At 38.2% G+C, this 144,179-nt stretch overlaps 1 protein-coding gene, 1 long non-coding RNA gene and 1 pseudogene across 5 annotated transcripts; 1 reads left to right on the forward strand and 2 right to left on the reverse strand.

The window, feature by feature from the left end:
- Window positions 1-11,081: 11,081 nt before the first annotated feature.
- On the reverse strand, window positions 11,082-75,598 carry LOC125921745 (uncharacterized). Its single transcript, XR_007457481.1, has 3 exons — window positions 75,270-75,598; window positions 73,707-73,741; window positions 11,082-12,301 (listed from the first exon to the last, which is right to left on the reverse strand). It is a non-coding gene; the product is annotated as an uncharacterized LOC125921745 (long non-coding RNA).
- Window positions 75,599-75,633: 35 nt separating this feature from the next.
- CC2H21orf91 (chromosome C2 C21orf91 homolog) lies at window positions 75,634-114,118 on the forward strand. Of its 4 annotated transcripts, none has more exons than XM_049629327.1 (5): window positions 75,634-75,740; window positions 76,642-76,775; window positions 100,585-101,121; window positions 101,887-101,949; window positions 103,118-114,118. In XM_049629327.1, the coding sequence occupies exons 2-5, from the start codon at window positions 76,649-76,651 to the stop codon at window positions 103,282-103,284; spliced, it is 894 nt and encodes a 297-aa protein (XP_049485284.1). In that variant the 5' UTR covers window positions 75,634-75,740; window positions 76,642-76,648; the 3' UTR covers window positions 103,285-114,118. The 4 variants fall into 4 exon arrangements, with proteins under 4 accessions (XP_049485284.1, XP_049485287.1, XP_049485286.1 ...); XM_049629329.1 differs by lacking the exon at window positions 75,634-75,740 and adding an exon at window positions 75,923-76,005; XM_049629328.1 differs by lacking the exon at window positions 75,634-75,740 and adding an exon at window positions 76,065-76,294.
- Window positions 114,119-133,236: 19,118 nt separating this feature from the next.
- On the reverse strand, window positions 133,237-136,787 carry LOC125921523 (40S ribosomal protein S2-like; annotated as a pseudogene).
- Window positions 136,788-144,179: the final 7,392 nt, after the last annotated feature.

The raw sequence follows: 144,179 nt of genomic DNA on the forward strand, positions 1-144,179 counted from the left end.
TTATTTATTTATTTTTGAGAGAGCAAGCATGTGCGGATGGGGGAGGGGCAGAGAAAGAGGGAGAGAGAGAATCCCAACAGGCTCTGCGTTGTCAGCACAGAACCCCACATGAGGCTCAATCTCACAAACCATGAGATCATGACCTGAGCCAAAATCCAGAGTCGGATGCTTAATCAACTGAGCCGCCCAGGTGCCCCAACACATTATTTCTTCTGGTTCCCCTTAACACTGAGGGCTTCCCAAGACCCATTCAAGGTGTTCAATAAATGTTTATTGATTGGCATAACCTCTCATGCCTTGGCTTCCAAATTTTAAAAATAGGAATAATACCTGAAGTACTTAAATTGCAAAATTATTTTAAGCATACAATTTTGAATGTTTTAGAAAACATGAAAGAAAACATATGCATATAAACTTCTTTTGATGATAATACAAGTAGGAAATGGAATATTTGAGTGATAGGAAAAGCAAAAAGGAGTGATATACAGATATTGCCATTCAACATTATAGAAAGTGGAGACAATATGAGGATATTTATGAAAAATATTATAACAATAAAAACTAAAAGGGACCAAGTAATATGATATTCTTGCTTACAATTAGAAAAACAAAAAAAAAATGACATACCTTAAGACACTATAAGAAAAAAATCAAATTCTTGCAGTGGCTTGAATATAAAGCAAGAAAGGAAGAAAGGATTATGGCTGAAAATAAGTCCAAATTTAAAAGACTTGTGTAAACAACCTCTACTGAAAAATCTAGAAAATTTAGAGAACAAGGAGGGTTGGAGGAGGGTTGGGTGAAGGATGAAGCAGGAAGAAAGAAAGAGAGAGAGAAATGAATGAATGAATTGGGTATAAATGAAATATCTCCCATTCCTATTTACTAAATTCCAGTAGGTGGTGAAATATTTCTAACTCCAAAGCTTTAATAAGTTATTTAGCCTATTCCCAGCATTTTGTGGCATATTTTCACCCATGTATTCTATTTTATTGTACTTATTTGTACTCTTCTATGAGAAAATCACTTTTCAAATGTCATTAAAATGGCAAATTTGCAGCTTCAAGTGAAATCTAGTTTAAAACTGATGAATATCAGTGATAATATTCATATCATGAAAGTGCATAATAGCAATCTGGCAAAGATATTAGTTTGATGCATAAAAGTATCCTGTTTATTTCTGCAATATATATTCATTTCAAGGAAAAAAATATTGCTTCTGTAGTAAATTTCCATTTAGAACAATAACAACAATGTTCTTGACAAAAGTGTTGGCTTTCTATTAAAGGGTATATTTCCCTCCAACAAACCATTATTTTACCAGTATTTGATGTTAGAAACAGCTCCTTCATGAAAAATACAATCATACCATCATTAGATCTCATCTTTTATTTTAAGTAGATTTCTAGTGACTGTGGACTATGATACATATACGGGGTCCAGGTTGGAATCTTCCACTAATACTATCTTAATGTGGATACTGAAACACAGATTTATTATTTATAAGTGTACTTTCTTAATACACATCATCATATAGGTTTGAAAATATAACCCAGCTTAATAACTGCAATAGTGACAGCTCGGAAATAAACAACTCCTTCTATCCCTACCTACCCCAAACCTTCCTCCTCTTCCTGCTATTCCACAGGCCCTTGATGGGTTCTACAGCAATGGAAGTGGAGAGAGGTTAATTTTCTGGAGACATGGCTGTCCTTTCATTATTCACCCACTCAAGAATATTAGGTAATTCATCTTCTTCTACAGCTTCAGTCCCCAAAACCTTTATAATTATAGCCATATATTTCTCATATTTCCAGTTCACAGTTCTGCTCCAGTCTGTTTTCTGGATTTACCACACTCATCACATCCTTATATACATCCCTATATAAACTTCTCGTTCCAGCACACCCTCCCTTCCTTGCTGTATCCGAAGACTGCCTGTGCTCTAGGAGGAGCTGGCTCGAGTCCCCCTTTCTGTGTGTAGCCTTCCCCAGGGTCTTGAACTTATACTGACCTCCTCTTCTTCAGAACCCTTTTAATCCAGGGGCATGCCACTCAGTCATTTGCATTAGTGATCTATACCTTTTATGGTTATCAATGTTTTCATGTTTGCTTGTCTTGGAACTCCAGGGAGATTATAAATTCATTGAGATGGGGGTATAGCTTATTCTTTTTATTCTGTGTAGTAAATTTCAGCAGAGAATTAGCACAGGGATTTGCAAAGAGTAAGTACTTAATAAATACAAATTTAAGTCTTACAAAATTTAATTCTTACTGAACCTTTAAGGAGTTGAAAGATGAGAACAATCCCTTGAACTTAAACATTAAGTTTGTTCATGGTGGGACCATGCTATTAAACCTGCTTTGATCCCAGTCAACCTGTTCAATATAAGGTAATGAAGAGTCATCAAATATTCTGCCTGAGTCAACCTGTGATTCTTCCAACTACAATAAACTAAATTTTCCTCCCATCAAAGTTAGCCTCACAAAAAGGAAGAGAATTTCTATTCTGTACTTTGGACAGGTAAAAGAGCAGCCTTACCTCTAATTTATCCTTTTAGGTCTCTATGTAATCATTTAACAACTATTTATTGAAAGCTTACTGCACACAAAGGATAAGCCTGCTAAGCACAGAATGCTACCACTCTATGATTCATTCCTTTAAACCTTGAAAATATTCTTATCTTCACAAATCCTTATTAAATGTAAATACACTAGAGAGAAGAAAGAGTTTGAATCATTATTAGGTAACACCTTTCCAGAATCACTTGACCACCTTCAAAGTGCAAGAATGGTACCTGGAGAGCCAGGAACAGGGAAGGACCAAATCCCTTTCTATGGAGATGGGCAGAGGTGTGTTCAATTCTCTCCTATTTCCCCTTTGTCCAAGGGTCAATTTTCAAGTTTTCTTCACTCTGGATTATGTGCATTTTTGAAGGTCTTTCTATCGGGTATAGATCATAGATGGAGAGGCAAGTTCCAAAATGATCCAATAAAGTCAAGTGCAACCATCACCTGATCATGAATCAAGTAACTGGGAGGAAGAAAAAAAAAACTGCTTACTTTGTTATCCACAATATTTTATATAAACAACATTCAGCCTTGTTTAAACAATGCATTTTGAACTGTTGGTGGGAATGCAAATTGGTGCAGCCGCTCTGGAAAGCAGTGTGGAGGTTCCTCAGAAAATTAAAAATAGACCTACCCTATGACCCAGCAATAGCACTGCTAGGAATTTATCCAAGGGATACAGGAGTACTGATGCATAGGGGCACCTGTACCCCAATGTTTATAGCGGCACTCTCAACAATAGCCAAATTATGGAAAGAGCCTAAATGTCCATCAACTGATGAATGGATAAAGAAATTGTGGTTTATATACACAATGGAATACTACGTGGCAATGAGAAAAAATGAAATATGGCCTTTTGTAGCAACATGGATGGAACTGGAGAGTGTGATGCTAAGTGAAATAAGCCATACAGAGAAAGACAGATACCATATGGTTTCACTCTTATGTGGATCCTGAGAAACATAACAGAAACCCATGGGGGAGGGGAAGGAAAAAAAAAAAAAAAAAAAGAGGTTAGAGTGGGAGAGAGCCAAAGCATAAGAGACTGTTAAAAACTGAGAACAAATTGAGGGTTGATGGGGGGTGGGAGGGAGGGCAGGGTGGGAGGGAGGGCAGGGTGGGTGATGGGTATTGAGGAGGGCACCTTTTGGGATGAGCACTGGGTGTTGTATGGAAACCAATTTGACAGTAAATTTCATATATTAAAAAATAAAAAATAAAAAAAATAAAAATAAAATAAAATAAATAAATAAATAAATAAACAATGCATTTTGAGACCCCCAAGCAAGTATAGTTCTGTAAACTAGGAGGAAAAAAAAAAGATTTTCTTCTGTTTCACAAAGGAAAGGTTAAACGTCCATAAAATGCCAATACAAATCTCAGCACAATATTATGTTTAATTAGTTGGACTCATATAAATGATCAGGTCAGGGAATGTCTGAACTGGTTTTTAGGATTTTCATCCTAATTTTTGAGAACGCAGCTGTGCAGTTTTGCTGCCCTCTTGAGAGAGTCAAGAATCATTACACCTACTAATTGGTCACTTTTTGATATTCTCACTATATTATGCTTATTGGAACCGATTAGAACAAGCCACAAATTAAAATAATAATTATTGCAATACAAATTGCCTTCTAAACATCTCAAATAACTTATAATCACTGCAATATTAAACTTCCATATTAACCAATAGAAGTTACTGGGTCTACTATTTGCCCTTTACAGACAACTAGCATGGAATAATCATTTATTCAAAGGTATTCAGAAAGTGTGTTACCAATTCATAGTCCTGGATTCCCAATATAAAATACACTGAAAAAAAAAAAGAGGCATCATTCAAATTGACTATAAATAAATGTATTCTTCTACTTTCAGTTGAATTTAAAATTTGTTCCTATTTTGCTGGAAATAGTGTTGTTTCTATTAAGTCTCTTTCCTAATCCACAACAACAGAGAAGGAAATCATATCATCAGTAATCCCAAATTTATTCAACAAGATTTTTTTAGAACCTCCTATGTACTTTCTCTGATTTATGCCAAAAGTTGATTGAGAAACTGATGAATCACGTAATTCTCTTCTGTCTGCCGTATGATCCTCTCTCTGATTCTTCAAGTATGTAACCAAATTTACACACAGCATAAAAGCCAGCTATCAGGAAACCGGCCCCCGGTGCATTCATCCTCATTCCTTCTCCACCTGAGTGATCAAACCATTAATATGTATTAAGAACTCTCTGCCTGCATAGTTCAAAAGTTCTAAAATTTGAAAGTGAAAGAATTGGGAATCAACTTTCAGATTTTCTGCTGCCCTCACTGCTCCAGATACATGTGTTGAATTATAGCTCCAAGTAACCACTAGAGGTCGCATTAGGTGGGCTTTACTGAAGTTGCCCCTCTTGCAGAATGGATGGAACAGAGCACCTGGAGGGTATTCAGTGCTTTCCTTTCCTCTTTCTTCCACCCCATCCAGGTACCTAGTGCCCCCTCCCTTTGGTCTGGTTGCCCAAGTCTCCCTACTAATACACTCATTACCCCAGGCTTCCTAGGGTCTTGGGCTCCAGGCTACTTTTTATAATTCTTACCCCTAGTTTGTCTTATCTCTGAGTTAACGCTCTCCGAAGAATTCCTGACTCTCAGTTTAATAAACAACCTCCAAAATCCCACAGTTTAACACAAAATCTGCTTCTACCTCACACATATCACAGTTCAATGAGAGACAGAGGTGGAATGAAGGCTCTGTTTCATCCAGTCTTTCAGGGACCCAGCTTTCTTCCATCTAGTGGCTCCTTCATCCACGAGGACTTACAATCCTATTCTAGATCCTCTGCCTCCCTTCTGCTTCCCTCTGCCAAAGAGAGCAAGCACAGAGGATTGTGCCCCAACTTGTAAGGGGCACACATCATTTCTGCCAAACACCCTCTATCCTAGTTAATTTTGTGTATCAACTTGGAGGGTGTTTTTTGGATGACATTAACATTTAAATGAGTGAACTCTGGGAGAAACAGTTTGCCCTCCATAATGTGTGTGGGCCTAATCCAATCAGTTGAAGGCACGGATAGAACAAAAGGCCTGCATTCCTGGGGTGCCTGGGAGGGCTTACTCAGTTAAGTGTCCAACTCTTGATCTCAGCTCAGGTCTTAATCTCAGAGTCATGAGTTCAAGAGCTGTGGTAGACTCCACTCCAGGCACAGAGCATACCTTTAAAAAAAAAAAAAAAAAAAGGCCAGCCTTCTGGCTTCTGGTAAGAGGGAATTCTTCAACAGACTAGCTTCAGACTTCATCTGTACCACTGGGTCTCCAGGATGCCAGACCTCACTGCATATTTGGGCTCACCATAACCTTCCATAATCTTCATAATCTTATAATCTAATTCTTCATAATAAATTTCCTTCTCTGCATGTTCCTTTCAGGACCAACACAATCTCTGCCACTTCTGAAAGATTCCCGAGGATGGAGAGTTATTTTATATCCATATCATGCTGGGGTAAAGGTCATCTGTGTGACTGTCTAAGGTGCCTCATCTCTAGACATGCCATGAAGTCACTGCCTCCAAATATGAAACTTTAGGAGAATAGTCATACTAATTTTCTTAGTGGTCCTACATATGTAAACCACCCACTAGTGATTATAAACTATTATTAGGTTCCAGGTTTATAGAGTTCAAATATAGGCAGCATAGTATATAAGTCAGGAAGATCCAACCAGGAAATAGAAACACATTGCATCTTTCCATCTCTCCATTGCTCTTCCTAAAGAGCAAGGCATAGATACCTTTAGCCAAAGATTCCACAAATTCATCTGAAGTTCTGCCATCTGTCTGGAGAAGTTCTACTCTCCTCTAATCCTCAATGCTGCCTTTTTATTCCCTAGAGGCCTAGCATTTTGAGGAAGAAAACAAACAAAGAAAACAGAATAGAAACAAATTTGATTTCACCAAACTTTTACCCTCCACATTCCTATCCAAACAATGGGCACAGAATGGTATAGCTGCCTGAACAGAGGAAAGGACAAAAGAGTGAAGGCAAATATGTTGCTTCATTGTTAGTGTATAAGAATGCAACTGATTTCTGCACATTGATTTTGTATCCTGCAACTTTGCTGAATTCATGTATCAGTTCTAGCAGACTTTTGGTGGAGTCTATCGGATTTTCCATGTATAATATCATGTCATCTGCAAAAAGCGAAAGCTTGACTTCATCTTTGCCAATTTTGATGCCTTTGATTTCCTTTTGTTGTCTGATTGCTGATGCTAGAACTTCCAGCACTATATTGAACAACAGCGGTAACAGTGGGCATCCCTGTCGTGTTCCTGATCTCAGGGAAAAAGCTCTCAGTTTTTCCCCGTTGAGGATGATGTTAGCTGTGGGCTTTTCATAAATGGCCTTTATGATCTTTAAGTATGTTCCTTCTATCCCGACTTTCTCAAGGGTTTTTATTAAGAAAGGGTGCTGGATTTTGTCAAAGGCCTTTTCTGCATCGATTGACAGGATCATATGGTTCTTCTCTTTTTTTTTGTTAATGTGATGTATCACGTTGATCGATTTGCGAATGTTGAACCAGCCCTGCATCCCAGGAATGAATCCCACTTGATCATGGTGAATAATTCTTTTTATATGCTGTTGAATTCGATTTGCTAGTATCTTATTAAGAATTTTTGCATCCATATTCATCAGGGATATTGGCCTGTAGTTCTCTTTTTTTACTGGGTCTCTGTCTGGTTTAGGAATCAAAGTAATACTGGCTTCATAGAATGAGTCTGGAAGTTTTCCTTCCCTTTCTATTTCTTGGAATAGCTTGAGAAGGATAGGTATTATCTCTGCTTTAAATGTCTGGTAGAACTCCCCTGGGAAGCCATCTGGTCCTGGACTCTTATTTGTTGGGAGATTTTTGATAACCGATTCAATTTCTTCGCTGGTTATGGGTCTGTTCAAGCTTTCTATTTCCTCCTGATTGAGTTTTGGAAGAGTGTGGGTGTTTAGAAATTTGTCCATTTCTTCCAGGTTGTCCAATTTGCTGGCATATAATTTTTCATAGTATTCCCTGATAATTGTTTGTATCTCTGAGGGATTGGTTGTAATCATTCCATTTTCATTCATGATTTTATCTATTTGGGTCATCTCCCTTTTCTTTTTGAGAAGCCTGGCTAGAGGTTTGTCAATTTTGTTTATTTTTTCAAAAAACCAACTCTTGGTTTCGTTGATCTGCTCTACCGTTTTTTTAGATTCTATATTGTTTATTTCTGCTCTGATCTTTATTATTTCTCTTCTTCTGCTGGGTTTAGGCTGCCTTTGCTGTTCTGCTTCTATTTCCTTTAGGTGTGCTGTTAGATTTTGTATTTGGGATTTTTCTTGTTTCTTGAGATAGGCCTGGATTGCAATGTATTTTCCTCTCAGGACTGCCTTCGCTGCATCCCAAAGCGTTTGGATTGTTGTATTTTCATTTTCGTTTGTTTCCATATATATTTTAATTTCTTCTCTAATTGCCTGGTTGACCCACTCATTCGTTAGTAGGGTGTTCTTTAACCTCCATGCTTTTGGAGGTTTTCCAGACTTTTTCCTGTGGTTGATTTCAAGCTTCATAGCATTGTGGTCTGAAAGTATGCATGGTATAATTTCAATTCTTGTAAACTTATGAAGGGCTGTTTTGTGACCCAGTATATGATCTATCTTGGAGAATGTTCCATGTGCACTCGAGAAGAAAGTATATTCTGTTGCTTTGGGATGCAGAGTTCTAAATATATCTGTCAAGTCCATCTGATCCAATGTATCATTCAGGGCCCTTGTTTCTTTATTGACTGTGTGTCTAGATGATGTATCCATTTCTGTAAGTGGGGTGTTAAAGTCCCCTGCAATGACCACATTCTTATCAATAAGGTTGCTTATGTTTATGAGTAATTGTTTTATATATCTGGGGGCTCGGGTATTTGGCGCATAGACATTTATAATAGTTAGCTCTTCTTGGTGGATAGACCCTGTGATTATTATATAATGCCCTTCTTCATCTCTTGTTACAGCCTTTAATTTAAAGTCTAGTTTGTCTGATATAAGTATGGCTACTCCAGCTTTCTTTTGGCTTCCAGGAGCATGATAGATAGTTCTCCATCCCCTCACTCTCAATCTAAAGGTGTCCTCAGATCTAAAATGAGTCTCTTGTAGACAGCAAATAGATGGGTCTTGTTTTTTTATCCATTCTGATACCCTATGTCTTTTAGTTGGCGCATTTAATCCATTTACATTCAGTGTTATTATAGAAAGATATGGGTTTAGAGTCATTGTGATGTCTGTATGTTTTATGCTTGTAATGATGTCTCTGGTACTTTGTCTCACAGGATCCCCCTTAGGATCTCTTGTAGGGCTGGTTTCGTGGTGACAAATTCCTTCAGTTTTTGTTTGTTTGGGAAGACCTTTATCTCTCCTTCTATTCTAAATGACAGACTTGCTGGATAAAGGATTCTAGGCTGCATATTTTTTCTGTTTAGCACACTGTAGATATCGTGCCAAGCCTTTCTGGCCTGCCAAGTTTCAAAGGAGAGATCAGTCACGAGTCTTATAGGTCTCCCTTTATATGTGAGGGCACGTTTATCCCTTGCTGCTTTCAGAATTTTCTCTTTATCCTTGTATTTTGCCAGTTTCACTATGATATGTCGTGCAGAAGATCGATTCAAGTTACGTCTGAAGGGAGTTCTCTGTGCCTCTTGGATTTCAATGCCTTTTTCCTTCCCCAGTTCAGGGAAGTTCTCAGCTATAATTTGTTCAAGTACCCCTTCAGCACCTTTCCCTCTCTCTTCCTCCTCTGGGATACCAATTATGCGTATATTATTTTTTTTTAGTGTATCACTTAGTTCTCTAATTTTCCCCTCATACTCCTGGATTTTTTTATCTCTCTTTCTTTCAGCTTCCTCTTTCTCCATAACTTTATCTTCTAGTTCACCTATTCTCTCCTCTGCCTCTTCAAGCCGAGCTACCGTGGTTTCCATTTTGTTTTGAATTTCATTTAAAGCGTTTTTCAGCTCCTCATGACTGTTCCTTAGTCCCTCGATCTTTGTGGCAAGAGATTCTCTGCTGTCCTCTATACTGTTTTCAAGCCCAGCGATTAATTTTATGACTATTATTCTAAATTCACTTTCTGTTATATTATTTAAATCCTTTTTGATCAGTTCATTAGCTGTTGTTATTTCCTGGAGATTCTTCTGAGGGGAATTCTTCCGTTTGGTCATTTTGGAGAGTCCCTGGCGTGGTGAGGACCTGCAGGGCACTTCCCCTGTGCTGTGGTGTATAACTGGAGTTAGTGGGCGGGGCCGCAGTCCGACCGATGTCTGCCCCCAGCCCACTGCTGGGGCCACAGTCAGAGTGGTGTGTGCCTTCTCTTCCCCTCTCCTAGGGGCGGGATTCACTGTGGGGTGGCGTGGCCCGTCTGGGCTACTTGCACACTGCCAGGCTTGTGTTGCTGGGGATCTGGCGTATTAGCTGGGGTGGGTAGGCAAGGTGCACGGGGGGGTGGAGGGGCAGGCTTAGCTCGCTTCTCCTTAGGTGATCCACTTCAGGAGGGGCCCTGTGGCAGCGGGAGGGAGTCAGATCCGCTGCCGGAGGTTTGGCTCCGCAGATGCACAGAGTTGGGTGTTTGCGCGGAGCGAGCAAGTTCCCTGGCAGGAACTGGTTCCCTTTGGGATTTTGGCTGGGGGATGGGCGGGGGAGATGGCGCTGGCGCCTTTGTTCCCCGCCAAGCTGAGCTCTGCCGTCCGGGGGCTCAGCAGCTCTCCCTCCCTTTGTCCTCCAGCCTTCCCGCTTTCCGAGCAGAGCTGTTAACTTCTGACCTCCCAGACGCTAAGTCGCGCTTGCTGTCGGAACACAGTCTGTCCGGCCCCTCCGCTTTTGCCAGCCAGATTCGGGGGCTCCGCTTGGCCGGCGAGCCGCCCCTCCGCCCCGGCTCCCTCCCGCCAGTCCGTGGAGCGCGCACCGCCTCGCCGCCCTTCCTACCCTCTTCCGTGGGCCTCTAGTCTGCGCTTGACTCCGGAGACTCCCTTCTGCTAATCCTCTGGCGGTTTTCTGGGTTCTTTAGGCAGGTGTAGGTGGAATCTAAGTGATCGGCAGGACGCGCTGTGAGCCCCGCGTCCTCCTACGCCGCCATCTTCCCAATCCAAGAGTGAAGGCAAATATGAAGGTGGGGAGAGGAGGAGCTGGAATTTCAAAAATCTATAAAGTGCTATATTTATCATATAAGAAGATACTTTAAACAGACATTGTATGTCACAAAGAAACCAACTAGAGAATCAGCTGGTCCATTTGACAATGAAAACACATAAGCACACTGGGGCGTACGTACAGGTGGCTCAGTCAGTTAAGCGTCTGACTTCTGCTCAGGTCATGATCTCACGGTTTGTGGGTTTGAGCCCCATGTCGGGCTCTGTGCTGACAGCTCAGAGCGTGGAGCCCACTTTGTTTTCTGTGTCTTCCTCTCTTTATCCCTCCCCCACTTGTGCTCTGTATCTCTCAAAAATACATAAACATTAAAAAAAATAAAAAAAATTGGAAATGCCCTATATGTAATTATTTTAAAAAAATACATAAGCACATCCACAAATGAAAGAAAACAAAGAGATTAAATTCTTTGCTCACTTTGGGTTTTGCTGAGGAATCATATGGGTGACTTATATTATAAACTTGTACTTACAATTAGACGTACTGACCTACTTCATTAAATCCACCGCAAAAACCATTCTCGATCAACACCCTCCCTTCTATTCACCTTCCCTGTATCTGACCCTTAGAATGATGTTTTCCTCCCCCTTCTAACTTTTTTTGCCACCTCATTAAATTCTGCACCCAAGGTGGGTGCTCACACACTACTCTAATTGAAACATTTATCCTTCTTGTTCCCTGGGATCAAGTTTAAGTGCCAGGGGCTTGCAGAGTTGTGCCCGGATGTCAGGATGAAGAGAGTGGCTGGAGATGTGAGGTGTCATCCATCAACATCAACATTCTGTGAGATACACAGCTTACCTAGTTCCAGGTCATTCATCACTCAGGCTACTGGCAGGTCATCACTGGGCCTCAACCTCATGACCCCTCGAACTTGGCCCTTATTCAGTCATTGCCATATCCTTCCCAAGGAGCTCAGACAACAGTGATATTCCCTCCCATACCACTCTGGGACCTCAGGTCACTTACTAGCCTTGTCTAAGATACTTTACTACTTCTGTCTTGCTCTTGGATGCCTCACCATGGCACAAAAAGATAGGCAGAGCCCTGGGAGGCTGACTGACACCCATCTTCCTGGAGGTATCACCCCACAAATTTTACACATGATGTGAAATTTCAGAATACGGCCAGTCCTTGGCAGCCCATCTATATTCCACAGATTCAGTGGGGTGCTGATAAATGTTTAACAACTGGCTCTCCAGGGCAGTGGAGGGAGTGGGCAGGTTGTAGCATTTGCCAACTTCCAGAGAGTAAACCTCTTACCCTGGTGGATTTCAAGTTACCAACATGTCACCAACAAGCTCACAAAACTCCAAAAAATTTAACAATTGGTTCTCACAAGCTGGAACAAGGCAGGTCCAGCACGCTATAGCACAGGCACCCTCCATTTCAGGGCCCCCATGCCTTTCTGAAGTAATCCCCCTAGGGCTGCAGTCGAGGAAGGTAAAAAGGCAAGGGTCAGCCTTCAGTTTCCAGTGACAGCCTCACACGTAGTCTGGTGTTTGCCTTCTTGTTTTCTTCCTTCCCTGGATCTGAGTCAGGAACAGAAAAAACAACACTTTATCTAATCTCCCAAATCCAGTGTTTGTTATTGACTCCTGGAAATAGAAATAGATTAGCCAAGGATTTACCTCTTCTGTAATCTGATTTATCTGTGTATCCCTTCCCTCAGGCAATGAAGACAGAATTCATAACTGTTCAAATAGAGGAAATGGTTTAGGAAATACTAAAGGGAAAAAAGCTTCATTTCTATCTTGATATATATATATTATTCCAGCACATCACCAAAATAACCTCCAAAAGATAGGTAGAAATAATGATCTCTTATTTAACAATTTATAATGTATTCGTTCAAATTTATTGCAAGGTGTTACATCCTCATTTAGTTCCAGGGTCTGTGTTACGTAGCAGATATGTAAAGATGAGTAAGATTGCCTAATCTTGAGGAGTTCATAAATCTTGCTGATACATGTTCTAATTAAAATAGTGGTTAAGATACACACACACACAAACATACATACATATACATATACATATACATGTACATGTACATATACAAACACACCCTGTATATATTTTTTCTTATAAACCATATGTATATAAATATATAAACTATATACATACCACATATAAACTACATACATGTGTATATACACTGTATACTATACATATATATATACACACATATATATATAGTATATATAAACTTAGGTATCAAAACTTACAAAAATCAAGAAAATAATTTTATCCTAAAAATCACCTTTACACAGGGGCAGGGGAGAGCTTTGTGTTCAGGAAGGCTTCTAGAAGAAGCTGAAAATGCTCTATTTCTTGATCTAGGTGGTAATTGCATGGAGGTTCACTTGATTGGAAACTATCCATCTATGGTTTTATGAGCTTTTCATTATGTTATTTTCTGATTTTCCAAAACTGCCCCCCCTGCCTTAGTGATTTTGCCAGTTGATTATATCAAGAATTGTTCTTTTCATACTTCATATTTTCAGTCCTAAGCATAACCTTTTTCCAGGTTCCCTAGCTAATTGAGAGTTTTTAATGCTCCTGAGGATAGTTGTTTTAGAGATAATATCTTTGAGGGTTTTTCCTCACAAATATTTAGCCCTGATTTTCTTTTCTAAATAAGGAATGGATATGTTTTATCCTTCTCACCAATAGGATGTTAAGTTAAATGGCGCTGGGATCAATGTTCATGATGGCCCATCATGGCCCAATCTCCAACAAAAGGGCACTCTCCCTTTTCCAAAACTTTAGGGTAGGAGAAAGCACCACCACTTTACTCAAGGCAGGGAGCAATCCTGCTTTTCTATGGGATGAGGACTGGGGTTTGGGATCTTAATTCAGACCTATGCATAGAGGGAGGCTGGACCAGCAAGAACAGGCAGTGACACCAAGAATCAAGGCACAGGGCAAGGATATTCCCATAAACTAAAAGGGAAGCAATAAAAGGGAAATTTTCAAAAACTTCTTAAGGCCTTAGATTGGAGAATGTTCCTTAATGTTCAAAAGGCTACTAATCAGATTCCTCACTCAGCTACTTCAGCCACTCACTCCACCTCCGAGCCTGATTCTTCCTCTGTATAAAAAGAGATGGAGAGAGAAAGAAGAATAACAATAAGCAGTAAGTATTTTGGGGGATTCTTATGGGACTCTGATAATATACGTTGAGCATTTGGTAAATGTGAGGGCACATTATTACAGCAATATATTCATTTAAACAAAATCTACAGTCAAACAATTTGGATGTTTTTGAGATTTATTTTGTTGGCATTTTACTTGGAAACTCTCTGGAAGCCAGCACTGAATTTATTATCCAGGGACAGATGCCTTATGCATACCTTTAGGTTGTCTAATGGCTGGTGTTAAAAGAAACAAGCAATTATAACCAATTTACAGATTCCATCTAGAACACACATTATGCAATATCCACTTATGCCAATAAAAATAACTGAGTATAAAATATTATTTTTAAATTACTTTAAGTGGAAACTCTAACTCATATTTCTAAAATCCTCAGAAATCTTCAAAACCACATTTGTGGAAGTCATCAGGGAACTTTTATATTCTACTGCTCTGTCTTTGCTCTCGGGTCTCAGGTCTTCCGTGAGGCTGTTAAAGCAAACTCTTGTTAAAAGTTCCACATCTTATAATAAGGATAGTAGAGGTCACAGAGCAACCAATTAAGTGTCAGGAACTGGGTCTCAAAAATCTTTTCCTCAGTCCTTGACACAGGCTATCTTCACTCTAACTCTCAATAGTTAGTGTATCTATACTCCATGGGTTTTGCTGCCTAATCTTCCAAAATAATGGCTAGGAGGAAATTTTTAAACTCTAGGCAATTGGTCCCTGACTCATAAATTCTCACCTGGGAACATGTCAGGGGGCAGGTACAATGCAATCATTCCATTCCCTCACGACAGCCACATTGTCTGCCTCCCTTTCTCCCTTTCACCCACTGCACTAATGCTCCACCCATCTAAGCCCTCAAATCCAAATCTTTACACAGTATTTGGAATTTCACATGACTTTAATGCAGGAAAAGGGCAGGAATGTCCTGCCATTACTAGTACTGTCTGATGACCCCACCCTTCCCAGTTATTTACTTTAGTAATGAAAAAAGTAGCCTCCGAATCTTCATTAATCAATCAATTAATCAATCAATCAATCAATCAATCATTGTTGACTCATTAGGTCACTATGTACTGTACGATTTAACACAACCCCCTTCCTCAGCCCTCAGTCCTAACCCCCTTCTTATTCAATCACCCATCAGAGAGAACTTCCCCAACAATATGCGTGAAGTAGATTTCCCTCCTGTCTCACTTCTCTAGCACACCACTGTTCCATTCTTTCTCACTCCTTACCTCATGAGATGTAATTGTTTAATGTTTTTTATTTTGTGTTGGTGCTTTTTGCTTATACTCCCACAAAATATTTTGAGCTCTATAGGGGCAGGATCTTGTCTGCTTTGTTTACCTCTTTGTCCCAGTGCCTGACACAGAGTCTGTCAAGAAAGGGGAAGGGTCAGATATTTTACCCTACTTGCAAGCCAGTAATGTAGCATGCCACAGTTTCATTGATGCTAGTAGAAAATATGAGACTCTGGGTCAGAGATGAAGGATAGTTTATGACTTACAGCAACAGCAGATGCCAGAGTATTGGCACTTTTTAATAATTTATTTATGTTTTAATTTGCATCCAAGTTAGTTAGCATATAGTGCAACAATGATTTCAGGAGGAGATTCCTAATTACCCATTTATCCCATCCCCCCTTCCACAACCCCTCCAGCAACCCTCTGTTTGTCTTCTATATTTAAGTCTCTTATGTTTTGTCCTCCTCCCTGTTTTTATATTATTTTTACTTCCCTTCCCTTATGTTCATCTGTTTTGTATCTTAAATTCCTCATATGAGTGAAGTCATAGGATATTTGTCTTTCTCTTATTAATTTTGCTTAGCATAATACCTTCTAGTTCCATCCACATAGTTACAAATGGCAAGATTTCATTCTTTTCTGATTGCCAAGTAATACTCCATTGTGTGTGTGTGTGTGTGTGTGTGTGTGTGTATATATACACACGTATACAATGAAAAAAACATGTGTGTGTGTGTGGGTGGGTGTGTGGGTGTGTGTACATACATATACATACACACTATGCCATTAAAAAGAATGAAATCTTGCCATTTGCAACAACATGAATGGACCATGGACACTGAGGGTATTATGCTAAGTGAAATAAGTCAGAGAAAGACAAATGTGTATGATTTCACTTAAGTGTGAAATCTGAAAAACAAATTAACAAACAAAACTTGGTAACTGCAAGAAAAGAGGCAATTGGGGTGGTGAGCAAAATTAGTAAAGGGTGTCAAAAGCTACAGATTTCCAGTTGTAAAACAAATAAGTTGTGTAGATGTAATATAACATGATAACTATAGTTGATAACACTGTATGGTAAATTTGAAAGTTGCTAAATAAGTAAATCTTAAAAGTTTCATCATAAGTGGAAAAATAATTGTAACTTTGTATGGTGACAGATGGCCACTAGACTTACTGTGGTGATCACTTTGCAATGTACACAAATGTTGAATCATTAGGTTGTACACCTGGAATTAATATAATGTTATTATACTTCAGTACAAAAATGTTGATTGAATGAATAAATGAACTTGAGTACCAATCCAGCATAGATGATGGAAAAAACATTAAATTAAATTAATACAATAGGAAATCTCCCGTTCCCAAAAAGACTTCCTTGCCCAGTGGTGTGGCGGCAAATGTTTCACAACCACCCAGGGATTGGGGGTACATTGTTCCCTTTGATTTGTAGCGACAAAAATATCCCCAACGTGACCAACTACAAGCTACTGGCGTCATTGAATGAAGAGTTGGTAAGAGATGCACAGCAGTACATCATTATATAGTATTTCCACCATACAAATATGTGAGAAGTAAGTAAGATGACTCATTTTCAGAAATACCAAATAAAAGCTGTGCTGCCTGGTTAACAATAGGTTTACAACCTAATAGAAATAGGTACAAACCCCCCCACATACAATGGAGTCACAAACCCTTAGACACTTCACTTCCTGGTTCTTCTTCCACTCTCCATTTCATGGGCTTATTTTCATGGGCTTTGCAATGAGCATGTTCCAAAGAACTGAAGTCTCTGTGTCACCTCAAGGAATGTATATTTGTTCCAGTCAGACTACTTTTTGCCTGACATGGGCATAGGTGACTTCCAGGTAAGGATGTAATCTCTGTAGTACTCAGCCAATGAGGATTCAGGGGAGGGACTTGCATGCTAGGAGGTAAATTGCCTGCTGTAACTGCCCTGAGTGTGCCTGTCTATCAGACACCTACTCTTGCAAGAACATTGATTAAAGCCTCACTTCACTGTACTCCGAGTTTCCGAATCCCTCCTTTGTTGGGTCAGTGCACTTATTTCTCAAAAATACAAAACACACAAATCATCTCAATAGGTGATTTTACTAAATAATAGTGAAATGTAGTGAAATAATTAGGAAGCAATGAGTTTTGAGTGTATATTACTTTTTAAAATAATTTATGTAATTGTAGGATTGTATGGTTTTTTTAAATTTATTTTTAGAGAAAGAGAGAGAGAGAGCATGTGAGTAGGGGAGAGGGGTAGAGGGAGAGAAAGAGAACCCTAAGCAGTCTCCACGCTCAGTGCAGAGCCTGATGTGGGACTTGATCTCAAGACCCCTCAGATCATGACCTGAACCAAAATCAAGAGTCAGATGCTCAACCAAATAAGCCAACCAAGAACCCCTGGTTTTATTTTTAATAATATCTGTCCTTAACAACTGGCTCATAAGAATTCTTGAAAAGTTAACCATCAGCTCTTTTAAGGGAGTTCAAACCAGCTTCAATGTACCACAGCCCTTACCATTGTTTTTTCCTGCCCTCTCCCTGTCTTTGGAATCACTTTTGTTACTCCAACCCCACTATGTACCTTATTTCCAGATCTCCTAATTCTCTCAAACATGGCTTCTTATCCTGCTCCTCAAAGCTGAACTTTGCCTCACTTCTTTCCACTACCCCCCACCAAGTACCATTCCTAAAAACCTTCAGGTATGTACTCCCTGCCCCTCCTAGCCCTTCTCCCCACCAAAACATACACATCCCTGCCCACGGAAGTACTCCCAGGGAGGAATACAGGCAATTCCAGTCTTCCTCAGTAATCAAGGCTAAAGCAGGAGAGATGGTCACTGGATTCCCAAGTGATAACTTTAAATATTTCTTCCCATAGAATCATTGTCTCACGTTTTGTTAGGTTCTATTCCTTTTGGTACCATAATTTAAGTACTTCATGTATTATAATAGGAATTTATAAACAAACCTGAGATGTTAATCTCTCATCTTCTGTGAAAAAAATGCATTAAGATTTCCAAATTTAGAAAGGAACTTTGGAAACATATTCAAATAGTAGACTGCTCTATATATAGTAGACCCACCCTTATTTGTGAGGGATGTGTTCCAAAACCCCCGGGGATACCTGAAACCACGAAACAGTACTGAACCCTATATATATATACTATGTTTTTTCCAATATATACGTACCTAAGATAAAGTTTAATTTATAAATGAGGCACAGTAAAAGATTAACAATAATAAAATAGAATAATTATAACAATATACTGTAATAAAAGTTATGTGAATGTGGTCTCTCTCAAAATATTGTACTGTATTCACCCTTCTTACAATGATGTGAGATGATAAAATGCCTTTGTGATGAGATGAAGTGAGATGAATGACACAAGCATTGAGACATACTGTTAGGCTACCACTGACATCAGAAGGAGAATGAATCATCGGCTTCCCAACCGTGGTAGAACAAACATAACTGAAACTGTGGAAAGCGAAACTATGCATAAGGGGGAACTACCTTATATTTAAATGCTTTTCATTTTTTGAACTATGTCCACCAGAGGGCACCAAAAATTTTCCTATAGTAAAATATATTTACTCAATACAGAAATTAAGAGCAAGCCTGTATCATTACTTGCTGATAAAACTTTTTTAATGTTTATTTATTTTTGAAGGAGAGAGAGACAGAGCACCAGCAGGGGAGGGGCAGGGAGAGACGGAGACATAGAATCTGAAGCAGGCTCCAGGCTCTAAGCTGTCAGCACAGAGCCCGATGGGGGGCTCAAACCCTTGAGCTGTGAGATCATGACCTGAGCCAAAGTCGGACACTCAATCGACTGAGCCATTCCAGGCGCCCCCCATTACTTCCTGATAAATTGGAAACTATTAGAGTCCTAGATAGCAACATTATTTCAAGTTTATGTGGGGAAAAAAATCTAGTTGATCTTACTTTCTTAAGACAAAACAAAACAAAACAAAACAAAAAAAAAACAAGCATGAATGTATGAACATTCTTATTTATTTTTAGAAAATTTCAATAGTATATCACCACAAGACTGAAATTTCATTTTTTTATGTGAAAGCCTCAATATTAAACTTTCATAGTAATTGAATCTCCAGTTGGTTATTCATTGATCCATTTAACATATATTATTGGAAAACTTCTCATGTTCAAAACATTATACTAGCAATTACCACTCCTGAGACATAAATAATACAAAAATGATTGCCTTCCTGTATCAGCCAGGGTTCTCCAGAAAAACAGAACCAACAGGGCGTGTGTGTGTGTGTGTGTGTGTGTGTGTGTGTGTGTGTGTGTGTAAAGAGATTTGTTGTAAGGAACTGGCTTGTGCAATCATGGAGGTTGGCAAGTCTGAAAGCAGTAGGGGAGATTGGCAGGTTGGAAATTCAGGAAGGAAATGACGCTGCAGCTTTGAGGAAGAATTTCTTTTTCTTTAGGAAACCTCAGCTTTTGCTTTTAAGGTCTCAACTGATTGATGTGAGGCCCATCCACATTATCACGGTTAATGTCCTTTACTTAAAGTCAACTGATTGTAGATGTTAACCACATCTACAAAATGCCTTCACAGCAACGACTAGATTAGAGGGGTTTTTTCCCCTTTCCTTTTTTTTTTTTTTAAGTAGGCTTCATGTCTAGTTTGGAGGCCAACACGGGGATTGAACTCACAACCCTGAGATCAAGAGCTGAGATCAAAAGTCAACTGCTCAACCAACTGAGCCACCCAGGTGCCCCAGCTAGATTAGAGTTTAATTAAGTAACTGGGTACTATAGCTCAGCCAAGTTGACCCATAAATTAACCATCACATTACCCTAAAACATTCTTCTCCTGAGATTATTTCCAAAGACACACTTTTTTGAAAAGCTTACCAGAAATCGAGAAGTTCTCTACACCAATCTGGAAATGGTGCCATCATTCCTGCTCCCTCACCACCGCCCAGACACTCACACTGTTATACCTACCTGCAAGGGAGCCCAGAAAATGTGATCTACCCAGGGGCTCAGGAATAAGAAGATAATACAAGTGGTTGGGGAGTATGGACATCTTTATCACAACTGGTATCTTATTTTACAGAGATTTGGGGACACAACTGAAAAACAGAAAGAAGGAATAACCCGTCCTGAGAGAAGTGAGCACAGAAAACTATGCACATAAATCTTGAGATCAAAACCATTTCTCTCTCTTAAACTCTTCTTCCCCATGGAAGACAAACAGTCAAGATGGTGGAGTAGAGTTGAAATATGAGGGAACTTAATATCAGAAACGGAGTTTTAAGAAGATAGTCACAGAAATTATTCTATATGTGGGCACCATGGCATTAGCAATAGAAATACAGGACCAATGGTGCCTGCAAAAGCCAGGTCGAAGTTCAGGGATGATGCACAAACCTGGGATGGGTTTATTAGCATAACAGGCTTGCTCCTCCTGTCTACCTATCCATCCTCCTCTCCCCTGTCCTTCTCCTTCAATAAACATCTCCAATTATGTCTCTTTCATTAAACCTCTTTGCTTCAGGCCACCCAAATTTCTTTTAATTTGCATCTTCTTGCATCTCTAGCTAATATGAAATATTTTGGGTTGTGACAACTCTTTTTTGTCTGTTTTTTGTAATTAGAACAATTATTCAAAGTTCAGGAACATAGCTAGTCTCTTTTGTATACCTCATGCTTAACTCAGGGTTGGCCCATAAAAAGCGATGTATAAATATTTGTTACTTGATTGGCTTCCATTTCTGGAGTCAGGTGAGAAGGGTGTCTCCTGAGAATGCAGGATCTTAGCTGGGAATAGGAAAGGCATGAGTTCTCCTCCAGCATACTCTCACAGACAAGACTAGTCAGACTTACTAAGGGATTGAACATCGCCACTTTAATAATGTGCTGAAGACATTCTTTTCAATCACATTTACTTCCCCCCCCACACACCAAACTCTTTTATATAGACTTCGTGATGTTCCAAAAAGGTAGATATGGTCTAATTTCCCCCAGACTGAAATGAGTATGGCAAAAGCAGCATTCTGGACAAACAACTGATTTCCAGGTTTTCCCAGATGGAGAGAGCTATTTTCAAGTAGCATCTTCCCAGTCCAGTTACCCACAACAATAGGTGAGCACACTTTAACTCTTAAAGAACTTTGTGACAATAAAAGGGTTAATTTAGATACAACGGATCTGCATTGTGCAATAAAAATGACAGTTATTTACTTCACTAAACAAGGCATCCCATCATATGGACATGTGGCAGAGGAAAATGAATAAATCCCCTGGAACATGAAACACTCTGGTTTCTGAGTTGCTTCCTGTGGTTGATATCAGGGGAAATATACCCCTACTTAGGTTGGTCCCACTGGTGACCCCAAAGCATCCTAGTTTGTTGGAGTCAAAGAATATTTATCACACACCTTCTATCATACCTGTCCATGCTTTTGTCTGCTGAGCCAATGAGACCTATTATGCGCAGGTCAAAACTTAGAAGTTATTAACATACTCTTTGAACATTTGAAGTAGAACAGACCTCAGAAACAATCCAGTCTAATTATATTTGGTTTTTTCCCAGTTCTCTATGTCTACTATTAAACCATCTCTGAAAACACCTGTGCGGCCGTCAAATATGGACTTCAGGATGACTCCCAAACGGAAGTTTTCCATGACTCATCCACCATTAATAAAAACAATACTCCACCTAGATCAGTTTGCCCTGAGGTGTGTTCTCTTAAAACCTTGTATTTCTCCTTCATATGCTTCATCCCAAATGCAATTAAATACTTGTACAATTATTTGTAAAAAAAAAAAAAAAAATATTTCACTTATTTTACTATATAGTTCACTAATAATATGAATATAGTAATTATTATATACGAAGAACAAATAATATGTCACAGAGAGAAATTCTAATATTCATTTCCAATATTTTCCTCAAGGTATTTGGTGAAAATGTCTTTACTCAAGGATGATTAAGAGAATCATCACTATTGGGGTTCAGTCCAGTCCCTATTTCTCTCATCTCCTGTTTATCCAATTTCTGCATCCCTTCTGTTGAAAGCCACACACTGTTTGTGGTTTTACATGCTCCAGAGTATACTTCCTTCTAGAAAAATCGTTATTCTTACTATCTGTTCACGGGCTTGCTCAGTGTTCCGTTTAGTATCTGCTTTTACTAGTTAAGCTGTGAAAGTGGGTGCTTTCCCTGCTCTCCACTATATTTACAAAATGCCATCTGCCACTTGTCTCTGTTCTGAGTCCTCTGTGTCCCGTGGGGAACATCCACACCATAGATCTGCACTATGTTGAGGTGATAATGAGGGCTTTACTTTCATCACATTGGAAGAGGAAGAAAAGCTACTGATGAGAGCAGAGTTGAAAACCCTCATGGAAAGTAATAGGGATGCCTTGCTTACTGCCCTTGAAATAGCATCAACGTTCAGCCTAGAAGTTGCAGCAGAGGAGTATTTAACTCTATCATGCTCGATAGCAAGTGGGAAACATTAGCATGTGTTACACTTTTCAGTATTCCTATGGGCAATCTAGCAAATTATCAGGAAAAAACATTATTTCTGAAATGCATATAAAAATTAGTGGCAAATGCAGAATACCAGATATTTCAGAGGAAATTTTTCTTCCATGCTTGTCAATTTGATGTTTCTGCTTTCTCAGATTTTTCAGCTGAGGTATCTCAGCTGTTTTCTCAGGAGAAAAAAAGCATTTAATATTTTCATAAATTATCTTTATAATATTCATATAATAGAAACTATAAGTGTAAATACGAGTTTGCAATATTCTCGTGTGAAGACACTGTGGCATCACACTCTGAAGTGAACAGAATCACGGTACACTCATGACAAATGGGCTTCTCTGTTCACTTATCTCTGGTTTATGGTTTGGCACATTTTCTAACATTCATTCAGTTACTCTACAACCCCAACCAGGTCAAAACTGCAGAGGTCAACTTGACATAAATCAGTTATAGCTTCACTCTGTTTTATAACAAACATACTAAAACGTTCATCTCCACAAGCCCTCCGACAAATCCATGTCAAGGGTCACAGGTGAAATCAGACAAGATATTTATCACAACTATTTAAAAAACAACTCTAAATGCGTGCCATGACCTGGGTCAGAAGCACCAATTGCTACAGCAAAGATGACATATGCCTTAATTGGTTTACAAATCTTACAGGCAGCAGTGATAGAGCCTTTCTCATGCCACCTACAACACTGTGAGTTTCAGAAGATATGACTAAATGAGTTTAAACTGTCATTTAAATAATATCTTTCATGATGAGAATCACGCTGTATAATGTGCTGTAATTACAATTCATCATTCAAATACAGAAATTTAGCTCATTTGACAGCACCTAATCAAGATCAATACTGCATTTTTCACTGCCTTTTATTTCCACCTTTGTCAAAACCAACAAGTGCAATAGTACATGCATTCAAGCATTTAAAAAATGTGTTGCAAGTATTTTGTCTCAGAGTAACTGACAACATTTCATGAATCCCTTTGCTTCTAAAAGTCCATTTTAAGTCTCTAACATAAGCATGGTGTACTACACGCTATGGATAAAATGAAATGAAAATCAGAGACATGATCCACTGTATTGGTCAGAGTTCTCCAAACAAACAGAACTAGTAGGATATATGTATATATAAAGAGATCTATTGGGCACCTGGGTGGCTCAGTCAGTTGAGCCTCCAACTCTTGATTTCTGTTCAGGTCTAGGATCAAGCCCCATGTTGGGCTCCACACTGAGCATGGGACCTGCTTGGGATTCTCTCTCTCTTCCTCTGCCCTTCTCCCCCATTCATGCTCTCTTTCTCCCTATAAATAAATAAATAAATAAATAAATAAATAAATAAATAAAATCTATTTAAGGAATTGCCTGTTAAGACTGTGGAGGCTAAGAATTCCCAGAATATGCAGTCAGCAAGACCCAGGAGGGCCAGTGGCATAAATTCCAGTCTGAGCATTGGTAGCCTCCAAACCAATGAAGAGACAATGTTTCAGTTCACATCTGAAAGCAGAAAAAGAACAATGTCCAGCTTAAAGCAGTCAGGCAGAAGGAGTTCCCTCTTAACTCAGTTTTTGTTGTTGTTGTTGTTCTCTTGGTCTTTAATTGTTTGGGTGAGACCCACCCATATTTTGGAGTCTACTGATTCACATGTTAATTTCATCCAGAAACACCCTCACAGACACAGCCCAAACAATGTTTGAAGAAATGTACGGCACCCCAGTGACCCAGTCAAACTGACATATCAAATTAACCATTAGACTCATTCACAAAAAGCCCATTATTTATGGAAGAAATACGACAAACACAATAAGTAGTGTAAACAATGACAAAATGACATATAATTAAGTGCTAAATTGAATGATAATGCCTGTAATTCCTATAGAAATTCAGAAAGAGAATAATCGGAGAATTTCTGATTAACTAACTGTATAGTGAATATGTTTTCATTTGCCTACAAGCTACTAAGTCCAAAGAATTAAACAGTAAATAAGGGCTGATTGTTCACCAACAAAAAGAAACAAAAAATAAAATGCCTGCAATGACTTAAAAACAGAAAGAAAGAAAGAAAGAGAGAGAGAGAGAGAGAGAGAGAGAGAAAGAAAGAAAGAAAGAAAGAAAGAAAGAAACACACACACACAAGCACAGACATGAGGGAGAAAAATAACAGCTTCAGCATTTTCCTGTATGAATCTTGATAACATTTTATACCTCAGTGTGAAAGACTGCTTTAGCTGAGAGAAAAAGGCTTTTGATGCCACATATTCCCAAAACACCTGCCGGTCTTAAGTGTTTCAGCAAATAAGTCAGCCTGCTGGGAATTCTTGGGTTATAATTTTTATATTCATAGCTTCTCAAAACTTTTTAGAGGTTTTCAGCAGAAGAGAAAAAGCAGGTGATGCCAGTCAAATGATCTTTGAGAGTATCAGATATTCTTCTCTGCCTTAGTTTGCTACCCACCAGATTCTACTCTTTTACAGTAGTATTTTAATGGAAGAAGTACAAGGGATTATTTCACATTCAGTTATTTCCCCAAGGATTACACAATGAGCTGGAAGCAATTTCATTGGCCAACCTTAATAGCAGTTTTTACTGGGAACTAATAATAGAAATCATTATACAGAAGTTTGACAATATGTCTCTGTTTCTTGAGGATATGAATCCCAAACAGCCTCAGAGTTATTGAAATGTCTACAGCTGGAAACCGATTTTCTTCCTTCAGTTTTTTTTATTATATTTGTTATGTTGAAACACAATAGTTGTTTCCTGTTATTATATTTCAGTAATTCTAGATCAACTTTCCAATCTGACATAACCACAGTTTCTAGCAAGGTTCAATAACCTAGCACAGGCTAACTGAATGCTCCCTTTCTGACAACAAGAACAGCAAAATTTACTCGTTTTCTCAATTCTGTCAGTACTCTTATGACAATGATTTTCTGAATGGTCATTCCCTTAGCTGGGATCTGACAGAATGAAACTGTTCCTTCTCTTGAAATTTTCCTATCATTTAGAGCAGCCTCTCTCAACCACAGAAGACTGGACATGAGCAAGTGGAAGTGAGCATCCTTATCTTCCATGACCAATAGTTGGCATGTAAGAGATCCTGGAGTTTCCATGGCCCAAATGAGTTGCCTGGAAGCCTTGGTGTTGAGACATTTGAAGGATCCAGTACCAGGAGAAATAAACCACAGAACCCAGGAAAACCCACATAAGTGGAAGGGACTATAGACTTCAAGAGGAGATCCCAGCAGGAAACCCAAGTAGACAAGGTGAGATTACCTATACCCTTGTGGAAATCACCTGAAGAAAATCAGGCACTGAACAAGCTAATCACTCAACAGAGACCCAAGAATACAGAAGGTAGTCCAATGCCAAAAGACTACCTCCACACTACATTAAACAATTCAATCTTCTCTCAGAACAAATATGCCATCTTGGACAAAAAGAAGAAAGAGGACACCTCATAAGAGGTGGGGAGAAAGAGTCTTAACAGGGAGATTACACTTTGAACTGATGAGCTATTTTATTCTACCATTCTCCCTAAAGATTACTCACAAAAGCTAAATCAATCACAAAGAAACACTTGTCAAACCAGAAGAGGATGAGTCACCTCTAATAGACAATTTAAGTGTTTCCTACCATACTCATGCTTCCACTAGCTGAACTCGAGATAAGATCAATGATAGCAATGGGGTGTCTGGGTGGCTCAGTCAGTTAAGAGGCCGACTTCAGCTCAGGTCATGATTTCGCGCTCCGTGAGTTAAAGCCCCTCGATGGGCTCTGTGCTGACAGCTCAGAGCCTGGAGCCTGTTTCAGATTCTGTGTCTCCCTCTCTCTCTGACCCTCCCCCGTTCATGCTCTGTCTCTCTCTGTCTCAAAAATAAATAAACGTTAAAAAAAAATTTTTTTTTAAAAAGATCAATGATAGCAAATAAAAGCAACAGCATATTTTGTAGAAATTTGTATTGTAGTATAAATTTTAATTCCAAAATGTAGAAATGAATAAGATGTAGTTCATGTCCTCCATGAACTCACACTCTATATGGGGAAAATACGATAAAAACATAGTGTGATAAATGGAAAAATAAAAATATGTATGAGCACAAAGTTAGCACAAAGGAAAGACTGTTAAAATACATGTGCAACCTAAGAGGAGGATAAGAAAAGACTTCCTGGGAAAGAAAGCTAGGTTGGGTTTTAGAGGATGAATAGAAGTTTATCACACATTGGAGAGAATTCCCTGTAGGTAAATAGAAAGTTACAGAAGAGTGAAAAAGTTAAGAATGTTCAGGTTAGTTTCACTGGATCATAATAGAAAAACTCAATTTTCAGACAGAATTCCATTCACTGGTAACTAATATTATTGCCTTAGAGGATAAAAACTACTTTTGTTTCATATGATAAAATTCTACTTTTTAAAAAATATTTAATAGTGTACTCAGTGTAACGGAGAAAAAAAGTATAGTATTGTTCAACCACTAAAAGTTAGAAGTGACATTTCAAAGATAATTTTGTAGGATTATTGTTCTTGTCCTCAATCCAGTAAATATACTCCAGATGGTTACAAATGTTTATTTCTAAGATGTAAAAAAAATGAGATCTGTTTCCACTTTTTCCAGTATCACCATCTTTTGTAATTTCCAGTTTTAAAGAATTATAAGTCTCCATACAGGAGGTGCTTGATGTCATTAATTATTTTATTTTGAAACATCTCCTCAACAACTATTAAAAATGCTTACCCTATGGGGCACCTGGGTGGCTCAGTCAGTTGAGTCTCTGACCTTGGCTCAGGTCATTATCTCACAGTTCATAGATTTGAGCCCCACGTCGGGCTCTGTGTGGACAGCTCAGAGCCTGGAGCCTGCTTCAGATTCTGTGTCTCCCTCTCTCTCTGCCCTATCCCACTCACACTCTGTCTCTGTCTCTCTCAAAAATAAATAAATATTTAAAAAAATTTTAATGTTTATCCTAATGATTTTGTGTCCTATTGACAATACTGAATATTTTTTAAAGTCATTATGTTGTATATTCTTTATAATTCTTGCTCAAAGACTATAATGCACTATTTTCTTTAAGTGGCAGTTTATAAACCAGTTACATTTCAAATAATCTCAATAGGCTGAAGAATACAATCTTGATTTCATAGGTAAAGAGGCACTTTTAAACCATGTCCAAGACTGTGGGAGCTGACTTATAAATACAAGGTATGACCTGAAAGATTCCAGAAAGGACCTCCTGCCCAAGTACATTTCATCTACTTGCCAGGGCACCAAAGATGCTCTACTGATGAGCCACAGCTTTGGGTTTCAAGGACTCCTTGACCATCATTAGTCCTATATTAAGTCACCAGCATCCTGTTAGGGCTAACATTGGGACATTTTCAAAGAATAGCTTCCAGTAGCATTTCTCAGCAAATGTTTGGTACATGATAAAGGAATTCCATGCTCAAATAAGGTTGAGAAATACTAAACGGTATTTTTCTTAGAGAGTCACAACATATATTAGTGCATGAAAAGCTCTGAAAAGACCAACAATTAGAAAAAAATCTGAAACTTTTTAAAACTCAGCTATTCCAAAATTCAGTTGACACTGGGACTCTTCTGGCTCCTATGAGAATTAATAATAACAGTAGCTGAAAGCAAGACACTAAAAATTAAACAAAATGGGGGAGACTACCTTGGGGCCAGAAAGAAGTGCACACATGGCTAAGAGAACTGAATGGCACCAATGGCAATGAATATGGACCATTCCCAAAGAAAAAAAAATGAATGTATTCAGCTCTTTTCTGTGGACAGGTCCTAGGGATGAACCAGTGCTTTAGGCAGATAAAATTTATTTGGTCTGGACAGCTTTCATTTTATTGGAGGTGGGTCCTAATAGAATCACCTCTTATTAAGATGCATTTTAAGGTTATGTCACCATTACCTAAAGACAACACAAGAGACAGTCGTAAGAAATCCATTCCTGCACTTACTATGAGGAGAAAGTCAAAAACATTCTCTACTGTTTCATTCAATGCCCCTTGTATAAAGCACCACATTGAAAATGCTTTTTAGAACTTAGTGCTAAAAACAGTTTGCTTTCCCTAAGGAACTGAGATACCTCCTTTTTTCCGAAAAGAAGTACTAAGTCTTTCTACTTGCTTTGATTACCAGGAAACTCAAAGCTAAATGTCAGAGCAAATAAACAGCTACACAGGCCTATAAGCACTGAATGTTTGTGAACTTCTTCCTGCTCTTATTGATGCCTCCTCAGTCATGACCCTCTATTTCTCATTCCCCATTAGTTTATTGTCTGTGCTTCTGATAAACCACCACTGGTTTATCCAAAGGCCATTTGGGAATATGACAGAGGAAGGTAAAGATATGGAAAGATAAATAAAGACAGACAAACAGAAATGACTGGCTCCTACAAGATCTATATAGAACAGAACACCAATACCTTACATAGGATCTGGAATGTTAATGCCTAATTATTTTGAAAATATCTTCCCAGCTTGTATTTCCCCCATCAAGATATCGAGAGGTCTGTGTTTCTCACTGAAAGATAGGTCTAGGATATAAAGGACAAGTTAAGGCTGCCAGCTCCCACCAGTGCTTGGGTTGAAGGGATTCTATTGGAGGTGGGCTAAGGAGTAACCTTGCAGTGGCCATGAGGACATACTAGAGATAGGCCAGAGAACCTGACACGTAACTCCAAGGGAGACTCTCTTATGGATCTGCAAAGGGCTGGGAGTAAGTTCACCTCTTCTGCTGAAAACAGGCTCATCCACCAATAAGGGAAAGTTAGGATGAAGCATGACAGGAGAGAATACACACACACACACACACACACACACACAGCTAATGTGTTTGAGTGACGGGGAATTAATTTGGAAAGAAACTGCCATATCATCTATTCGAAACACATTTTGTATTGAGGAGAAATTGTAGGAAAATTATTTGTGTTCTAAAGGGCTCAAAAACATGTTAATATATAGTTGATTGGTCACATATAGAAAACGCATTTAGATATGGGTTCTTGAATAACATTGCCAACTTTATTATTCAACAATTAGCTGAACCACAAGTATTTTAATGTTATAACTTGGAAGTTAACCCCCACCCCCACTCCTGAGGGACTAGTGGGTAGAGGGTAAGAATACCAGAATTTATGGCATTGAGCAAGCTATTACAGGAGGATTGACTCTGATTATAGTTTTCCAAGGACACGATTGTGGCCTGGTCTGAAGGGTTCCTTATATGTAACACCTTAGAGAGCAACTATCCTGAGGAAATTACTGGAGAGGGGATAGCATTACCACTTGTATAATTTTCCCAATGGAAACTGCACTGATTCATTTATTCCAACAAACACCGAGAGTTTTCCATCTCCTGGATCTGTCTGTTGTCCCTTAGCACTTGATACACCTTTCTTTCTCCTCAGGAAACTCAGGGCCTCTGTGGCTTTTTCCACATCACACTATATGCGTATGCCAAATTCTCCAGTCTGTCCTTAAACCCACTTGGCCCTACATCTCATTTAACCACTGCTTTTATCACTCCTGTGCTATGGTGGCTGCAAGGCTTCTCTAGGACAATGGTAATATCTCCATGCTACTCCTAGGAAAGCAAGATGAGGGCTGTCTCTGCTCTCAGTTTCACCAATAGGTCAGACATTCCTATCCCCCATCCTATTCCATTAAGATCTAAAACTTGAGAGGGAGAAGGTGCCTCAGCCCTCTCTTAGAAATTCACACCAGCCACTGACTCTCTTGTTTCCTTTATTCTGAAGCTCCACTCATCTACCAAGAATGTAAAACAAAAACAAAAACTCTCCTCTGTATGTCACAGGGAAACTGGCTTTGAGTCTATTCTCTCCTACACTCTTGTTTATGGATAAATTCTATTTACTGTTTCTTCAAGCTTTGGTCATTGATGCTAAAAATCCTGCTTTGGGGAGATTCATGAAAACTTTCTGGCTCAAGAATTAGGCTCTTCATTGAAAACTCAGGTTTTCCATTATACCTCAGTAAAACTGGGGAAAAAAAAGAAAAGAAAAGAAGACTTAGGCCTTCAAGATCTTTATCACTGCTATGGGTTTCAAATAACCAATTGACTTCTTTTTCTAAGGCTAAATCTGTTTTTCCTTTTAAATAATGGATGCCACTGCCTGAAATGTAATGACCATGGAACACTGAAAACAAAAATGTGGAAATGGAAAAAAAATCTCAGTTTTTAAAACCTCCAAATGTTACCCTGAGACAAATGCAAATATGATTAAGTAGAACCTATCTCACACACACAAGCCCTCTTCAAACTCTGAGGGTTTTTTTTATTGACACATAATTAGTGTACAACATAGTGTAAGTTTAAGGTATATGATGTATAGATTTGATACATTTATATATCACAATATGATTACCACCCAGCTAACACCTCCATTACATCACATAATTATCATTTCTTCTCTGTAGTGGGAACAATTAATATCTATTCTCTTAGCAACTTTGAAGATTATAATACAATACTGTTTCCATAATCACTATCCTGTGCATTAGATCTTCTGGACTTATTTACCTACTAACTACAAGTTTGTACCCTTAAGCAACACCACCCGAACTCTCCCACCCGTCAGCCCTTGGTAACCACCATTCTACTTTCTGTTTCTACATGTTCAGAACGGTTTTTATATAAACTTTTTATTTTTTTAATGTTTATTTATTTTTGAGAGAGACAGAGAACAAGCCGGGGAGGGGCAGAAAGAGAGGGAGACACAGAATCCAAGGCAGGCTCCAGGCTCTGAGCTGTCAGCATAGACATGGGGTTCCAACCCAGCAACTGTGAGATCATGACCTGAGCTGAAGTTGGATGCTTAACCGACGGAGCCACCCAGGTGCCCCAGGTGCCCCTATAAACTTTTTATTGAGGTGTAACTCACATACAGAAAAGCACACAAACTGTGAATGTACATCCTGCTGAATTTTTACTATGTGAATACAGACTTATCACGGCCACAGGTCGGGAAGAAAAACATGACAAGCATCCCACCTACACTCCCAAGAGAAACTGACATCATGACTTTCATCACCACCCATTAACTTTGCTAGTTTTTTAACTTTTTATAAGTGGAACCATAAACTGTGTTTTTCTGTCTGCTTTTTTCCCTCAAAAGTATATATGTCAAATTCATTCCATAGTGTTGCACAGGGTAGTAGCTTATTCCTTGTCATTTCTTTGTAGATTTCCTTTATATGACTGTATCACAATTTATCCATTCTCCTGCTGAGGGACATTTTGGTTGTTCCCAGTTTAAAGCTATTGTGAACAAACTTGCTGAGAACATCCATATACATATTTTTTGTTGCACATATGTATGTATTTCTGTTGGTGTACAACTAGGAATAGTATTACTAATTCATAGAGTTATATGCTTAGCTATATAATAGATATTACCAAACAATTTTTTGAAATGGTTCTAGCAGTTTGAACTCACTAGCAACATTGAGAATTTTAATTGTTCTACATCTTCTTCATCAACACTTAGTATCAGCAGTCTTCTTAATTATAGCTGTTTCCATGAATATATAGTGGTATCTTCTTGTGTTAAAATTTGCATTTCCCTAATGACTAAGGTAGCATTTCATGTGCTTCTTTGCCACTTGGAAATACTTTTGTGAAATGCTTTTAAAGTCATTTGTCATTTTTTATTAGGTTTCTATCTCTGATTTATAAGAATCCTTTGTCAGACATACATATTGCAATTATCTCTTTCTGCTCCTTGACTTTGCTTTTACACTTCTTAGAGAGGTATTTTAATAATTGAAATTCAATCAATCTGCACAAATCTGTTGCATTTCTGTACATCAATAATGGAGCAGCAGAAAGAGAAATTAAGAAAACAATTTATAATTGCACCAAAAAGAATAAGATACTAGGAATTAACCTAACCAAAGAGCTGAAAGACCCATACTCTGAAAACTATAAAACACTGATGAAAGAAATTAAAGATGACACAAAGAAATGGGAAGACATTCCATGTTCATGTACTAGAACAAATATTGTTAAAATATCTATACTACCCAAAGCAATCTACACATTTAATGCACTCACTATCAAAGAACCAACAGCATTTTTCACAGAACTAGAACAAATAATCCTAAAACCACAAAAGACCCCCACATAGCCAAAGCAACCTTAAAAAAGAAAACCAAACTGGAGGCATCACAATTCCAGATTTCAAGTTATATTACAAAGCTGCAGTGCTCAAAACAGTATGGTACTGGCACAAAAGTAGATACACAGATCAAAAGAACAGAAAAGAAAATCCAGAAATAAACTCACAATTATATATATGGTCAATTAATCTTTGACAAAGCAAGAAAGAATATCCAATGGGAAAAAGACAGTATCTTCAAAAAATCGTGCTGGGAACACTGGACAGCAACATGCAAATGAATGAAACTGGACCACTTTCTTATACCATACACAAAAATAAATTCAAAATGGATTAAAGAACTAAATGTGAGACCTGAAACCATAAAAATCCTAGATTAGAGCACAGGCACTAATTTCTCTGGCATCCACTGTACCAACTTTTTTCTAGATAGGGCTCCTGAGACAAGGGGAAAATAAACTATCAGGACCACATCAAAATGAAAACCTTCTTAACAGCAAAGGAAACAATCAACAAAAATAAAAGGCAACCAATGGAATGGGAGACGATATTTGCAAATGACATATCTGATAAAGGGTTTTTATCCAAAATGTATAAAGAACTTATACAAATCAGTATCCAAAAAACAAATAATCCCATTAAAAAATGGGCAGAAGACATGAGCAGACATTTCTCCAAAGAAGACATCCAGATGGCCAATAGACACACAAAAAGGTGCTCACCATCACTTATCATCAGGGAAATGCAAATCAAAACTACAATGAGATACCACCTCACACCTGTCAGAATGGTTAAAATCAAAAACACATGAAACAACAGGTGTTGGCAAGGATGTGGAGGAAGAGGAACCCTCCTGCACGGTTGATGGGAATGCAAATTGGTGCAGCCACTCTGGAAAACAGTATGGAGTTTCTCAAAATGTTAAAAATAAAAAATAGAACTACCCTACTATCCAGCAATGACACTACTGGGTGTTTACCCAAAGAATATAAGAATATTAATTCAAAGGGATACATGCACCCCTATGTTTATAGCAGCATTATTTACAATAACCAAGATATAGAAACAGCCCATGTCCATGGACTGATGAATGGATAAAGATCTGGTGTATATACATACAATGGAATATTATTCAGCCACAAAAAAAGAATGAAATCTTGCCATTTGCAACAACGTGGATGGAGCTAGAGAGTATAATGCTAAGTGAAATATGTCAGTCAGACAAAGACAAATATCATATGATTTCCTTCATATGTGGAATTTGAGAAACAAAACAAATGAGGGGTGCCTGGGTGGCTCATTTGGTTGAGCATCTGACTTCGGTTCATATCATGATCTTATGATTCGTGGGTTCAGGCCCTCCATTGGGCTCTCTGCTGTCTGCACAGAGTCCACTTCAGATCCTCTGTCTCCCTCTCTCTGCTCCTCACCTGTTCATGCTTTCTCTCTCCCTCCTTCAAAGATAAATAAACATTAAAAAAAAAAAAAAGAAGAAACAAAACAAATGAGCAAAGGGGAAAAAAGAAAGAGAGAGGAACAAGTCAAAAAACAGACTCTCAACTATAGAGAACTGACAGTTACCAGAGGGGAGGTTGGGGGGAGGGGAGGAAGAATGAAATAGGTGATGGGGTTTAAGGAGGGCACTTGTCGAGATCAGCACACAGTGATTAAAATAAAAACTTTCAAAAATTTGAAATTTGTAAATTTAATGCAGTTGAAATTATCAGTCTTTTCGTTAATGGTTAGTGCTTCTTATATTCTCTTAAGGAATCTTTGCCTACTACAATGCTACTAAGACTTTCTTCTATGTGATATTCTCAAAGCTTTATTATCTTATGTTTCACACTAAAATACAATCCACCTGGATTGGATACTGTGTATCACGTACAGTGCTAGTCAAGATTAATTTTTTTTCCATATGGCTACCTAATTTACCCAGCACCATTTATTTAAGAAACTATATTTCCCCACTGTATTATAATAGGATACTTTTGTCCTGAGTCATGTGACCATATATATATTAGGCTATTTCTGGGCTCTTTATTTCATTCCATTTACCCTCAGTAACACTTTTGTCTTGGTTTCTAACCACCTCCCCTCACTTAACTATCTCCTTATTAGGTCTTACCTTAAATATTACTTCCTCAGGGAAGTCTTTTCCAAATTAGCCATAACCACCATCTTTCAGTCTCCAACACAGTTCTTTCTATTTGTATCATTCATAATCCTATTAGGCACATTCTGATAGACCCATTCTATTAACAAATGAATCCACTATACCCTAAGCTCCATGAAGAAAGAGACTATGTCTGTCATGTTCACAGCAGGATTATTCCTGGTTCACAGGAAGTCCTGGGTAATCCAGGTTTGTTTTGTTTTGTTTAACTCAGTAACCACTCAGTCTATTATTTTTTCATTGCCCTTAGCAAGTGTTTCTTCTTCAAATGTTGGTGTCAGCAAAGTTCCTGCCTTAACTTGTTGGCCCTCTCTTTCCCCTCCCACTATCCAAAGGCAATCTTGGGGCACCTGGGTGGCTCAGTGGGTTAAGTCTCCAATTTTTCATTTCAGCTCAGGTCATGATCTCACGGTTTCATGAATTCCAGCCCCATGTTGGGCTCTGTGCTGACTCTGCCGACCCTGCTTGGGATTCTGTCGCGCGCACTCTCTCTCTCTCTCTCTCTCTGCCCCTCCCCAGCTCACACTCTCTCTGGCTCTCTCAAAATAAATAAACTTTAAAAAATTATTTTTAAAAAGTCAGTCTTATCTATTCACATGGATTTCACTACTAGCTAGATGATATGACTTAAAAATACAATTCTTCCAGATTCATAAATATAGAGAACAAACTGAGGGTTGCTGGAGGGGTTGTGGGAGGGGGGGATGGGCTAAATGGGTAAGGGGTACTAAGAAATCTACTCCTGAAATCATTGTTGCACTATATGCTAACTATTTTGGATGTAAATTTTAAAAAATAAAAAATAAAATTAAACATATACATATATACATTATATACACATATATATGTGTGTGTGTGTCTGTGTGTGTGTGTGTATACACACATATATATATATATAATTCTTCCACCTTGATCACAAGCTTCAGATTTTTATACCAAATCGCCTACTATGTATTTATAACTGGATGTGACACAGATGTTTCAAACTCAACCTGTTCCAATTGGGCTCATCTTTTCCCAGTCCTCCATTGCCACCCCCACCTTCTCCTCTTATATATACTATTTCAATTAATGGTGCCATCAACCACGTAGTTTCTTAAAGCAGAAATCCTGTAGTCATTCTATTATCCTTTATCTCCACCTACCCACATCTTTCATTCATTAATTATTCTTCCCACATGGTTCTAGAATCCTTCTCCCATCCCTACTACTAGTATCTAATCAGGTTTCCATTCTTTTTTACCTTGACTACTGAAATAGCCTGCTAATAACTCTCTTTATCCCAATTTTGCCTTCCTTTGAAGCTTCCTCCACATAGCATTCAGAATGACATTAAAATTCAATTTTTGGATTTTTCATGCTTAAACCCCTTCCAAGGCTTTACATAGCCTTATTATTCAGTTAACACACTTGGCTCTCTATAACTTGAGTCTTGATTTACTTTTTCACTTCTACCTTCTATTTTACCTTCCAATTATCTCCAACTGCTTTCAATTCCTATTAAACAATGATGTTTCCTTCATGTTTAGCTTTCTTTATGGTGTTCCCCATGCCTGGAATGTCACTCAGCTCTTACCCTTCCTTCAAGATTAGATTCTAGAAACATCTCTTCCAGGAAGCCCAAACCGCTGGGTTGAACTGAGTTCATTTCTGCTTCCCCCACAACCCCAAGGCAAACTTCATTACCACATAATTTGTAGTCTGTCTCCTCCACTAAACAATCAGATACTTGATAGCTAGCCCAGTATCATATTTGTTTTTGTGCCCTGGGATATAGTAGACAGCCTGGCATATATTAGGTATCTAACAATAGCTATTTGAAATTTTTTAGATCACTTTGAATCTCTGTGACAGAACCCAATATCCACTTTTCCCTTTCTTTCTTGTATCCTGTTGAATTCCAATTTTATTCCAGGTGACAATGTGCCCAGCTCAGTGACTACATTTCCTACCCTCCCTTGCCGTGACAGGAGATCAATAAGATGTAAGAATCGCTGCTGGCTTTCTGGAAACCACTTTAAAGGAGCCTGACCCAACTGACTCAACACTTTTGTCATTTATTCCTCCCTACTTCTCCCTGAAATATGTTCACAATGACTGAAATTCTAGAAGACATCATGTGTCCTTGAAGATTCAAAGCCATGCTCTCAAGACAGAAGTATGCTTCCCTAATGATTATAAAGCTTTCATACATGCGCAGCACGGCTTTCTTTTAGACTTTTGTTGCATAAGAGAATATGACACCTACTTTGTTTAGCCTATCTGGTGTCTTTGTGACCAGCAGCTGAAAGCAACAGTAGCTGCTAGCTCTGAATAAAAGTTTCTTCTCAAATGATGCAATTGCAAATTAAAAGTGATCATGAAAAATGCTTAATTGGAATCACCTCAGATGCACACACTATTTCTAAATATATTGCCCTATTCAACTTCTTCCAGAAACTGGAAGGCTGGGTGACTTTTCATATGACAGTGAGCCATTTTGTTTTTCCAGTTGTTGTTTAACTCTTACGACTTGTCACTTCAGTAGAGTTGGAATTTCTGAGATAACTGCTTGAGTAATATGGTTAGTATTCTTATTCACAGCTAGTAACTACCATGGGGACTTCACAGTGCCTAATTAAGACATATGGACAGAGTAATTAGAGTTCTTTCAAGGATTTACAACCAAGAGAGCATTAATAAACCATTATTTATATACTCTAATTTGCCTGTATCTATATGTATACACAGATATAAATCTTTATACAGATAGCAAACATAAATTATTGAGTTAGTCTCCCCATTTTAAAGCATAAAATAAAACAATGAAAACACACACACACACAATTAGAATACACTGGATTCTGAGTCTCTAACTTAACAGGTATTATATCCTGTGTTTGTACTCACTCTCTTGTTCTTTCCTCAGTGCTACCACAGGCCACTTTCACACTACATTGACTTAGTTTAAACTCTCTTCAGTTGATACTTAGACACATGCCATGTGGCCTCTTTTCCAGGCATTTAAGGCTAACTTTTCAACAATCACATATGTGCCCATTTTCTGAGTGGCTCTGAATTGCTTAGGATCTATTCTACCAGCTGTTTCTATGTCACTCTCTTGGGCTCCTCCCTCCTAGTGGATGGTCATTCACTGTGTGTGATGATTTCTCCTCACACTCATTCCTTTCTGGGTCATTTAATATCCATGTGAGACAAAGCCTTCATCCAGAGGGAAAAATATTTTGTCTAGTTTTGTTTTTAAGAATAAACAATAGGCTATGAAATCAGAGATATTAAGACTCAATGTCCTATCTTCATCCAGGTGCTTTGCATTTAATAAGTAATTATTGTTAACAATAAGCAGTTAGTCTGATATTCATTCATTTGGCTTCCTAAATATTAAGAATCTGCTATATCCCTACCACTGTGCTACGCCATGGGTACTACAGTAAGCAAAAACAGGTGTGGTACCTAATTACACGTTGTAGAGAAGACAGGCATTAAGCAAATTATCATAAAATGAGTTTATGACTGCAAACTGAGACTAGTGCTAGAAGGAAAGAAACATGGTTCCACGAGTGTTCTAATTACAAATCAGCTTGTTTCAGACCAACCATCCTACTGAGTAAACTAGAAAAATGAAATTAAAAAAAAATCTGTTTGAATGTATCATAAAACCACAAAGACCATATAAAGACTCAGGGAGCTAAAATCCAAGAAAGGAGGGAGGTGCAGAGAGGTGAACCTGACAGAGTGGCTTTTCTTCTCATGACATTAGCTAATTCTTGGTGGAGGCTCAAAAGATGAGCAGAGCTTCCTAGACTCACGGACAGGGGGAGCAAAAATTGAAGTTTAGGGCCCATGAAAAAAGGAAACTGTTGATAAACTCCAAGGCATTCAGTTGAGAAAGGAAAGTATTCATGATCTCCCTTCTCCATGACTCATTCATGGAGTGCCTCCAACAAGTACTACAGACAGTCATGGCTCTTCCACCAGTGGTGACTTAAAATTTCAGTCCTAATGTATCTGAGCTACTGATTCTTCTGGCAAAGAGTTGCTTTAGGCTTTTATTAAGTTAGTTTATACCAGTGAATACGGTAGTACTAGTAGGGCATCCAGAAGATTAGTTTTACCCAGCTTCTCTCTGTACTATTATGTAGTGAAACCTTTGATAGGACTCACCAGCCAGTGACCATTACTTTCTTTATGCAATTTACCCAATGGCATGAGGAAACTTAAATGGCCAAGAGTCAGTGTAAGCTTCAGATTTAATGAAAGCTGTATCCCACGTAGAAACATTCCACTAGTTGATACATTCAAAATAAATCCAAAAGAATAGGAATAGGAGGTAAAAATTTGCCAGTGAATTATTAGGTGCAATTGGGAGAAGCTCCATTCTCACTTCTATTCTACTGTCTCCAAACCTGTATTTGCAATCTATAGGAGACACAATACTGTATATTGGTCTTTGGCTAAAAAGATATTATAAAACAGTCTTCTCATAAGGTGGTGTACCTCAGCTATACTGTATTTGAGACTGCAGTTAGACCACAGCTGTTTCTAGGCCCTGGGGTCCCTTAGACCACTCAGCCACCGTTTTTCCAACTTCTTTCATCTGTAAAATAAACTTCCTTGGTCAGAAGATGTTTAGATGGAACATCATAATAGTGTATAAAATACTCAGTGCATGAATGGTGATAGGAAAAGAAGAAAACTTGGGAGGAAAGGCAAATTACAATCTAAAGAGTCAAAGCCCCTTCCATGATAGGGGAAGTCTAGCTGGCCTTCCCAGAATATGGTACTACATTGAAGTTGAGGGTTGGTACCTTTGCTGGCAAGCACAGCAAAGTCTGATTTTTGAGGCAAAGTCCATATTTTAATGCCTGTCACCATAACTACTTTGATCAAGTATTAAGGAGGCTTGGGAAGGAGGTAAAGCAGCATACATGGAGTGAGTCATCTTGTCCACTTGATAATTAAAAGCCTCATTTACCATGGCCTTTTGTTGGTCATTTACATAAGGATACATTTAGTCACATTTTGGAATCCCATTCAGAGAGAATCACCCATAGATGTCTTCCCCCAATTCTTTGTGATCAGTCTTACAATTCTATTTCTTTTAGGTCCCTGGCAGTCTGATTATATCATTAGCCACAGCCCATCAATCGGTATAGACATCTCAGGCTTTGTACTAACAAAGTGGATGATAATACATATTGTTTAAATTCAGGTCCACTGGGAGAATTTCCTTTCTCCACCATCTTACAGGGCCATTTATAAGGGAAGAAATAATGTCACAGCATTCTATTCCTAGTTGGCACAAATGTGTGCATAACCATTTTTAAAAAAAATTTTTTAACATTTATTTATTTTTGAGAGAGAGAGAGATACAGAGACAGAGTGTGAGCTGGGGAGGGGAAGAGAGAGAGGCAGGCTCCAGGCTCCGAGCTGTCAGCACACAGCCCCACGCAGGGCTCGAATCCACAAACTGCGAGATCATAACCTGAGCCGAAGTCAGAGGCTTAACTGACTGAGCCACCCAGGCACCCCTGTGCAGAACCATTTTTAACCAGATTCAAATGTTTTCCTCTTCATTCAACTGATCTGAAGTAATGCCCCCATGAAAGTGAAGAGCAACGCAGCAAGAAGGGGCAATGTGATAATTAACAAAACTATTTATGCAACTTACTTCTGCCTTTACAGCTGATGGACCCAATCTTGAATATATCCCTTCCACTTGCTGATGGAGGTCTTTGGGACATGTCTAACATCAATGTTGGTTTCTAATCCTTCACTACTTACTGTATAATCCTCTGTTCTTCATCTAATTGGTAAAAGAATAATCCTAACTGGTTTGACTTTATATTTCTGACCTCATTCCCTATTATAATCACCTTGGCTCACTCCACTCCAGCTTCTCTCTTCCTCCATCAAACCAGTCATGTCCACAGCCTTTGCCCTTCTTTTCTTTCTGCCTAGAATATCCTTGCCCTGGAAATGCACAAGGCTACTTCAATGCCATGGCTCAAACATTACATTCTCAGTGACATCTTCCATAGCAATGCTTTTTTTTTTTAATTAAATCCTTACACACCCTGGTAGTACTAATTTATCCTGATTTATTTTTCTCTTTACACAGATTACCTTGTAATATACTGTATATTTCCATTTATTTGCTTATTCTCTCTTCCTCCACTGGAATATAAGTTATACGATGGAATTTTCATTGGCCTAGGTTTACCACTGTATCTCCAGTACCTAGAACACTGTGTGAACATATCAAGTATTCAATACATGCTTTAATGAATAAATGGGTGAATGAATCTTTCCCCTCAAAGCCCTCCTTAATTTTAAATTTTGAGAGTTTTCTAATGAATCAAAAACAAATAGAGTTGTTAAATGAGTGATATATCTGATTTTATTCCCTTGTATTATCAAAAAAACTATCTTCTCCTTTTTTCCCTATGTTCTTCCATTCTATGTATATTATAAAAATTTTCAGTGAGGAGAAATCAGTTCAGCTTGCTCTTCTTTCCTGACAATTGCTGGTTTTTAGAATAATAATGCCACTGGTTGTTTCTGATTCAAACACAGTGTGAGGCTTTGTTTCTTAGATAAGTCAACTGAGCAAGAAAACAATTAGAATTACTCCCAGCTTGAAGAGACACATTGAATCCAGAATTTCCATAAGTGTCCCCATCACGCTAAAATCAGCCTGGTATAAAATCATTCATTCCCTTTTGGCCTTATTCACTAAGATTCCATACACACACATGCACAACTCACATGCACACACACACACACAATTCTGATACAAAGTTTTGCAATCTATTGTGGGAATTCTTGTATCTTACAGATTTGCTTTTAAATTGGTTCCCAGTGCATGCTAGAATCTGACAACAGTTGAAAACTAGAGACAAAGAGAGGAGTAAGGGTGGGACAGAAGAATTGGCTTCCCCTGGCCAGGTATATCTCTTAAATGGGTCTACTAAAGGTCTTGTTAAGGGTCTTTCAAGCAAAGGCAAAAGAATACCATCAGAGAATGAAGGGGGGCTGCTTTACTTGGCAACAAAACTCGTAGGGAGTTGAAGCTCCTCCCATATAACAAAATCTCCATTCTCACCATCCTACTTCTTTCTGATCAATACCTTCCTATCAGACTTCATATCAGGCACATGACAAGACTGTAAATTCAACTGATACTGATTTTAAGCCGCAGACTCAATGTTTGTGTGTATCTTTTAGATCTCTCAACCCAGTGGCTACAAGAAATGTGATGTTCTTTTTGCAGACTCAAAAAAGTCATTGATTTTCAATCCATGCCTTAAGTGGAAAATTACACAGTTTGTATTAGTAAATCTGTTTATTTAAGCTTTGTGGAAATGATAACAGTAAATACTATACTCTACAGGTCTTACATAGCTCTTCCTACTGGCCTCTAACAGAATCTAATTGGTCACCTAAAGCCTTTCTTCAATTAGCACTATAATCTAGGGTGAATCGTTTAAATGAATGTTCACCATACTGTGCATACCATAGTATGCCAGAGACCCACTGCTTACTAGCAAGAGTTTTCACTACCTTCATCACCTTTAACTATTGCCAAAATAATTCTGCATAACAAAACTAGATGGCTTAATATAACCACTTGTTCTTGTTTTTGTAACCTCAAGTTGGTAAACAATGGCTGATTCAGCTTGGGTTCAATTGGGTAGTCAAGTTGTTCTACATACTTCTCATCCTCCTGGGACCAACTGGCTAGCTGAGGCATATTTTTTCTCATACTAATGTCAGAAATGCAAGAGAGCAGGCAACCATCATACAAATACATCCCAGATCTTTGCTCACAATACATCCACAATATCCCACCAGCCAAAGCAAGTCACATGGCCAAGCCCAACATCAATAAGGCAAGGTAGAATATTCTACCCACAGTGGGAGAATATTTACTGAACAATAATCCATTTATCATAATCTCTAACAAAGTCAGATAAGCAATCCTAAACACCTTCCTTTCTTTGAATGCCCATGCCCATACAAAGTTCTGATTTACATTTGTATATTAAGAGGATTCTCAGTTGCAAGCAACAGAAACCAACTCGGCATAAAATGAGAGTATTGAAGGAATATTGAATTGTTGATACGTACAACAGAAAGACTAAAGAGCGAGGCTCAGTGGTGCTGAGATCAGTACCAGTTCATTAATCACAGCACAACACAGATGTGGTCCTATATGAACACAAAGCAGCCCACTGCCTCTGGGGTCTAGGCCAATTTTTTAAATACATGTTGACTTGTAATATTTGGGTTAAATAAAATATATTCTGAAAACTAACTTTACCTGGTTGATTTTTTTAACTTTTTTAAAAATTAAACTACTAGAAGGTTTTTTAAAATTATTTATTTATTTATTTATTTATTTATGTAAATCTCTGCACCCAATGTGGAGCTCCAATTCAGAACCCCAAGATCAAGAGTCATATGCTCTACCAACTGAGCAGCCAGGTGCCACAGACTACTAGTAAGTTTTGAATGACATATATGGCTCACATTTCTAAAGGACACCACTACTCTTGTACTCTCTACTCTTATAGCACTGGATGCTAGTAATTGCTTCTGGCACCACTACCAATGCAATCTCCAGAAACCGGGAGCTGCTAAAACAGTCAACACCATCTGAGAAGAGTCTTCCCTATCCTGTCTTCTTTGCATGCCAAACAATCTGGGGGAAGATCCATCTGCTTAGCCAAACTGGGGTCACATGCTTATGCCCTAGCTTCAAAAGAGGCTAACAAAGTGAATATATGGTGTTTCTAGCCCCTACAGAAAGAGATAAACTCTTACCTACAACCAAGACTTACAAAGTGAAATTCCCCAAATATAGAGATTTTAACATTGAGTACTCAAAAGTCAGTGAAAAATCCAGTTTTTACTCAGTATATCCCTTTGCAGAAATATAGCACTAAGAAATAGAAAAACAGGGGCAGAGACTTCTTTACAAAGATTCTTATCTTAGCTGGGTTCCTCCAGAAGCAAACATAAAAATAAACAGTTCATTTGTGAAATGAAGCAGAAGCATCAGCAGGGAGTTAGGGAAGTAAGACAAGGCAAGGAAGGAAATCAATTCAAGGGTGTACCAATGAGGCCATCAACTGGGACTCAGTCCCCTCTGGGGCCTCTGGGACACTGTTTAGAACACACCTCAGTGTAGTGTCATCTGAGGGAGGAGGATGGTAGGTGAGGGTTGATCCTGGGAATGTTAACTCTTTGGAACTTTCAGCTTGTGCTGGCAAGTATATGCATGCATCCAGAGAAGGTCAGACCCTGGGCTGAATGCCACTAGCATATATGAGAAAAGTGAGATGTAAAAGATATATAAAGGGAATATGAATGAGACACTGATGGCAGAAACAACCTACATGTTGTTATTAAAAATGATGGTCTTAGTCTGCTTGGACTGCCATAACAAAATACCAAAGGCTGGGTGGCTTAAACAATAGGCACAGTTCTGGTGGCCAGGAAGTCCAATATCAAGGTGTTGAAAGATTCAGGTCTTGGTGAGGGACCACTCCCTGGCTTGCAGATGACTATCTTCTCACTGTGTTCTCACATGTTGGGGAGAGAGAGCAAGCAAGATCTGGCCTCCCTTCCTTTTCTTATTAGGACACTAATTCCATCCTGGGGCTCCACCCTCATGACCTCAACCTAATTACTTCCCAAAGGCCCACCTCCAAAGTGTAAGGACTTCAACATGTGAATTTTGAAGGGACACAAACATTCAGTCCATATCAATGATGTTTCTGAAATTTTTAATAATTCCTTCCACAAATATTTATTGAACAGAACACCTAGTATGTGCAAAGCAATACTCAAGGAGCTGTAAATTGCTGAATGAGACAGACAAAAATCCCTTTCCTTGCGAAATTACATTCTAGAAGGGGAAAGAGAAATAAATAACCAAAATCAACAAGTTGTTTTGTATGTTAGAAGATGATGAATCCTACAGTGAAAAATAAAGCCTTGGATTGTGATAGGTATGCCAAGATTGGGCAATGGGGAATACAGATTAGAACAGGGTGGCCAGGGAAGGCCTCATGGAAAAGATAACATTTGGGCAAAGATGAGGTGAGGGAGTAAACTATGCCAATACCAGTGGAAAGAGCATTCTGCATATAAAGGACAGAAATTGCAAAGTAGGCTTTGGGTATGAGGTGAAAAGGAAAATCAGGAACTCAATGATAGACATGTTAATGGACAATAAATTCCATGTGGATTTGGAATTCAAGGGCAAGCTCTATCTAGACTGCAAACATAAGTTTGTGAGTCTTCAGCATACACACGATATCTAAAACCATTCATTGGATGAGATGAATGGAATGAGTGCCAATAGAAAAGAATTCCAAGTCACTTTTGAAAATAGTCTGGCAATTCCACAAGAGGTTAAACACAGAGTTACCCTATGATCCAGCAAATCCACTCCTAGGTATATGCATCCAAGAGAAATGAAAACGTGTCCATGCAAAATCTTGTGCATAAATATCCATAGCAGGAGTATTAGTAATAGTCAAAAGGTGCTCACAACCCAAATGACCATCAACTGATGAATGGGTAAATAAAGTGGGTAAATATCCATATAATGGAATATTACTTGGAAATTCAAAGGAATGTGGTACTTATACACACTACAGTGTGATACACCTTGAAAACATTATGTGAATTTAAAGAAGCCAGACACAAAGGACCACATATTGTATGATTACACTTACATGAAATGTGCAGAATAAGCAAATCTATAGACACAGAAAGTACCTAAGGCTGGTGGGGCAGGGCACGGGTCGGGGAAGGAGAGCTGGGTAGAAAGTGCATGGGGTTTCTTTTGAGAGTGATAAAAATCTTCTAAAATTTATTTGGTAATGGTTTCCCAACTGTATAAATATACTAAAAGCCATCGAGCTGTACACTTCAAATGGTTGAGTTTTATGTTATGTGAGTTATATCTCAATAATGTTGTAGAAATAATGCTGTAGAAAGAAAGAAAGGGAGGAAAGAAGGAAGGAAGGCAGGAAGGAAGAGAGAAGTTGTAAGGTTTGAGTTCTGGAGCCATTGGACATTTAAGGATTTGTGATACTTATTAGACATCTAACAGGAAAATCTGAGTAGGAGTTTGGGTATGCGAATTTAGAGATGAGAAACAAGGTCTGGCCTTAGAAGTGACTTGAGGGGCGCCTGGGTGGCTCAGTTGGTTGAGTGTCCCACTTCAGCTCAGGTCATGATCTCATGGTTTATGAGTTTGAGCCCCGTGTTGGACTCGTGCTGACAGCTCAGAGTCTGGACCCTGCTTCGGATTCTGTGTCTCCCTCTCTCTCTGCCCCTTCCTTGCTCTCTGTCTCTCTGTCTGTCTCTCTGTCTCTGTCTCTCTTTCTCTCTCTCTCTCTCTCTCTCAAAAATAAACACTAAAAAAAATTTTTTTTAAGAAGTGATTTGAGATTGAGTCTGGGGTATGCCAGTGTTCTGAGGTTGGGGATATATACAAGACCCAGAGAACAGAGAACAGAGAAAACAAGTCTGAAAAGGAGAGGCCAGTAAAGAGTCCAGTGTCCCAAAAGCTAAGGGAAGAAAATATTTAAGGGAAGAGTGATCAACTCTGTCAAATGCTGCCAATAACTCAAGTAAGATGAAAACTAAGATCAAGCATTGGTTTTAACTCTGTGGAAGTCAATGGCGATTTTACAAAAGCTGTTTTGCAGGAGCCAGGAGAATGAATGCCTGATTAGAAAATGGGAGACAAGTAAATTGCAGATATCCAGTAGCTATAACTATTGAGAAGATTTGCTTTTCACAAGAGCAGAGAAATGATCCAGTAACTGAAGGCAGATAGAGAGTCTGGAAAATTTTGTTCCCCCTAAGATAAGAGAAATAGCATTTGTATAAGTTCATGAAAATGAGCAAGCAACAAGGAAAACATGATGGTACAGAAGAGAGAAGCCAACTGGTGATGTGATATCCTTGGACACATGAGAAGGGCTTTAACTAGGCCTGTGGAAAATTCACTCATAATAATGAAAAACAGAGTTTGTGGGCACAGAGCAAGTGGGGGTGGGAGGTGGGGGGATGTACAGGAAGAAGTATGGGATACTACTAAAGTATCCCAGTAAAACAGGAAACGAGGTCTCAGCAGAGTGAGAATGGGGGAGGAGGCACTGAGGGGAAAGAAGAAGAAAATAGTGTCTGGGCAAGGGGTGAGGGGAGGACTAGAGAAATGCAGTATGGTGGCCCGAGAGTATTCTGCACCGACTCCTGGTTAGTAGCAATGAATTAAAAGTGAGACCAGTCAGCAAGATGGCGTTTTTCTTTCTCTAGAACCATTCAGCCATACAAAGATAGATTTCAATAAATTGACAGTTGGCTTTAACCGAGGTTGGTATTAACAAAATGTGAAAATTCTCCCAATTTTGTGAAAAAGAAAGAAAATTTTAATAGAGTATGAGCACATAGCACTTGCATAGGAAAAAAAAAAAGCAGACAGAAAGGAAATTTATAAATTGCTGTAGTTTTGCAGGCCATTTTTATTTTATTAGATATTCTCTAAGGTTTTTCGCAAAAATCAAAGCTCACCCAGTCTTTCAACACTATCCAATATAACCAAAATCAGGAATTAGCAACAGGTTTCACAAGAAATTTCAATATGAAAGCAATAAAACAAGACAGCAATTCTGTTTGTCCCTTCTCCCATCAAGAACATCATTTCTTGTATATGTTTCCTTGAGTATCTGCTTCATTCCCTTGATTCTGTTTGTAGATCAGTGCACAGGACCCCAACATGGCTGTCCTTGTTTCAGCCCACAGTTCCAGAAACCACATCACCCGACTAAGTGTTTGTCTTTCTCAGATAAAGTTTACAGGGGGCAAGCTGATTGGCTCAGCTTGAATCAGGGCTCTTTATTTGGTTCAATCAACTAGAATCAGGAATGGGAAAGCAGCTGTCAAAATAATGGCAACCACCTAATCCCTTTCCTTCAGCCAAATGTTAGGGAGAAAGGTAGTTCCAATAAAACAAGCCAAAAAGGACCCCAAATGTAACTTTGTAAAAAAGCATGTATCACGTTTATAATAAGAACAAATACTTTGTTTTGTTTTATTTTTTGAGAGAGAGAGCACAAGCAGGGAAGGGGCAGAGAGAGAGGGACAGAGGATCTGAAGCAGGTTCTGCACTGACAGGTTGACAGCCACGAGCTGGATGCGGGGTTCCAACTTGCGAACCACAAGATCATGAGCTGAGTTGAAGTCAGATGCTCAACCGAGTGAGCCACCTAGGTGCCCCGACACTTTTATTTTTTTAAGAACAAATATTAATACTTATAAAGAAGAGATGAAAGGGAAAAATAACAAAATGTTAAAAATTTAGTTTCCCCTTTTTTATAAAATATTCCTTCTCTGTTTCAGATAGGAGTTTCATCATTGTAATTTCTTTTTTTTTTATTTTTTAAAAATGTTTATTTATTTTTGAGAGACAGAGAGAGAGAGAGAGAGCGTGAGTGGGGGAGAGGTAGAGAGAGAGAGAGGGAGATACAGAATCCAAAGCAGGCTCCAGGCTCCAACCTGTCAGCAACTCGTGAACCGCGAGATCAAGACCTGAGACAAAGACAAAGTCAGACGCTCAACTGACTGAGCCACCCAGGTGCCCCCCATCATTGCAATTTCTAAAAAGCTTCTGATGAGTGCCTGTTAGCACAAGGCACCATGGCCTTCACTGCACAGAATGAATCTGACAGGCAAAAAATTATTTTAACAGGAAAATATACATTTTTGAAGAAAATGTTGAGAAGGCAAAATATATCAATAACTGCAAAATGGAACTGTTGGCAATATCAAACATTCTGAAGATTCCCTCCTTTCTTCAGTAAATGCCTAGTGAATATTCCCTGTGTGTTATTAGACTTGAAAGTCTATCCAGCGTTAAAAAAAACAGCAGGATAAAACTGAGAACCAAATCTATTAGTGACATTCCCTGTTAAGATTATTTTTAGTTACACAAACTGTGTACATGTTTGTGTACTTTAACGTTCAAGTACACACAGAAGCGTACAGAGAAAAAGAAGAATCTCCTTTGGTTTTACCTCTCTCACCCCTAAGTACCCTCAATTCCACAGCACTTTACAGAGAAAAACACAGTTAACAGTTTGCACTATAATACCCTTTCAATTCTTTTTTTTCGTTAGCTTTATTTATTATTTTATTCTTAAGGCCTTTGCTGTTCATTGTTAAACCTGCCTTTCTTTCTTTATGCTGATGACTTCCTATCAGCATCCCTGGTAAGTTATATACTCCCATGGCCTTGCATCCAGGCCTATAAAGACATTTTCTATAATATCCCAATGATCTAATCTCTTAAGGCTCTCATACTTCACCTGTTTTTTAAAAGCAGACATTTTATGGACTGGTGAAGCAATCATTTAGAAACATACATCTCTGAAGCCACAATCATTTTATAATTTGTTCTGCCTCACCAACAACCACAGCCAGTCTTCCAAGAGGACAATCCTTTAGAGAAAATCTCTAACATTAAAGCAGCTTACAGCTATTTCAGATAATGGGAGCTGCCCAGCCTGTGATGTGTTCAGTCTCTACCATTTATGGAGGATCTGCTGGACTAATAACTGACTTGAAAATGAGCTCTGCACAAGAAATTCAGCAATGAATTATGAAAATAAGTGAACTTACAAAATTTACTGGAAATTTCTTTCTGAAGGTCAGAGGATATATTAAACACAATATCAAATGTGCATTTTTAAAACAGTATATCATATCCTTACGAAAATCTGATGTAAAGTTTATGGCTACCCTTTCAAAAGAACTGGTTAAAGACAGTCCAATCAGGACTGACTTTGTAGATGTGTCTAGATTTCTGAAATACAAAGTAATATGCAATAAAAAGGGGGGGGAAGCTCTAGAGATCTCCCTTAGAAAAAGAAAATTCCAGGGTGCCTGGGTGGCGCAAATCATTTGAGTATCTGGCTCTTGATTTCAGCTCAGGTCATGATCTCATGATTTGTAGGACTGAGCCCCACATCGGGCTCTGCACTGACAGCACCAGCATGGAGCCTGTTTGGGATTCTTTCTCTCCCTCTCTCTCTGCCTTTCCCCCACCTGCACATGTGCGCTCTCTCTCTCTCTCCCTCAAAATAATAAAGTCCCCCCAAAATATGTCTTGCATGGACCTTGCTGTGAGTCACATTTGTGTAGAAAAACCTTATTACTCAATAAAACTTTATTATTTAAAACTTAAGCTATGTTACTTAATGTCTATTTTGCAAATATTATATAAATTGGACTTCGCCACATGCCAATCCATCCTTGATGGACCAATTCCAACTGGTGATTAGACGATCCCCAAGCTATGGCAAAACTCCACCCCAAGTGTCTGTCTTATCTCTCACTCACCTTTTCTACCTCAGGACTTGTTTCAAAGATATCAATTACTCAGCCTTATGAAGAACATTCCAGAAACATGAGGGATTAACAACCACAGAAGCAACCCTCAGCCAATGAGGAATGGGAGTCAGTGAACAAATGCCCAGTCTCCCACCCTTTGGAGGGAAAAGTCTAAAGCCCGTTCTATACAGTTCTTTGAGGGGCTCCCTAATGGATTTGAATACTAGTTGCCCACAGCAATAACTGGATCAATAATGTGCATTTAATTGGCTTCCTTGAATCATTTCTCAAATAGATTATCTTCCCCCAAATGCTTGCTTCAGGCTCTGCTTTAGGGGTAAAACAAAGATGTTATGTAAAGTGCTAACAGTGCCCATATTCTAATATATGGGCATCCATATGTAATGGGCAACCATTAGTAATGATGGTTCCCTTCCTTGCATCTCTTCATAAATGCCATTCACTCTACTAATGAATCAGTTTTCCAGTCCTTATCAAGAACTCAGTCACAGCAAAACAACTGTCCAAAATGGTAGCCAATATGGCTACTGAGGACTTGAAAATGCAGAGTCCAAACTAAGAAATGTTGACAGTGTAGGCTACACAACAGACTTTAAAAATTTAGCATAAAAAACTAAAGTATCTCATTAACAATTTTATACTGATTAGTTGAAATGATAATGTTTTGGATAGTATTGGGTCAAAGAAAATATATGACTAACACTAATTTCATTGGTTTCTTTTTACTTTCTATAATATGGCCACTAAAAACTTGAAAATTATAGTACTGACTTGTATTATACTTCTATTGTACAGCACTGTTCTAGAAATTGTGGAAAAGGGCCACAAGGTGAAAAGAGACAGAGGTAGTGAATATGGGTATGTCTCAGTAGATTCAACAAGATGTTTAATTACATGGCACAGAAATCATTTAGGCTGACATAAGCAAAAAAGATTTTACTGAAAAATAAAGGAGTCTCCAAAACCTGGTCCAAAGAACCAAGCTTAGAGTCTGCATAGCTAGGTAGCAGGTCTGCAGGTTGTTTGCAAAAAATGGCTCCATCATTCTCTTTCCTGTACCCTTGTGCCTTCGCAATGTGACTTTGCCTCCCAATAAGAGGTTGAGTGTATTTCTTTACCCCTTGATTTTGGGCTGGACTCATGACTTGCTTTGACAAGAAGCATGAGGCCACTCCTTCTCAGAACCCTGCTGAGTGGTCATGGGTACAAATGTAGGCTGGCCTGCTAGATGACAGGGATGTATATTCCAGTTGTCTCTATAGCCTCAGCTGACTGTCACCCACTCCACAGAAACAGAGCTGTCTCACTGACCGGAAACCGATTGCAGACACGAGTGAGCTCAGAGCAAGCAGTCCAGTTAAAACTGGTCCAAACTGATGATTCTATAGAATCCTGAACTAAATAGCCTACCAGGTTATTTTGAAAAGGCTTTTTCAAAGATAAATCTGGAGACTAGTAAAAGTGGTAAGGACAGACTTTATTCAGCGATAACTGCTGCAATGAGGAAGAGGATCCAGTGTGAACTGAACTCTGATCTGTGCAGAACTGACTGGGCATTTTAAAGAGAAATTGAGGGAGTAGGCACAGGTAACAAGCAAAGATTAGGTTTATTACCTGGAGTTTATTTGGAGGAGAAGGAAATTTCTTGTATCTTTATGCTAGCAAGTAGTAGTATAAGTTAGAGCAAAGGATGGCCCCCTTCATCCTGGAAGGGAGGGCGAAAGTTATTGCCCTGAATGTCTGCATTTCAAAGAGATGACTCTCTGGTCTGAGAAGAAGGTTCTGGGTGGTGGAAGATTTACATCTCAAAGGGGGAAAGAATGGATTTACAACTGTAAGCTTTTTTTTTTTTAATGTTTATTTATCTTTTGGAAGAAAGAGAAACAGAGCAAGAGTAGAGGGGAGGGGCATAGAGAGAGGGAGACACAGAATCTAAAGCAGGCTCTGGGCTCCAGGCTCCAGAGCCTGACACAGGGCTTGAACCCATGAACAATGAGATCATGACCTGAGCCAAAGTCGGACATTTAACCAACTGAGCGACCCAGGCACCCTATAACCGTAAGCTTTCTAAAGTAATTGCTCCATGAGAAGGGGTTCAGAGGCCTGTTGATTACCAGGTTTGTGCTGGAACAAATAGTATTTCTTCTGGAAGTCTCGATTTTCTCAGGCAGGCATACTGAGAGGGCTGGGGTCAGCCTAGGGATATGGCCTTGAGTCATATGTTCATGTTTGTTCAAATCTTTTAGTGTGCATGGTAGCAGGGGGAGAGGAAGTACACAAAATCATTTGCACCGAGTCTGCTGTTTTTCACACGCCAAAGTTGAGGCCTAGTTGAAAAGAAAACTCAGAGGACCCTAACTAAAGTTTAGTCAAGAAGAGAGTCTCTGTTATTTGTCACTTAGTTTGGGGTAGTTTCTTATATAGCAAAATCTAAGTAACTAAACTTGAAGCCACAGGACTAGTCCAGTAGAAATTCTACCACCTCTTCCTCCAGATCTAAAAACTGCACTTTGTACTGCTGGACACGGAGACTGCCACTTGGGCCCCTGGAAAGTGCTTGCAGGTACTACTACCACTGCCAGGGCCACCAGAATGGATTCTGTGTCATCAGTGTTTTTTGATATCACTACCCCCAATTTGAAGTCTGGAGAAAGCACATCTGACTGATGGAGCCTAAGTCACATGCTCATTGCTTCACATTGATGCCTCCAGCCTCTACAAGTTAGATACAGGTTCTGTTCAATCAAATTAAAAATTCTCCAATGCAGAAAGTGTGTTCAGATGCTAGGTCATCACAACAAAAAATAAATGTTATTACATGTACCATAATATTTCATCCCTCCACTGCTTTACTGATGCTGAAAATCATGTTTGAAACACATCTTCAGGGGCTCCTGAGTGGCCCCGTGGGTTAAGCATCTGACTCTTGATTTCAGCTCAGGTCATGATCTCATAGTTCGTGAACTGGATCCCCACGTGGGGCTCTGCATTGACAGTGTGGAGCCTGCTTGGGATTCTCTCTCTCTCTCTCTCTCTCTCTCTCTCTCTGCCCCTCCCCTGCTCGTGCTCTCTCTCTCAAAATAAATAAAAATAAACTTTTAAAAAAATAGAGAGATAAAGAAACACGTCATCATCCTTTCCTACATGAATAACTCCTCTTCATTTTCCCTGGGAAATCTGACTTCTTCCTGTTCCCCTTTCCCCGCTGTAGCTAAATTAGGAAAATGCACAAAAGCATGAAATCTATCAAAGTAATGAGCACTCCTGCTTGTTGGAGTAGCTTCTGTTGGTCACAGCTCTTATCATTAAGAATCTTTCAATCTGAGTGAATGAAATCTTTCACCCAATCCCCAGTGTTTGTAACAAAGTACGTACTCAGTGTTTGCTTCTCCACAAATAAACTGGAGATTTCATTACAGGAGGAAATAGGAGGTGAATTTTGTAAAATACATCGATGTCAGATTATGCAGAATGTCAATGTAATTTATCTCAGAGACAACACAGTGCCACTGAGGGTTTTGGTACTATTTATTAGATAAAGATTCATGTGGAATCAATTTACAGGATGCAAACATGGGAGTGAGACTAGAGCCTCTTGGCAGGCTATCACAAATGCTGGGTATGCGAGTAGAAGGGTATAGCCATGATAATGAAGAGAAGAGTCCACTCATGAGATGAAATTAAGAAGATGATAGAACCTGTTTGGTCCTGGATGAAGACAGAAGAGAGAAGGGAATGTTTTCATAGGTGAAGTGGCAAAATGTGTATGTGTGTGTGCGTGTGTGTGCGTGTGTGTGTGCGTGTGTGTGTGTTTAATTGTGGTAATTTCTTTGTTGTCCCAAGAACTTTCCCTCATACTACTCATTCAGAGGCATTTCCTAATTCAGGAAAAGAAAAACTACTGCACAACAGGAGAAAAGGATGTCATATTCTTTGTTTTTAGCTTCAGAAGAAACGTTCTAGGAGAATACAGACTTTGCAAGAGTACTTGCAGAAAGAGACTACATCCTTCCTGTCCACTTAAACTCCCATGCCCGATAAACAAGGGACTTCTGATTTAAATAAAAAGAAATTACAGAGGTGAAGCAAAATGGTTAAGTGCATATACAGGGAGGATTTGAACATGACCCTCCTTCCCAGGTGTGTAGTTTAAGTAGAGAAAAGATTGGAGAAGAGTCTGGTGTTCTAGATATCTACACATCCACTTGGTACCCTAGCATCAAGGAAGAATGGTAGTGTAGGTCTCTCTGCACCAAAATGACATCAGGCCAACAATTAAACATGGCTGGGTATGACATCAGGGAACAAAGAGGCTCTAACAACAGCTCTGATTCTACCTTAAGCTCATTAGTGAAAAGTAGACAAATAAACTTTCTGCACTTCCCTAAGCAGGGCTTGAATGTTAGTTAAAGGAGACAGCCAAGGGCCAAAGGGGCTTGAATTTGTAACCCAAATGCCAGCGTGAATTATGCAACTGAGGCCTTATATTGCAGGGATTTCAGGAGGTGGCCTTTTGGAAGAGTGCCAAGTAATATGACCACTAGAAAGCAGACACCCTCCCTCCCTGACCTCCTCCCTCAACTTCCATCCTGTCATTATCATAAATAAACCGTGGGACAAGAGTGTCACCTTGAAGAAGAAAAAAAGGTAAAATCCAGAAATATGATTTTAAACTTGAAGTGGCTGAAAAAGGTGTGACAAAGACTACGTTCACCTAGAAACGCCTGCATATAATTTTATAGCATCAGGAAAAATAGATAGAGCATATAATAGAAACTAAGTCCAGTTGTAAGAAAATAAAATGTTACCTGTTCTGCATGTATGACTTTAGGGCCTCTGAAAATTATACTTACAATAGGTAAGTATAAGGTTTTTACTGCATTCTTAAGAGGATTAAGTGTTCTCTATGGGGAACTACAACATACTTTATTTAAAATAATAATAATAAATCAATGACTGAAATGGTTCAACACTATATTGAAAGTAACAAAGTGAACTGCTATTTTTCTCACACCTGGCCTTCTCTCTGAGGCATATTCTGATTCTAATTTAATGCTGGGTATAGGTCACCAAGGTGAGAAGGGTTGCTAGCCGATATTCTTTAGTACAGTGCATTCCAAAGACGTCCAGTCCATTCTTGGGCCAGTTAAAAGTCTACAGGACTCCAAGAAGGTACGTTAGGTATTGAAGTTGGCCAGATAGTTAAGATAAACCCTAGAGCAGTGGTTGTCAGTGGAGACAGTGGGGAAAAGCATCAGGTGGTTGGGGATGGCAGAGGTGGGGGCGGGGAGGGGCCGGTTTGCTCCCCATGGGAATGTTGGCAGTGTCTGCAGATAGTTTTGGTTGTCACAACTGAAGACAACTGGTAGAAGCCAGAGATGCTGCTAAACATCCTACAATGTACGGACAGTCCCCATAGGAATCGACAGTCAAAAAGGTCAATGCTACTAAGGTTGAGACACCTGCTCTAGAGGTGAGTTAGAAGTCTAACCACTTTCAGGATCCTGATAGCCTCATAGAGTCGAGCTATCACTTTGGATTGTTCATAGAAGAAGTTTGGTGTTCACGGGATCTTTTGTCCTGGGGAGAGCTTGGACAGAACTTCTAAAATTGTTACAAAAATACTTTTTGTTTTAAGGGGCTCATGATGATGATGATGATAATATTCAGGTAAACTTAGTTCTAGTTCTAGTTTAGAGCAAGAATGACAATCTATTCATTTGTTTATTTTGGATCCTATATTATGGCCATTTCAATACTGAGATCAGGGAGAGAACAGAAAAGGGAGAAAGAAAGAAGTCTGTAAGAGAGAGGAGCTCAACATTACCTGTTACACTGAGAAACAAATTACTAGGTCATTTAGTAATATTAGCTTTGAAAAATGTAAACATTAAATTTTAAAATGGTCATTAAAGGGGTGCCTGGCTGGCTCAGTCAGAAAAAGCATGTGACTCTTGATCTCAGGGTTGTGAGTTCAAGCCCCACATTGAATATCTCTACACCCAACTAAAAAAAAAAAAAAAAAAAAAAAAAAAGATTTCTGGAACACCTGGGTGGCTCAGTTGGTTAAGCATCAATTTTGGCTCAGGTCATGATCTCATGGGTTCACGAGTTTGAGCCCCACGTCAGGCTCTGTACTGACAGTGTGGAGCCTGCTTGGGATTCTCTCTCCTTCTATCTCTCTGCCCCTGTCCCATGTGCACATGCACATTCTCCCTCTCTTTCTCTCTCTCTCAAAATAAATAAACTTTAGAAAAAAATACTAAAGGGGAACCTGGGTGGCTCAGACGATTAAGCGTCTGACTCTTGATTTTGTCTCAGGTCATGATCTCGCGGTTCCATAGGTTTGAGCCCTGAACTGGACTCTGTGTGGGCAGCAAGGATCCTGCTTGGAATTCTCTCTCTCTCTCTCTGCTCCTCCCCCACTCGCACTGTCTCTATCTCTCTCAAAATAAATAAACTTTAAAAATAAATAAGTAAATAAAATATTTAAAAAAATATAAGGATCATTAAATTGTTTTAAGAAATAGTTTAACTTCTAAATAAAAATGAGGGGCGCCTGGGTGGCTCAGTCGGTTAAGCAGCCGACTTCGGCTCAGGTCATGATCTCGCAGTCCGTGAGTTTGAGCCCCGCATTGGGCTCTGTGCTGACAGCTCAGAGCCTGGAGCCTGTTTCAGATTCTGTGTCTCCCTCTCTCTGACCCTCCCCTGTTCATGCCCTGTCTCTCCCTGTCTCAAAAATAAATAAAAAGGGGCGCCTGGGTGGCTCAGTCGGTTAAGCATCCGACTTCAGCTCAGGTCATGATCTCGCGGTCCGTGAGTTTGAGCCCCGCGTCAGGCTCTGGGCTGATGGCTCAGAGCCTGGAGCCTGCTTCCAATTCTGTGTCTCCCTCTCTCTCTGCCCCTCCCCCATTCATGCTCTGTCTCTCTCTGTCCCAAAAATAAATAAACATTAAAAAAAAAATTTTAAAAATAAATAAAAAGTTAAAAAAAATTTTTTTAATAAAAAAATAAATAAAAATGAAAGTGCAGTCTAAATTCTTCCTTTACTTAAATGTAGAATCCAATTAACCAATAAATAAATATGGTAATCTCCATCTTAATTTCAATAATCTGTTTTTGAATAGTTCTGCACAAAAATGCTAACTGGGAACCTATTATGATTTAAATAAGAAAAACTTATAATGTGGCACATATCAACCACTAACCCACAGCTTACTTCCTAAAACTCAGTAAAATACCTCTAAATAAATCACAAACCATCATGTTAGGATGTAAAGCACTTAAAAAATTACTTCCCAGTAGCCAACAAATTAATACAGCTAATAACTAGTTATTTGGTATATAGCAATATATTGAATACCTCCTGTCTGAAGGCTCAAAAGCTTCCCAAAATATCAACATGTGACCCTGATGTTGTGGTTGAAATAACTCAAATACTTGTCCATGCATTGTTTCATTGAAAATATTTCGTTGGGGCCCTGGGTGGCTCAGTCAGTTAAGCATCCGACTCTTGATTTCAACTCAGGTCATGATCTCATGGTTCATGGGATCAAGCCCCACATCAGGCTCTGTGCTGACAGCATGGAGCCTGCTTGGGATTCTCTGTCTCTCCCTCCCTCTCTTTCCCTCCCTCTCTCTCTCACTCAAAATAAATAAATAAACATTTTTAAAACAAAGAAAATATTTTGATTTTTCATTTCATTGATAACTAATGGTGTTGCATTTTTTAAGGTACTCAGTGGGTATTTGTATATTTTCCTTTGTTAAATGTCTCTTCATGTATTTAAGTTACTTCGTTTATTCAATGTATGTATTCTTATTGTTGAGATATAAGAGTTTCTCTATATTCTGGGTACGAGTCCTTTGTCAAATATATGTAGTGTGGATATTCCCCCCACCCCTGCTTGTAGTTTGCTTTTCATTTTTTAAGTGTCTTTCAAAGAGCAGAAACTTTTAATTTTGATGAATCCAATTATTCAATTGTTTCTTTTCTAGTTAGTGATTTCTATAAGAAATCTTTACCCACTTCAAGGTCACAAAGATATTTTTGTGTTTCTTTCTTCCAGAAGTTTACACACACTAGGATGGCTGAAAATAAAGGTTGACAACACTTAATGCAGGAAAGGATGTGGAGCAACCAGATCACTCATAAATTGCTGCTGAACTTGCAAAATAGTACAAGCACTTTGGACGTTTCCTTGGTAGGTTCTTATGATGTTAAACAAACAGCTACTCTATGACCCAACGATTCTACTCTTAAGTATTTACTCAAGAGAAGTGAAAACACGTTCACTAAAAGCTTATTTAACAAAAATACTTACAGCAGCCATATTCTTCATAGCTTAAAACTGGGAACCACGCAATCGTCCAACAACAGGCAGCAGATGAACAAACTGTAGTATATTCATATAATGAGGAATGAACTAGTGCTGCATACAATACGGATGAACCACAAAAATGTGGTGAACAAAAGAAGCCAGACACAAAAGAGTATTTGTTTTATGACCCCATTTACAGGAAATTCAAAACAGGTAAAACTAATTGATGTTGATCAAAGTTAGAAGAGTGTTTGCCTTAGGGGGAAAGAAAGGAGACTGACCAGGAAGGGGTACAAGGGAATTTTCCAAGGTAACAGACATGCTCTATGTCTTGACAATGGTGTGGATTACGTAAGTATATTGATTCATTATTGAATTGTACACTTAAGACGTATACATTCCACATGTAAATTATACCTCACAAAATGTACATCATATTGCATGGGCACAGCTGAGAGCTATGTATATTTTATGACATTTGGGTATTAAAAGTCACAAGCATTCTGCTGGAAAATGTTAAACTGGGAGAAATCCTGTTGGGGTATGCCTGTATTTCCTGTATGCCTGCAAAGATCTGTCCTTGTCTGTGCCCTTTTAGATGCAAGTAGAGAGTCAGATTATGTGCTGGAAGTTGTTAGACTCTGGATTACACGATTTTAACTCAGTGGGAATCCAAACAGTGGGGCTGTGTTCTCCCCTATTAGATCTGAACTATTGGCAAGTGCCAAAAGTTAATTCTATCTCTACCTATAGTTGCAAGTACAAAATATGGTATAATAAGATTTTATTTATAAAATAAAAAAGTTGAAAAAGATTTCCTGAGCTATAAAATTAAATGTAACCCTTCTTCCCAAGGACCAGAGAAATTATATTACTCGATTAGTGATGGATTACCTGCTGAGCATCCGACCTAGTCTTGATAGTGCAAAGGAGGCCACATAACTGTGGGTAAAGCATGAACTAAACCTCTTGTCCTTTATGACTAAACTTGACCTTGGATTAACTTTATAACACTGTTTCTCTGGAAACCTGAGAAGGGTAGAATGGAATACTACTAGGTAATATTTCTTATGATAAAAAAACCCACAAATTGCATCTAGCAGGAGAGAAACTATATACGAACTAAGAATACCTTGTGGGAAATCATAGCTTTGGTCTCCCTGAGTGTGATGATTCTCATAACCTGACAGGCCCCTTGCAGGGACTCAGGAATTTATGCCCCCTGATTGGTGTGAGAACTGCGATCAGAAGTCTTATTGAAGAGGAGTGCTGAATGCTGACCTTCTAGCAAGTTCCATTTCCAAGCCCATATTCCTCTAAATGAGTCTGATGCCAGGTACACCCTATGGAAGTCTTGTGAGTCAGAATTTTTAGAGACTACCCTGGTGGGTATTGCAATAAGTCGGCTCACAATATGCAATACCATACATAGAATAAATATGACTCTCATGATCATGGGAAATTCGTTGCTCGTGGAGTCATTCTCATCTCTGTTCCACAGATAAGTCATTCTTCAATGCTAGAATATAGAGATGGCAAGTGCTCCTGTACAGTAGTAGGAGTGTCACAAACATAAAATACCATATAAAATACTTTGATCTCCTTAGAAGAAAGACACTATAAAAGTCTAAGTATACTTTGCTACAGGCATAGTTGCTAGCTTTGGTATCTTTCACATTTTTATATCCTCTATTTTTTATTTTCTTCACAGATGTATATGTAACTGGTTTGTCTCTTTAAAAACCACAAGTTTACATGTATCACAAATGAAAATTATAATCTCTCTTCTACATTTGGTTAACTGCACCTGGCTATTAAACTTCACAAACCAAAAGCAAATAAAGAAAACTGACAAATACCATCAGAGAAGTCAGTGACCACAGAGTAGACAAGACTAAAGAATGGGAATAAAAGCATTCTAAAGCAGAGAGAAATAATTAAGGATTCTTAGACTTAAAGGTATTTGATATAAACTTTAAATAAATAAAGCAAACCGAGAGTAGTTCCTGAACAGTTTCCATTGGCATATAAATTAATCTGTCAGATCTGTCAGAAATCAGTGTACTGCCCTGAGTCACTATCTTTTCTTGAGTTTGCCATACAAGCTTTTTTCCTACATAAACTTTTAATGAGCGTAACATAAAATGTAAGCCAGTGAACCTAATATTATATAATGCACTTTAGAGAGATTATGCATCCTAAGCATACATGCATTTGTCGTTTGAACTTCAATTATGAAAAAGAGCTGGATACAGTCAACTTCCCTTACTGACTTTTAGGTATAAAGCCCACATCCTCATTTGGCAGCTAACATTATCATTCATCTGCACACTAAATGGTTTTGCAAAAAAAAAAAAAAAAAAGTTAAACATATTAAAGACTAGATAGCTAGCTTTGGATGATAAAGCTGCAAAGCTTTTTTGTTTTCTTTGATTTTTGCAGACAAAAAAAACAAAACAAAACACTATAGTTTCCCAGATGATTAAACTGAAATATTTAACACTCTGCAATTCTAATTTATTCTCTAGGCATGCATGAAAATTTTACCAATAGCTTGTAGCAGCATACTTAAGCTGCCACAAGTTAATCAACACACCGTACCCACAGTCAGTTCCATTTTCCCTGGGGTTTAAAAAGGACTCATCAGTGGACATAGAGGAGAAAGAGGCAAACTATCTTACCTGATTCCTTAACTCTATAATCTTCTCCACCAATGGGTTTATGTCAGAATAAATAGAACATAAATAATATGACCAAAATTGCCTATATTCGTACTATTCCTTAAAGCCTCCCTCAAATGGTAACTGAGAGTAAAATCCATGTGGACCCATTGCAGAGATGATAGGCTACGTCTATCCATGTTGGTCTACCTAGAAGACTAACCAATTCTACTAGTTATACTGAATTTGAAAGTTAATAAACACTTGCTCTGTGATAACAACGTGCTAGATACAAGTCTTCTAATTACAATGGGGTTATATCCCTATAAATCCATTCATTGTAAGTTAAAAATATCTTAAGTTGAAAATACATGTAATAAATCTAACCTACGAAACATCATACCTCAGTCAAGCCTACCGACGTTACATTAGCCTCCAGTTGGGCAAAATCATCTAACACAAAGCCTATTTTATAAAAAGTGTATTTATTTATTTTACAATAAAGAATATAATAAAAAGTATCTTGTGAAATTTATTAAATATGGTACTGAAAGTGAAAAAGTGGTTGGAAGTGTATCTGTTGCTTACCCTGGTAAGCAGTGGCCCCTGTAGCCCCATGTCTCAACACAGTATGGCACCACGTATCACTAGCCCAGGAAAAGATCAAAATTCAGGATTCAAAGTATGACTTCTAAATGCGTATCACTTTTGCACCGTCATAAACTCAAAAAATCATTAAGTTGAGGGGTGCCTGGGTGGCTCAGTCAGTTAAGCATCTGACTTCAGCTCAGGTCATGATCTCAGGGTTCGTGAGTTCGTGCCCCACGATGGGCTCTGTGCTGATAGCTCAGAGCCTGGAGCCTGCTTCGGATTCTGTGTCTCCCTCTCTCTTTCTGCCCTTCCCCCCTCTCTCAAAAATAAATAAATACTTTAAAAAATTGTTAAGTTGAATCACTGTAAGTCAGAGACTGTGTAACTGTGATTATTTGTTTATACCCCTATTGTCAATTCCTTGAGGATATGCATGAACTGTATCTTATTAATCTTTTTACTCTAAGTTTTGCATATAGCCTCATATATCGTAAACTTAATAATGAGTGAATGGACAAATGGTTAAATGAGTAGCAGTATGGCAGCCAATTAGTCTGAGCAGCTACTAAAAATACTGCTACTGTATCAGTTAGAATCTTTTCAGCTACAATAAACAAGTAACAGAATAGCAGACAAAAAAATGGATTAAATAAAGTAGATATTTATTATCTCACTTTAAAAGGGAGTGATTGAATTATGTCATATGGGTCCAAGTTCTTTCTTGCCATCTTTCAACCTCAGTATGTCAGTGCTGTCTGCCTTCATGATCACAAGATGGCTGCTAAAGCCTCAACACCACACTATCACAAGAATAAAGAATAGCCAAAGCAGAAAGGAAGAGAGTGAGCAGGAAAAAAAGAAAAACAAAAGCCAAACAAACAAAAACAATTTTCTTTTCTTTCCAGAGGTTCTCCATCTTAACACACTTTTGCTTACCTCTCACTAAGCCAAGACTGGGTCACTTGTCCATTGTTAGGCTGAACAAAGAAGAATGGAATTTCCACAACTGGCATAGAAACTCTATGGCTAGAGAACAGAGAACAAAGATGCATCCTCCCTGCCTTACGCTACCAAATACACAAAATGAGGATTCTGTTTACACGGAAGATGAAGAAATGGTTGTAACCCCCAGTATCTGCAGAGCTCACTAACAGCATGATATATAGAAGATCTTAAAGAGTCTGCATACTCTCAAATCATTCATTCATTCAACAAATATTTGTTAAGCACTTATTATGTGGCAGACAGACACTATTCTGCATCCCTGGGTTACAACATAGAGAAAAAATATAATTCCAAACAACATAGAATTTACAGCATAGAGGAGAAAAACAGACAATAAACAATAACAAAAAGATATATATCACATATATAAATATATCATATATATAACTATTTCATATATATATGGAAGTGATTTGGTTTTATTTTTTTAAGATCAGGGCAAAGTGGGACTGGATGGAAGATAAGAATAGAGAAGGCCTCTTAAGAAAGTTACAGTGATTTGAAGGTAAAAAAGGCAAAGATTAAGGCCCTGGCCTAAAAAGCTGACTGATTCTGGATTCTAAATGGCAGAAGGTCAGATTGTTGCTTTCTCAGCCCAGTCTAATTGTTCAGATGGCCTCAAGGTAGCTGCCATTAAAATGAAAGAACATATCAAAAAGGAAGAGTACGAAAGCAAAACCCTAAGTACTGTGCAGAATATATGCAAAAAGAAATTTTTGGTTGTGCTTATAGACACGCTGGAAGAAAAAAAAATGGAGCTTACTGCTCTACGTGTCTTGCTTGGAGAAAGGATGAATGTGAGAAGGATACACACAGAAACCTGGCAGCCAGAGTTGTAGGCTGTGGGAGACACTATAGCAGCCTACCAATATCCATCCAGCCCTTATTCTTGGGCATATAATCAGATTATATATATAATCTATATATATATAGAGAGAGAGAGATTATGTATATAATCAGGTTATTTCCTAGTCTCCTTTGTAGACTGATGCAATCATGTGACTAAACTCTCAGCAATAGGGGCACCCGGGTGGCTCAGTCAGTGGAGTATCTGACTTGATTTCGGCTCAGGTCATGATCTCACAGTTCTTGAGACTGGGCCCGCATCAGACTCTGTGCTGACATTGCGGAGATTGGTTGGGATTCTCTCTCTCTCTCTCTGTCTCTCTCTCTGCCCCTCCCTGCTCATGTGTGCACTCTCTTTTTCTCAAAAGTAAATAAACAAATAAATAAATAAACAAACAAATAAATACATACATACATAAATAAATTCTCAGCGATAATATGTGGGTAAATGGGATATGTGCCTGCCTTGTCAGGACTGGGGCCTGTAAGAGTGGTGCACCTCTGAGGCACTGTTCCCCTTTCCACTGGCTGCAACCTGGATGTGGTGAACAAGCCTTGAGACCGTGCACCTGATGACAAGGTCCTATAGGATGAAGGAGTCACAAGAAGGAAGAGTCCTGGTCCTTGAAGCAGCATTCACAAGAGTGGAAGAGAGCTGCTACCGACCTGGAGCACCCTCGACTATTACTCGTTCCTGAAGTCTCTGATTTTCTAACTCTATGTGTACAACGACTTAGTATACACTAACATAGAAATTTAACTCCCTGGCTGATGCAGAAATTATCTTCTATATATTTTAAGATGGTAAAAAAAGAATATAATTCACTTTAGAAAGCTTTTGTGTTAGTTTGGGCCCATAGACTACTAGATGGGTTACAAATGACACAAATTTATTTCTCACGGCTCTGGAGGCTGGAAGCTGAGATTAAAGTATTGGTGCATTCAGTGTCTGGGGAGAGCCCATTTCCTGGCTCATAGACAGACATCCTTTTGCTGTGTCCACATGTGGCAGAAGGGTAAGAGAGCTCTCTGGGATCTCTTTTATAAGGACACTAATTCCATTCATGAGGCATTAACTCACCTCACCAAAGACCTCACCTCCTTATACTATCACATTGGTGATTAGGATTTCAACATATGAACTGGGGGGAAGGGACATAAATGTTTATTGTAGTTTTCTTTCAAAACAGCTAAAATTTTTAAAGTTTTGAAAACATTTTTGTTATTTTGGAAAAAAATTGTGGAGGAACCCCTAATTTTCTACAGATCATGGATACATGAATCATTACTAAACAACACGTAAGATTTAGAAGAATAATGAAAAAAAAGAGAAAAATATTATTTGCCAATGTAGTATTCAGACACCTTTATAGTGCTACATCAATTAAAACGCAAGTATACTTCAATGTCATTAAAAACGCCATTCCAAAACCAATCACTTAATGCCTGTCTCTTCCACTAGGTCATAAATTTCTCAAGAATGATTATTTTGCTTTCTACTGTATAATTAATACCTGGCATAATATCTCACATACAATGAGCATTTAATAAAAATGTGTTGAATGATCAAATGAAAAAAAAATTAATGTTTAATTAGTTTTAACTTTTATGAAAAAATACTGTGTTTTGGTTTTGGTGGGGTTTTTTTGAGAGAGAGAGAGAGCACGAGCCTGGGAGGGGCAGAAAAAGGAGGAGATAGAGAATCTTAAGCAGGCTGCATGCCCAGCAGCCTGACACAGGCTCTCTATCTCATGAACTGTGAGATCATGACCTGAGCCAAAACCAAGAGTCCAATGCTTAACCAACTAAGCCACCCAGGTGCCCCCAAAGTACCATGTTTAATAGACACCTGAAACACAAAAAGTTGTATTCTTTCTCACCCACCCTGAATGCTACCATTTCCCATCAACAAATATTTTGGAATAAAGAAAATTATGAAACTTTAAAATTCTTAAATTTTAAATTTTATATCTAACTCAATAGGCACATGAATAGTTAACTCAGAAATATGTCTGCATTTCCATTTCTAGCTTGAGTATTCCACAGCTAGACATTTGATATTTATACAATGAAATATAAAAATAAACCTCTAATAAAATTTTATGAAATGGACTCTTCTCTAACTTGAGACATCAATCCCAAACTTTCCTTTTATCACCTTGAATTTAGCAGTGGGAACTGTGCACATTACTAAAGACTGGATTTGGCCCACAGTAAAAAAAAAAAAAAAAAAAAAAAAATCAATAGCTTGGTAGTTACCTCCCAATCTCCTCCCAGCAATGCCAACAGTGAATTTATCCACAGACTGGAAATAGTTTTGGTTTGTTCTGCCTGCACAGCAGGACAATGGATCAGCAGACAGTTTACCCATAATGTCAGCATTACTGAAACTATAGGTGGTAAATCCCTTTAATGCAAATATTTGTATCCCAAACTCTCAAAGGGATGCTTGTCTAAGCTTAAGAGGAGACATAATTTTAAGAGAGACATTTTCTTTAGGGTTAAGGATTCCAATACAGCAGCACTAGACTTCATCTCAAATACTGTTAAGGATTAGACTTTTAGAAAATGGATTGACAAAGCTGAAATAAGCCCCCCCCCCAACTGTTCAATTTGAGGACAATGCAAAAAGAATTCTAAAACAAATCATCAACTTTTGCGTTCTTGCTTACTAAAAATGAAGAATAGTTTAAAAAGGCATTTTAACCTCAAATATATTAAGCATGCATAGAATCTAAGTATGAAAATTTAGTCTTCAGTGTTTATTAACCAATTTTAATTTTTAATATGTGATTCATTCACTCACACCCCTCTACAACAAATATTTATTGAGCACTGCAGCAGAGATTGCTTGTTGCCTGCTCCAATATCCTCACTCCTTTAGAAGCCCTGAGTTTTAATTGAGCACATGGACGCTGAAATAAAGACCTGACACCCTAGTTTCCCTTTCAGCTAGGCTCTTAACACCACAAGGGAGAGGGGTAGTCAGAAATGTTATGTGGCAGCTTCTGAGACATAGCCCTAAAAGGCAGCTGGCATGTATTCTGTGCTCTGCCTTTTCACCTTCCTCCACCCTGCTGTTTGGAACGTGGTTCTAATGAAAGAGCCTATGTCCTGTACACAAACAAGAGACCCACCTCGTAGAGATGACTGAGCAGAAAGCTAGAAGGATCATGAATGCCTAAGGACTTTGTGAATCAGAGTTACCACACCTGCCCTGGACTGCCCACCTCTAGACTTTAATGGAAAAGAAAAAAGTCCTATCTTTTAAAATCACTGTTCTTTGGGGTTTTTATATTGCTTGCGGTGAAATCTAATCCTAATTGATACAAGATATTTGTAAGATATTTTAAGTGTTGAAATAAATACAAGATGAGTAAGGCAGAATTCCTGTATACAATCAGCTTAAAATTTAGCAATGAATACTGAAGTATAAACAGCACCAGAGTGGATTATAATAGTTTTTGCCTGTTTATTATTTTTTCAAAAGAACTCTCTTCTTCTGATAACAGCATCCATTTTCCTTTGGAATAACTCTTCTCATATACCATAAGATCAAGTTTCAATACCTGTAGCCCCATTCCTGAGCCAACCTGTAATTTGGGGAGGTGGGGAGGAGGGGAGAGATGGAATGTAATCTAAGCCTAGCCCATTAAAGTACTAGCCATTGTAACTGATTCAGGAATGAGCATATGAATTAAACTTGGCCATTTAGAATCCCACTGTATTAACAGCTATCACTGCAATATGTTGCATATCAAAACAAACCATAAGTCAGTGCTTACAGCAACAAACATCTATCATGGGGCTGCAGGTCAGCTGAGTTTACCTAGCTTTAGGCTGCAGATTAAGCCCAGGCCTGCTCCACATCTCACATGCTCCTTGGACCAGCAATCACTTGGGTAAAGTTCTCATGACAGGTGGCAAAGGTAAAGAAGCCAAGCTAAACCATACAAGTACATTTACGGTCTCTGCTCATGTTGCATTTGTTAACACTTCATTGGAGAGGGAAAGTATATTCTGCCCGAGGTAGTGAATTGTAAGGTCACTAGGCAGAGGGAGAGTATGAAGAAGTAGAAATAACAATGTAATAAATTATGCACATATCTTGAGTTTCTGGTGCCTTCAGAGTCATGGTATTAAAAAGTTCTAAGCCAGTGGCATCATATGCCCATCATGCAGGCTAAATGGATGAGGCACATCTCCAACAGCAGCGAAAGATAACACACGAAGAAAAGCCAAGATGGCAGGGGTGAGATATGGATGGATAGATATTGCAAGTATACTGAATCCCCTTTTTTTGTTAAGTTTTTATTCATTTATTTTTGAGAGAGAGACAGAAAGAGAGAGAAGGGGAGGGGGAGAGAGAGAGGGACAGAGGGAGAATCCCAAGCAGGCTCCACACTGTCAGTGCAGAGCCCGATGCGGGGCTCAAACTCACAAACTGAGCCAGACCCAAGAGCCGGTCGCTTAACCAACCCAGGTGCCCCTGAATCCTTTACTTTAAAATGTACACAATGCCAGTGGTGCCTGGGTGGCTCAGTCAGTTGGGCGTCTGACTCTTGATTTCAGCTCAGGTCATTATCTCACAGTTTGTGGGATCAAGCCCCACATTGGGCTCTGTGCTAACAACGTGGAGCCTGCTTGGGATTCTCTCTCTCCCTCTCTCTCTCTATCCCTCCACCACTTGTGCACACGCATGCACACACTCTCTCTCAAAATAAATAAACTTTAAAAAAAAGAAGAAAGAGGCAGCTTCTCCTCCAACTTCGCCTACCCCTTCCATCACTATCTTCTTGCCTGTTAGAAAATGTTTGTAAGGTAGCCATTCTGTACTCTTCAGAGGAAATCCAGAATAGTTGCAGAGTGGGTAGTCTTGACAACGACTAGCCAACAGAGTTTGTTCCTCTGATTTTGTTCTGTGAAACAGAACTTCACTCAATTCAGATAATGTTAATCAGGTTTTCTGTTACTTGTACCTGAAAGAATTCCTAACTGCTTTAAGCCTGAAGTCAAGGTAATATCTGTTTCAGGTCAAGAACCAATTATATAACTTGTCTTTGTATATTACTTTACACATTTTTGTTTATAACAAAATGTGTTTACAACACATTTTTGCCCATGCTATTGAGTTACTAGAGTTGAAAGGATTGCAGCTAAAGATAAAATCCTTGACTATCCAAGTAAATAAGTTAGGTTTTACCAAATAAGTTGGTAAACTGGTAACTGTCTAAATGCTAAATAGATTTATATATTACTGTTATGAGAAAGTCAAGAAATCAGCACACGTTTGGGGGAAGAAAACTTCATCTGTGTTTATTTCAGAATGGACTGTGAAGGATGGACTGCTAAAACTAGACTGGAAGCAAAGAAATCCTGTGAAGAGGGTCTTGTTTGATGAATGAAGAATTCACTCACAAAGTAAATGATTCCAGCCAGGATAGAGTGAAGAGTACCAGAGTCACGGTTAAAAGTTAGAAAACAGGGGAAAATATATGAAATTTCTGTTTTCAAACACTGAAACACAGGAAGGCAAATAGGAAAAAAAAGAAAAAATGAGGTGAGCCCTACAATTGTCCCAGTTTTATAGCTGGAGGTACTTTTAGGCCATGATCAACACAGGGAGACCCAAAGCAAAGCTGGGCTGAGGAGACAAAGATTGAGCTTGGGGAGTATGAAATGTCTGGAATTTGCAATAAGGAGTTAGAAAGGAAGAACTGTACACAGAAAGAATTTCATAATACCCTTTCTTTAAGTCTTTGCCTGAATACTAAGCTGTGCGTGTATAGGGTGAGGCTCCAAGAGAATGGGCAAAAATTAACTACCAGAGGAAAAAAAAATTACTGGAGAACTACAATCTGAGTGACTACTGGCACTCACATGGGAAAGGGGTCATTTGAGTTTCATCCAATTAGAGTATAGAAACTTTATTAAAGACCTAGGACAGACAACAGAAAGCCTAATCCAAATTCTCTAGAAAAGGACTAGAAAATCCTTAAAACAAAAGGATAATCCAGACCCTCACAAACAAAGTTTAAAAACAAGCCTCAAACGGATCAAGCTGACCCACTACTAGAGTAACAGCCTCCCAAAACAAAACCCAATACTCTTTAAAATTCTAAACATCTAATGTATTACACAATGCTGCTGTAACAAATTGATATAAATTTAATGGCTTAAAACTATACCCATCTATTATCTCATTATTCTGTAGGTAAAAAGCCTAAGTACAGCATGATTCTGTTGAATCCTCTGTTTAGAACTTCACAAGGGTGAAATCAAGGTGTCAGCAGGGTATTAGAATGAACTTCCAAAACCCTTTCAATTTGTTGGCTGAATTCAGTTCCTCTCAGTTTTAGGACTGAAGTCCCCATTTTCCTGCTAGCTATCAGCTGGGGCCCAGTCTCTGCACCTAGAGCAATGGTGGCTAAAATCTCATGCTTCCAGTCACTTTCATTCCTCCTTCTGCAGCATCTGTCTGACTTTAGTTGGAGAAAGTTCTTTGCTTTTAAGGGCTCATGTGATTAGACCGGGTTTACCCAATAATCTGGGATAATCTCTGCATCCTAAAGTCCATAACCTTAATTATATCTGCACAATCCCTTTTGCTATGTTACATATTGTATTCGCAGGAAGCAAGGAGTAGGGTATGTGTGTCTTTGGGGAGCTATTCTACCCACCATGCTCAACAAAGTCCCATTTACAATGTTTAGCATCCAATCAACGCATATCAGATAAAGTGTAGGAAAATATGACTTACATCCAGGAAGAGGAAAAAAATCTGTTAATATATTTTTATATTTTTATTTTATGTTTTAGTAATTTCTACACTCAATGTGCAGCTCAAATTCAATCCCAAGATCAAGAGTCACATGCTCTTCTGACTGAGCCAGCCAGATGCCCCAAAATATCTATTAATGTTAACAGGCAGAAATCACAGAGATAATGGAACTAGCAGATAAAGTTTTTAAAATAGTCATTAAAGGGGGTGCCTGGGTGGCTCAGTCAGTAAAGCGTTCAACTTCGGCTTAGGTCATGATCTCATGGTTCATGAGTTAGAGACCCACATCAGGCTCTGTGTTGACAACTCAGAGCCTGAAGCCTGTGTCAGATTCTGTCTCCCTCTCTCTCTGTCCCTCCTCCACTTGCACTCTGACTCTCTCTCTCTCTCTCTCTCTCTCAAAAATGAATAAATAAAGGTTTTTTAAATTAAAAAAATAGTTATTAAAAATATACCCAATGTTTTGGGGGATCTGGGTGGCTCAGTTGGTTGAGCAGCAGACCCTTGGTCTCAGCTCAGGTCATGATCTCATGGTTTGTGGGTTCCAGCTCCTTGTCCAGCTCTGCACTGACAGTACCAAGCCTGTTTAGGATTCTGTCTCTCCCTCTCTCTGCCCCTCCCCCATGTGCCTCTCCCTCTCCCTCTCAATAAACTTTAATATATATATATATATATATATATATATATATATATACACATATATGTATATGTGACATATATATATCTCTTCAATGTTTTAAAGAAAAACATAAAGACACTGAGGAAATAAGTGTAAGTTAAACAGAAGTAAACAGAATTTTCAAAATATTTAAAATATTAATATTAATATATTTAAAGTATATTTAAAATATTTTTAAAATATAAAAACAGAATTTTAAATATATTATCTGAAATGAAATTTTCACTGGATAAGCATAAGTTAGACACTACAGAAGAAATAGGAAACTTGAAGACTTGTCGATAGAAACTGTAAAAACTGAAGTACAGAGAGAAAATGTTGAAAAATAAATGACCAGGGCCTTAGTAATCTCTAGTATAATATTAATCAATCTAACATGTATAATTGCAATCTCATACTCTAAGAGAAGATTACATTCTTTTTTACATTTGATGAAAAATATCAACCCCATATTCAAGAGGCTCAACAAGCCCCATGCAGGATAAACATATCTTGGTTGGTTTTCACCAACCAAGACACATCATAATCAAACTGGCTAAGACAATTAAGAGAAGACTGGAAAGCAGATGGGGGCGGGGGGTGGGGGGTGGGGGGAAGACACATTATACGCAAGAACAAAAGTTAAGAAATTCAAAGGCTAAAAGACAAAAATCTACCTTCCTAGAATTCCGTATATACAGAACGATTGCTTCAAAACTGAAGGTGACATAAAGACACTGTCAGACAGGGGTGCCTGGATGGCCCAGTCAGGTAAGCATCTCACTCTTGATTTCAGCTCAGTTCTCTCACTCTTTTGTGAGACCAAGCACCATGCTGGACTCTGCACTGACAGCAAGGAGCCTGCTTGGGATTCTCTCTCCCCCGCCCCTTTCTCTGGCCTTCCTCCCACCTCACACTCACACATGCACGCTCTCTCTCTCGCTCAAAAACAAATAAACATTAATGAAAAAGACACTGTCAGACAAATGATAGATGAAATAAAATTTGTCAGACAAATTTCTCCAGGGGAAAGAAAATGATACCAGTGGTAATATGGATACACACAAAGGAATGAAGAATGCTGAAATTGGTAAATATGTGGGTAAATATAAAACTTATTTCATGCTCTTATTAAATTTATTTAAAATATAGCTTGTTGAGGAAAAAATGTATTTGGAGTGTATAACACATGTGAAGTAAGATACATGACAATAATAAATGATCAGAGCAGAGAAATATATTATTATAAGCTTCTTATGTTTTACATAAAATGGTATAATATTATTTCAGGTAGATTGTGATAAGTTAAAGATGAATCTACTAAACTCCAGATATTTTTCAGCCCCAAAATACATAAATATATCCATCAATCCCTACACACATAAAATATAGCTAATAGAGGAGATAAAATGAAGAGACAAAATACTAAACAACAAAACAAAACAGAAGACTCAACTAATCCAAAGAAGCCCTGCAAAAAGGTAAAAGGAACAAAGAACATATAGAACAAATAGAAAACAAATAATAAGATAGTAGACTTAACCCAACTATATCAATAATTGCATTAAACATAAATGGACTGAACACACCAATTAAAAGACAGAGACTATCAGACTGAATTTAAAAAGCAAGACACAACTATGCTTGTCTACAAAAAAAAATGTAGAAATATAAAGACAGAAGAGGTAAAAATAAAAAAAGAGAAAAAGATACACATGCAAACACTCATTATAAGAAAGCAGGAGTGGCATCAGAGAAAGCAGATTTCAGAAGAACTATTACCAGAGATAAAAAAATTGTATAGTGATAAAAGGATTAATTCATCAAGAAGACATAACAGCACTAACTGCATAAAATGGTATAACTTCTGGGGCACCTGGGTGGCTCAGTCAGCTAAGCGTCCAACTCTTGACTTCAGCTTAGGTCATAACCTCATGGTTCATGGGATCAAGCCCTGCATCTGGCTCCATGGTGAGCATGCAGCCTGCTTGGGATTCTCTCTCTTCCTCTCTCTCTCTCTCTGCCCCTCCTCTACTCACTCTCCCTCTCTCAAAACAAATAAACATTTAAAAAAAAATGGTATAACTGCTTGGGAAAGCACTTGGGCAATTTATTTTAAAAGTAAATATGCACTGGGTGCCTGGGTGGCCTAGTCCATTAAGCGTCCGACTTCAGCTCAGGTCATGATCTCACAGTCCGTGAGTTCGAGCCCTGCGTCAGGCTCTGTGCTGACAGCTCAGAGCCTGCAGCCTGCTTTGGATTCTGTGTCTCCCGCTCTCTCTGCCCCTCCCCTGTTCATGCTCTGTCTCTCTCTGTCTCAAAAATAAATAAAAACATTAAACAACATTAAAAAAAAAAAAGTAAATATGCACTTACCATATTACTCATCAATTCCACTCCTAGGTATTTACCTGAAAGAAAGAATACATGAAAACACAAAAAGACTTTTAAATGAATATTCATAATAGCTTTATAATAATAGTTCCAAAACTAGAAACAACTCACAGGGATAACAAATTGTGCAATATTACTCAGTAGTAAAAAGAAACTACTACAAAGCTCATCATAAATTGCAAAAACATGCTGCATGAAAGTAGCCAATCACAAAAGAATACATACCATTTAACTCCATGTATGTGAAGTTCTAGAAAAGGCAAAACTTGCCTTTAAGGATATAAATTAAATCAGAGGTGGGGGGAGCTTGACTTGGGAGAGACATAAGGCAATTTGGGGGTTGTGGAAAGGTTCAATAAATTGATTGGCGTGGTGGTTACACAGTGTGTACATTTGTAGAAATTCACTGACTATTTTTAAAATAGGAAAATTTTATTTCTGTAAATTAGGCCTGGATTTCTTGACTTAAACAACAACAAGAAGGGTCAGGAGTTTTAAGGAGAATTAACAGGGTAAAATGCCACAGGAAGTAAGATAATTCTGAGAAATGAAAAGAAGTTTCACTTTCACTGCAAGAAGTGTGATTTTAGAAAACACCTTTATTGAAAAGATGTGTAGAATCCATGATGCAAGACATTTTGGTTATACTTACCTAGACTGAAAAATTCAAATAGAAAAGGCACAGACTATTCTATTTCAGTTAATGCTTCTCAAACTTCTATTTCAAATGCTTCTTTAATGTCCATAGGAATCACCTAAAGGTCTTGTTAAAATGCCGGTTCTGATTCAGGAAATCTTGGGTAAGATCTGAGATTCTACATCTCTAACAAAACACCAGGTGATTCTGATGCTGTTGGTTCATCCACTACACTTTAAGCAGCAAGAACACAGATAACATTACTGAGGCATCGATGGTTTGTATCCAGTGCCAATTTGGTCTAGAAGTTTCCCAGATCTATGGAATCCATTCCTATCATCCGTTACATGCAGACTGACAACCCAGCCCGCTTCCTGTCTGTGAATGTAACCAGTGCAGGTGCTTATGATGCTGTGGAAAATAACAGTGATTTTACATCGGCAGCCCTGGGTCCAAGTCCCAGTTCTGTTTCTAACCAACTATAATCTGAGTTAGTCATTCATAGCTATGAAATGAGAGAATAGTTCCGGTTTCTCCTAAGCTGTTGTGAAGATTACAACAGAAAATGTAAGCGAAAGTATAGCACGAAGTACAACCTTAAAAAAATAATGGCTTAAAATGTCAAGCAAAGTAGGCAGAAGATTTCAAGTACCACACAGTTTGAGAACCGGGCGGGACCTAAAAATATGAGGCGGGGCTCTGGGATTATCCCGTGGGCGTGCAAGGAATAGACCATATTATACGGAAGGGAAGCCCCATTTAAAAAGTAAGCTTCTGTATTTAACATTATCCCTAAATGATGAAACCTGAAATCTGAACTTCTCCCTTATTAAATGTTTCAACTGGAACCTAACTCGACGTTCAGTGATACTACTTTCTCAGTCTAGTGATTTCAAACAAAATCCTACCCACGCATTTATGTTCCCTTCTCCGATCCATTCGTCACTTTTCTGCTCCCGCCCCCTGCGGCCCCCGCCCGAGGGCAGTAGTTTCCACTACGCTGAAGGGGGAGGTGGTAACGGACTCCGGTATCTACTTGCCTCGAGGAGGGGGGTGTATCAGCAGCCACGTTCCAGAGAACTGTAAGAGGTGTGGGCCAAGAGACTCGGAATCACGAGAAAATCCTAGCCAAGAACGCGGCGTCGGAGCAAGCGGAGAAAGGCAGGGCCCGCAGCCGCCTGGCCAGCGCGCAGCTTTGCCCTCGGCCGCGCCCCCCCCGCGCGTCCCCCTACCAGCCTCCGCGGGATGGCACCGGCGGGAGGGGGCGGGGCCGGGCGCGCTGCTGCCTCCTCTGCTGCGGCCGCCTCCGCTGCGGCCGGAAACAATAGTGGAGGAGCCGGAGCCGTGCGGAACGGCTGCTGCGGCGCGCGGAGCCGACGGTAAAGACCTCGCGTCCCGGTCCCAGACCCGCAAGCGCCTCGGCCCCGCGATCCCGCGGTTCCGCCGCCTTCGCGCTCCGAGCCCCGCGGCCCTTCGCACTGCTCATCGCGGGGCGCCTGGACGGACGGAGAGTCGGACTCGGGTCCGCGGCTTCGTGAGGGACGGGCGCGCCCCCCCAACGCCGGATGTGGAGTGGGGGCCTGGCTCCCCGAGGCGTTGAGTCCCGGGCTGTCCGGCTGCCTTGGCACTTGGACGCCTTCTTGGGTGGGAAGAAGTCCAGGGCGAGGGGTCCCCAAGACTCCTACCAGCTCGGCTTGGACACCCCGGCTCCGGCCGTGTCCGACCCGTGCGGTGGAGCCGCTGCCCGGCCTTCGGTGCGGGTCCTTTGGACGCTGCCGGGACGCCCTTTTCGGGTGTTCGCGCTGGCACGTGTGTTTTTCTGCCGCGGATCTCTGATAGGAAGCCTCGCTACATCGAGTTAGCGAAACCCATCAATGAAGTTAGCAAAGCAGTGTCCCGAAGAGATCGTTTTTCCTGAATTTAACAGCGTGAAGTAGGTTGAAAGACCCCTGGCAGCGCTGCTAAGCATTCAGTGCCAGGGCCGGGGATGGGGCAGCGAACACCCGCAAACCGCTTTCCTTCAGCTCACCTCCTCAACCAAGTGAAGTACGAGATCAAAAAAGGCGCTCAGGCTTAGTGACGCCTATGGCAAGGCTTTAAGTTTTACTAGCTTTGTGACTTTACACGATAAAAGTGTGATACTCAAGTACAAGCATGGCGATGCTTGTTTGATGGGGCTGTGACATTAGATAAACAGCATCCTTCCCCTAGAAGTTCCTGTTATTGCCATACCGTCAAGTTCTTGAAATTGCATAACCTACCCTTTCTGTTTCTTAACAGGGGCACTATGAACGAAGAGGAGCAGTTTGTAAACATTGATTTGAATGATGACAACATTTGCAGTGTTTGTAAACTGGGAACAGACAAAGAAACACTCTCCTTCTGCCACGTTTGTTTTGAGCTAAATATTGAGGGTAAGGATACAGTATAGATTCATTTTAATGGCATGAACTTTACACAACTACTTTTGCTGAACTAACTATACGGTGAAACTAAAATTTCTTGAGTGATTGGCACTTGTGCCAAGTATGATGTGTGAAGATCTGTGGAAGATAAAAATTTATGGAAGGGAGGCCGAAGTTCTCACAGCTGTGAATTTAAGATAAATCTTTTCCTTTTTTTAATTCCCAGGGTACTAACCCCATTTTTGCTAATATAAAAACAAGGTATGAGCATTGAGTAGGAAACGTGTTTTCTGGTTTGAGACCGTATTAACTTGTCAGGTGGATGCTTTTGTTCGTTGTATATTAAGAATGAACATAACCAAACATTTACATGGATGGGAAAATGTAATTTAATTCCTTTGGCCTTTCATGCTGGTACCTGACTGAGGTGAGCGAGAACTCTCTTCCCCAGTCATGTCTTATCTGGAAAAACATTTTTAAATTTTTAGATAATTTCTAAAAGGTGATCACACACACCTTTAATAATTTTTAAAAACTAAAAAGGTTTTTTACATTTCTTAATAGTAATTTTGAAAGTATATGAAAGAGTTCTCCAACTACTAAAAAAAGTCTTCTTATTAAATGTACTATTTGTTTGGATTCGTGTACAGTTAATATGTGTATGGACATGAGTAGTTTGCCCCCAAGAAACATGTGGGATATGTTTCTTTAATCTTGATATTATGATAAAACTCAGATTTTTAGAAGAAATATTTATGACTCAAACTAAAACGAATCTTAATATTCTTGTGATAAAAAAGTTTATGTGTCATTTGAATTTTGAATTGTAACATATCAGTACAGAGATTTTGTTAGACTTTTAGATTTGGGACAGTTTCAAAACAGTATTTAATTTTTTTTTTCCTGGATTGTATATTTGAAAAATTTCATTACCTTTACTTTTTCTGTTAAGTAACTAGAGATGTGAAATGTTCTTATAGTTAATCCTAATGTATTTGTTGTTACTGTTTTCAGTTTCCTTTTGAGATTCCTGTTAGGACTTTTCAGATATTGTTGTAGGCACCAAATTAATATATTTAGCTATTCTGTAGTAACAAGCCAAAATTATAATCAGAAGTAGACACTAAAATCATAATAAATTGCATGACATTCATCTTCCCCTTACGATCGTATTGGTTATGTTAGTTTTGCCATTTTACCTTCTGGAAGAATTGTAGTTCCTGAGCATGACAATTGATGGAAGATCATGGATTTCTTGGGAATAAATAGAATACATATAACTTGGGCCTTAATAAGTGTAGTAATTATAACTAATTTGAAAGGACTGACTTAAAAACATGATTCTTCTATAGCATTTAAATTACCATGTCCTTAATTATGCCAAGGTGACAGATATAAATTTATGTTCTTTGGAAATAGAGTTGGCCCTATATATTCTTCTGCATTGCAGATTTTAATTTTGAATGGGCAAAGGCATTAGAAATGATCCAGCCCAAACCTGTATTTTAATTGAAGGAAACTGAGGGTCAAATAATAGAATTGTTCAAGGTTGCAGTGGTGATGGCAAACTGTCGTTAGGTGCCAGGCACTGTAGTAAGCACCTTACATGGATTATCGTATTGAATGAACTCAAAATAGCTCTGGGATGGCTTCTGTTATCCATTTTAAAGGTAATGGGACCTAACCATTGAGACCTTCAAGAAAGGCACTTTGAAGTCACACAGCAGCAATTGACATGCTGGGGTTTGAAGCCTGGTGATCTCTTTCCAGTATATATTTAAGTCCATTGATCTTTTGTCAATAGTTATTTTAATATCGGAAACCCATTTTCCTGAATCTTAATTAGCTATCCTTGCCAACATTTCCTAACCAGTGCTTCCTAATAAATCATCATTAGTGGTGTTCATGCTGTGATAGAATTTTTCCACAGAAACCTAAACTTCCATAATTGCTTTTCTAGCCTTTCAAAAATATGCCTTTCAACTTGTTTTCTGTCATTATATAGAGAACATACAAATATTCTTCAGGTACCACCTTTGTAAATATTTCATCTCTGATAACATCTATTTTAATATATAAGCATAACATAAGTCATGTTGTTGAAATAATAGTGATGTGTAACTTAAAAAACAAAGAGTTCTCAATTTGAATCAGAACTGTTTCATTTTATGCTCTACATACACTGAAGATTTTATATTTTAAGATGTGAATCAAACTTCACGGAGAAAAATTATTTTAGAATTAAATTTTCTTCTCCATTTATCTGATGTTGCTCTTCCAAATATATACATTTTTATACTTAACTACAGTGACAAGCTAGTCTATTATAACCATTTTAACTTAATGTCATAAGATTATTATAGGAGGAAAGGGAATGAGAACTCTGAATTCCACAAAATTTCAGTTTTCATATCAGTATACAGGTCTTTAAAACTCAGCGAAAAAAAGTGATAATAAAGTAATCGCATACCTGAAAAATAACAAGGTATATTCTGGTCTATGTCAATAAATCTTTTAAAGTGTTTTAAATTTTCTCTTCCTTATGAAGTTGTTAGCACAATACCAGCCAATAAATATTAGAATATAAGAGGAACTTTTAAAAACAATGGCATTTAACTATATTAGTTTGGTGTAAGTCTTTGTAGTATGGTAATGTTGCTCTTACTTGGTTTCTTAGTTTACTAATTGCTAAATTTGTTCTAAAGCATTCTATATTCTCCAAGAGGCCAGTTTGAAGAATAATAACAGTTTACCTAATTTTGAGTCCACACATTTGTAGTAAACAAGAAATTTTATATCTTTTGGGTTGTTGATTACATCAAATCAAAACTGGTCTAATCAAATGGCCTGTTGTTTAAAGCTGTGTACCTGCATATATTTATAAATGAAGACGAAAGAAGAAAGAAAGAACAAAAGACAGTCAAATCTCCTTGGAGAGATTTCGTATTCTGAGCATGGCTCTAAATTGCCTTTTTTCTGTGACTTTACAGTAATTAAAAGGAAATGGTACCTATATTTTGTATACTTCCTTGTATACTTCAAGGACCTAAGAAATGTACTTTGAGGACTTAAGTGTTTTGAAATGCTTGCAAGATTGATTTTTCTTTGTACCTGTAATTCACATTAAAATAACTTGTCTACTTCTAGGATTAGAAAACAGATGCACAAACTTCCTAATACTCATGGCCTATCTTAGGCTCTAAGACATTATAAACTTTTTTTTTTTTTTTTAATTTTTTTTTTAACGTTTATTTATTTTTGAGACAGAGACAGAGCGTGAACAGGGGAGGGGCAGAGAGAGGGAGACACAGAATCTGAAACAGGCTCCGGGCTCTGAGCTGTCAGCACAGAGCCCGACGCGGGGCTCGAACTCACAGACCGTGAGTGAGATCATGACCTGAGCCGAAGTCGGACGCTTAACCGACCGAGCCACCCAGGCGCCCCCATTATAAACTTTTTTATGCATGTACAATCAGATACTCTAATATGCATCATAGTTCATGATACTAAATCTTTACAATTAGTGACCATATTCCTACCTTTCCCTAAGCTATTGAGGCTGGGAAGAAGATAGCCCAGGATAGTCAGGAGCCAATAATAAAACTCAGCTGTAATGTAACAAAGTTGGAAATGAAGCTAGACGGGACAAAAGTCCAGGACTCCAATCTGTTACTTCATACAGTTTTCATTTTCTGCCAAAAGACTGTGCAAATAATTTTTAGAGCATTCTTACCTTCCTCTAATAACTGACTTCCTCTCTTTTCTTTTCTGTGGAGATAAACTTTTTTATAAAACTGGATTGGGGGCGCCTGGGTGGCTCAGTCGGTTAGGCGTCCAACTTCGGCCCAGGCCATGATCTCACGGTTTGTGAGCTGGAGCCCCGCATTGGGCTCTGTGCTGACAGCTCGAAGCCTGGATCCTGCTTCAGATCCTTCAGTCACGCTCTGCCTCATTCTCTCTCTCTCTCTCTCTCTCTCTCTCTCTCTCTCTCTCTCTCAAAAATAAATAAACATTTAAAAAATTAAAAAAAAAAAAAAAAGACCGGATTGGTTCCTCTTATGCCAAGCAAAGCTTTCAGTCTAACTTGATGGTTGATTAGTAAGCACCACCACTGCTTACTAGTTCGTCTCCAACTTCATTCTCCCCCTAATTTGTTGGAGCTTCTAGAAACTTTTCTAGAAGCTGACCCAAATTCATATCCTTGGTAATCTTTCCAGCAAGAAAATTCTATAGGTGTTTTCTCACTGGTGAACCCAGTGCTTACTTTTAATCTTGTTCTTCCTTGATTTTATGTCTTTGAGCAAAACATTGTTCACATGGTTAGTAGTCAGTAGTCAGTGAGCAGTTGGAATCTCAACATTACATCCTGATTCAGTTTGGTTGTCAAGACTGGTCATTTACTACTCACAGTCTGCCAATAGCTCTTCCTTTGTCCTGCTTCTGACACACTAGCATCTTTCCACTTAAGTAAAAAGATCCACCTCTTGTGATAGGGAAACTGTATTTATAGCTAACTGTATCTGGCATTAGCCTCTTGTTTCATATAATTGCAAATTGATACATTGGTATTAACTAAGAGAATACTTTTATTTTTTAATTTTTTTTATGCTTATTTATTTTGGATAGAAAGAAAGAGTGTGAGCAGGGGAGGGGCAGAGAGAGGGGGAGACACAGAATCCGAAGCAGGCTCCAGGCTCTGAGCTGTCAGCACAGAGCCCGACGTGGGGCTCAAACTCGCGGACTGCGAGATCATGACCTGAGCCGAAGTTGGCCACTTAACCAACAGAGCCACCCAGGTGCCCCGAGAATACTTGTAAATATAAAGCTCAGTGTGACTTTTAAACTTTAACTTGGCTATCTTTGATATACTTAGAAATACAGGCACAAAGTTAATTCTTTAACTGCCTTTTAATGTCACTTTAAATAAATTTGAATACTTTTTAAATGGCTGCAACAGTAAAACCTCATTATTTGGACAGGAGTAGGGAGGGATGAAAGTGGAAAGTAGTTTTAACTGGTGATAAGTTTAAATTATAGAATACTTTAAAAGAAAAATAATTGAATCTAGGCTAACAGAATCTAATGAAGACTTGTGACTTAACTACCAACCCATTTATAAGGAGCCAGGTTCTAGAATCATCGCTGTGCTAATTATGTTGGCCTCTTTTTAGTTACTCCCAGCTTTTCCTCCCTTTTAACTTTGTGAAGCTTTCTAATTCTAAAGTCTAGGATGAATTTAAAACCTAGATCGTACACAAATTTTGATGGGGAAGATACATCCATCAGGAATGAGATCTGGCCGCAAATAACAGGAAATGCAAATAATGGTGAAATAAAACGGAATGGATATTTATATCTCCCATATAAAAAGAAGTTGGACCTGGACTTGGTATGATAGCTCCCTGATCAGAAGGACTCAAGCTACTTCTGTTTTTGTATTCCACTTTCCTTACCACATACCTAACTATCTTCAAGGTCATCTCATGAGCCAAAGTGGCTGCTGGAACTCCAGCCATTGCTTTCTTATTCTCAGACAAGAAAGAAAGGACAGCAGGACATCTGACAAAAGATGCATGTTAGCAGTCTTGCATCTAAAAAGGGGTTTTTCGTGAAGTCCCAGCTAATAGTTTCTTACACATTTCATTGCCCGTAAGAGAAGCTGCTCCAAATAACGTCAGTGTTTCACAAAGATGGGACAAAGGATATTGAGTAAGCAAGAAGTAAAATCAGGCAGAGAGGGGCCTTCCTAGTAATTAAAGGTTATTCCATGTTGGAGACAAACTATTTGAGCTACAGCTAATACTAACAAGTAATGCTCTGATGATTCTTCCAATCCTGGAGTTAGAACTGGAAGGGATTTTAGCGGAATGAGGGATTGTATTCTGAGGATGGGCATGCAGGCAGATCACATGTGGACTTGTTGCCAGAAAGCTGTAAGAGTTTTGAAGTATCTAACCTATCTCATTATGTAACATGTAAGGATTAATGCTACTGTTCTGAAAGAGGTCCCCCAATTTTTGTCTGGAAGAAATTTGTGTGGTTAAGCAATTTAGAGATTATAAACTTGGGAAAACTTTTCCCTCCTCTCTCCCAGACTCTGTTCATGGTAGACTCACATGGTTTCTACCTCCCTCATACTTTTACAGGGAAGATTGCTTTTCCGCAGCTGGGTGCATCTGCCACTGCTCACTTCTGTTCTGCTGATTAAGCACGTGGGTCCTAGACTCAGACCTGGCCTTGCATTTGACCCTGCCACATAACTAGTTGGGTTTTCTTGGCAAGATATCTAAGTTTTTGCGTCATACTGGTTCTCAAATGTTACCAGTAAGAGCAATTTCCTATTGGTATTTCTTAACCTTGAAATTATTGTGCCAGAATCTCATTCAGAAGGCTGAACTCCCATTGTTGCCATTTGTTCCAAGAAGAGTACTTGGCAAAATAAGCAGTGGATCTCAGGTTTGTTTGTTCTTGATGCTGAGGATGAAGCTGCAGTGATTGGGAGCACAGGTTCCTAAAACTGCTCCAGAGGCCCAACACCTCCAGCTGGGGCACACACTGCAGAGCCAGACTGGATTCGAATTCCCATTCACCAACCAGGAGAACTTGGGCAAGTTGCTTAAGTGTATTATGATCCTGTCAATTCAGCTGGAGGCATATGCCTATCTGAATTTTAAGTAGGAAATGATTAAGATTTATTTTCTCTTCTTTAGTGATACAGTGTATAGTTAAAATACCTGTAGAAATGACTAGAAAGGTTGGAAAGCCTGACTTTGCCTACTGATTTTTAAGCATAACCAAGCATTTATTCGAGCTAACAGAGCTCTCCCGTCAGGACTAAGAAGTAAGTGGTAACATTCCCAATATATATGTGGTGAAATAAAGGCTCTGGGGTCAAGTGAACTTGCCTAAAGTCACATAGACAATAAACGACACAGAAGGGATTCCAATCAGGTGTCTCATAACAGAGCTGTTGTACCACTGTGGGAAATGGACATTTCTGTTTCCTTTGTCATATTTTAACAGCTTACATTGTAGACCAGCACCTCTATAATGATGCCATTCACTCATTCACTCACTGGTTTTCTTAATGTTTTTGAGTGGTCCTGATAATCTGTATAGGTTTCTTTTAAAAAAAAAAAAAAATTAATGTTTGCCTCCTCTGTCCTAGGCTTTTCATCCTCACTCTGGGCTTTCATAACCTTTTATATGATGAAAACTAACAACCCCTTGCCTCCTCCTCCTTCCCTTCACCCCCACCCCCAGCTATACATCAATATATGTAACTAATTTTTAGACATCTTCACCTATGTAACCAATAAGTACTTCAAGTTACATGTCTAAAGCTTTAAGCTGTTATTCCTACCCTAGCCATATCTCTTTTCAGAGTGAGTGAGTGAATAAATAAGTAAATTCCCCTTCTATCCCTGAAACCAAAAATATCAGAGTTGGAAGTCAAGGGTGGAGAAGGTAAAGACTTACATGCCTAACTAAAATCTGTGCAGGTTAGCTCCACAGAGAGAGCCTGCCTGTTTCTTAATTCTTAGAAAGTTACTTCTCAAAGGAGCCCTCCCTGCCTTTTAATTCTCCTCCCCCTGGCCCCTCCCCACCACCACTACTCTCCCCAATATTCTTTTCCTCATAGCACCCTTTTTTTTCATGGCACTTGTTATAATTGTTTACTGTAGTTCTTTGCTTGTGTGTTTGTTTAATGTGCTTCCCCCCCCCCCCCCCATTTGTAATTCTGTAAGGACATGGATTTATTTTAGAGTGTGTTTTGTTTGCTAGTACATAATCAGCAGTAGCACAGGCCTGGCAAAGAGAAATGAATAAATATTTGACTGAAGACTGCATCAATCTAAAGGAGACTTTAGAGTACTGTTTCTCTTTACATTATTTTTCCTTTAAACTTGCTCACACTGAAACTTTTCTGCTATTTTTCTGCCCTTTTAGAGAATTTCATGAGATCTTTTTGGAGTCTACTAGAAGTTTTATGAATCTTAACTAATAGAACTTTGTACCATATTCAAAAAAATAAGATGTAGCCAATAATACTAATAGTGATAATTGGTTCTTTTTCAGTCAGGGTAAAAAACAGACAAGTATTTTTCCCCAAATACAGAGCAAGAAGTTTTAACAGGGCTGTGTCAAGAATGGGAGTTTCTAGATTCATTTTATGCATTGCATTTCTCTTTTTCTGGACACCCCAACATAGTGTTGTGTGCTCATAATGATGACCCCTAGGCATTTGATGACCCTGAGTCCTCTTTAAATCAGTGATAAAAATATATTCATTAAATCAGTGATTTAAAGTTGAAAACAAGGAAGCAGAATATACAACCCAGAATATCTTAGTAATAAGAACATCATAATTATAAATAAAAAGGATTTGTTAGAATGTTAAAAATGTGGCATTCTGGTTCAGCTTCATAATTCTTTCATCCCATTGTGTTGACAAAGATGAAAAATATTTTATGAGATATGGAAATAAATTAAATCTAGATTGAAAATCTTTAATATGTAGGTCAAAATTATCTATTCTCAGTAAATGGATATGATTTATGTGACTTAAAATAATTTAAAACTGTTACTGAAAAGTTGATAAAGAGAAATCAGCTACCCAGAAATAAAAGGGTAATTTTTCTATCACATGCAAAATAATGTCCTGTGAAGAAAGAAGACAAAGATAGGTTTCTCTGTTCTCTGGAAGAAGTGAACTACGCTCTCAAGTTAGGAAGAAGCTAGTTCAACTGTCGGTAAATACTTAAGGGACTTACACTTTCAGATAAGAGACTTATTTAAATAATAGGTATTGTTTGTCGAGTATTGTACACTTTACGTGTGTTGTTTTTATTGTTATCCCAATTTGATGAATAAGGAAAGTGAGCAGACAGGCTAGGTAACTAGTCCAAAGTTGCACAGCTTACAAGTTCAAACCCAAGGTCTCTGATTCCAAAAAACCAAGTGCCTAAATCATTTCTGCTTCCAAAGAAAATTACATGAACTATTAAAATTTAGGAGATATTAACGTTAGGCAAAGTCAGAGATGAATTATACAAATGTGAATATTGAAGCAAGGAACAAAATCTGGGTCTCAGGAGACATAAAATTTTTTTAAATTATTTCTCCCCATGATATTAATACATGTTGAGTGGAATATCTGAAAATATACATTTCTGATGACTTAAGAGAGTAGGATGATGCAGTCTCCACATGGACTGTAATCTCAATATGTTGTAATCTCAACAATCTGTCAAGAAAATACAATATTTAGAACCCTTGGATTGGGCTGGTAATGATCAGAGAGAAGGAAATACACCTGTGACTATCTTGCCGCTCCTGCTAAGCTTGTTGAGCTGTAGACTGACATTTGCTAGAGAATCGTGCAGGTGTCGACTGGTATTGAGGCAGTGGTTCTAACACTGTTCTCTGTCCTCCCAACCATCTGGGTAATGGAGGCTTACCCTGATTATCAGTCTTTCAAGAGGGAATAGGGATCTGAGTAAATGGATGCAGTCAGTGCAAACACAAGTGAAAATGTTAGCACCATTCCTGGAAATTGCACACCATGGTCTTTTGCTCATCGGCCTCAATAAGTGCCTGGGGCACTTTCAGAAAGAGAAAAACAGGTAGTTTATGAGATGAGTTTTCTAGTTTCTGAGTTTAGAAGGTAATGAGCATTGAACTTAACTACATCAATAGAAGATTTTAGAAATACTTAGAACATATTCAGAAATACAGCACCTCTGCTGATATTCTGCTTAAAAAAAACTTAAATTTTCCAGTGTTTATTACTGAATATAAAGACCGCATACCTTTATATTTGCATAGTACTTTAGAAAGTGAAAGGTGCTTTTACAGCACCTTAATCTCCACATTATATAGGAAGTTAACATTGTGAATTTCAAATATAGTAATACATCAAAAATGTATAAGTGATTAAAATCAAAGAGGCTAACACTAAAAAAGTATCAAAATGTGGTAACTATAGTTCTAGTTAGAGTGGATTTAAATTATGCTAATCCAATTTGGCACACCATATGGTCCATTACGATTTTGATAAGGGGAATAAACCCATTAAACACAGCCTTAGATTTATAGTTTGTAATAAGGGAAACTTGCCTGTTTGTTTACAAATAATTTTAAACTAGTGTATCTATTTCTGGTAATTTTTTGCCATTCCTGTCTCAATTGTATACCAGTAAAGCAGAATAATTTGTGTGTACCCATTAAAATCTAAATCTCATAATTAAAGCTGTGTGGTTGGGTCCATAGCAATTTTTAAGCACAATTATTCAGTAAATATTAACTAAGCAACCACTCTGTGCTGGAAGTTATTCTAATAGCTGAGGATAAGACATGGAATAAAACAAACATAAATCTCATAAAGCTTATATGAGAGGACAATAGACAACAGAATAAATTAATTATATAGTATGTTGGAAGAGGATATGGGATTATTTGCCTTTGTGAAGTATAGATTAAATCACTAGTATATTTTTCCACGTATTACCTTACTTGAAATTTACACTTAATGTTCATTTCTTATGAAATAACATGGAGATTAAATAGACAATGAAAGCACCTTCCAATCTCTAAAGTGCTATTCAAATATACTTAAATGACATTTTTAATATCTAAAACTTAGGATAACTGTTGGAATAATATCTACAATGAATGTAGTGAACAAAAATTGCCAGTCTGATTTGAAAACAGAACCCATATGTTAAAGTTTAGGGGTATTGGGGAGTGTTTCAAAATTAACATAAAGTACTCTTCATATTTTTGTATTTCTATCTTTAAATACTTACAGATCTTTAAGTATTGTGTACAGTGTAAAATATTTTCAAGTTTTTGTATTCTTTCTACTTCCTTACTAACACTGTTTGTTAATATATTTGTCCTGATAATATTTCTGTTTATTATTATTAAAATATTCTTTATAATCTTGATTATGTTACTTTGGCTTATTCAGAGTATTTTCAGGATATCAACAATCAGTTTTCAACTCCGTGTCAAGCAACATTTTGATTGTATTTCTGCTACGAAGTAGAATAAATATATATAGATTAAATATAACAGTATAGATAAAATATAATTCCTACATACTGTATCAGAAAGTTCTCCCGAAAACTCAGTTTTAGGTTACCAGTGTATTAACTAAATGTGTCTGGTAAATACCAGCCGCAAGTATCTTGAGAAAGAAACTAAAATCTCACAATTCTATATCCAGTTAGGACTAGATGTAGAAAAATATCATGCTTTTTACAGACTGTCTTTTCTACCACCCACTCTTCTTAATTCATTTATTTACTCTCTCCTCCATTTGTTGTAACTTCTGCTTACTCATCATCTTGCCTACCTACAGTTACTATCTCTGTATCCTGGCAGATTGACCAAAAAGATGGCTAGAGTGGCAGAAATGCTCATGTCTCCCATACTTAAAAGAAGAAATCATAAACCATATGATTTCTTTCCCTGAAACCATAGTTCTTGGAAGAGTTGTGTTCATTCAGGGTCTACTCAATCCTCCCATCCTATCCTTCAGTGCCCTTACAATTTGCCATCCTCCTTAACTCTCACTAGTGACCTCCTTGTAGTCAATGCAGTAAATAGTCTCATGTTCGTGCCATTATCAAAATCTGACATTTAACATTTTCTTTTGAAACACTTGACTCCATGGGTTCTGTGAGAAAAGAGCTGTGTCCTCTTATTTCTGCCCACTTTTCTGTCTTCTCGGGTTCATTGCCAGGTACAAATCCCTAAAATACTAGTGTTTCATTGAATTCTGTCCTTCTCTTATTGCATTCATCTACTTCTTTCATTGACATGTCTTTAGCTATACCTCTGTACTATACCACAGACACATTGCCAGGCCAAACCAAATCTTTCTTCTGAGTGCCAGACCTGTATATTCAACTGTCTTGAATATTTTGTGCCTTCCATTTGAATATTTTGTACCTGTCTTGAATTTAAGTTTCTCAGAACTAAATGGATCTCTATTTCCGTATACACATGCATTTTATATTTCATTCATCTTTGGTTCAAATGGAACTCTGGGATCCACATGCAGAGATTTTGATTTCATAGGTCTAGAGTTGATCTTGAAATTTGCATTTTAACAAGAGTCCCAGCTAACTATTCTGCAAATGACCTCAGGACCAAACTTTGAAAAACTGCTATTAGTGAATGAATGGTTCCTGGTTCTTCAGGACTTTCCACGTAGAGTTGTGTAGGAACAATGATAATGTAGCCCAGAATCTGATCAAGGCTCTGCTGTTCAAGCTGTGTACCCTGGCAGGGATGACTTTCCAATATATAAAGGCAAGTTGGCCTATGGCCTAGCAGCAGGTCCTGTCTGTTACCCGACAGCTTCCACCCGCCCTCTCTTTGCACTCTGTCCCTGAGTCCTATTGATCCTCTCCCATTTGTTTCCTACTTTTCATTCCCACTGCTATACTTTTGTCCAGGCCCTTTTTCCTCCTTACCAATATTACCCCAAGACTACTTAATTAGCTTCATAGATTTAATCTTTTTATCCCCACCGCTACCCTACCTCCCCATTTCTTTCTCAGTATCACCAGAAAGGTCTTTTACTTTAAAGATCTGATCATGCCATTCACTGTCATAGAACTAACTATCCATTGACTCCCTGCTATTTTACTCAGATTATTAGCTTCCTAACACAACACATAAAACATGTCATGACTGGGTTATGTCTGTTCAACTGGCCACCTTCATCTTTCATTACTCTTCCAAAGGCACTCTACAAGCCAGTCTGCGTGCCAACTCTGTCTTTCTCACTCTGGTTCATTCCCTCCATTTCTTTCTCACTTCCATGTCTTTCTAAGTTTCCTCTGTCTTAAATGCCATTTCCTTCTCCTTCCTCCTAGTATGCAACTGCTCAACTTTTGGAGTACATGTATTAAATAAAGGCAATGATAAACAACATCATTGCCTGTGTTCAAGGAGCAGTGTGAGGGTCACATCAAATGATGAGTATAGAGGAGCCTTGTGGTAAATATAGTATATGAAACAAATGTTAGTATTTAAATTCAAATATTAGAAGGATCTGAAAAGATGAAATGCTGCTTGTATATTGAACATCTTCTCCAATAACATTAATGTTTTATTGTACATTGAGGAGGTTTGAATTTACCTGATTTTACCTTTCTATGATTTGGTTTCATTAGGTTTTTCTGCTCTAGCTTTCATTTCTGTTGTGTAGCAGCTGCTCAGCAAATCCTTTCACCATACATTCTTTGTTTTTTTAATCAACAATATGAACTGTCTTCACTTATCAGTGTCTTTTTCCCTTACTCTCTTTGGGTCCTTGGGTCATCACCGAGGATTACCAGATAAAACGATAACATGGTTACGATTTTTCTTTGGAGAAGAGGAACTGCTTTCATTTGAAGGAAAATACTTTTCCTTGCTAGATACATTGTTCGCCTAAGAAAATTCTCACAGTCTTGAAAAAATTAAGAATCTTAGGTATGTGTGTCTTTTACCGTTTTCAGTATCTCCATCTTTTTTCTTTCACTTAGTTCAATGGAACATACAGTCCAATACTAAAAGCACAATTTGTCTTAGACTAAGGAATGCAGTGTTCTTTCCCAAACCAAAATGTATTTATTCCTAGACATTTTTAAAAATGTTTTTCACTGAAAAAGCAAATAATGCCTATTACAGAAAAATCAAAATATAGGAAATAATAAGAATATTAAGATTCATAATGCCACTCATGTACCAACAATCTCTTGATATTTTTGGTGTGTTCTTCTAAATTGTTTTCTGTAGTAGACTATGTATGTGTATGTGCATGCACACATATGTAGCAAATTGTGTTTAAAAATGAAATCAAGCTATATATAGCATTTAATAATCAGCCTTTTCATTTAATATATTAGGAATATCTTTTTCATGCTAGGTAAAATTTTCTACTTTTTTTAAGGTTGCAGTCCATTGTACCCTAATTCATTTAACCACTATCCCATTGCTAAATGTTTAGCTTGTTTGCAGTTTACCAGTACTAAAACATTGTTATATGTACATTTTTTATGCATGTCTGATTAAATTCCCATTTCATTGTAGTTTAAATTCCCAGAGGTAGACTTTTAGATCAGAGTCCTGTCCCAATTTGTAGTCCTATCATTTGTTTCAATGGCTTCCATTACTGCTGAATTAGGACCATGTAATCTTCCAGTTAAAAAAAAAACAAAAAACTATTTGTTTCATCATGGGAAAATTTTATTTTATGTCAGTTCACCAACTCCTTTGTTCAGTTCTTTCTACTCTAGAATTACTATGATGTAATTATAACACAGTCATAATATTTCTGTTTAGCATCATGCAATATGATTTATCAATTATTTTTTTTAATGTTAGTTTTTCTTATCAAATGGTTAGTGAATTGTAATGATTGTTTTCCATCAGCCTGAATTTTTACCATTTACTACCTATAGTAGTAAGTGACTTATACATGTTTTCAAATTCACTATAGCTAGTGAATTATATTATTATATTATATCCCTATTAGATGCTACCATTTAGCATCTATTTAAGGAATAGGCAACTAGAATTTCAGGAACCATGATTCAAATTTATGCAAAAAGTTGAAATGCAAAACTGAGGTTTTAAAATAGCTGTAGGACAGCTTTTCATTTTTTTTTTTTTCCTCATTTGTAAGAAAATAAATCATTCATAACCTTTACTGGGCAGACAAGGTTTCAGGAGATAAAGGGCAAAGAATTCATATGTCTATCACATTTCTTGCTTTGGAACCTATAATTTTACTTTGTCATTATGATTTTCCCTGTTTATCTGGTGTTACTATAAAAGTGGATTTCTTTTTTTTATAGTCTCTTTTGTTTAAATAACATGTATCATTTTAACTCTATGTATCTTTAGGAATGTTGGGATTTTTTGTTTTTTTCTGCAAATTAGTGTCTCTTTGTGCCACATATAAAACAGCTCAATCATACTACAGTTAATTAGAGTAACTTTTTTCTTAAGTTTATTTATTTTGAGAGAGAGAGCACAAGCTGGGGAGAGTGTGTGTGTGTGTGTGGGGAGAGAGAGAGAGAGAGAGAGAGCAAGAGAGAGAGAGAGGGAGAGAGAGAAAATCCCAAGCAAACTCCATGCTGCCAGCACAGAGCCCAGTGTGAGGCTTGATCCCATGAACCGTGAGATCATGACCTGAGCTGAAATCAAGAGTTGGACGCTTAACTGACTGAGCTACCCAGGTACCCCTGATATGAGTAACTTTTTGGGAGTCTTTTATACAGCTTCATGCACAAAAACAATTTTTTAATGTCAGTATACTCAGAGCTCTTTTGGGGAAAATGAAACAAGTAGAGGTTTACTTGAGTCAGTTGGATTATTGACTTAAAACTTTTTATAGTATAATGTTTTTTGTACCACCAAAAAATTACAGTCTAAATTTGACATATTTTAATGTACTAGACAAACAAATTTAGCCTTTTATATTGTATGCTGCTGTAAGCTTAGTAGCCCATATTAAACCATTAGTAAGAACATGGACGGCTTCTATCCATGTTCTCGTTCCAAGTACACTTTTGCTTAATTACTTCCAGACAGACTGCCCTGTCCAATTTGGTAGCCTTACCACAGTATGGTTATTAACCTTAATTAAAATTAGATAAGGTTAAAATTTTAGTTCTTGGTCATGCCAGCTACATTCAAATGCTTAATAACTGCATGTGGCTAGTGGCTACTATTGGATAACAGTTATAGACCATGTCTATCATCACAGAATGTTCTGTTGGACATTGCTAGTTAAAAAACAGGTAGCTAGGAGTGCTTGAGTGGTTCAGTCAGTTGAGAATCCGACTTTTGGTTTTGACTCAGGTCATGATCCCAGGGTCATCAGATAGAAGCCCATGTTGGGATTCAGATTCTCTCTCTCTCTCTCTCTCTCTTTCTCTCTCTCTCTCTCTTGCCCCTCTCCTCTGCTCATGTGTATGCTCTCTCTCAAACAACAACAAAAAAACAGGTAGCTAAATTAGGGAATAGAACTGAATGTGGACTTATTTTTTCTACCGTTAGTAATAAACAGTTGTTATGTAGGTGTGTTTCCCCAGTTTTCCAACTGTTAAAATGAAAAAGTAAAATTCACCGAGACGTTTTCTTTTTGACAAGTCATTTGCAGTTTATAGATCTCCTTTCATTACCAGACCTCAGTTCCTTCATTATTAGAGATTGAGGTTTATCTTTTAACATTGTCTCTCAGAACTCATTGCTTACTGGAATTTGCCCTTATAATTCATTTACTGGGTTAAGCTGTTTAACGGCTTAATCCTTCTCCTAGCACATACAGTAACTTGAGAATGGAATAAACATCTCTAAACTGCAGTCTGCTGTCTAAAGACCACCTGTTGATATATCTTTCGTTAGGGCATTGGTTCTCAAAATGTAGAAAAGCAAGTTGCTGAACCCATCTGTATATTGGCTTACTGTGGTTGCCAGCAATTCCATCTGCTAAATGCAGAGATAAGCAATTACCTATTACTTTTTAACAGTATGTTCAGTACTTGAATATGACATACTCTTCAGTGGCTCCTGAGTTAGCTAAAGGCATGAGGTGGGAGGGAATAGGACACTGTTAGCATAGTAGTCACTAAAGCACTTGGGCATCCAATAAAAATAGAAGCCTAGCCTATTATGGGTGTGGAAAGGAAGTGGGTGCTCCAACTATGTATCCTTGCCTTCCTGCCTTTGGTCTAATTTCCCACCTTTAGCCCCATGGCAGGATAGACAATCTGAGCATCCTCCCACTGAGTGGCTGTGATGGGCAATAGATACAGTGGTAATAACTCTTGTTGAATCCTAGCTTGCCTGCTCCTGCTTGCTCATCAGATGCAAAATAGCCTGGTCAAGTTAGGTGTCAAAGCATCATTGGGACAAGCAGTTTTTGCACCAAAGCAATTCAGATCTGTATCACTGCACAGTCTTGGTATATAGCACACGTGTCACTAGTTGGCGGCCTGACCACAGAGCCTCCTGGGTCATAGGTACCCTGCACACTCAGGAAGGAAATGATAAGGACTGTTTTGGATTAAAGAGAACTTGCCCTATTTTCAGATGGCAGCTGCTTCTCACTACTAGCCAGTTGCTGCCAGATCTTCAGATTTGGCTTTTAAGAGAAACCAAGAAACTGAAAACTATAAGTAGATATAATTTTTTTCTTCTTTTAATACACTTGTAGGCTAAACAAAACTTGTCTGCAGTATGGATGTGGGTGTGCTACGTCTATTTACAGAGCTTTTCCTCTATTCCTTTTATCAGAAATGGGATCGGATCCTCCCAAAGAAGTAACATCTTAATTCTTTTAGTCTTTCTTAGCACAACGAAGTTTAGCTCTCCTCCCATTTTTACAATTAACACTTTAAAGAAGCTCAAGATGACTTCTTAATATGAACAGCACATAAACATGCAGGTACTTGTACTCCCTTTCTTAGCAACCAAGATAAGATCATCATAAGAAGAAAAACATCTTAACTCTTGGAAAACTCTTTAAACTGGGCAGAATGTGAGCCTGCATAGAAGATTCTGAAGCAATACCACACGAATTGCTGCACAAATGTTGGTCATGTTTGAAGGCAAAATGTTTCAAATTTCTTCACAGCATGTTAACAGCCTGGAACTTAAATTTATAACTAAAATTCCCTTGCCTTATTTAAATATTAAGAAAGAACACACAAACCCACAGTTTGGAATACCAGCACTGCCAGTTGTCTAATTCTGTTTTATGTTTGAAGTAAAACTTGAAGAGCTTGCTCTCTTAGAGCTGTCCAGTCTCCTACTGATGTGCTAACGTGTGTATTCACAGCTTTACATCCAACTACTGGTTGTGTTCTGTTTGCTCTGCCTAAGGAGCACCAAATTATATGAAGCCATTCCTTTGACTGGGAAATGAAGTTAAGTAATCAAATTCAAAATGAACTCTAACGGACGGAGTCCAGTAAGGCAGGATTGGAGTAAGTCAGATGACGGGATTCAGGGATGTGTAAAGTAGAAAGCCATGTGGCATCAGTGTAGTCCACTGAGAAACAGTGCTGTTTGACAGGACCAACTGGTGAGCCATCAAGATAAGATTGCTTTGTTTACCTCATTACCACCAAATCCAAAATAAGGTCTTCAAGAGGCTGGAGGTGAAATCCAAGGATGGGGTGCCTGCGTGGCTCAGTCGGTTAAGCATCCAACTACGGCTCAGGTCATGATCTCACAGTTGATGAGTTTGAGCCCCACATTGAGCTCTGTGTTGGCACCTCAGAGCCAGGAGGCTGCTTTGGATTCTGTGTCTCCCTCTCTCTCTGCCCCTCCCCTGCATGATCATGCTCTGTCTCTCTCTCTCTCAAAAATAAACATTAAAAAAAATTTTTTTTTTTAATCCAAGGATAATGGGACATGTAATACAACTTGCTAAGCGTTTGGGTTTCGTTCCTATTTTTTAGTGCCACTTAAGAGTCTCATCTTATTAGGGGAAAAGACATGTTGCTACGATAGGCAGATTAAATATAAGCATGGAAATAATCCTTATTTTAAAAAGGGCAACCGTGGCAGGTAGACAGAAAAGTCTATATTTGAGTGACTTTGCTCTTCTATGGGTTTAACCAAGTTTTCTTAAAAGTAAATTGATCTTAAAGAGGGACTTAAAGAATAGAAATGGGGATAGCATGCCAGATGGGTTAGTGGGAGGGTTTTCAAAGTATGTGAGAATGGTATAACAAAATCAGAGATGAAAGTGGGAAAAGATAAAAAAGAAAAAACTATTGAATAGGAACAGCTTAACTTTTTAAAATACCCCCGTTCATACAGAAATATACTGCCTATGTAATTCTAAATGGCCTCTCTCCAGAGCAGCTAGTACTTAAAAAAAAGCAGTCATGGTTGCCAATTAAGGTCTTGGTTCACTAATAATAATGACTTCATGACAAAAAAAAAAAAAAAAAAATTACATGGACCTTTTTGAAGTATGATTTAAAGAAGTTTTCATAATAGTTAGGATGTCAATTACGTTGGCCTTCAACATTTTTATTAGTGAGGAAGTTGTAGCGCAGTTTTTGTTGAACTGGTTTGGAAACTCCTTATAACTCAGCTCTTCAAAAATATCAACTCATTTAATTGCATTTAGATTCATTCCTTTTCAAAAGCTGCTAAGGAAACAAATTGGTGCTCAGAGCTGTTTACACTTGTAAATGCAATTAAAATTGAAAAGTCAGTAGGGAAACTGACTGGGATCTCTGATAATAGCAATAGTTGTTTCTTTTATAATAATTCGAACTGATGAAGTGAAGAAAACAAAATCACTTCAAGAGTTTATCAAATGGCACGTATATTGCTGATAACAAATTAAGTGGGCTACTCACCTTCTTTTCTAGATTAAAAGAAAATAGGTAATTTGTTCAAGTATATGAAGTAATCAGTATATTATACTTTTTGAATGTTTTGTTTCCTGTGCTACTGCATGGGATATTTTAAACCATGTTTATAAAACAAACATTTTCAAATTGAACTTTAAAACTTAGTGAGCTTAAAGAAATTAAAGGTATTAATGAGGTACAGTTCATGTAAAACAGCCTTTTATATTCTCTACATGTAAATTTCTGTTAAAATTAATACAGTTGAGTAGAAGTTCATGGTTTTGCCTGGCAGATTGAACGATGCCACAAGATTGCCATCTGTGTATCAGTGCCACTCATCAGTTCTTCAGACTAGTGGCCCATTAAACTAAACATAGGAGTAATTCCACTGAAGATGGCTTTCTTCAATTAACTTCTGAGTAGCCTGGCAAAACTGCATATCCTGCTTCCCTTGCCCAGGAAGGGCAAAAGTTCATTGTAGTAGACCTTGAATGACAATCGCTAATAAGTTTGTTTTGTTTGGTTTTAATATAATTTAAATTTTCCTTTATTCATTTAACTGCTTTTTCTTGAGTACTCCCCATGTGCCAGGCATGTGCCCTTTCCCACAGAACTTACTCATAGTTGGAGATAAAGGCCAGTGAAGAGGCATTTGTGAAATCTGGTGTTCTCAGCTAACCCAGACGTGTTGGAGTAAGAACCAGACAGGAGATGGTAATGACCCAGACAGTTCAGTGAGAGGGGTGATCGGGTGAAGCAGGATTTTGGGATGTTGTGCCGCTAGATTTTATGGGGAAAAGAACCCTTTAAAATGGACAGCAAAACATTTGGGATAGGTGAGGGGAGGAGCTGTCAAGGAGGACACCTAGGTTTCTTCCTTGAGCAGTTGGTGGTGCCAGACTCAGGAAGAGAATCAGGTTTAAGGTTTGGGCACTTAGAAGAGGAAGAAGCATTTCGTCCAGGAGGTAGGTGTTTGAGAAGCCCATGGGCCATCTAAGTATAAGTGTTCGCTATACTCAGAACTCTTTCTTGCCCATGACACTTTTTTTCATGTGTTTTATTTTTCTTTTGTAAAATGTTTATTCATTTTTGAGAGAGAGCGTGAGCAGGGGAGGGGCAGAGAGAGAGGGGACAGAGGATCCAAAGCAGGTTCTGTGCTAGCAGCAGAGAGCCCAATGCAGGGCTCGAACTCAACGAATCATGAGATCATGTCCTGAGGTGAAGTCAGACGCTTAACCAACTGAGCCACCCAGGAGCCCCTCATGTCATTTACAGGTGACTTTTACTCCTGAATATCTGAAAGAAATTTATGTTACATTTGTGTATTTGTACAGTAAATTGAATATTGTTCTCTGATTTGCTTTTCATCTCAAAAGATTATTTATATGCATGTAATCATGTTCTTATCCAGGTTCCTAGCATTAATTTGGGTATTTAAGTAAAAACTAAAAGAAAAATTATTTTAGGGCACATGGGTGGCTCAGTCAGTTAAGCAACTCTCGATTTTGGTTCAGGCCATGATCCCATGGTTCATGGGTTCAAGCCCCACATAGGGCTCTGTGCTGACAGTGCAGAGCCTGCTTGGGATTCTCTCCCACCTTCTCTCTCTGCCCCTCCACCTCTCTCTCTCTCTCTCTCTCTCTCTCTCTCTCTCCCCCCCCCCCCGTCAAAATAAAAATAAACTTAAAAATTAAAAAAAATATATTTTTGAAGAAAGTTATGTTGCACAAATTACTAAGAAGGAACATTGGAAAAGAAAAATCTTTAAAAGTCCACATTATCCTTCAAATAGACATCTATTAACCTGCTGTTGAAGCTCTGGACACATCAGGAAATTCATTGTTTCATACAATTTTGTATCTTTTATCAGTACAGTTTTTGACGTTTCTAAATAAATACCAGAAGCCCACAAGATTTAACAGCAAAAATTAACTTCTGCAGCATAATTTAAACCCTTTTTTTATATGCTAAAGAATTTATTTTCATACAGACCAGTGAAACTTAAAATTTGCTATGTTTAATAGATTCAACTAAATCATGGCTTAGAGCTGTGGCAGTGGTCTGCGAAGACAGTTGACCGTTGGAGATTGGTTAGCCATCTTTTGGCAGCGAGACTGAAGGGAGGTTGCAGAGTAAGGCAGCTCTTGAAAAATCTTCCCGAGTTAGTAAAGTAAGCAAGTTCAAGTTCTCTGCCTACCTGCTGTTTATCCAGTGCAGTAAGTATTAGAATCAAACAGCAGAGTGGAGCTATTTATTTGGGCTATACTTTTGTACTAGCTACTTTTTTGTCTTGTTTATGGCCTTAAACATATATAATAACAAAACTTTTAATATTTTCATTCTAATAAGATTTGTGAACTTCCTTTTCGTGTTAATTTACCCAGTCTTGAAGGTGTTCAATCGTGTTATCAAATAGAGCTTTGAAGGTTTGCACTTAAGTATCTTAATTTTGCTGGAAATTTAACCTAATCAGACAGTAACTGGTTAAAAAAAAAAACAAAAACAAAAACAAAAACATACACACACACAACTGCAGTATAAGTAGCAAAGGGATAAATAAAATGTGTATGAAATTCCATTTCGGGTCTGTTTTTGTACTCGGTGGAAGACAACGCTGAGATATTTGAGTTTGCTTCGTGAGAGCAGCTGTTCCCACATGCTTACATGATCATTGTTCAGGAGGTGTACTCCCCATAGCTCACTTGTGAGCCAACGGATAGCCCATTTAGCAGTGGTTTTGGCAAACTCAGCAGGTCCCACTATTGGCTGATGTTACATCATTTTAGAACAAATTAATACTTACACGCAGTTTTATACCTGATTTAATACCATTAAAGTGCAAGTACTTCATTATCTTACTACTAGCCAGAGTTTGCAGTTCAGTTAATAAAATTGTTACAACTTCAATTTTTAAAACAAAGGATGAGTGCAGGGTTTAATTTTTTCTGATAAGTCAGCTAAAAGTTTTTTTGTTTTTTTTTTTTTTTAACCTGCCACCTGAGTGGCACTCCACTTAACCCTGTTTTCAAAGCTAAGCAGATTTAGACTGGTTAATTCTGGCAGGCATTAATTTTCAGCTCCACATCCTTATTCACTTTCAATATAAACATACTGCTGTTTGACTTTAATAATATGGCTTGAGTTTATAAAAATGTAATAAGGTATTCTGTATTATGAAATATATTATGTCTTTGAAAATGTGTTCTATGATCTGTATTTTAAAAAACAATTGAAATAGCATACTTAAGCTTACTAAAAAGTTAGGAGATAGAAAAATGTGATAAGAACATTTCTACTATTTATAGTATATCATGAAGATTTGTTGAAGAATTATACTGGTTATTGGAGCAGATAATATCTATCGCTATGTGAAAATTAATTGTGTATAATGCATTTCTTCTAGAGGATAAAATTATCTTGATAAAGTTTTAGAAAGCTGAACAAATGTGAAAACATTTTAGATGCTTTCGTTTTCTTAAAAAAATAAATCTAGGGGCACCTGGGTGGCTCAGTCAGTTAAATGTCCAACTCTTTCTTTCTTTTTTTTTTTTTTTAAGCTTATTTATTTGAGAGAGAGAGAGTGCGCGAGCAAGCGGGGAGGGGTAGAGACGGGGAGACAGAGGATCCGAAGCAGGCTCTGTGCTGAGAGCAGAGAGCCTAATGCAGGGCTCGAACTCACAAACCATGAGATCATGACCTGAGCTGAAATCAAGTCAGATGCTTAACTGAATGAGCCACCCAGGCGACCCTAAATGTCCAACTCTTGATCTCAGCTCAGGTCTTGATCTCAGGGTCATGAGTTCAAGCCCTGAATTGGGCTCCATGCTGGGCATGAGGCCTACTAGATAGAGTCAAGATAGATAGATAGACAGACAGAAAACCCACTTCATTGACTTTGTGAGGCTTTTATTAATGTGTATTTTTTTGGTTCTGGTATACCTTTCCCCAGTAAAACATAACCATAATTTAAGAACATGATCAACTTATGTTTTTGTTAGAAAAAAAATGTCAAGCATTTCTCTTATTGAGCCTTAAAGCAGAAATTTTTGCAAGTGTGTACTTCAGGAGGATTAGCAAAGAAAGCACTACACTATAAAGGCCAACATTTTGTAAATGTAAATTGCTAGTTTGGTACTACTTTTTTGTATTATATGCAATAACCTGCCTCTGGAGCAAGGTTTAAAATGAATCAAGTCCTTGGAAAGGCTTTATTATTCATAAGAATTTAATATTACTGAACTATATAGTTAAACTGAAGCAGAAATTATTAGACCATATTTTATGTTATTAACACCCATATTCTTTAGCATCTTTCCTCTAATTTACAAACCTGATGACTGAGAGCCATGTTTTACTAAGATCTGTATATACTCTTATTGCAGCTTTTAAAAAAACAAAATGTTGTCTTTTGTTTGTTTGTTTGTTTTTCTCTATAGGAGTACCAAAATCTAATCTCTTGCACACCAGATCATTAAGGGGCCATAAAGACTGCTTTGAAAAATACCATTTGATTGCAAACCAGGATTGTCCCCGATCTAAACTTTCAAAAAGTACTTACGAAGAAGTTAAAACTCTTTTGAGTAAGAAGATAAACTGGATTGTACAGTATGCACAAAATAAGGATCTGGATTCAGATTCTGAATGTTCTAAAAATACCCAGCATCACCTGTTAAATTGCAGGCATAAGCCAGATAAAAAGTTACTCCCACAGTTTGACTCTCAAGTACCAAAGTATTCTGCAAAGTGGATAGATGCAAGCGCAGGCGGCCTCTCAAACTGTTCACAAAGAATATTGGAGCAGCGGGAAAATACAGACTTTGAGCTTGCTGTGTTGCAAGATTCAGGTGCCACTTTATGCCACAGTAGTGTATTGTGGCCTCATAGTCACAACCAGGCACAGAAAAAAGAAGAAATAATCTCCGATCCAGATGCTAACGTCCAGGCCCAGCATCCACATTACAGCAGAGAGGAATGTAAGTAAAATGGGGAGAAAAGTAAAAGTTGCAGTTTTGTTGGCCTTTTTTTTTTTTTTTACATTTTTACATATGTGATATGTCAAGAATTTTGTTCTAGAATTATGGATTTTATAGAGTATTTAAATGACAGGTTCACCCTAGCAAAAATGAGGTGTCTTAAATTCTCCATCAGTTCTCTCAAATACTCCTTAGTATGTCCTAAAGCATTTGAATTCAGTCCCATCATCTTTTTTAATAAACTTAAAATAAATAAATTTAATAAATTAAATGTATTAAACTAAATGGAATTGACAAACAATTGGAAGTTTGAAGTTCATGTAGTTTAGAAGTACATCTTCAACCATTGGCTAACATACATTGTCACGTTGCTCATCGCTACAAGATTAATTTACTGATAGATCAGTTTTCCACAGTACTTTAGTGTTTTCCCAGCTGTGGATCATAAACTATGTAGTGCTTAAGCATAATCAGCTTGATGAGTAGTGGCTTCTAGCAGTTTACCAAGTATTCTTTGGCAAAACTTCTGATTCAGGTGGAGGTGTACTGGAAGTGATGTAAAATATGTTTCTTGCTGTGAGCTGTGGTTAGAATTTGAAAATATCCTCCACACTGTAGGAGTTAATGAATAAATCCTGGAGGACGGGTGAATACTATAATGGCAGTTAAGTGAATATTTTTTTAAATAGAATATTGTATTAGTGATGTAGACAATTTATTTTTCCAGGTTACTGTAGTAATAATTCACATATTTTCATGTTTCAGTGAATTCGATGACTCTTGGTGAGGTAAAGCAACTGAATGCAAAGCTCCGACAGGAAATACAGGGTAAAGACTCAGTGTCAATGTTTTATGCATGTGAAAATTTTGATACAGAAAATCCCTCATGACAGGACATTCTTAACTTTATCTGCATTTAAATTCGGAAAGGGGATTAGAACCCATTGGAACTTCCAGAGCAAAAGATTAAGAAAACGACTTCTTTATGAAATAAAGGGGAAATAAGTTTTTCTTTTTTAAGTAAAAATGGAGACAACTAAACCCATATCTCTTCCTAGCATTTTATTATGCCAGACACTGTATGAGTGTGCTTCCTAACAGTTCTTTAAAGTTGTATTAGCCCTGTTTTGTGGAGTTTTTTAAATTATAAACAATGTCAAACACAAAAGTGGTGAGAATAGTTTAGTGAACCCCTTGACCCATCTTCACCAGCTTCAACTATTATCAAAAGCATAGCTAATTTCCCCTCATCTCTGCTCATACCCATTCCTTTCACCCCATGCCCAGCATAGATTATTTGACACAGATCCCAGACAAATTTTGTCCACAAATACTCCAGGATTTTCTCTAAAAGATAATTTCTTTTAAAGGTAATCACAACCTCATTATCACACCTAAAAAAAAAAACAACAGCTAGTAATTCTTTAAACATCATCAAATACAACGCTAACACTAACAACAGTTAATGTTGATATTCCCCTGTTGTTCCCTTTTTTTTTAAACAACTGATTTTCATTTTGGTGAGGAAATTACACTTCAGAGACATTAAGTTGCTTACAAAGATCGTGCATTCAGTTAGTAACAGATTAAGGATTATATAACCCCTCCTTAACTCCATGGCCAGTGGTCTTAATCACACATCAGCTGAGAATAATAAAATAGTAACAATAGTAATAGTAATAGCAACTTCTGTTTATCAAGTGCTTATTCTGTGGAATGTACTTTATAGTATGATCTCATTTAATCCTCACAGTAGCCCTGTGAATTGCTTACTATTGATACCAAGGTTATACATAAAAGGAAACTAAAGCGTGTAGTTTTAGTCACTTGCCTGAGACTTATAAAAGTGTAGGAACAAGAATTCAAAAATGTAGGTAGTCTGAATCCAAAACCTCTTAAGAGGTATTTCCAGACCTGAGTATTAATGGTCACTTCCTGTCCCATAAGTCATAAATGAACCTATTTATATATTCATCCACCTTTTAAATCTTTACAGAAGTTTTTGAAGAGTTAACACACCAAGTGCAAGAAAAAGATTCTTTGGCCTCAGAGCTCCACGTCCGCCACGTTGCCATCGAACAGCTCCTCAAGAACTATTCCAAGTTACCGTGTCTGCAAGTGGGGCGAACAGGAACAAAGTCACACCTACCCATAAACAACTAAACCAAACTTAACATTTCCTTCCTTGGCCCTCATGCCCCTACCATGTACTGGTCTGCCAGGCATGACAACTTTAAAGAAGTTGAAGAAAGTTATTGGTCCCATTTTTTTATGGTCCTTAAATTTGCAAAGCTGAAGGCACTATTTAACATCTTTGTCAAATAAAGCAGATCGTTACACTCTAGTCTTCTAGGATTAATCATTTTGGTTCATTTTGGGAATCTTTCTTCCCATTATTACTAAATAGCCCTCCCTAACTTACCACATGTGACTACTGTTACAGTGTGATTTGATTAAACATTTTAATGCAATTCACCTGTCAAAACAATAGAAAATTAAACTCCTTAGATTAGTCTGAACTACTAAAGATAACTTTTAAGAGGGAAATGGAATTCATAATACACCTCTTATTTATTATGAGCAATATTTTAATATGAAAGTTTTATATATATAAATGCTATTTTAGGTACCTTTCCATTCTCTTTATAAATGTGTATTTGAATGCCTCTGTATATTATATTTACACTTTTCCTGTGTGGATACGTTCACTCATATTTCAGATCACTGCATTTTATTCTCTTAATACACTCTTTTTACTATTGTTTTCCAAAGATAAATGTATTTTGAAGTAGAAATCTATCTAGTTGAATTGTTTTGACTTCTAATAACTCTTAGGAAAGAGGAATTAATAACTTTTTAAAGCAAATATCCAAGAAAAAAAGTACATTATTTTTTTCTAACAAAAGCAGTTCTGAGTTTGTTCAGAAAGAAAATGCTAATCTAGTTTTCATATGTCAGCTTGTCTCCATAAAAGTAAAAGCCTGTTATATTTCATTATTACTTCCATTCTAATGACTTTGATGTGTTAGAATTTGGACAGAGTAAGTCACGCCTCACTTCCAAGTCCAGTGTAACATCTGTCAAATTGAATATGCTGCGAAATTGTTGTCCTATCTTTAAAAAAAAACTTAAAAATTCTTCTGTGTGCTACTTCAGATATAGGTTCAAGAATTCTTAAACTGTCCAAATTCTCTTGTCAGTATTACTGACCTGAAAAAAGCATTATGAGGTGTTTTTCTAAATTTTAGAACTTAAAGAAGAAGAGAAGACTGCTTGACACAGGAAAACAAAACTCTAATTCAAAAAAATAAGCCCATTTTAAAAGGATATTCTTGTAAGTTGCCTGTGATGTTTCCAAAGAATTCTGAACTAGTATGTCGTCTCAGACAGCTAGGTAAGTTTTATAACAATGTATTATATAGTAAAAGCTATAACCAATACAGAATTAAAATGGGCTCTAAATTCTGTTTTGTGTTGGTGCTAGAATATATTTATGAGGTAAAATCTTTGCTTGAAAGAATCTACAGAAAAGCCCATTAACTTGGCGGCTTCATGCATAAAGATATGAATGACTTCTATTTTAAATTTGGCAGCCTGCTCTGGCTTGGGTCAGAGTTTAGTCTGAACACAAAACAGTATTTGACTAAGCAAAGAAACGCCTCAGTCTAGTAGAAAATAATTTTTTGTAATACTAATGTGTTAAATTTGCCTGAGAGTATTAATTGATATCTCAATTGATTTCATTTTGTTTTCTTTTAAGTCTGACATAACTGCTTTTCAGAGGGAGCTTTTGAAAAATACTTTGAATTTCTCTCAGTTTTTCGAGGCATCCAAAATGAATTTGAAATCCAGGGAGTGTGGGGATACATTGCCTTAGTTTTGATAAGCTTTAAACTGAACGTGTGCAATATCAAAATCTTTATAAATTTACAAGTTAAATAAAGACATTTCCTGATGATGCCAGTAAATATCTTAGTAAGTGCTTAGTTGTTAGGTCACATTTTTTTAATTTGACTTTACTCTTTTTTTGGCATAATTCATCAAGAATGTTTCCAGCCAGTGTGCTTGCACACATTTGTGCTTCTATTTAGATCACTTAGGGACAGTCATAAAAGTTTGGGATGTGTTGCATTTGATATCAGTAGTAGCCTATTTCCAGAGTATGAGCCATATGGTGCAGTCCTAAATGCAACAGTGTTAATCCAAAGAAAAGGGTTTGCTTTGTTTTTGGCAAATATGTAGCTTTACTAATGAGTTTGGAACAATTGGGTGGGATTGTGCATGTACTAAGTAAGGTCTTAACTGAGGATTCTGATTTATTTCATTTAGATATTTCTACCTAAGCTCTTCAAAGGAAAGGTGCTGTAAACAATCTGCGGTGCTGGTACTCATATTAGTACTTTATTTGAATGAATACTGTAGTGAAAGAATTTTTCTTGAAGGACTTTGCACAGTAGTTTATCCAACCATTTGGTAAACTTTGATTCCTTTGTTAGTTTTCTTGATTGAATGAAGATGTAGTTACTGTATATGCTAAAAGGAGGAGAAGGGACAGAGTTGAGTTCTGAGAGAATATGAAAAACTACAAATATTGTTACCATCCTTGGCTATTCTTCTGTACAGTTGTTAGTACTTTTTGAGGAAGTTTAGAAGAAAATCTCATATATACCATCAGTTTCAAAAATGGCAAAAGGGAGAAGACCGCCAGTCTAACATTTCCAGAGCTTATATTATTAAGGGGAGTGAAATAAAACTAATGTTTTTTTATGTTAGATTTCATAATTTTAGACAAATTGGATGGAGTTTTAAAAATCAACTTGAAGTCCAAAGTGATTTTGACCACACGAGATTGTTCACATTAGAGATTAAAGTTTTCAAATTTGTTCAGACTTTTAATTAAGGTAAAAATCTATTTTAATTTTGAGGTTATCACCCTTTGACCCTAACATTTAATATCCAAATTAGTCTTTCTTTTTTTTTTTAAGAAAAAAAAGGTATGCACTTAGGACATCACTTAGGTGATACAGACAGCAAAATAGTGTTTCATTCCATTATGTAGTTCTTAAATGTTGGAGCAAAGAAATGTTCTTAGTTTTTCAAATTTATGCGCATTTCACCACAAAGTGCCCATTTTTACATACACTTGAGAATTATTTTTAAAATAATAAGTTCATGTTGGGAAGTGATTTCAAAAATATAGTCAAAATATATTTTATTGGCGTCTTGACAGGCATCTTGAGATTTCCTGGGGTTTTCATCTGACCACATTGTTTAACACTGAAAATGGTTTAAAGTGCTTTCTTTTCTCGTTTAGATATTTTTTACCTTGGCATTTACACTGTTGAGACTTGTCAGTTTTTGCTAGGATTTTTTAAATTAATTTTTGAGGATCTGTTTGTGTTAATGTTTACCAGTTTTGCTTTTACTTTGTTTTGTATTAATGTTATAAAATTCAATTTAAAATGTATACGCTCTAAATTTAAGTAAGAACTATTAAAGAATAAATTATTTGTATCGCTTAGAAGGAGGTTCAGTTGGTGACCATAAAATTGTGACATAAAAGTTTTCAAATGGGACAGTGTAAAGGTCTAATAGTGTTTCTTTTTTTCTGATTTACTGACAGATATTGCTTATACTGAAGTAAGATATCTGAGTATTTTTAAGTACTTAATAAAAAGTTTAGTACTCTACAATTTTTTTAATTTTAATTTTAATTTTGTTATTAACTTCAGGTTGGTGGGAATAATTATGGAGGAAATTTGTGGTGAGAATCAGTGAGAGATAAAATCTTCAAAGGTTATTCTTGCCATGTTAAGTTTTGTGGTGGTAGCATGGGAAAGAGTTTATTTACCAGAATAATAAGGTAATAGAGCTCCAGCACAAGGAAAGGTACCTTGGAGGAGGGCTCTAGTACTGTGGAATAACGAGGGTCTGTCCTACATCTCAGTATTTCCATTCACTTCATCCCTTCCTAATTGCCCTTATTATAGAATTTAGTCTAACGTATTAAGCAACTTAGTCATCTTGCTATGAACCAATCATAGCAAGTCTCTAGCATTAGATTTTTTTTTAGCACCTAGCTTGTAACCTACTTTTCCCTATTCTTTTTGGTTTAAAAAGAGTCCAGCCTACGAATGCATTTTAGTAATACTGAATTAGTACACAATTTTAAGCTTACCAAAGTAAAACAAAAAAATCATGAAGATGTGTATTCCCCACCCCCCTAAATTGTTAGTTGAACTTTCCTCAGCTGCACACACAGCAAAGGGAATTTTAGCAAATGTGTGTTTCTTTTTTCAAACTTGTGTAGAATGTTTATTTCCGTCTGCTGCCTCCAAAAGAGGCAGTTTACAAAGTATTCAGTAGTGACTTCTGTTTAAATGCTGCCATCCCTACTTTTATAGTCCGTATGTGTGTGTTAACCTTGTTTTAAAGTAGCATATACTAGATCATTGAACTTATCTCTCTTTGCTGTTAGAAATTTATGTTACAAAATTGTGCTAGGGTCTTTGGGAAAAGAAAATGAAACTACTGGTAAAAAACAAGTTGGTTTTAAGAGGGTTTCAGACATTACTGGGTATTTTTTCTTTTAAAACTGCAATAATTTATATATTTGTATTGTTCTGCTTTGGAACTGTAACTGCATATGCTTGTCTATTTTTAATTTTACAACAATAAAATAAATATTTTGTTATCTGTTAGCTTCAGTGGATTTTTTTTTAATACTTATTTATTTTGAGAGAGACAGAGAGTGCAAACAGGAGAGGGGCAGAGAGAGAGAAAGAGAGAGAGCAAATCCCAAGTAGGCTCCGTGCTGTCAGTGCAGAGCCCAATGCGGGGCTCTATCCCCCATGAATCGAACCATGAGATCATGACCTAGGCCAAAATCAAGAGTCAGGTGCTTAACTGACTGAGCCACTCTTTTTCTTTCCTTAAATGGATGACCTATATGAAGGGTTTTGTTTTGCAGGCTTAGGGAGTCTATACTTAACAATCATCTTCTAGCAATTTATCTTAATTTTTTGTGAGAATCTCTTTGAGAGTTAATATTCCCTCTGTATCAAGAGCCCAGAAACAGGAAATAAGATTCTTGTGGCTTACTGGGTGTCTGTGCAACTTTTTAAATTGGAGTGTACTTTGCATACAATAAATACACAGGTTTTAAGAGTGGTATTTGAGTTTTAGCAAAGGTACACAACTGTGTAACCATCAACCTTTGTGACCCTTTCCAGTCGTCTTAACTCCCCATTTCCCCTCCACTGTTCTGACTTCCATCACTGTAATTTGCATTTGGCTATATTAGGACATTACATAAATGTTACACAGGATATACTGTACTCATTTGCCTTTGGCTTTTTTCATGCAACCGGATGCTTTGAAATTTCTTCCATATTAACAAAAAGATGACTAATTTGTGCCCTCTTTTTTTTTCTTCTGACCAGTATTCTATTATTGTATGAATGTATTGTAAATTGTTTATCCATTCACCTGTAATGGACATTTTAATTGTTTCCCGTATGGGATTAATATGAATAAAGCTGTTATGAATATTTTTAAATTGGCTTTTAAAATAATATTAAAATAGAAATTAAAGTATTCAAGGTCATTAACTGTGGTTAGCATTATTAATACAAATATTCACAAATTACAATTTTTCCCCACAGATGATTTTTAAAGTAATGTATATGCTTTTGCGATAATTTATTTATTTTTAAATTTTTTTATTTTAATGTTTATTTATTTTTGAAGGAGAGAGAGAGAGACAGAGCATGAGTAGGGGAGAGGCAGAGAGAGAGGGAGACACAGAATCTGAAACAGGCTCCAGGCTCTGAGCCGTCAGGACAGAGCCCGATGCATGGCTCGAATTCACAGAGTGTGAGATCATGACCCGAGCCAAAGTCAGACACCCAACTGACTGAGTCACCCAGGGGCCCCTGCTTTTGTGGTAATTTAAAACTAGGAAACAAGGACAGTTGTACAAAAAAGATCAGAGGCAGAATACAAAACAAGGGATGTTTGAGAACTGAAACATTTAACAGGTTGCTAAGAGAATAGTAATCATCCTTGAAGGTCTTTTCAATGTCTAACAGTCTAAGTCAGACCACTTTGTTTTCCAGAAGAGGCAAGTGAAGATCAATGGAGTCTGGTTTGGAGAAAGTACTGGAAAGAGCACGAGACCACAAGTGAAATTGCTGTCTTGTTTTAGCTTTAACTACTTTGTGATGTTAAGGGAAATTCATCACTTAACTTTTCTAAGCCTGAATTCACCAAGCTAGAGCAAATAGTTGGTAGAATGTAAGCTTAGTGCCCCTTTCCAACTTTTGTTCCTGCCCAGTTTCCAAGCCTTCTTGGGAATTTTAAAACTAATAAAATTTGTTCTCCCTCCTCTTTAAATGTCATGATAGGGCCTGGAATTCTTTGCAGGTAATTTAGAGCCTAGCAAGTAGGTGTGCATGTGTTGGACAGAACAGAGGGAGAGCAGCAATCAGAATAATATCCTTTCTATATCATTTATATATTGGATTCTGAGTATTAGTAAAAGGTTTCACTTTTGGTATCTGATCTAGATCATGTCTTAGATCATTACTATCTTAAATTACACATGACTCATAAGTTTATATCAATGGATCTCTCTCTCTCTCATTCGTGCTCCGTTTGAATTCCATTCCAGTGTTCAAATGGCACAAACCACCTTGACTTCTAGAAGCAAAAACTTAATCCCAACCTCTCTTACATATGGGACACCCCACTCTGACTGGCAAAGCAAAGAAACTGGGTAGGGAAGGTCCATGTTGAGAGGGCAATGTCCCTCAAGAGGACCAACATCCAGTATCCAGTGGGGGCAACAGGTAAGCTCCCGGCATCTGGTGTTGAGTAGCCATTGCTCTGTGTAAATCTGGTCATGAATCTTGTACATTTTGTTCCTTCTGGTTTCCAAGCCTTTTGCGTGATCTCTGCCCATTGAATAAGTTCCTTTTCAGCCTAAGTGAAGTGGTTGCTTTCTCTGGTTTGCAACTGAGAACTCAGTTACTCACTTCATGCACTGGGTCCATGTCCAATGTTCTTCTGCTCTGAAATCTTAACAAAATTCGTTTCTAAAAGTGAACTGAAAGCCTTCAGGACCACAAGGTCTGCCTGCTGGGTTAGCTGAATCTGATGGGAAATTTTTGAAGAGAAAGTAAACCTTTTGGTAATGTGGATGTCTTTTCCAATTAAACATTTTCATTGTTCGCACTTGGGGTGACTTTGGAGAACTTCTCACTGCCCTCCACTGATTACTGCAAGTGCTTACGGTTTGTATCTACCAGGATCTTGGAAGAGGTGATCTAATAGAAAGAGTGTTGGTCATAATTTTAGCTCAGGGCTTTGCCTGTGTTCTCCCTGGAAATACTAAATGACCTTTAGCCCAGTAAGCATCTATTGAATGAATGAGTGAATGAGACTTCATAGGCAACACTAGGATTGCATGCCCTCTAGAGGTAAATCAGTTACCAAAACAATGCCTAAGGCATTCATCCAGTGATTGAATACACCTCTCCACGTATCCCACTTTTCACAACACCTTCATGACTATTTCAGGACTTTGATAACTCACATTCGTTCTGTCTCTGTTTCTTCTCCAAAATGCTGGTTCTGAGTTTCATGGAACATAACATCACGCGGCTGCACCTCCAGTGCTTCTGAATCAATAGGTCAGGGGTGGGACCTATGAATTTTTGTCGAACAAACTCCCAGGTGATGCTGATGCTGCTGGTCTACAGAACACTTTGCAAACCACTGCTCTAAACCATCAACTCCCCCGGGGTTTACTTCCCAAAAGATGTAATACTACTACTTCCCTGCGCAGTCTTTTCTAGATTACCATTGCTCGTGTAATCAAAACGAATCCTCAGAGCTCAGCATTAAAAGCCTTCACCACTTGGCTCCTGCCTATTTTCCATTTAAATTTTGTCATCAAACTGAGACTTTTATGTGCCAGGAATTCTAACACGCCCCGTAGGCTTTGGGTCCAAAGGATACAAAAGCCAATAAGGTTTTATTGGTCAACTGAAAAGGATTACACACCAAGTTTAAGTCAATAAGGACTGAAAAGTGTCCATCGGATTTAGCAACCAAAAATTCAATAAGAAGTGCTTTAATGGACCTATGGGAGAAAAAAGTAGAGCACGATGAATTGAAGTGTGGGTAAAGCGGTAGCATAGTGGAACTGGGGTGTGACCTCTAAGAATTTTAACGATAAATGAAGGTGAAGTCAGAATGTGGTTGTGCTTTTTAAGTTGAGAAGTACTTTATCATGAGTCAATACTAAGAGGACAGATTAGTGGAAAGGCTACAGATGGAGAAGTAGCCATAATCAAAGGAGTAGAGTACTGAAGAGGCAGAACAGGCTAGCATATCTAGAACAGGTTGTCTTTGAAGAAGTTTGGGATCGTCTCAGGCTTTCACATCGGAGAGAAGACAAAACTGCAGATGCACGTGTTCGAGGGAGATTCATTGGAGAGTAAGTTGAAAAAGCCCCTATGTGGCCAATTCTATTTTCTCTGAGAGAAAAGGAAAAGATGATGGGGTCAGAGGCTCAGGAGAAATGGTGAAGTGCTAAATAGCTGCTTTCTCAGGCGTGAGAGAGATCCTGGCTACCGGAGGCAGGGTTGCCAGACTGTTTATAAAAGGTGGAAACTGGGGTCTATGACTCGCCATTGATTGAATTTCTCAATTTGCATTCAGATTTTGTTGCTGTAAATACATACAGAGTAGGAATATTTTTGCAATTATAAACTCAGCTGAAAGCACTGCTGAAAATAGAATCTGAAACTCAGATAACATTGTGACTCAAAAACAAAATTCACAAAAACCCTACCCACTAGATAAAATTCCAAACATGGGGGGAAATGAGAAATTTGAAAAGTTACTGCAAATAGTGTGTAGCAGAAAAAATGAACTCTGTAGCTTTGACTTAAGCAATCATTTTCAAGCAATTATTTTTGTTTGAAGAGTGGATTAAGACTCTGTTGTCTAGGTTGGTTGGTGTCAAGCTTCAGCATAGAAGTGGGAAGTATCTACCCTAGATAAAAAGCAGTTTAGAAGAAGCTAGTAGGGATACAGAGTGTGGAGGAAAGCCAAGGCCTAGCTAAACACGGTTTCAGATCTGCAACTTCAAAGCCAAGAAAAGGCAACGTGAAGGAGAAGGGCTCTTCTAGGGAAAAAGAGGCAACTGAATGGAAAGCGGTAAAGGCAGAAGAGGAAGTTGTAATGAGGAAGGCATTGCTAAACTGACATTCGAGAACTTAGGTTCTGACCCTCTTCTGTCACTGCTGGGCACCACTCTAACTCTCTTAGGCTCTGTGTTCTCATCTGTAAAGGGTGGCATTGAACTCGGTGATCTTCAGGCGAACTGCCAGCTCATAACCTAAAAGGATCATGAATTTTAAGAAGCCTGCAATGGAAAATCTCCCTAGCCCCGGCATGAACAGCAGAACTGAGCTGAAAAGAATATAAAGGAAGTGTGGTTTCATTTAAGAAGAAACTGTGAGGTGCTTTTACAGCAAGACAGTTGTATGATCATCTGTGACAGAAGAGAAAAGATAGCAGAATCAACCTGGCTCATAAACAGCTATACAGTTCTCTATGTATTGTCTGTAGAAAGAAAAAAAAGACTAAGTCTTGACACCTTATTACTGTCCCACATTTTTTTTTTTATCAAGGAAAAGTATTTCTCTTAGGAGTAACAATGGGATGATTCTGCCACACAGTCAGAAGTTGGGTCATCTACAGCTCAGCCCCTAATAACTGCCTTGGACATTTCCACCTGGGCATGGAAAATGAAAATGTAAAGCAGTATGGTAATCTGTGTAGTAGAACATAATTCCATCAATACATCTCACCTTTATTCTGAGATTATATCTTTCCTATTATGGGAGTGGAAAATTGTTCTTTCTTTCATAAAGTGATAGTAATAGTAGACGGTAGGTTTTTATTTGTGTTTATTTCTTAAATTTTGAGTCCTTATTTGGTAAAAATTAAAACCGCAATCTTATGTAGATGATTAACCCTAGTAAAATCACTACCCAATAATTTTAGATAAATTATTGAAGGTTTTAGAATATTGATTGTTTGTACATCTCGTATTATCTTTGCTCTCTCCTACCTCTACCACACAAATAATTCTCCAGAGAGATACCGCTAAATCTTAACCACCATCACCCCAAATCCAACATCCTTGAAACAAATTTGCTTAGTCCTGGGTGCTCCCCACAATTAACTGGGTAAATAAGTTTCTGGCTATCTCACTGTGGGGAACTTGTTCCTTTCTGTCCTCATCAGATAGCTCTGAAACTAGAAAATCCAGCATCTGGGCCCCCTGCTAAGTTGCTGCCACACTGCCTCTCAGAAAAGCACCAGAAAAAATGTGGGGCCCTTGTGCACTGCTGAAGCCCTTCCGAAAGAAAGATCGGGGAGTTTCCCTTAACAGAAAAGAAAATGCAGGCAGAGTTGAGCTAGTGACATGTAAAACCACATTTCCTTTGCTTCTTCCATTTCTTTTCATCTTCATACCTGTGTGAACAAAGCACTAGCAAATAGAAAGTTCACATCCTGCAGGGCTACCCTGCTTTTCATCAAAGTGTGGAGGGAATTTCTGTCCCAGATTGACACAGACTGGTCTCATCTCAGAGAACAAAGTGAACCAGCATGTGAGATACATAAATATCATAGGAAACCACTAACTATGTAGTGCTAAAGGGGACTTCAAGAGTCCTTTAGCCTTTATTTGACTTGATTTTGTTTTATTTTAGAAGAGCCTTTCAAAACAAAAAGTCCTCTAAGAACATAAATTGTAACGTATGAAAGTAGAGTTACTGCTCTGCATGAAAGACAGTGGAGATTCTTGGAACAAACTGCCTTCACATCCTTCTTAGTGACTGCCCCCCACCCCCAGGTCCCCCAAACTGTCACCTACACCAAAGCTGTAGGTCAGCTCTGAGTGATCTATAGCCCTGGGTATCTACGAAGCCCTATAAGAAACTGCTTAACTAGTCTCATCCCCTTAAGTGGCTTAAATCGCTTAAGAAACTTCCAAACATTCTACAGCTCTTAGTAGCCACAGAGGCAAGGACCAAATCCCAAATCTCCCCATTCCATTTCCAGCATTCCTGTGATATACCACCTCTATCCAGGCTTCTAGTTTTTATCTCTATCATATAAGATGTTCCATCTAATGGAATTGTAGGATATTTCTTCACACTCTGATGGACCACAGAAACAGCCAGAAGAGAAAAACACAGGGAAAAGAAAAAAACAGGGTAAGTTTTCCCTGCTAAGTTAAAGCAAGGCTTTGTTGGAACCAGGACAACTGCTAGTGAATCCAGAGAGTATCTTAGATGTCCTCACTGGGAGGGCAACCAGGATAGGCTATAAGAACAGTTCCTATCAGAACCTGAAGACAGCAAGTGCCTTCCTTACATCAAAAAGCCAGTTTCAGCAAAATTCATTCCTAGGAAATATGGAAGCTTCTAAATATCCACTGCAATTACCTAGAAAAAAAGGAAAACATATGCCCATTGCTCCTAACTGGTTCTTCAAAACAGAGGTGTAAAGTCCTATATTATTGTAGCTGTATGTTCAAAGGGTTATGCACAATGTGGGTGGGATTTCCTTGACAACAGAAGAAAATGACAACAGCATGTATAAAGTCCCAAATGTCCCACTCTATATTATATTATATTATATTATATTATATTATATTATATTATTCTTTTGCAGAAATGACATATTTCTGTACCACACTCTAGAACCAGTGAGAAGAAAGCTAAGGTAGGTGGACCAGCAAAACTCAGTAAGCCAAATTCCAATCCCATACCTAAGTGAATTTGATACAGATGTGTAGCCAGATACAAAGAAACTTTAGAACAAGATCTGAGACTGTTAGTTAAGTAACCCTCTTCTTAGTCATTACCACTAACTTAATGCTCATTAGAAGTAAAAGGAGGACCTATCCAATTACCCACTGCTTGGTTTCCTGTCATGCTAATGGACAGGAAGAGAATGAGAGACTGCTATAAAGAAAGAACTCGTGTCTGAAAGAAGCCTGCAGCTTGACCACATGTCTGGCTGTGCTAAATTGTTCTGAGCAGTCTACTTCACTGAAATCTCATTACTGGAGATGCCAGAAATAGCACCAGCAAAATGCCCTAAGAAAATTCAGGAAGTTTGTGTTGCCTCTTCCCCTTTCCTTCTAGACCAATTCAGCATAGGAACTACTAGGTGAGACAAATAAGCCAGCTGTCCAGAGGGTGGGGGGTGCTGCTGGTGTGAGGTGTTAGAGCTGGGGGGGTGGAGGCAGCTGATGCAGTCTGACAGACCGCCAGAGAGATAAGGAGGGCATCCATGGGGGCATCAGGAGAGATGAAGGCCTGGCTGTGGGGTGTTAGAGCCTCAGTGGGCTGCAGGAAGAAGGGGGAAAGAGTGGCGATGGAGAGTTGGTTACATACACAGAGGTTAATCAAATAAATATATTAAGGATAATGGGAGCCTGGTTTCTCATTCCTGAAAGAGTTACAAATTGGAAAGGGAGAATACTAGAATGAACTCTGTGGGCTTGACTGGAACTGAAGATAATAGAGTCGACTCATAATTTTTAAGATAGATAAATGATAGCTAAGTAGATAGAGGAATACAGGTGCATATGTGTAAACGCATTTTTACGTGCTTGTCCACTGAAAGGGGCTGGGAGACTGACCCTGGACAAAAGCAATAAGCATCACCTAGAACCCAAACCTTAATTTCTACAAACCATTCTTTACTAAATCAGGCCCCTTGGGGAAATGATTGACTTTAGGACTAGGGCAGGAAAAGAACAAGATGAGTCTTTTTGTTCCCAAAAGTACAAAAGTGTTTAAAACATGATGTGGACATGTCAAAAGAACACAGAAGCCACATTAACAGTACTCCATTGGCTAAATCAGAAACAGTTTAAGTATCAAAATAATTAGTGAATCATTTGAATAAAATGGGAAAATAGGTATCCATACTGATTTTAAAAAGTGAATAAATTGAGTTTGTCGTGAGAGATAGAGGAGTTACATAATCTCAAAACACCTCCCCTAAATAATTATGACTTAACAAGTGGAAAAGAATAACTTTAAGGCCCCACCTTAATCAGGTGATTAAGTGATGGAGGGTGAAGGTGGGGTGGGAAGAGGCACGGGACTGCTATTTACCATAAGAAATTGCAGTTTGATTTTTTTTTTTAATGATATAAATGTAAAACTGATAAAAATATTAAATTGGAAAACATTTGGTAAAAATTTTTGGCTGCTATTCTTAGGGCTTATTCACTGAAAGCTAGAAAAGAAACAACAAATTTCATGAATTAAGACTATTCTGGGGCGCCTGGGTGGCTCAGCCGGTTAAGCGTCCGACTTCGGCTCAGGTCATGATCTCGAGGTTCGTGAGTTCAAGCCCCGTGTCGGGCTCTGTGCTGACAGCTCAGAGCCTGGAGCCTGTCTCAGATTCTGTGTCTCCCTCTCTCTCTCTGACCCTCCCCCATTCATGCTCTGTCTCTGTCTCAAAAATAAATAAACGTTAAAAAAAATTATAAAAAAAAAAAAAAGACTATTCTGTGGGGTGATGAGCATTGAGGGCACGTGTTAGGATGAGCATTGGGTTTATACGTAAGTGATGAATCACTAAATTCTACTCCTGAAATCATTATTACACTATTTGTTAACTTTTTTTAATTTTAAAAATTAAAAAAAGAAAGACTATTCTGTGATAACAAAGCACTTGAAACGAAGGGGGGGAAATCATATAATGGCTCTAAATACAAATCCTGATCCTTAGAGTTTCAAATGTTACCAATGTGACAAAAGCAATTCAAAAAGTTAGTGAATACTATTATTCGTCATTGTAGATAATAAAATACTGACATGTATGGAGTCTTCCTAAAGAGCAAGCATTGTTCCTCTTGCTTTATACACATTGTGGCATTTAACTTTCAAAATTTCTTTGTGAGGTAGGTACACTTAATTTCCCCACTCTACAGATCAGAAAACTGAGGTACCTTAATTCTAACCCTGCTATTTAATGCCTTAGTCACTAAGGAGCCTTCTAATTCTGTTATGTGCTCAATGTTTGCGTGCCTCCAGAACTCATGTATTGAAGACTTAACTCCCAATGTGACAGTATGGGAGCATGCTGTAGCTCATCTGAACCTACAAATTAGGTTCCTGTTAGGTAGTGAGGCCTTTGGGAGGTAATTAGGTTTACATGAGGTCATGATGGGATTAGTGTCCTCCTAAGAAGTAGAGAGACTAGAATGTTCTCTCCCCCAACACATACACCTCCTTCCTCCTTCAGCCCCCTCAGCCTTATGAAGCCAGTGAGAAAGCATATATTTGTAAGCCAGGAAGAGCCCTCCCCAAGAACCAAATCACCCAGTATCTTGATCTTGAACTCCTCAGCCTCCAGAACTGTGAGAAATAAGTTGTTTAAACCACCCAGTCTATGGTTTTTGTTACAGAGCCTGAGTTGAGCAACATACCCCCACTCTGTCCAGACTTTCCCATCCTAATCCATACACCAGCCTATCTCCCAAGTCAGCTTTCAAAGACCTTTATCCACATCACATTCATACTTAAAAAAGTGTGATGGTATGTTGCCTTAGGTTGGGTTTTAAACCCACCTGGGTATCCAAAGCTCTGTACCTTTGGACCCAATTACTATTACTAACTTTACTTCTCCCTACAGTTTTCAATGAAATGTTCCCTCTAGCCAAGTCCCCAAGCACATCCTATGCAACCCCTTCTCTCTGCCTCTATACATGCTCTCTGGCTGTTTCTGGAATGTCCTTCCCCCGTTCTCTCCAGAAATTTATTTTTCCCTTTTGAGACCCACTCTAAGTGTTTAATCTTCTGAAAATATTTCTCCGAATTTCTGTGCTCCCTTAACACTGGGCTTACGGATCCATTTTGGAAAGCATTTATTTAGGACCAGTTTCAGCCAAAGACTCAAAATGCCCCAAAGGCAAGGACAGTATCTCCTTGTTTTTGTGTCCTCGACCCTAGTAGAGAGACTTGTAGTAAATGCTCATTAAACTAATGTTGAGGGAATGAATTGGATCTATGAATATACTCTTTCTAAATTTTGATAGCCATTAACTTTGGCTGCAGTAGTACTTTTAACAAGTTGAGGCTTATTTTAGAGATAAACTTGCTTATCCAATTTCCTAACATTGCACATTTCCTGCACTTCTACATCGAGTTCACTGATCTACTATCAAACTGAAGGATTGCTTGTCATTACATCTGCAGTGAGTCACTTGCCTGGGGAAAAGCACATGTCACACATTTACATTTTGCCCTTAAGGTAAAGGCACTTTTTTTGTTTTCAGAAAAGAGCAAGAGTCTTACAAACTAAAACAGTAAATCCAATGCTGACTATGGTCAGTGATGAAAACCTAGTACCGCTTCTAAAAATGTACAATTTTTGGAGGCATGTTCCCGGTCTTGAGCTGGTTATTTGGGACTATTATTACTACTGATGAGTTGCAAATTCCAAAGTCCCACTCAGATGACTTGTGCAAACAGAGCCTGGAAAAAGCTCTTGGGCCAAGATGTTTCTTTGAGGTTTGTCAACTGCTAACAACATCACTGGTGACCTTAAAACTTCCACTAAAAGAGGAGGCTCAACATTTGTATGAAAGGCCACTCAGGGGGAGGGCAGTGAGAGTGATGGCCTTTAAAGGACACATCACTTAGGAGGCACCTACGATATTCTAGATGGACTTCCTCAATGGAAGGAGACAGAAACAGTTCTTTCAAGGTCCCTGCTGTAGCATAATTTGAAGTATAGACTGCTATATTTGAGACACACATGCACATGCACACACATACACATATATTTCCAGTTTCTGTGTTTACCAGCATGATGTAGCTCATTTGAACCTAGAAATTAGGTTCTTTTCTGGGCAGCAGTCGTATAAAAGAGCACTAAACTAGACATCAGGAACTTGGAGTAAATAATCATAGCAAATAATAACAAAGCAACGAACAGCATGTGCCACAAATTGCTCTAATGATTTACACACAGTAAATGAATTAGTCCTCTTAACAAACCTAAGAGGTGGGTACTATTACTTTACAGATGGGAAATTGAGGCACAAGACTAAGTTGACCACATCATGAGGTTCTAAGTGGTAAAGCTGGGCCTTGAGACTAGACATTCTGGTTAACAGGGTCTGGGCTCAGCTGTTAGCTCCAACATTTAGTAATTTCTAGTATCTATGTACAAAGTGTCCTTATCTTATATCCTTTTGTGATTCTTCCCATTTGTTTGGGTTTTTAAGCATCAGCAGATCTGCCTTGCAAATAACCCTCACGCTAAGGAGTATGAAAGGAGATAGTATACATCCAATTAGTTGTGTGATATTAATTAAATGGGCCAGATCATAGATGATCTTTTAGCTTAAATACTAGGAGACAACTAATAAAAGATGCTATTTCTTCAGCCAGCATTCACATTCCTATTCATAAACCTATCCCTAGGTCATAAAAACTCCCATTTTGTAACAGACACATACACAGGCATCTCCTACAATTCAGTGATCTACACCTCATCACATCCTGCATTCCCTTTAATCCAACAGTGAAAAATGCTTCTCTTAAAAAACCGGAAAGTAGAACCATGTTGAAATCACTGTAGCTTTCACCCCTCTGGTACTCCAAAGTGTCTTCTGTTTGGAAAAGCTCGGGAAGCACTATTCGGTTCGGTCATAATTCTTGCAATATTACATCACTTTCATACTAACAATCAACACAAATAAATGTTCAGAACTTAAACCAAGTGAGAGCAGTGGAGTGCGCTGAATGAGATAGGCCCCCAGGAGGTTTGCAGTGCTTGAGTATCTAGCAACCTGATCTCAGCAAAAATGTCTGGTAAACTTGATTTGTCTTATCATTTCACAGCTCCACTGCCACCAAGATTAAACTTCAGGATTTCATTTCTTTACTCAGAGTGGGAACGTATTCAACTGTAGCTGCTTCTCTGCCTGCAAGTTTTATGGTGGCAGTGAACTAGAGTATATTGTGTTATTAAACCCTAACCAGGCAGTAAATTACAGAGAGAAAAACAAAAGCAAATTCTGCTGAGGAGGATGGTTTTTGTTTTTTAAGTGAACGACGGATTCTACCTTACTCTGAATGAGCAAATTGTGAAACATTTCTTAGGGATTTGTCATCATACTTCATCTTTATTTTGTCTTTAGTTTAGCAGTGGAAGCAGTATTTAAAAGAAAGTTGCTACATGGGGGAAGGTCAGCTGAGAGAACACTGGTGCCCTAGCAGTTGTGACAGTTACCAAGTAAACCCTGTTTCAATAACTCTTAGGACTGTGCTTTTAAATCCATGGATAAATATGCAGAGGAAGAGAATGAAACCCAAATATTTCAACCTTTTCAGCTTTCCTGAAACTGCTGAGTATAGGTAGCAGTATCTTTTGCTCATGGATTTCAGATTTTTCAGGGGGAAGTGATGAGGAAAGGAGGAGACAGAGCAATGCCATAAAATAGACAAAAACCATTCTTTGCCTAAGTTGCGTAAAGACCATGGGGAGCAGAAGGGAGAATGGTAGCTCCCTGGAAGGCTGAGAGTGTTGGCCTCCCATGAAACCTATTTCTGTGAGTTTTTTCAACCCACTTCCACCCCCAAAGTTGGAGCAGAACTTGGGAGATGAAGAGCAAGGCATCTTTGCACCAAATAGGGAAGCACAAAACTCAGTAGCTCTATGCTTCCTTCAACAGTCCCTGCTTCCTTCGATAATGAACACAATCACCAAAATATCCTTATGAAACACTCGTGTGTATTACACTATAAAATCAAACAAAAAGAACCCATACGTGGTATGTTCCCCACCTATCCGTGCCCCCCATTCCCATTACTCAAAACAACATTGAGGGAATAAAACTGAAGCGACAGGTTCTAAGAAGTTACTGTCCTCATTCCCACAAAACTTCCAAAGTTCCATTGTAGCAATTTTGAGAATGCAGAATTGCTGTTCAAGGTCAAAACTGCCTTAAGGAACCTCCCTTTTTAACAAGTCCTCAGACTGTGAAGAATTGGAGGGATGAAACTTTATTATACCCTTTTTCTTTTAAAAAGGGTCCCATTAAAATGTTTCCCCAAATTAATATAACCATAAAAGTCTTAAGTATTATATGGTTTCTTTAGAAACAGATTCTCTTTCACCCTCTGTAGAGAGAGTTAAGGAATCTGTTTGCATCACAAATGACCATTAGCAAAAGAAATTTCATCAGAAGATAGGGGACTCTTACTGGAAATTGAAGAATTAAGAAATGTATAAAGGTCTATGAGTTTCAAAGATGATTCACCTTTAATTTTGCTGAGAAAACTAATTAGCTCTTCCTCAGGAGCGTTCTGTAAAACAGGGCTTTTTCAAGGATCTTTGAAAAAAGAAAAGGAGCAAAGAAGAAACCAGTATACGAGGGTGGTGAGGACAGAAATTATGCTCCTTAATAAAAATATTAAAGGACAGTCTTCTCACCACAACAAACAGAACCATGTGGTCAAAAGAGTTATGTGTCGGAATTGCAAACAGCTGAGTGCCTGAAAGAAACAAATAGGGTCGGTGGAAATACGCGCTTGCTCCCAAATGTTCTCAGGCCATCTCTTCAATCCTCTGCAAGGAACGTTAGGGATTCTTCATTTTGGCCGACATACTTAGAAGAAGTCTGAGGATATTTCCAGGGAGCCCATCCACCACTTCTGGAGACACTCCTCAGGTGCACCTTTTCTGTGAAATTCGTCTCAACTCTGCAGGCAGAGGGCAGGGTCTCCTCTCCTAGGTTCACAGAGCCCTTTTACTACCACTACCATTTTGGCACGTGTCATAACCACACTGTTATTTCTTTACATGTCCATGACCACCAGATGATAAGGTAAGAATGAGTACTTATGTCTATTTGTGTGTGTTAAGATCCCTTGTGCTTATTAGCAAAGCCTGACTCGATAAATGGATGTTAATTAATTGATTGCTCAGTTAAATGACAAATAATGAATGTGAAAAAGAAGGCCCAGACTTATAAATTGGCTATCCAGATGACACACCTACTTTGTGTCAAATTAAATCTTCTCAATGGTCTTAAATTTTTTGCACACATATTCTAGCAAAGGAATTTATTATAACAAGAAAAATTCCAAAATAAAGCTGGCAAAACTTTAGCTCATAACCCAAATGTGTGCCTCAAACTAGCTATCTTCTTTTAAAATATTTAAACAATGACACTGTGCTAGACACTATGGAGAACATTTGAAGTTTTAGAGCACATGTCAGAAACAATTCTGTTCAATTTTTCAACATAATTGTACCTCGCTTTGTCTGTGGGCCTAGTGTTGTGCTGGGAACAAGGACACCAAGACGTGTGGGGCAGATCCTGGCTTCCAAGGAGCTTGCCATCTAGTAGACGCTTAATGGAAAACCTATGGATTCCTTTATTTTTTTTTTTAATAAATACAAGTTTTTTTTCCAAGAAAAAATTTTCCACAGAAAAATAATATATGTCATTTTAGAAGAAAATTTAAAGGTCACCTGGGTGGCTCAGTTGGTTAAGCATGTGACTCTTGATTTTTGCTCAGGTCATGATCCCAGGGTTGTGGGATGGGGCTGCACATTAGGTTCTGCACTGACAGTGCGGAGCCTGCTTGGGATTCTCCCTCCCCCTCTCTTTGTGCCCCTCCCCTTCGCATGCTCTCTTGCTCTCAAAATAAATAAACAAATATTAAAACAAATTTTTTTAAAGGAAGCACCTGAAGAAAAAGATACACTAAAAGGGGAGAACTGCATCCACTCTAAGTTCAGGTAGGCTCCTGGGGTGACTGACCTACTGCTCCCAGCCAACCTGGCTTTTCTCAGGCTCCTCACTGCACTCTGCAAGGGGTGGTGGGTTGGTGGTGTCTTTGGCATTCTTTCTTAACCCATCATGGGCCGTATCTCCTGAGGGACACGCCATCCCTTCGGTGCTCTGTATTCTGAGGGGGGAAAAGCAGCACAGTAACAAAGTGGAGGGAAAGAAGGGCCTAGAAAGTCAGCTCTAACTCCAGCCTCCTGCTCCACCATTTCCACATGCATCGTGCAATTCCTCTGCCTCACCCTGTCTCTTTCCCTGGCATTTGCTTTCTCTTCCAGAAATGGCTGGAAACCCTTCCACGGCCAAGATCAGGACCAACTTCATGGAAACGCGACCTGAGCAGTCACACAGGCTCTACACTGAGAAGGGCCTCACGCTTGCTTTATCCTCTGCTGTTGCCACCTTGAAATTCATCATCATTCTTTATCAAAAGACCCCTCATTTTCATTTTGTGCTGGGTCCCACAGATTATATTCTTGTTAACTTACTCTTTTAAAAATCTAGGCATTAGGACCACACAGGTTCCATGTCAGTACAATGCCTTAGCTCTTTGTATACCATCCCAAGGCATGGTCACAGCAGAGTATTGAGTTTAAATAGTGGTGTATACCATCCAAAGGCATTATCACAACAGAGTATTGAGTTTAAATAGTGATTGACCTTCAAGTCTACTGTCCTTCCTCGGGGAGGTAAGGAACAGGGGAAAAGGATTTCTTTAGATTCCCTCACAGGTTCAAGGGAGCAACAATTTCCAAACAATGCCAGCCACGAAGGTTGGTCTCATCGGTCACTGTCTACTGACACACTGGCACAGTCCAAACTGTCTCTGGAATGTATCAAACATCCCCTCCTGAGTAAACAGACCAGAGCTAATTGGACAAAAGTGACTGAGGAATAATTATGTTATGATACTTACACAATTAATAGCTTATTACAGTAGGTCTCAAAATGTGGTGCCTGAACCTGCTGCATCAGCATCACCTGGGAATTTGTTAGAAATATACAATCTCAGATATACTGCATCAAAGTCAGGGGCTGGGGCCCAGCAATCTGAGTTTTAACAATCTATGCAGATGATCCTGATGGCATTGAGAACCACTGGCTTATCAGAAATGGAGGAAACATTATCTTCTGGTTGCATCAATTGTAAGAAATGTTTTCCACCATTCAATTAAGAAGAAAGTTACACATCTTCATTCATTCATTCACTTCAGTCATAAATGCTTTATGCATATGCTAAATACATTCACGTGTGTGTGTGTGTGTGTGTGTATGTGTGTGTGTATGTTTAAGCTCTTCAAGTGAGTCAGGCACTGCAATGGATAGAAGGATAATGGTTTGTGCTATAAAAGGGCTTATAATCCAATGCAAGAGAAGACAAGAGGCAAATTCTTAAACAGAATGCTCTGCCCAGGATGCCAGATGAGAAGTATGAGAAAGTGCAGCGTGCATTTGGCCAAGGGAGAGATGACATAGAGCTTGTCAGAGCAAAGTTAGAGAACACTTAATGAATGCACAGTGCAGCTAGAATTTTGATGTGTAGTAAGTGGGAAGAGAATCTTCCAGGCACAGGAGAAGCATAATGGCATGACATGGAAAAGAACAGAGTATGTTACCAGATGAGCACATAATTCTGTGTGTTAGGAGTGCAGCTTCTGTGAAAAGAATAAATCTGAGAATAAGTCAGAATAGTGTGAGAACTACTTTTGGAGGGAGGGCCTTGAATTTGAGGCAGAGTTCTTCTGTCTTCTCATGAGACTGCGAACAGAGGTGTGAGGACTGTAGGGAGGCAGGTAGCACAACCTTCTCAAATTCTTGCTCCTCTGGCCACATCTCCATTGTGGGATCCCAGTGCAAAGCAGGTAAGCTTGAGAAGAAAAGCCACAAAAACCAGATAAAGGGGCCAGTTAGATGTCCGAGGCTGGATATTCTCCTTGCATGCTTTTGGCTTTGATAATCTTGCTTGCCTCCCTTGTCCACCAACTGCCCGGATAGCATCGCTGATAAGCGCCCTCTCCCCTTTTTCTTTTGTCTCTCAAACCCTTACCATCCCAGCCATAAAAGGAGGCCAATGCCAGCGTTTGGGGCTCAGCCTTTGGAGGTGACTCTGTTGGGCCAGCACCGGTGTGCAATAAACAGTCTTTTCCTGATTCCCCAATTGCATGTGGCTTGTCTCTTCCTGGGCTCTGAGTATTTGCTGTAATAAGCTCTCTGAGACTCTATTTTACTGAAGAGAAAAACATATTTGTCCTTTTATTTCACAGGTATAATGAGATGGGCAGAAACAGGTCTAGAACCATTTGGAGACAGACCTGTTTTGCCAGGACCACCCCTGGGAAACTAGATTTCTTCATGGCTGTAGTCAGCCAGTGCACAGGACATTGTTTGAAAATTGCTTTTTTATTCTTTCACGTCAGAATCGTTCGTGAGAATGGTTTGGGGCTCTTTCTTTCTTTCTTTCTTTCTTTCTTTCTTCTTTTTTTTAAGAGTAATTTGTAGTTTGGACAGTTTCCTGAGCGAGGCTATGTTTAAGCTTCCGCTTTTAGATACCAGACTTCCAGCTCATCTCTCCCCACCCTCCTGTCCTGCAGCCACAGGCCTTTTTAAATCCAGGAGCAAGAGACATCCAAGACAACATGATGGGCCCTGGGGCAAGGGAGGACTACCATTTGTTAACCACCTTTCTAGCTGTTTCTGCCAGTTTCACATGCTCACTCTTCCCAACTTTCCTAAAGCGAGACAAAGAAATGGGGGCAAGTAAATTACAAAAAGCTGAACAGTCAATTAAAAAATATGTATGTACTTGGAAAAAATACATCTCTATTGAATGCTAGTTCCTAAGGGCCAAGACCATCTATGGTTAATTCTATATAGCACTTAAATGATATAAAGTAATTTGATGCTTTGAGATCCTCATTTAAGAAGTAATACAAAAATAGCTAGGGAATGTAAATTACTGATACTTCTATGGACAGCAAGTTGGCAATGCCCATCAAAACCTAAAATACATGTACAAAGTGAGCTGAAAGTTATACTTCTAAGGGCTCTATCTTACAGATAAACTCAAATAGGCAAACTGGTTCTGTACAAGGTTATACTGTTCATACTAATAATATTTGAAAAGATTAGAAACAACCAAAAGGACCATGAAGAAAGAAGTGGTTAAATAAAGTATAGCCCTAAAATACTTGGCAACTGGAACAAAGAATAGGGAAGCACTCTAGTACTGATATGGAGAAAGCTCTAATATATGCCATTTCTGACAAAAGGGGAGGCAGCACAATGTGATGGGTATGTTACCATAAAAAATCAGAAGAAAGAGTTTATATATACTTGTTTGCTTATACAAAAAAAAAAAAAATACCCAAAAATATAACACAAAAGAATCATAGTATTGGCAACTTCTAAGGGAAAGGAACTGGGGACTAGAAGAGTTTTCATTCTATACTTTTTGTTCTTTTTGCATTTAGAGCTGTATGGATGTATTATCAATTTTTATTTTTTTTTTATTTTTTTAAAATTTTGTTTTAGAGAGAGAGAGAGCACGAGCAGTGGAGAGGAGCAAAGGAAGAGAGGTGGAGAGAGAGAAAGAATCTTAAGCAGGCTCCACACCCAGTGCAGATCCCTACAAAGGTCTCAATCCCATGACCCTAGCTAGGATCATGACCTGAGCCAAAATCAAGAGTTGAATGCTCAACTGACTTAGCCACTCAGGCACCCCATTTATTATAAATTTTTTAAGTTTATTTATTCATTTTGAGAGAGATAGCATGAATGGGGGAGGGGCAGAGAGAGAGGGAGAAAGAGAATCTCAAGTAGGCTCCACATTGTCAGCACAGAGCCTGATGTGGGCTCGATCTCACAAACCGTGAGATCATGAGCTGAGCTGAAATCAAGAATTGGATGCTTAGTTAACTGAGCCACCCGGGTGCCCTTATATTACCAACTTTCAAAAAGTTAAGTAAAATAAGAATTCTAAACAGGTTTAAAAAATAAATAACTAAATTATTAGCCTGAAAAATAAAGCCAAAATTCCAATTTTTCTTAAAATAGTCATTCTAAAAGACTGTCAACTTTGAAGCTCTTTTTCTTAAAAGCTCAATGAAACTCCAGGGTGCCTGGGTGGTTCAGTCTGTTAAGCATCTGACTTTGGCTCTGGTCATGATCTCATGGTTTGCAGGTTTGAGCCCCATATCGGGCTCTGTACTGACAGCTCAGAGCCTGGAGCCTGCTTTGGATTCTGTGTCTCCCTCTCTGCCCTCCCCTGCATGCACTCTTCTAAAAAATAAACAAACATTAAAAAAAAAAAAAAAACTCAATGAAACTCCACTCTAAAAAAATAAAAAGTGTTTTTGTTTGTTTGTTTGTTTTTTATACTGCTAAGAAAAACAGAATGAATCCAACTAGCCTTCTTTATCCTTAATCCACAGACACAAAACCAAAGAGATGAGCCAAGGAGGAAAAGTCACAGGAATAGGGATCATGAAAAAGGAGGACAATTTGTGGAAATGTGAAACAAGAAGCTACGTTAAGTCAAGGGTTTATTTTAATGCCCCTGTTACAGAAAAAGATGTCATCAGACTTAGTACCCTATATACCACACAAAAATACACAAAATAATACATGATCCACAAGACAAACCAATAAAAAGTAACCAGTCACTTAATGAATACAGTTTTGTAATGAAACCACAGAGAAAGTTATTGCATGTGACCTCATAAAGAAACCACCACGCCATGAAATGAGTAACTGAGTCAACTATAGCCTTATCGTAGTTAAAATAAGTTCACGTAGCTATTATTTATGTCTTTAGATGTATGCAGAAGTCATAACAACAAAACATAATCATATAAAAGTCATTGTACAAGGGACCAAAACAATGGAATCCAGACAAACAGCCCTGAGAGGATCTGTTTAAGTTAAGGATGGATTTCAGATCATCTGAAGAAGGGAAGGACTGCATATTCTTCAAGCTGTCCTCCATAAATATTACTCTTCTCAGAGGGCTTTTGCTTCATACTGAGTGGCTGTGAATTTAATGTTATACTTCCTGACAAGTGCCTGGAGATATTCTCTGGTGCTGCTGTAGGACAGAATGATGGGTTTTAATCATCAGCAACGCCAGAACTGAATTAACATCCTTTAACAGAAGCTGAAGGCACTTCCAGCCCCATGTGGAAACAGAAGATTTAGCTACTATCCACAGAAGTGAGCCTATAAGAGGGTTAAGATTCCCCTTAAAGAACATTTTAGGCCCATTTCAACATATGCATTAATGGTGGATGGAGGCTCAAAATATGACCAAAGTTTAGTATTTTTATCTGTAAGAGATAAAGTTATGTATTATCAAAAGTCCGTCTTAGTCATTTTTTAAAGCCAGAAAAGCACCCAGAGGACATTGAAATTTGACCAAATGGCTTCATGGTAAAGACCAAAAATAAACTGGTTGCAAAATGCATGTCTTGATAACTAAGTCAGTTGACTTGCAGTACATGGGTGTAAGCAAAAAAAACCAAAAACCAAACAACAACAACAACAACAACAAAAAACAGTTAAATGTTAAAGGATGCTTAAATAAGAAAGCTGATTTGGCTTTATTTTATCTGAAGTTATTCTTTCTGGCAGTGGATCAGTTAGAATAACTGATTCAGCCTCACTTAACAGAACAACCAAAATAACAGTGGCTGAAACAAGAAAATTTTATTTCTCTCTCACATGAGAGAAATCTAAAGCTAAACAATTTGGGGCTGGTACAGAAGCTCCATCATCATCAGGCTCCAAAATTCTCCTCTTTCCTCAACATCTTAGCCATCTTAGGGAGGCTTCCATCTTCAAGGGCACCTGCAGAATCCAAGATAGCCACAGCTTCTGCCAACATGCCCAAATATGAAGAGGGAGAAGGAGAAGGACACAACTCCACTGCATGTGAGGAAAGAGAATGAAAAACAAAATCTTCTTCCAGTCCAAAAATCCTCTCCACGAAGGCAGTAGAAAAAGAAAACAATTTTATTATTGAATAAGCATTAAACTGGAATGTGATACACATTACAGGAAACCTGATAGGAGACTGCAGAGGCAGAGAGAAATTCCACCCTTCAGCCACATAGGCAGATACAACTCATTATGCACACATTCTCAAGATAAACAATAACTAGTCCCTAAGCCATCAGACTTGACAGCAACGTTCTATTTCACATAGTTCATCCTACATTTACCTGGCAACTGAAGTGCTAATCTGTGTTAGTTAACTGACAAAGGAAAAACAAACTTCTCATATTTTTGTGATAGGAGGTAGTTTTACAACTGGGAGCCAGGTCAGCTCCAGTTAGGCTCCTACCCTTCTGCTGAAACTTGGAAATAGGGTGCTATCTTCCTTGGATGTTTACGTGGAAAAGAGATGGTTCCTGAGTTCTTGAGAAAGGCATTCCCCGAGTTGAAAAGCTGACAACAGGCCTATCCAGTTTTCATAAGAATTTATATACAGTTCAAAGAGAAAAGAAAGCATTTCCAATTAGAAGTTTCTAAAGGAAATGCTTTAAGAAAAAGAAGGGGAGGAAAACCTCTTCCCTTATTTTCAACGGGAAGAATTAAACCTCTTACTTTTAATCTGTATTTGTTCTTACACGTGTCAATAACTTTGAAGGGATGATCTCATTTACAATACCAACAAAAACTGCAGAACACCTAGGAATTATCTTAAGAAATAAAAACTAAAAGTAGAAAAATGTAAAACCCTCTGAAGAACACAAAAGAACTGATCAAAAGGAAAGGCATACTTTTAATATGAGAAAAACTCAACATCATATAAATAACATTTATCTGTAAGTTTTTTTATTCTTTTAATACAATAAATAATGACCTTTTTTAAAACTAGATAAGATAATGCCGAAGTACATTTTTAAAAATAGGCAAAAACAGCCGGAAAACTGACAATGAAGAGCAATGTAGGAGGACTGGAACTTCTAGATATTGAAATACAAAGCTTTAACAGTTAGAATACTGTTATCTGGCCCATGAATAAACAGACCAAGTCACAGAATAAAATGTCTAAAAAACAGATAAAAATACATAATAGGATTAAGGATAGCAATTTAGATCAGTAGAGGAAAAGACAAGCTATTTAATATGTGCTGTTGGGACAAGTGGGTAGGCATCTAGGGGGAAAATTAACATAGAACTCAAATTTCACAGTGAACATCAGAAAAAATTCTTAACGAATCAAAAAATGAAGTAAAAAAATAAAGCTATAAATGTACTAGAAGAAAACAAGGAAAGATCTTTCTGACAATGACTCCAACCTCCAGAAGTCTTAAAAGAAAAAAGATTGATAAATTCAAGCACATAATCAAAAGTTCTGTGTGATAAAACAAACCAGAGAATCAAAAACAAAAAGCCCATAAGCGAAGTTAAGACAAATGACAAATTGGTAAGTATATTTGCAATGTACTGTGGACAAAGACCTAATATTCCTAAAATATAAAGTGTGTTTCAGCAAACAAGAAAAAAAGCAATACAAATGGATAAAGGATATAAATAGATAATTCACCAAAAAGGAAACATAAGTGGGCCTCAAATATATGAAAATGATGTGTAATATCCCTCGTAATATAAGGAATACAGATTAAAACTGTCCGTGTTATCTGTTGGATGGATTTAACAAACTAAAAGTTTGATAATACACAGTGTTGAAAATACACTGTGGAAAAATTGGCACTCTCATAAATTGGTGGGGCTATAACTTGGTACAACCCCTCATGGATGTAATTGGACAACATCTCCAAGAACACCAAATTCATAATATACTCTTGGAATCAACAACGCCAATTCTAACATTTTATTCTACAGAAATACTTGCACATATGTAAAGTGGTAGATGTACACAGTTACTCACAGATGTATTTTTTGTAACAGCATAAAACTGAAAACAATCCAACATAATATAATGCAGCTATAAAAAGAAAGAGGAAGCTACTCATGTACTCTTATATAATTATCTGCCAAATATATTAATAAATATGAATAAAAAGATGTAGAACAATTTGTACAGTATGCTGCCTGCCATTTATGTAAAAAGGGGCAGAGAATAACATTTGTATTTATTTATGTATTATAAAGTTAATTCTCATTTGTCTCCTTCCCAATCTCCCCCATTAAAATGCAATGAAAATTTCAGGATAAAAAAAAAAAAAAAAGAAAATTTCAGGATTAATGAAATAAATGTGGTTATCTTTATGGAAGGAGGGTAAACAAGAGAAGGAAAATCAGGAAAGGGAAACCAAGGGAGGATTGGGTGGGAAGGAGCCTTCTCAGTGTACAGAATTTCATAGGTATTTTTAATCAACAGATCTGTTATTATTTTTAAAATAACAATTGGGGCACCTGGATGGCTCAGTCGGTTAAGAGTCCGACTTTGTCTTGGGTCATGATCTCACGGTTTGTGAGTTCGAGGCCCGCATCAGGCTCTGCACTGGCAGCTCGGAGCCTGGAGCCTGCTTCGAATTCTGTGTGTCCCTCTCTCTCTGCCCTTCCCCTGCTCATGCTCTGTCTCTCTCTGTCTCTCAATAACAAATAAACGTTAAAATTAAAATAAATAAATAAATAAATAAAATAACAATTAATGGGGCACTTGGGTGGCTCAGTCAGTTAAGCATCCAGCTCTTAATTTTGTCTCAGGTCATGATCTCATGGTTCATGGGTTCTAGCCCTACATTGAGCTCGGTTCTGATAATGGAAAGCCTGCTTGGGATTCTCTCTCTCCCTCTCACTCTGTCCCTCCCTCTCTGTTTCTCTCTCTCTCTCTCTCTCTCTCTCTCAAAATAAATGAACTTTTAAAAAAAATTAATAAATTCTCTCTCTCCCTCTCACTCTGTCCCTCCCTCTCTGTTTCTCTCTCTCTCTCTCTCTCTCTCTCTCTCTCAAAATAAATGAACTTTTCAAAAAAATTAATAAATTTTTAAACATGATCTCTATTAAGCACATGTAAATTAGGCCATAATTAAGTCTGCTTTTAGAGTCAAAGCTAAAAAAAAGTAAATTAAAATCATAAATGTATTTTTCTAAAACATTTCTATACCTAATTGTTTTGATGGCCAGTAGTAGAAGCCCTATGTCTAAAGCCTATTTATTGAATGCTTCTCTGGGAAGCTCAGACTTGCAGTTCATCAGGAAGGGAACAGGCATGTAATTTAGATGATATTTCCATTTAGTTAACATATTTATAATTTAGTAAAAGGGCTGCCCTTTTACCAAATGCAATAAATTACTTTCTCAATTCAGCCAGATGGAATCACATTGGTAAAACTGATTTAAAAAAGAAAAAAAAAATTAATTGGCTAGGATTTGATAGCTACCATTTATAGTCTTCCCAGGGTAATTTCTTTGAGATTTTTAAATTATGTATAAAACAGAAGGGAGCATATATGAGACCCTGTTGGAAAGCCCTCAACATCTACAAAGTTATGGCAATTGACCTAATTATTATATTTGGTTAAAGAGAGCCTTCTAAGAATTGAATTTGCACAGCCTCACTCACATAATTTGTAATTCAGGTAAGTATTTCACCGAATTTGTTCAGATTACTAAATCTAATCGTCTTTCCACATTAATGTTTTTATACCTGAGTTTTTGTTTTCTGAATCAATGCAAAGCTTTATATGAAAAATATGAATGTAGTAGGATGCCTATGCCTGGGACAAACAGGTTGATGTGGTTTGAAAATAAATTAGAGAAAGTTATGAAAAAGGAAATTATCTCTGTTTTAGGAAGTTTTGGTCTTCCTTAGTTAGTAAATCCCTCAAGGGCTACAGACCCACATAGGGTGAGTGAAGGACTCCACAGAATGAAAAAGTAGTTTTTCTTTTCCAAACAAGATTTTATTGTTTGAGGAAAAGGCAGATAGCAAAGCTGTCACTTGGTGGGGTAGGGTGGGGAAGGATAAATCTTTTTACATAAAGAATCCAGAGTCAGGATGCCCGGGTGGCTCAGTAGATTGAGCGGCTGACTCTCGGTTTGCTTAGGTCATCATCTCATGGTTTCATGAGTTCAAGCCCCACATTGGGCTCTGTGCTGACAGTGCGGAGCCTGCTTGGGATTCTCTGTGTCCCCCCCCCCCCCGCCCCTCTCCTACTCGTGCTGTCTCTGTCTCTCTCAAAATAAATAAATAAACTTAAAAAAAAAATCCAGAGTCTTCTAGGAGAGAAGGTATCCATTGTCGAACTCTGCTCACAGAGCCCTGAAAGTGGAAAAACTGGGTGAACCAGGGTGGCCTTGGAGACTGTTACCTGGAAAGGAGAGTCAGTCTGACTGAGGACCTGAGGTGAAGCACCAGAAGTTTGTTAGAGGAGGAAGTGCTAGTTTGAGCACAGTGTGCAACTAGCAAACCCAGCCTCAGCAGTTAACAAGCACTTAAGCCTGTGAGTACCACCAAGAAAACTGTGCCAACCAACTGTATCATCAGTATCAGATGCTATTTGCAAAGTCTCTTGTTTGCAAATATGGTCAACCTGGCTGCAGTCCTTCAACCAATTGGGTGGGTCCTTAAAAAAGAGGTTCTAGGCTTCTATTGATAGGCAAGTGGGTGCTGAAGACACTAATTGAATAAGAGGATGTAGCCATCTGCTTCTAGTTTTGAGGTAGTGATGTGAGTTTGGAAACATCCTAGTTGAACTTGTGAAATTTTGTTTATCACATCAGCTCACTAACATCAGCTCACTCAGCTCACTGTGCTTCTTTGTTTCCCAGGTAGTGACAAAGGGTCAAACTCAAAGGGCTTCAGGTATGAGCCTGGTAAAACAATTGTGTCATAGAATAAACAAGGCAAACTGGAGGGTGCATCTCCCTGCCAGGAAATCAAAATTCATTGCTTTTTAAAAATCTGAGCTAATTGGGGCGCCTGGGTGGCTCAGTCAGTTAAGCGGCCCACTTTGGCTCAGGTCATGATCTCGCGGTCTGTGAGTTCGAGCCCCGCGTCGGGCTCTGTGCTGACAGCTCAGAGCCTGGAGCCTGTTTCGGATTCTGTGTCTCCCTCTCTCTGACCCTCCCCCGTTCATGCTCTGTCTCTCTCGTCTCAAAAATAAATAAACGTTAAAAAAAAAATTTAAAAAAAAAATCTGAGCTAATTAAACCAAAGGAAAAGATTATATATATCATAAGCCTACAGGCTGAATTCAGCATCTCAACTAATACTTTGATACTCTACAATTCACTATACCTAGAGCCCATTTTAATTTACTCAAATCTCTTTCTGCTCCCCTAAGGTCACTTTAGAAGACTTTTAAAGAGTCCTATACATTAAGCCACAATTCAGCTCCAAGCTCTAGGTCCTAAAGACCCAGAGGTGACAAAGGCAAGTCCATTCCTCAAGGAACTCCCACAGGTTGGTATTGTGAACACCATTTGTTCAGTTTCCTGTCTCCTCCAATCATCAGGAATACTTCTCTGTAACATCATTGGATAAACCTAATTTTACCTTTTTTAAAGCCAGGTTTTTGTGTATATTTATAGGACTCATTTCTTGTATTGTAAAATATTAGAAACCCATTCATATCATTGCCTGCTCTTGCCTACACACATCCTACCCCTTTTGTCTTCCTGTCTCTAAGCCCCTGGACACCCACAAACCCAGATTTCAACTGATCTCTGCGGGCCTGGAACTCTGGCTAATGTTCTTGGATCTTTTTCTTTGTGAGTCTCTTAAAATGGACCTGAATCTTTGGATATCAAACCCATTAAACCCATACCTAGTCTCCTGGACTCTGAACCCTGCCTTCTCTGTAGTGTTAAAAAACAAAACTCAACTGAGTACATTTAAAGATCAAATTAATGTTATCAAATGATTCTTGAATGGGGTGGCGTCACATTTTAGCAGATAGGGAGTTCCAAGGAGCTGGGTGTTCATCCTGGTTCTTCTCAGCTTGTCCCAACCGCTTTTTATTCATAATTTGCCTGATACTTTTGAAAGTATCTTTCTATAAAGTTGCCTTTAGAAAGGCAAAAATTTATATTGCAAAAATAGAATAGTAAAAGATGTAACTCATACACTAGAGACTTCATTTTTTGAGAAAACTTAATTTCCACCATCCATTAAAACCGGTAATGCATCAATAGGAAGATTTTGGCTGCAGAAAAAAAGACCTTCCTATATCTGGCTTATTTGTCCCAGTCTGCTTCCCTATTTATAGTCCTCAAATTATCTGTCTTTCTTTCATCAAAGAAAATATCCATATGATTATACAATTATGTGATAGACCATTTGGGGCCACTTAATCACTTAATTCCTTTCTGAAAAGCTGTTCGCACTTTACTCTAAAGATTTATTTCCTGGATGGTGTCCACTGCAAGTTTTTAATTGTAATTAATGAAATCCATTGCCAGTCTTGAAGCCACAGAACTTTTCTAACCTGTACATTCAATTTCAACAACACAACAACTTATTTTCTTTGTCACCCATTTATTTCTCACTAACCCCCAAAGGACAGCAGTGAATAAGGTTCAATAGACAACATTTCCTTTAGGAAGAATTTCTAAAAAACATAAATAACCTAGAATTATTGTACACCTGAAACTAATATAACACTCTATATTAATGAATTGGAATTAAAATTTTTTTTAAATTAATAAAATACAAAAATACATTTTTATAAATAACCTAATAAAACACAGTATACTTCTAAATCTGCTTGGGTCCTCTGCACAAGACTCAGGTGTGGGTCTTTACAAGATGGTCAGTGAATTCCTGATAAGGAGAGTTAGTGAACACAGTCTGTTTCCAAAGGTCAGGGGTGAGATAGCTGTAGGTCTTGGAAATGGCATCAAAACTGGCATCAAAAGTTGCCAGGGTGGCAGTGCAGGCCCTGGCCAAGGTGTGGCAGTCATCCATACCAGCCATCATCAGTAGCTTCTTGGGTACAGGGGCTGAGATAATGCCAGTGCCTCTGGGGGCAGGGATGAGGTGCACCAGCATAGAGCCACAGGAGCGGTCACCTTTCATGGGACAGTGTGGGACTTGCCAATCTTGTTCCCCCAGTAGCCTCGCTGAACCGGGATGATGGAAAGCTTGGCCAGGACGATGGCCCCATGGATGGCAGCAGCTACCTCCTTGGAGCACTTAGCACCCAGACCGACGTGTCTATTGTAATCCCTGATGGCAACAAATGCCTTGAACCTGGTCCACTGGCCAGAATGGGTCTGCTTTTGCAGGGGCATAATCTTCAAAATCTCATCCTTGAGGGATGCCCCCAGGAAAAAGTCAATGATCTCGGATTCCTTGATGGGGATAGATCTCCTCCAAAGACTTGATCTTCATGTTCTTGACCAGGCGGCCAGCTTGGTGACCGGGATCCACTCCTCACCTTAGGCTTTGCCTCCACTAGCTCCTCGGCCCCGCCCCACCCCGGCCCCGCCCCAACCCCACCCTAGCGCCCCGGACCAGGCCACCTCCCCACCCGACTCCCACCCTGGCCTGCCCTGGCCCCAGATGCTGCTGCGGAAGCCGCTGTGGCCTCCCATTCCAGGGCCCCACCAGTGTCAGCCACCATTTGGTGTTTTCCCAGAGAAGAAGCTAAATCTGCTTTCTAATATACATTGAGTTTTAGGGGCAGGAGTGGTGAAAAATAAAAGTCAAAATTATTCCTAGTTACCTTGATTTCACAGGTTTCACATAGTTATCTTTTGGTGAAATTCTAGAATTACAATACTTTGTAAATGTGGGATGAAGGCCACACTCGGAGGTCAGTCTTCTGTACTTTGCCATTCACTTTTGACTTGATGGCTATACCACGCCTATAACAGTAGTCTATTTTGTTTCAAAACTGCTATATTTCTTAAAATCACCATTTATTTTGAAACTAAGTGAATATAAATAGTATAGGAATATGAATAGTGGCAGAAGTCCAGGCAATTAAATTTTCCCCAAATCACCCCCAAGTCAGTTGTTCAACATACTTTCTATGCAACGATTATCATGTGACGATTAGGTTCCAAGGCACAGGGGAGAACGTATTCACCACGTGTGGAGGAATTCCACCATGTAATTCCTAAAGGGAAACACATTTAGAGTTCCCTTTGAGACTATACCAAGTACATTATATTCCCAGAGTTGTGAAACTCAACTCTCCCCTGGCATCAAGAAGAGGAGTGACAAGATGGGTTAGTACTGGCAGTGGGGCTAGGAGGGCCGAGGTGGCAGGTCCGTGCAGGGCGGGGTATGACTGACCAGAGGATTTTGTCAAGTGGAGCAAGCAAGTCCCTGAAAATGGGGAAAGAAGGAACTTGACAGCAGCCACAAACCAGAAAGAGCACATGGAGGATGTTTCTAGAATGCATGTTCATAAGCAAGAGAATATATGCTTTATTTGACCTTAAGTACTTTTGATGAAATATCTGGGGACTTTTCTAAGAAGAAAACTGTAATTGCTTGTTATTGCCAGACACTGCCTGACAGCATTGGAATTTGCTTGGCTTTTTGTGGCTGCTACCCCAAACTGGTAACCATTCAGTCAAATATAAGCTAAAATTAAATTACTTTTCCTTCATTGTTTATGTATTTCTGCTGAATGGGGACATTTCAGCAATGATTTTATATTCATTAGGAGGATGGAATACCAGAGCAAGTCAATCAAAGTCATAATGAAAATACCAAGACATTCCTGTCTGTTTTTCCACAGTCTACTATGTTCAGTTGGAATAAAATACAGGATCTCTAGTGACATAACACTATATATAGATCTAAAGGCACTTTTTCTCTGACTGTGAATAGATACAGATGACAGAAAGTTGTGAGTTGTGTTCAGTAGCTTCCAAGGAACACACCTAGATGTCTCGCTACAAAAGCAAATTTTTCAGAATTAAACTAAAGCTGTTTTTTAATAACTAAAAATATGAAAACTGTTCTTCTAGAAATAATCAAGGAAAAATACATATGTTTTCAAAGTGTTCATCAAACATATTTATCAAAGTGGAGGGTGGGGGAATATGTTATGTAGAGATACGTTAGAAGCTTAAACACAAAAGGGTTTAAAAGAGAAGAAATAGATCAGTGATTATGAGTCTTTTTGGAATTGCTACCTACCATCCACAATTACACTTTTTGTTTCATGATATATTTACATCCTCTAGAAGCACGCAACAGTTATTACAGTTAACTGTGTTTGGATATCAGTTTAAGAATGTAACTATGCATATGCAGGCATGTAACAAAACCAAGGTTGTTATCAGATATAGCAAGGACTTTCTGTGAGTAATCCCAGGCATGCTTGACTCTCTCCATTAGAATTATAACATGTTCAACTACATTATCCAGTTCCTCCTACTGAGAGCTCCTAAATGGACTCTCACTTAGGATAGGAAAGGAAGGTACAGAAAATTAAATTCAGAGCATACTAATTAAGAAGAAAATTTCCCACAGGTTTAGAGTGCAATGCAAAATAGTTCTCAATAATATCTGTATAGTAAAATAAAACTTTTGCACTGAGAAGGGATAGGTATTAGACCCTGCTACCATTTACTTGCCATATTTTTGCAAATCTGATGAATCTTCTACTCCTCTATAATGTGGTCCATGAGGGTTATAGGATGTATGTATTTCTTTGAAATAGTTAAGGAATGTATTTATTTACAAAATATTTAACAAGCTCACGATTACAAAAGAGGATGGTTTATTAAAGAAGAAGATGAGGATGTCTGGGATGCATAGTTGAGACCCCCAACCTAAACTAGTAGAAAAGAAGGGGCAGGGAGATTCTCCTGGGGGCTGAGTGGGGGCATGCAATCCTGAAGGATGAGAGAAAAGGGATTTGGAGAGTGAGTGAAGGTCTTGGGGAGTCAGGGGGAAAGCAGGGCATCTTTTAGGGACAGAAAGAAATGGCCAAGGGGTCAATGGTGGGGAGAGAAATGAGCAAGATAAGGGAGGAAAGCAGGAGAGAGATGGTGAATAAGAACAACAAGGTGGAAATGCCAAACATCTGGCTGGGAAAATATGGGTAGACCAGATCTGGCAAGACTAGATCTATTATCAGTATTTTTCAGGAATTTTGATTTTTTTTTTCCTTACGCGGGTCGGGGGATGAGGCTACTTAAAAGCCACATGTGGAACCAATACAAAGAGAATTATATCTCAGAAATATCACTGCCACTGCACTGGAGACTGTGCATTAGTCCAGAAGAAGAGTAGTAGTACAGGAGCGCCTGGCTGGCTCAGTCCAAAGAGCATGGCTTTTGATCTTGGTGCTATGAGTTCAAGCCCCATGCTGCATGTGGAGATTACATAATACATACATACATACACTTTAAAAAAAAGAAAGAAAAATGGTGGTAGAGGGTCACACCAGAAAAGTGGTAGTGTTAGACCCGAATAGTAGAGAAAGAAAGACATGGATGGAATTGAGATGCATTTAAGAAGCAGACTCAGCAGGACATGGTGAAAACTGGGACATGAGTTTGAAGAAGGAGGGAATTAGGTGGGGGAGGAAATGGGGATATAGGGAAACAGTGCTTAACAGGAGATTAATGGTCAGAGGGAAGCCACGTATAGACAGAGAAAAGTGGATGCTGACAAAGATCATATACACCAAGTATTCTCTGAGGTGTTGCCTTTTGAGTCCAGACAAGATTTCCAGGAATGGATCTTAGATGAAAGATACGAATGGATAAAGAAGATGTGGTTTATATATACAATGGAATACTACTTGGCAATGAGAAAGAATGAAATCTGCCCATTTGTAGCAACATGGATGGATCTGGAGAGTGTTATGCTAAGTGAAATAAGTCAGGCAGAGAAAGACAGATACCATATGTTTTCACTCATATGTGGACCCTGAGACACTCAACAGAAGACCAGGGGGGAGGAGAAGGGGGGAAAACAAAGTTACAGAGAGGGAAGGAAGCAAACCATAAGAGACTCTTAAATACTGAGAACAAACTGAGGGTTGATGGGGGTGGGGGGAGGGGAAAGTGGGTAATGGGCATTGAGGAAGGCACCTGTTGAGATGAGCACTGGGTGTTTTATGGAAACCAATTTGACAATAAATTTCATATAAAAAAAAGATGAAAGATAACAGTACAGAGCTATCCATGGATTGGATTGGATTTAGCCAAAAGATCTCTTCAAAGAATGGACTCTGGAATTTAATCAAAATTAGATCCTTCCCAGTCAGTTTTATCTTTTTAGGGTTTTTGTTGTTGTTGTTTTTGGGTTTTTTTTTTGTTTTGTTTTGTTTTTTTAAGTATAGGTGTGTGTGTGTGTGTGCTGATGATAATTTGTATACTCAAGACTTTATATAGCCAGTGAAGAAATGACATAGTAAACCTTTTTTATAATCCTAATGGCAGTCAAGATGGATATCTTTACTTAAAATATTAAAAACAATATTGCCGGGGCGCCTGGGTGGCTCAGTCAGTTAAGCGTCCAACTTCGGCTCAGGCCATGATCTTGTGGTTTGTGAGTTCAAGCCCCGCGTCAGGCTCTGTGCTGACAGCTCAGAGCCTGGAGCCTGTTTCAGATTCTGTGTCTCCCTCTCTCTCTCTGACCTCCCCCGTTCATGTTCTGTCTCTCTCTGTCTCAAAAATAAATAAACGTTAAAAAAAATTAAAAAAAAAAAAATATTGCCTAGCAGGTTCTTGCCTAGGATGTGATCAACTTAAAAAGTAAATACAAAATGAAGTATGTAGGTTAATTCCTGTCCTAATCAAAATATTGCTTTCCCTTTATAACGTGAGGGGAGTCAGACTACAGTTCAGCATCCAAGGAAAGATTTTAGCCTTCTTGTTCATTGAAACTTCTCTTCAAGATCTTAAATTCACTAAGTCTTATCTTTTTTCTTGCCTATGATTGATATTTGCCTTTGTAATGTTCCTCTCTCCCTCTGCCTTTCCCTCCTCTCTCTTAAAATAAAATTTAAAAAAAAAAAGGCTTCTCAATATGCTAAGGGTTTGCGAACCAGTTCACTGTGGCTTTGAGGCTGTAAGTGAACAGTTTTTCTAAAAAAAAGACTATTTTCTGTTCCACGAGACAAGATGCTCATGCCACTGGATAACCGTCTGCCATCAAGTTCCAGAATCATAACCTTATGCTTTTTAGATACTTTCCCACAATGAAGGAAGGGACAGTAAATGGACAATTTACTAGGCCCATTCAGAGGTATAAGGAGAGAGAAGGAAGCTGATACCTTCTTGCCATTCTCAAAGGTACCTTATAAGGCTAATGTACAAAATTCTACTCTGTCACAGGGGCATGCTAACTAGGACAATAGTTAGAGCTAATTAAGCAATCAAATTGAAATAGAGTGATTATTTTCGCTTGTGTGCTCTCTCTTGTTCTTTTTTTTTCCCCCCCTTATCCCTTTCTATCCTACATTACCTTTTTCATTAAAAATAAAAACCCCCAGGGGTGCCAGGTGGCTCGATGGTTAAGCATCAGACTTCGGCTCAGGTCATGATCTCACAGTTCATGGGTTCGAGCCCCGTATCCGGCTCTGTGCTGACAGCTCGGAACCTGGAGCCTGCTTCGAATTCTGTGTCTCCCTCTCTCTCTGCCCCTCCCCTACTCACACTCTGTCGCTCACTCTCAAAAAATAAATAAAACATTTTTAAAAATAAATAAATTAAATAAAATAAAATCCCCCAAACCATCATTACTGTTAAACCATGAAAACAACATCAGAAAAACCCAACTAGAGGAACTTTCCACAGAATACCCAGTCAATATCACTTAAAACTGTTTTGGTGATTAAAAAAAAGGGGTGTGGGGGAGAACTGTAAAGGTCATGAAAAATAAGAAAAAAATAGAAAATGTCCAGACCAGAGGGATCAAGAAATATGGCAATTAATGCAATGTTGTCTCATAAATGGAATTCTGGGAGAAAAATTTAAGGTCTTTAGTGGAAAAACTAGTAAAATCCAAATAAAGTCTGGATTTACAGTAATGGACCAATGTTGATTTTTTAGCTTTGAAAAATGTGCTGTGGGGGGCGCCTGGGTGGCTCAGTCGGTTGAGCGGCCGACTTTGGCTCAGGTCACGATCTCACGGTCCGTGAGTTCGAGCCCCGCGTCGGGCTCTGGGCTGATGGCTCAGAGCCTGAAGCCTGCTTCCGATTCTGTGTCTCCCTCTCTCTCTGACCCTCCCCCGTTCATGCTCTGTCTCTCTCTGTCTCAAAAATAAATAAATGTTTAAAAAAAAAGAAAAGAAAAATGTGCTGTGGGAATGTAAAACATTAACATTGGGGGTGCCGGCTAAAGGTATACTAAAGTTATGCACTTACTTTCTTAATCTAAGCTATTCCAAAACAAAAAATTTGTTAAGAAAATAAAAAATAAAACCTTCAGGGGCACCTGGGGGGCTCAGTTCATTAAGTGCCCAACTTCGGTTCAGGTCTTGATCTCATGGTTCATGGGTTTGAGCCCCACATCAGGCTCTGTGCTGACAGCTCAGAGCCTGTAGCCTGCTTCAGATTTCCTGTCTCCCTCTCTCTCTGCCCCTTCCCCATTTGCACTCTGTCTCTGTCTCTCTGTCTCTCTCTCAAAAATGAATAAACATTTAAAAAAATTTAAATAAATAAATAAATAAATAAATAAAACCTCATTTCATCTTCTTCCCCCAATAGCGGTAACACCCAAACATAAATAATATTTTATATTAATACAATGTAATGTATTCATCTCTGATTTACATTATTTAATTTAATACTCAGAGCAACTGCATGCATGGCCAGAATTGGTATTATGGTCCCCACTTTACACTTGAGGAAACGGAAGCTTTGAGAGGTGGTAACTTGCTCCTACTTCAGTGTTGGTTAGGCTGCAAACCATTTTTACAGGCTATTTTTGCAAGGAGACTTCAAAAATACAGTGGCTCAGAAAAAAATCTTTTCTAAAAATGGAGATATAATTGACGTGTAGCATATAAGTTTAGGATGCACTTGCTGATTTGATACATTTTATATTGCAATACCATTACCACTATAGCATTAGCTAACATCTCTTCAAAAAAAAAAATTAACTACTTATTTCTCTCTCATGTCACAGTCCAGAATTGTCTGAGCATCTAGGGTCTTTCTATGTTGTTGCCCTCTTGGGTTCTGCCCTTACAGGTGAACATGGGCTCATTAATATTGCATTCCAGCTCAGGGGAAGAAACAAAAATGAACGGGAGAAGCAGATAACCTCTTCTTGAATATTATAAGAACTGTATAAGAGCATTATACAGAATTGCAAGTAAAAAAAAAAAAAACCATTTTTACTTGCAATCAATTGTTAACACTCAGTCATACAACTGCACCTAAATTACAGGAAGACTAGGGGATGTTGTCTAGCTGGGAGGCTATACCTGAGCAACGGGTACTACACAGAAGAAAATGGGAAAGAATTTTGGGGACAACTAACAAAATCTGCCATGATTACCAGGCTCATTACAAGTAGAACAGGGTCTTTAATCAAGGTTTCCTGTTTTCAAGTTTGGCACTATTCCTATTGCCTGCTGAATATACATCTGTACTCTCTATTCATCTCTATATAAAAGGAAAACGACTAAAAAATTCAGTTAATACTTTGTTTTACCTTTTAATATATATATTTTTGTAACTAAATTTACCACTTAATAAAATTAATGACTTATTAGTCATTTCCTTCCGGGTCACATTCTTGTGATGTTTATATTTTTGGTGACATCAATTTAAATGCTTGTGTGTGTTCTGGATTGCACATTCAAGGTAGTGCTGTCTTTCACTTTTCTCTTAAAACTAGAGAAAGACCAAAGAAATAGACGGATGGCTGAAGAGAACTCCGCTGTTCTGTGCTGTATGGCCTATTTTGCCAGTCGCCATGTGACCTCAGAAAAACTATCTATTTGACCTTTTTTTACTCCACGATCAAATCTAGGTTTTGTGGAACTAAAGATTATATGTGATTTCAAAACACACTTTAAGAAAAATATACAATTATAATCCAAATTTAAGCATGAAAATACAAATTTATAGTGAGAAATAAAATCATAACTAAAAAAAATTTTAAGCTGACAAATACCACAAATATCACAAAATCCTGAATAATAAGATATTTTTATGTTGTCTCACACACTGCCAAAATACTTTCCCCCCTACATTTTTGTCTGCATACTCTTTGATGATCTTTTCCTATGATGACAATTTTGTAA

The sequence above is a fragment of the Panthera uncia genome, chromosome C2, assembly GCF_023721935.1.
Source record: "Panthera uncia isolate 11264 chromosome C2, Puncia_PCG_1.0, whole genome shotgun sequence".
NCBI classification, from domain to species: domain Eukaryota; kingdom Metazoa; phylum Chordata; class Mammalia; order Carnivora; family Felidae; genus Panthera; species Panthera uncia.

Bases quoted from the DNA above. Each gene is read 5' to 3' on its own strand.
- CC2H21orf91 (XM_049629328.1), top strand. From the start codon at position 76,236: ATGAAGTTAGCAAAGCAGTGTCCCGAAGAGATCGTTTTTCCTGAATTT. The intron at 76,295-76,641 runs GTAGGTTGAAAG...GTTTCTTAACAG, and splicing joins CCTGAATTTAACAGCGTGAA to GGGCACTATGAACGAAGAGG. The intron at 101,122-101,886 runs GTAAGTAAAATG...TTCATGTTTCAG, and splicing joins ACATTACAGCAGAGAGGAAT to TGAATTCGATGACTCTTGGT.